The sequence below is a fragment of the Malus domestica genome, chromosome 08, assembly GCF_042453785.1.
Source record: "Malus domestica chromosome 08, GDT2T_hap1".
NCBI classification, from domain to species: domain Eukaryota; kingdom Viridiplantae; phylum Streptophyta; class Magnoliopsida; order Rosales; family Rosaceae; genus Malus; species Malus domestica.
The window spans coordinates 8,156,764-8,296,914 of NC_091668.1; the positions used below are offsets into that span (position 1 = coordinate 8,156,764).

The 140,151-nt window shown below is 38.0% G+C and overlaps 16 protein-coding genes, 3 long non-coding RNA genes and 3 pseudogenes across 27 annotated transcripts; 11 read left to right on the top strand and 11 right to left on the bottom strand.

Annotated features, from left to right (window-relative positions):
- Positions 1-2,469: 2,469 nt before the first annotated feature.
- On the bottom strand, positions 2,470-3,954 carry LOC103441126 (BRI1 kinase inhibitor 1-like). The gene has a single exon (XM_008379826.4). It carries the CDS (start codon positions 3,698-3,700, stop codon positions 2,720-2,722), a length of 981 nt encoding a protein of 326 aa, XP_008378048.1. The 5' UTR covers positions 3,701-3,954; the 3' UTR covers positions 2,470-2,719.
- Positions 3,955-12,120: 8,166 nt separating this feature from the next.
- LOC114826500 (probable protein phosphatase 2C 12) lies at positions 12,121-17,272 on the bottom strand. The gene is made up of 10 exons (XM_029106878.2): positions 17,019-17,272; positions 16,423-16,758; positions 15,694-15,865; positions 14,609-14,762; positions 14,467-14,530; positions 14,156-14,263; positions 13,754-13,879; positions 13,331-13,569; positions 12,898-13,100; positions 12,121-12,783 (listed from the first exon to the last, which is right to left on the bottom strand). Exons 2-10 carry the CDS (start codon positions 16,621-16,623, stop codon positions 12,758-12,760), a joined length of 1,293 nt encoding a protein of 430 aa, XP_028962711.2. The 5' UTR covers positions 16,624-16,758; positions 17,019-17,272; the 3' UTR covers positions 12,121-12,757.
- Positions 17,273-19,169: 1,897 nt separating this feature from the next.
- Positions 19,170-21,811, bottom strand: LOC103428771 (B3 domain-containing protein At5g42700-like). 4 transcript variants are annotated; one of them, XM_029106880.2, is made up of 6 exons: positions 21,560-21,806; positions 21,400-21,447; positions 21,044-21,247; positions 20,470-20,676; positions 20,316-20,372; positions 19,170-19,595 (listed from the first exon to the last, which is right to left on the bottom strand). In XM_029106880.2, exons 1-5 carry the CDS (start codon positions 21,701-21,703, stop codon positions 20,316-20,318), a joined length of 660 nt encoding a protein of 219 aa, XP_028962713.2. In that variant the 5' UTR covers positions 21,704-21,806; the 3' UTR covers positions 19,170-19,595. The 4 variants fall into 4 exon arrangements, with proteins under 4 accessions (XP_028962713.2, XP_028962712.2, XP_070682784.1 ...); XM_029106879.2 differs by having other exon boundaries at positions 21,349-21,447; positions 21,560-21,802; XM_070826683.1 differs by lacking the exon at positions 19,170-19,595 and adding an exon at positions 19,718-20,068 and having other exon boundaries at positions 21,560-21,811.
- A 459-nt stretch (positions 21,812-22,270) lies between these two features.
- Positions 22,271-25,744, bottom strand: LOC103428770 (B3 domain-containing protein At3g19184). 2 transcript variants are annotated; one of them, XM_029106883.2, is made up of 6 exons: positions 24,503-25,744; positions 24,332-24,430; positions 24,030-24,230; positions 23,286-23,492; positions 22,676-23,015; positions 22,271-22,488 (listed from the first exon to the last, which is right to left on the bottom strand). In XM_029106883.2, exons 1-5 carry the CDS (start codon positions 24,638-24,640, stop codon positions 22,983-22,985), a joined length of 678 nt encoding a protein of 225 aa, XP_028962716.2. In that variant the 5' UTR covers positions 24,641-25,744; the 3' UTR covers positions 22,271-22,488; positions 22,676-22,982. The 2 variants fall into 2 exon arrangements, with proteins under 2 accessions (XP_028962716.2, XP_028962714.2); XM_029106881.2 differs by having other exon boundaries at positions 22,924-23,015; positions 24,503-24,863.
- A 142-nt stretch (positions 25,745-25,886) lies between these two features.
- On the bottom strand, positions 25,887-27,459 carry LOC103428773 (uncharacterized). The gene is made up of 3 exons (XM_008366890.4): positions 27,045-27,459; positions 26,338-26,940; positions 25,887-26,135 (listed from the first exon to the last, which is right to left on the bottom strand). The coding sequence occupies exons 1-3, from the start codon at positions 27,321-27,323 to the stop codon at positions 25,995-25,997; spliced, it is 1,023 nt and encodes a 340-aa protein (XP_008365112.3). The 5' UTR covers positions 27,324-27,459; the 3' UTR covers positions 25,887-25,994.
- Positions 27,460-33,358: 5,899 nt separating this feature from the next.
- Positions 33,359-37,441, bottom strand: LOC103441128 (uncharacterized). 2 transcript variants are annotated; one of them, XM_008379829.4, is made up of 7 exons: positions 36,960-37,441; positions 35,369-35,426; positions 35,174-35,254; positions 35,006-35,041; positions 34,563-34,802; positions 34,332-34,473; positions 33,359-34,128 (listed from the first exon to the last, which is right to left on the bottom strand). In XM_008379829.4, the coding sequence occupies exons 1-7, from the start codon at positions 37,139-37,141 to the stop codon at positions 33,614-33,616; spliced, it is 1,254 nt and encodes a 417-aa protein (XP_008378051.3). In that variant the 5' UTR covers positions 37,142-37,441; the 3' UTR covers positions 33,359-33,613. The 2 variants fall into 2 exon arrangements, with proteins under 2 accessions (XP_008378051.3, XP_070682826.1); XM_070826725.1 differs by having other exon boundaries at positions 35,369-36,719; positions 36,960-37,373.
- Positions 37,442-38,414: 973 nt separating this feature from the next.
- On the bottom strand, positions 38,415-40,821 carry LOC103441127 (origin of replication complex subunit 2). The gene is made up of 6 exons (XM_008379827.4): positions 40,607-40,821; positions 40,420-40,526; positions 39,835-39,967; positions 39,214-39,505; positions 38,800-39,027; positions 38,415-38,709 (listed from the first exon to the last, which is right to left on the bottom strand). Exons 1-6 carry the CDS (start codon positions 40,733-40,735, stop codon positions 38,510-38,512), a joined length of 1,089 nt encoding a protein of 362 aa, XP_008378049.3. The 5' UTR covers positions 40,736-40,821; the 3' UTR covers positions 38,415-38,509.
- Positions 40,822-50,298: 9,477 nt separating this feature from the next.
- On the top strand, positions 50,299-54,353 carry LOC103439233 (uncharacterized). Its single transcript, XM_029106884.2, has 7 exons — positions 50,299-51,042; positions 51,314-51,402; positions 51,518-51,653; positions 52,818-52,916; positions 53,053-53,178; positions 53,365-53,624; positions 53,746-54,353. The coding sequence occupies exons 1-7, from the start codon at positions 50,874-50,876 to the stop codon at positions 53,854-53,856; spliced, it is 990 nt and encodes a 329-aa protein (XP_028962717.2). The 5' UTR covers positions 50,299-50,873; the 3' UTR covers positions 53,857-54,353.
- Positions 54,354-55,107: 754 nt separating this feature from the next.
- LOC103439232 (uncharacterized) lies at positions 55,108-56,805 on the top strand. 3 transcript variants are annotated; one of them, XM_008377775.4, is made up of 2 exons: positions 55,108-55,243; positions 55,987-56,805. In XM_008377775.4, exon 2 carries the CDS (start codon positions 55,995-55,997, stop codon positions 56,568-56,570), a length of 576 nt encoding a protein of 191 aa, XP_008375997.3. In that variant the 5' UTR covers positions 55,108-55,243; positions 55,987-55,994; the 3' UTR covers positions 56,571-56,805. The 3 variants fall into 3 exon arrangements, with proteins under 3 accessions (XP_008375997.3, XP_008375999.3, XP_008375998.3); XM_008377777.4 differs by lacking the exon at positions 55,108-55,243 and adding an exon at positions 55,280-55,345; XM_008377776.4 differs by lacking the exon at positions 55,108-55,243 and adding an exon at positions 55,285-55,414.
- A 455-nt stretch (positions 56,806-57,260) lies between these two features.
- LOC139198257 (uncharacterized) lies at positions 57,261-58,785 on the top strand. Its single transcript, XR_011583617.1, has 2 exons — positions 57,261-57,562; positions 57,716-58,785. It is a non-coding gene; the product is annotated as an uncharacterized lncRNA (long non-coding RNA).
- Positions 58,786-59,500: 715 nt separating this feature from the next.
- Positions 59,501-60,876, top strand: LOC103421139 (uncharacterized). The gene is made up of 2 exons (XM_008359176.4): positions 59,501-60,141; positions 60,262-60,876. The coding sequence occupies exons 1-2, from the start codon at positions 59,968-59,970 to the stop codon at positions 60,712-60,714; spliced, it is 627 nt and encodes a 208-aa protein (XP_008357398.2). The 5' UTR covers positions 59,501-59,967; the 3' UTR covers positions 60,715-60,876.
- Positions 60,877-63,966: 3,090 nt separating this feature from the next.
- On the top strand, positions 63,967-64,773 carry LOC139198006 (uncharacterized). The gene has a single exon (XM_070826235.1). It carries the CDS (start codon positions 63,967-63,969, stop codon positions 64,771-64,773), a length of 807 nt encoding a protein of 268 aa, XP_070682336.1.
- Positions 64,774-71,383: 6,610 nt separating this feature from the next.
- Positions 71,384-74,987, top strand: LOC139198007 (uncharacterized). The gene is made up of 4 exons (XM_070826236.1): positions 71,384-71,807; positions 72,147-72,803; positions 73,158-73,930; positions 74,166-74,987. Exons 1-4 carry the CDS (start codon positions 71,384-71,386, stop codon positions 74,985-74,987), a joined length of 2,676 nt encoding a protein of 891 aa, XP_070682337.1.
- A 16,946-nt stretch (positions 74,988-91,933) lies between these two features.
- LOC139198361 (uncharacterized) lies at positions 91,934-93,619 on the bottom strand. Its single transcript, XR_011583792.1, has 2 exons — positions 93,330-93,619; positions 91,934-92,532 (listed from the first exon to the last, which is right to left on the bottom strand). It is a non-coding gene; the product is annotated as an uncharacterized lncRNA (long non-coding RNA).
- A 2,688-nt stretch (positions 93,620-96,307) lies between these two features.
- Positions 96,308-98,169, bottom strand: LOC103410782 (succinate dehydrogenase subunit 5, mitochondrial-like). 2 transcript variants are annotated; one of them, XM_008349448.4, is made up of 4 exons: positions 97,799-98,169; positions 97,276-97,589; positions 97,004-97,189; positions 96,308-96,494 (listed from the first exon to the last, which is right to left on the bottom strand). In XM_008349448.4, the coding sequence occupies exons 1-4, from the start codon at positions 97,971-97,973 to the stop codon at positions 96,438-96,440; spliced, it is 732 nt and encodes a 243-aa protein (XP_008347670.3). In that variant the 5' UTR covers positions 97,974-98,169; the 3' UTR covers positions 96,308-96,437. The 2 variants fall into 2 exon arrangements, with proteins under 2 accessions (XP_008347670.3, XP_070682828.1); XM_070826727.1 differs by lacking the exon at positions 96,308-96,494 and adding an exon at positions 96,845-96,888 and having other exon boundaries at positions 96,947-97,189; positions 97,799-98,076.
- LOC139198256 (uncharacterized) lies at positions 96,490-97,018 on the top strand. The gene is made up of 2 exons (XR_011583616.1): positions 96,490-96,888; positions 96,947-97,018. It is a non-coding gene; the product is annotated as an uncharacterized lncRNA (long non-coding RNA).
- A 3,749-nt stretch (positions 98,170-101,918) lies between the features above and the next one.
- Positions 101,919-103,284, top strand: LOC114826502 (probable carboxylesterase 2). Its single transcript, XM_029106886.2, has one exon. It carries the CDS (start codon positions 101,988-101,990, stop codon positions 103,092-103,094), a length of 1,107 nt encoding a protein of 368 aa, XP_028962719.2. The 5' UTR covers positions 101,919-101,987; the 3' UTR covers positions 103,095-103,284.
- A 2,002-nt stretch (positions 103,285-105,286) lies between these two features.
- LOC103410725 (26S proteasome non-ATPase regulatory subunit 14 homolog) lies at positions 105,287-108,671 on the bottom strand. Its single transcript, XM_008349399.4, has 6 exons — positions 108,437-108,671; positions 107,991-108,168; positions 107,491-107,572; positions 106,589-106,765; positions 106,342-106,509; positions 105,287-105,693 (listed from the first exon to the last, which is right to left on the bottom strand). Exons 1-6 carry the CDS (start codon positions 108,576-108,578, stop codon positions 105,502-105,504), a joined length of 939 nt encoding a protein of 312 aa, XP_008347621.1. The 5' UTR covers positions 108,579-108,671; the 3' UTR covers positions 105,287-105,501.
- A 7,826-nt stretch (positions 108,672-116,497) lies between these two features.
- On the top strand, positions 116,498-119,951 carry LOC103421200 (putative disease resistance protein RGA3). Its single transcript, XM_070826729.1, has 2 exons — positions 116,498-119,627; positions 119,871-119,951. The coding sequence occupies exon 1, from the start codon at positions 116,607-116,609 to the stop codon at positions 119,577-119,579; it is 2,973 nt and encodes a 990-aa protein (XP_070682830.1). The 5' UTR covers positions 116,498-116,606; the 3' UTR covers positions 119,580-119,627; positions 119,871-119,951.
- Positions 119,952-120,214: 263 nt separating this feature from the next.
- On the bottom strand, positions 120,215-123,238 carry LOC108173909 (protein ROOT INITIATION DEFECTIVE 3-like; annotated as a pseudogene).
- Positions 123,239-129,410: 6,172 nt separating this feature from the next.
- LOC114826244 (patatin-like protein 2) lies at positions 129,411-132,193 on the top strand (annotated as a pseudogene).
- Positions 132,194-135,527: 3,334 nt separating this feature from the next.
- Positions 135,528-140,151, top strand: part of LOC103441286 (patatin-like protein 2) — an 8,132-nt pseudogene continuing 3,508 nt past the window's right edge.

Below are 140,151 nucleotides of genomic sequence, written 5' to 3' on the forward strand. Positions count from 1 at the left end.
GCTTGTTCAAAACTAAATTTACAATTCACTTGTAGGCTGCACATGGTGGGACACGCAGAAAAAAGTAAGCCAAGGGCTGGCGAGCTGATTCTTTATGGCAGACTCTTATTATTCGTTGGGTGGAGACTGATTTTGCATATATTCAGGCTACAAGTACCGCACGGCCCCTAGCTGGAGATGAGTGCTACGTTATCATGTTACCTTCTTTTTTTTTATTATTTGTAAGTGGGTGGTCTAAGTTTTAAATTTCGTGGATGACGATTTCAATATTAATTTATCACTCTACCCTTAAGTGTGTAAGTATGTTATTGTAAATTAAAAATTAAAAAGTGATTCCAACTTAAATAGTTAAATGTCGCTGACATCAAATTTGGTTCATGTACTAGTCTCTCATCCTATTATAGCCCATACGCGACTAGGGCTTTGGGTTGGTAGATAGAGGGCAATAACACAATTGGGCTGAGTCCCAACTTATACAAAATGTCCTCATTGAGCCTTTTCACCATTGCCATATGAGCCCGACTCAAATAATAAGCTTACACGAAGCAGGCTCCATATCCATTTCTAATGAAATTGAAAACAATCCCTCTTCTGTTGGGTGATCTTCTTTGAATTATGCGAAATTTATAAACGGAGCTAAATTTGGGACATGTTTAATAAGTTCAGCCTAGTTGTTTAGACGTCCGGAATTTTAACCACTCTAAGTACTGGTTTAGTACTGAGGTGCTTTTATAAAAAAATGGGTATAAAAAACGCTGAGCTTAAAAAGATGTTTGGTAAACACTTAAAAACAACTTATTTTCACAGTTTTGGGTAAAAAAAAAAAAATTGAAAAAGTGAAGCAGCAAAAATAAGCTTATTCTCAGAAGCAGTTTTTTTTCCAAGCACAGCAATACCAAACCAGCCCTAAAGAGCTCGAGCATACAGAAGAAAAGTTCAAGCACTGCCCAAGGGGCTCTAGAACTGTTTGAGATGCCTCGAGTGGATATATTTCTAGACTTTACAAATGAAGCCTAAAAGTGTTTAATGTGTTAGTAAAAATGCTAGTTTTCCAATTTAGTTGTATTCTGATATTTGGTAAGGAGGGTAAAATACATCTGAGATCTCATTATTCAGTCTCAACCCTTTTAGGCTTTGATCAGCTTCTATTGGCTTAAAAAAAAATTCTTTAGGAAAAGACGCAAACATAATCATAATTAAGTTGCAAGATTTTCCTTGAGCCAAGCAGCAAACAACTTTTATTATCTTGTTTTCCTTGGTGGCTGAGAAAGAGAAACTTGTATTGGTCAAATCTAATGCTTTTGAAAACTGTCGCATATATGCAGCTAGCCGAGGAGAAAAGCAAGCTTACTAGCACATGTTGCATATACTGATATCTTTATCTCTCTCGTCAGATGGCGTGTGATGAGAGAGTTACAGAGTGAAGACATGCAACAGGTTTTATGGAAATTTCTCTCCGCAGCAAGGGCCAACGAGCTTTAGTCTTAGTGAGCACCGACACACAATGCACTCCATCTAGTGTGTTTTATGTGTGTAACTTCCAATTGGAAAAGGGTTTTTGTTGGTGAGTCCCCCTTCTCTTTTTTGTAGGATTAAATGATTAAAAGGAACAAAAGGCATGCACTTGCAAGGAATTGGGTGGTTTTTTTTGCTTTGGTGGGATTGTGAATACTATGTGACACTACAACAAACATAAAAGATGAACCCACAAAAAGATAATGAGTCATCCAATCACTTGAGCACCACATCTTTAATCCTAAAGTATGACTGATTCAATTAGAGCTACCTGATTTGCTCATGTGTTTTTTATATGTGATACCAGATTATCATTTGTACCTTGTGCATTATTGTTATCTTGAATGATAATTGTACTTGTGAACTTGCTTTCTTTTTCTAAATTCTGCGGCCATCAACGACCCACAATCACAGCAGCCCCTACATTTCTATTTCTGTTTCCAGCACACTTTTGATAGGAAAAGATTCCACTTCTTTCTCACTGCCTCTTTTTGTAGGGACTAGGAAGTCATCATGTCAAAGTTCAACTGTTTATTGTTATAACATTCTATCCTTGTGTATGGGAGATTATTGAGTGTAGTCGGTTGTATACAACTTTGTGTTTATCTCTTTCGTTTCGTGAGGAGAGAAATAGATATTTGATTGTACATAACTGATAACATAATAAATTTTCTTCTCATGCGTGTATTCATTTGCGTGATGATTTTTACTTTTTCCAAAACCTTGGAAGATGGAGATCTTGATTGAAATTTTAGACCGAAGTAAACTGTGTTACATGAAAGAAAAAACAGTTGGTCCCCAGAGAATGCAAGAACATGCCTAGAGATAATTGAAAAGGGGAAATGATTTTCAAACTCCCTTTTTCTCTCGCTATATTTATTCTTATTTTTCTAATTTTTAGATTGAATAAATAAAAAGAGAATCCAGAGACAAAAATGGAAGCGCGAAAATCACTGCCATGAAAATCAAGTCTACTTGTGTAACCATAAAAAGAAAACGCATCTACATTCGTGAATTGCTCATGTTTGAATTTTAAACCAATTTGAATGCAGATGGAGTAATCTACTGAACATTTTTTTTTTTTTTGAACTCATTTAATACATACACCATCATCATATATATATGAAAATCCCTTTTATATGCAAATAATTAATCAAACTAATATAAAATTCCCCCTGAATTATACCTTCCTATCTAATTTTCTTCAACATTTGGGCTTCTCTTCTGTGGCAATGGAGTTCTTGCAATGAGCAATTGCAGCTTGAATTGCAGCTTGCAACTCTTCCATGGTGCTGTCACTTGAAGAACAAGGAACATTAGTAGCTGCAGTTGCAACAAGATGCCCACTATTCGTCGGAGATGTCCTCATTGACGCCGGCGCCGAAAACTGTCCCCTCCTTCCTCTCAACTCATGTTTGTTTAACATGCTCAAATTCCCCGAAAATGAATAGGGCTGCCGCCGGAACTGTCCCTTCTCTCTCCTCCCTCTAAACAACAACAGCGGCCTCACCATTCTCACGTACCTCTTCAGTATGTGACTCACGTCAAACCTCACCTTCCTCTTGTTCTTCATCTCCTTGTTGTTCTCCTCCTTTTCGCTATTTTCACAATCTTTTCGCCATCTGGGAAGCCCGAAAATCGAAAAGGACTTGGGCTTTGTTCTTCCCCTGGTCTCGTGTTTGCTTCCCTGACGTGGGATTCTCTTGTCGATGCTGCTGCAGCTGTTGTTCTTCTTGTTTAGGATGTTTCGGTTTCGAATGCAGTTTTCGGCATTGGTTGTGGCGGTTTCTCTGGTTGGTTTTTGATCTTCTACCAGCTCTTTGAGGGGGAGGGTGAAGCTGTCGAGGGAGTTGGTGGAGGAGCGAGGAGAGACGGGGAGATGGGAGAGAAACTGGAGGGGGAGGAGGTGGCCGTGGAAGAATATTTCATCTGCGGGGGACAAATCAATGGCGAAAGAAGGTGGGGTGGTGCTGGTTTTGGATTTGGATTGGTGATTAGGGTTTGACGTGGAAGAAGAAGAAGTGTGGAGAGAGATTGTGAAGGAGAATTCATGGGAGGGGGAGGAGGAAGATGAAGGTGGTGAGGCAGGGGCAGTTTTTGGTAACTGTTTTAACCTTTCTTCTTCATGCCTGCTGAGGGTGTCTAGAGCAATTTCTTTGGTTTTTTCCAGCTGATGGGTGGCCATAACTCAAATGATTTTGTTGAAAAACTGAAACAAGGATCAAAACCCAATTTCTGATTATTTTTCTCTAAAAGAGTTTGGTTCTTTGAATAGTACCAAACCTTTGGGGGAGAGATAAGAAGATCAGGAAGCAGTGGAGAGAGAGGAGAGGAGAGAGAAAAAGAGTCTTGTCAGTCTTGTGCAGTTGGGCTTCCAATGTCTTTTATGCAGAATAATCCATACTGCCATGCATTATTAATTCTTTTTTTATGAATAATGGCTTATCGATGGAGAATACTTCACTCCTCCCTTTATAAGATAATTCTGTCATTGTCTAATATGTTTTGTATAAATTTTTAGATTAATATCATTAACTGTGATTTGCTGAAACGAGTAACGATTCATTTTTAGAACGAACCAAGCAATTTTCATTATATAATATAAATAATAGAATGGGATGAGATGATAAATTTAGCTGTATTTCTATAGGTTGGTGGGTCCTTGTCGAAATCTAACAGCTACTGAGGAGGATTTGAGAAATGAGGTCAGAAAGATCCAAATTTGCTCTAAAAAGGGAGATGGGAATGGCGAGGCAACACTTTGTTTTTGGTACAATTCTTTGTATTTAACTGTTTTGCCAGTGAGGACTGGTCCTCCATCCTCCTCTCATGTTCTCTCTCACGTACATGGTACACACCACACGATGAAAAATGCAAAACCCTAGCTAGCCAGGGTTTGTTACTGCCCCATATATCAAGAGAATCTTTGAGTTTATAAACCAAAGGCACTTATTTGCTCCTGCCTTTCGCTTTTAATTACTATGTGTACCACTACAAGTTACAACAACGTTGGGGAAGGTGTTGGTGTTTGAGATATTTAGTATATCTATGTATGTTGGTGTGTGATGTCAGATGTCACTCGTGGGAGTTGAAGGCCTTTTGATCGAGAAGATAAGATTTCAAACCAAGAAAAACACTAGATACATATTCTTGACGTAAATTTCCGCCGTTTCTTAGTTTTAAGAAAATGTACTTTGCAAAACAATCAATACATTTGATCAAAGAATTAAGTTGAGGTTGGAGGGTTTGATCAATTGATATCTTATGCTTAAGTTGGTTTCTTTCAAAAGTGTATGTGCTTAGAACTTTTAGGGGTAACAAAAGCTTTTGGTAGAGATAGAATATATATATATAGGGCAAAGGGTTGGTCATGGTGTTATGGTTTTATCTTACATATGGCGGTATCCTATTAGTCAAGATGTACGAAGAGAATATTCTTAGGATATTAAATAGGAAATAATATCTTAAGATAATGGTATAAATATTCCTAATTGATTTAAGTAGGGATTACATGAATGGAGTCAATCTTCAATTGGGAAAATATTAAAGATAGGATTTGGATAATTAATCTTTATCTTTAATGCTTTGACTTTTCCTTGTCATAGGCAAGTGAGCTGTTAGCAGTCGTATTCAGTCGCTTAGACCTTTAGGGTGATGTGCTGCGTGTGAGAGCATCTGAGAAGCATGCCTATTTAATGAGGGCAATCTTGTCTTTCTTGAGCAAAAATCCATATGTCGCCTCTAGAATTTTTGGGATTATTTTAGACTCCACACGTATGGGTTGATTATTTGTTTTAGAATGCGATTGGGAAGGCAGAATAAAAGAAAATTTGGATTGAGTAATGTGACACTTATCACCTAGTTGTACCATCATTTGTACCATCTCTTTAATAGAGATGAAACCCACATGCGTTGGCGGACCCTATCATTACCTAGTTGTACCATCATGTGGATCCTATCTCTATTAGAAAAATAGTACAAATAATGGTACAAATGGATGATAAAAGTTTTATTTTTGCTTTGGATTACATGATGTAACGTGCGAACTCAGCATTTGTCAACTCCATATGCATTGATATTATTCGTAAGTAAGGAAGGTTAGGAATCAGATAACTTTAATACAAACGTTAAAAACTAAATTATTGAAGAATAAAATTCTAGAAACTTCACATAATAAATTATTACTTATATGAAATGGTTTTACTTTTAATCAAAATGATGTTTTTTTTGTGATAAAATTCATCAATTGTTAGGCTGTGTTGGTAGTTAAGACAATATCAATGTGTTTAGTAATGGACAATTTTGAAATCTCAATATAAACATGCCAGCATCTCACTCAAGAATGAGAAGACAGTGGTATGTTAAGCTCGTTTTGTTCTTAGAACCAATATGTTGTAATCCTGAAGAACCACCCTTCCACAACAAAGGCTACCACTAGTCTTCGACTGAACGGGTAACTTTCCGTGTTTAGTTTAATATTAGGGTAATGTTATGGAGACTAAATTTGTAAACAAAATTTTGAAAACTAAATGACATAGAAGTTGATGATTAGATTATTACTTAAGTGTCACATCCCAGACCGGCTCCGTCGTAGCACGATATTGTCTGCTTTGGGCTTACCATTCTCTCACAGTTTTGTTTCTGAGAACTCAGACGAGAACTCGCTTGACTTTGGAGTTCCGATGAAACCCGAAGCCAGTGAGTTCCCAAAAGGCATCGTGCTATAGGTAAGGGAACATGTACATATAAGGCACATCACCCCCTCTCCGTTGGTCGATGTGGGATGTTACAGTCCACCCCACTTAAAGGGAACCTGGCGTCCTCGCCGGCACATCTTCACTGAACGGCAGAGTGGCTCTGATACCATTCTGACACACCTCAACCCGGAAAGTCCACTTAGACTCCAAAATCAAGTTGTGTTGGCCGACATCTGAAGAGTGATGAAGCCATAAAGTGTAGTGCAGTGGAAAAAGAATGTGAATAAATTTAAACCTAAAAGTGCCTAAACAAAAGAGTGCGTGGGTGAGTGGGATTACACCCATCATCGGACAACACAACTCGATTTTGGAGTCCAAGTGGACTTTCCGGGTCGGGGTGTGTCATTAAGCGTTGATAAACGTGCTCATTTTTATTGGTGACACATCATTTAGTTTGTAAATTTTGTCTATAAATTTTGTCTCCCTAGCATTACCTTTAATATTAACACATTGGTATTAAAATTATGGGTAAATTACATAGTAGCCCCTCAGGTTTGAGGTCTATTACAACCCCATACAACATCTTTAAAACATTTCACTTTCATACCTCACGTACTATTTTATTTCAAAATAATACCACCTTTACATTTTCCATCCATTGATTCGTTAAGTGCTGACATGGCTGCCAAATGTGTGCCACGTGGTATAAAATTTTTTTTTTTTTTTTTTTAAGAAAACCTTAATCTTCTAAATTAAAAAAAAAAGAAAAAGAAAATCTAGATCTCATCACCCCATACCTAAACCTTGAACCAAAAAAAAAAAAAACCCCAAAACCCAATTCCCATCGACACACCCTCCCCCTAGATCCCATCAACCCTCCCCCCCCCCCCCAAAAAAAATCATCTTCCATCCGTCGTCCGCACCCATCCTCCACCTCATCCGTGCACCCATCTTCCCATCTTACCCCCCCCCAACCTCCTGAGCCTAACCTACAACCTAGAAAGAAGAGGAAAAAAAAACTCAGCACACCCACCCTCGCACGCATCCTCTTCACTCCTCTACAAACCCCACTCCTTAAATCCACACTCATTGGGGAAGACGGGATCTGGGTTGTAAGGAAGGGAGATGAGTTTTTTTTTTCTTTTCTTTTCTGGGTTGGAGGTAGTGGGTGCGGAGGAGGAGGTGGAGGATGGGGTGCACGGTGGGTTTGGGAAAGACGGGAGGGGGAAGAAAGGGGTGGGTTGCAAGGAAGGGGGGTCGAGGAAGATGAAGATGCGTTTTTTTTCCTCTCCTCTTCTTCTTCTTCTAGGTTGCAGGTTGGGTGGGTGGGGGTTGCGGGTTCGGCTTTTGTTTATGGTTTTTTTATTTTTTTTATTTTTTAATTTAGAAGATTCAGGTTTTTTTTTTAAATTATTATTTTTGCCACATGACACACATTTGGCAGCCACGTTAGCACTTAACGGATCAATGGATGAAAAATGTAACGGATGTATTATTTCGAAATAAAATAGTACGTGAGGTATGAAAGTGAAATGTTTTAAAGATGTCGCATGAGGTTGTAATAGATCTCAAACTTGAGGGGTTACTATGTAATTTACCCTAAAATTATACTTAATTTTGACTTCTCATGCATTTACTAACACATTAAAAAAATATGTGGGCATGATCAATAATCTAACACCTAAAAATTCAAGAATTAGATTAATGAGGATAAAAAAGGTAATCTATCTCAATTCTTCTCATTTTCTCCGTATTCTTCACTTTCTCCGCTCATAACTTTTTCATTTCAAATAAGTACACGTGTTATAACTTCTCCTTGTTCAATTTATTCCTTTGTATTTTATATAACACCTCTCATTTTCTATTGAGCGATGTGAAGCTTGGATTCAAGTTTCAAACCATCTTCTTGACGATTCTGATTCTTAAATCTTTTATTCCTCACGGGGTCATATATTCATCACCTAATATGTCAAAGTTGTCTACTTCCAGTTGATACTGAGATCTTCATATTCGAGTCTCCATATATAAAACTATCTCATTGTCTAAAACAAGGTGCGTAGAGAGACAGAACAGTGGTCTTTGTTCACACGAATACCATAAAGAAAAAGCTAGACATATCATCTTTTTAATATTTTGTAAATCATATGATATAACTGTTGATTATTGGATTCGGCTATTACTCATTTAAAAAAGGAATCCAACCATCAATGACATCATGTGGTCTACAAAATATGATCTAAAAAGATAATCTATCTAACATCACTTGTACCATCAAAAATATAGGGGTGTGATATCCACACACCCCATTTTACTTCTCACACACCCTTTTAATTTTTGGTCGTCGGATCGGATGAATTGAAGAATATCAACGGACTGAAATCATCAAGGGATGTGTGAGAAGTAAAATATAATGTGTAGATAGCACATCCTAAAATATATATACATGTGTGATGTCAAAGAGTTCAAATTTTTAAACTATCTTTTATAAACAACGTAATGCGACAACTAATATATACACAATACATCTGTTAAAATGTCAAAAATAATTAAATGCAAATGATTGATGATTCAATGTCGCAGAGAGAAGGGCCCATGATATTTTGTCATAATTACGACTATGTTCTGGAATAAGATTAATTAACCATGAACATGAAGACCAAGATTGGATTCATATGGTTCACCCATCAATCAGTTTTGAAAGAATTGAGACCAGTTACCTTAACTTCTTCGGCCACAGAAACTTTTTCTTTTGTTTCAACGCAGCAACAACTAAAAGAAAAAAGCTTTTGACTATCTTACACCATGGAACTGTACTATGGCAAAGAGGAGAATAAATTTGCATCATACTTAAAAAGCACTTCCAGCCCAAAAAAATCCGAGTTGTTCCCCCAAGGTAGGAATTGACAAGGGCAGCCATGTTACGCAAGGCTGATATCAGTGTGACATTAGTAATAATTAAAATTTTGAAAAAATTAATTAAAAATATAAATATTTTTTATTTTTTCTATAAATACATAACCGTGTTTTTTCACCTTACACCACATTTCAATATTTTCAACCAATCTTTTATTATTATTCGAAATTATTAAAACTAATACTATCTTTTATTATTTTATAAAGAAAAAATAACAATATTGTAATACTAATAGTCTGAGCTATTCAGTTTAGGGGTGAAGATACACTTTGACAGTTACTATTCACTAAAAGTAGTTACTATTGACTTAGGGGATTGAATTGCCTATAAGAGAAACTCCACCGTTGTTTATTGCCTTAGGGATCGGCAACCCAATCTACTATCCCCCTCCCCAAAACACTCCAGCCCACTCGAGCAATAGGACCCAAAGTGAGCCCGATGGAAAAGTCAGGCAATAATCGCCTAACCCAGCGGCTTGCCTATGTGACATAAGGATGATGTCATCATGACGTTAGCCATAATTTAAATTATTAAAAAATTATAAAAATACTAATTAAAATTATATTATAATTTTTTTTCTATAAATACGTAACCATGTTTTTCCACCTTATAATACATTTCAATATTTTTTAATACTTTCAACTAATCATTTACTATTATCCGAAATTAAAAATAAAGTTATCTTTTATTATTTCATAAAATAAAAAATACTAATATTTTAATACTCTTGGACTATTCAATTTAAGAGTAAACATGCACTTGACAGTTACTGTTCATTTAAAGGATTAAGTTGCCTATTACCGGAAAGTGCTCTAAGAGCTTGATAGAGGTGAAATTGCTCTGACAGCACAAAATAAGAACAAGGGGTGTGGGAGGTTTTCGATGATCAATATTAGGTGTGGAGTTGTCGAAAAGTGAGATCAATTCCTTAATCTATGGGATATAGATAAAGGAATACATGGTAAGTTTGATTTTTAACTTATTCAATTTGTTTTTTTTTTTCATTAAAGATTTAATTAAATGCATAGGCAACTACGGTTACTTAAATAAGTGTGACATGATTTTAGAGGGGGAAAGGTTACTTTGAGTTAGGGGGTGAGCAAAAACAAACTAAATTGTATATAGAATTGTTCTATATCTCTTGTCATGTGTCAATTGATCAAATATTTGTCATAAAATTACATAATGAGAGAAATAAACAAATGGTTATGTAAAATCTTACATTGTGTGTTATTTACAGGTTTTATACAACATACATGTTATGTAATGAACAGATACATGCGGCTCATTGATATATTCAAGCACACCTTTATGAACCATGCGGTTGTATATGATAGGTGTATACTAAGACTTATTTGCGAGACGATTTTTCAAAAGAGAAATAGTTTGCGCACTTCGCTTTTTGATTGAATTAATCTAACCGATACAAATAAACAAATTTGAGCAGCCTGTTAGAGCAGCCCTAATACACGATCAGATGTGGCAAATCAATCTATTGAATTGTTAATGAGTATTCATAAGATCCATTAGTTTGATTTCACTTTACACCATCATCATTACTGCCAATCTCACTTTCATATTATGGTGATATCAAATTAAACAGGTCTTAACAGATACTCATTAACAACTTAATAAGTTAATTTGTCACATCTGTAGGGATGATGAACATACAACTAAATAATGGGATGGCAGAAATTGTGGGTAAATACAAAACTATAAAGTTAAGTGTGTGAGTGATGGTAGACCCAAACACACGTGCACGCAGTGGTCCATGAGGCATCATCCATAGTAGAGGGATTTTGTTCGTATAGTTAAGGTCAACATCTCAATCATGCACCAATTATTGTGGTCGACTTGCTCAATCCATCCTCACCACTTCCCACACCGTTCATATTATCATATTCTTTTTTTCTCATTTCTCCAAAGGATAAGGTTATACTCTACTTAATGAGAAACTTCTATATATAGATACTGATAACACAAGCAAGGTCGTTTATCATTTTATGACTTGTAGAGCTTGTTTGGAAGTGTTTTTAAATTGGTGTTTTTTTTTTTTTTTTTTGTGAAACAACATTCATAACCGGGTGCTTCTTGTAGGAAGCACATAACCGATGCTTCTTATATGAAAGTTCTTTTGAAACCCAATAATATTTTCTCTAAAAACGCTTTTAAGTTATTTTAAAAGTACTTCCAAACGAGCTCATACTATGGTTGGACAATATATGTTGATATGTCCCAACTATAAGATATATATAATAAACAGATCTACGTGCCATAGTTTGAGTGAAATAGTAACGATCACGTGATCTTATTGGTCCACTAGAGAGAGAATGAAGAAGAAAACATGGCATAAAACAAAGACTTCGCATTCACTCCTTATGGAGAGATCTTAAGAGAGTTTGTGAACATGCCCTTCTTCCTTTTTGCTTTAGCTAGTAGCCACTCATATTCTTATTCTTTCTTCATAGAGGACTACCAGGTCATAGGAAACCCTAAAGCCATCGAGAAGCAAAAGGTGATAACTAACAGACAAACATCAGCATGTGAGGTTTTGTACATTAACCCGTGAGCTGGCAAACCCTACCAAATGATCCGGTTAGGTTCGGTTTTTCGAGCCAACCAAACCGGCAAAAGCAAGTTCAATCTCAAAAGCTCCAAGGTTGGTGAGCACAACAAAAGTCAAACGAAGTCAACACATTTCTATTGTGTCGACGAGCTTTCTTTTCTTACCTCAAGTTGGCTCCTTTGAACCAACCAGCCAAATGGTCCCTGCTACTGACTGCCGGCCTTCAACTCTAACCATACGAAAGAGTGGGATGGGGACCCTCGGTACGAAAAACTCGCATGGCGGATTAATGACGAGCACAGCCGTGCCGCATTACCAAATGACGACGACGACTCTAAACAACCAAACTTGATAGCAAATCAAAATGATAAACAAAATAATCCACAAGTAGATTCAAGTGCACATTACGAAGCCACGAACAAAAAATCTATCAAATGATGCCTTTTTGGCATTTATAAATTACAAATACAGCAACCGTTTTGACCGTTTGAAGAACAATGGCAGGAAACAGGGAATTTACAAAGAGGGAAAGGAGACATCAGTAGAAAAGAATAAAAAGACAATCCTTCGTAAGGCAAAGAAAAATAAAAATTCATCATCAATTTTCTCCCCTACTGTGTAATGAATCAGTCTGAGGTCTCATCAAGTTCGCCTATATAATAATACGACATCAAAGTGTTTTGAATCAAGGTTAGCTCCGTAAAATAGAAGGGTATGGTTCCAGAGAGAGTTACCTCCGATGCATATTTATGCTTTAGTTCATCCAGCCCTTCCACAGCCCCTTTAAGGGAGGCAGGCACTGTTTACGTGGCTCTGAAGTAAAAAATACAGATCTTAAAGAAGCATGCAGCTATATCTGGGATCTTCCGACTTGAAACATGAGAACGTGGGATAGATCCAGATAGGGTTTCTAAGATGAGTGCCAAAACGGATCTGGTTCTATAAATCCCGGTGAGATATTGAAGGGAAATAGTATCAACAGATGCACCACCTTCCCACTCATCAACAACCTCAAAGTAATTTTGTTAGTGATCTCGAAAGAAAATAGTGCTGAGAAAGTGTTGCCTAATCACTATCGCTATCGCGTCTTCCTGAAAGAAACAAACCGAAGATAAATTAGAGGATGTAACATAAATTTGAAAAACAACAAAATAAACGAATAAAATAAAATAAAAAATGAAAGAGGGGGGAAAAGTTTGTCATACTTCCTGATGGTCTTTGCCCCTCCATAGCCTCTTTTTTCTCTTGGCAACTCGAGCAAAGGAAGGGGCCATCCCAAGGTCGCACTTTTCCTGGGTTCGATGACCCAGTGTGTATTGAAATACCCTCTCCCGGTTTAATTTCTACTTGACAAACTGCACACATAAACAACTTGAACATGTTGCAGAGCGGGTATTTTGTATCTAACCTGCATTCCACACAACAATTCTGTCAGAATCCAGTAAACCGACATAAACCCCCACCATGCAAAGTTATACTGATAATGAAACAACTCCATGATAGAAAGTTCAAGTGATAGCAAAACTTCCAAACAAAAATACAACACTTCATGTGACGCCTGACCCAGATATCAAAATAATGTTTAGGCTATGAAAATGTTTCTCAAGCACAAAATGAAGATGTTTCTTAAGCACAAACCTTTCGGAAAGTGAAGCAGAACCTTCCTCAAATAATTCCTCCACCTCGTCTGGCTCAATATATTCTTTTTCAACATTAGAAGATGATTCAGAGGACTTTTTCTTAAACATGGATTTAAACAACACTCCTTTTCCGTGCCTCTTTGGTTGGGATAACAGAGCTTGTGGCTTCTCTTGTGGTAAAATATCAATCACAATGCAGGTTGTATCATCCCGAAGTCCCTTATGCCCTACAGCGTCCTGGAAGTAGAACAAAAAGTTTAAAACATAGTATTGAAGTAAGAAAGCAAGAGTCCTCCCAGCACAATAGCTCTGGCAAAGCATCTAAACCATGGGTCAAGGCGCCAAAGCTATGGAATATATAAATATATATAAATATCTACCATTATTTACAGAAAACCGAAAACCATAACTGTTATTATACCTTAACAATTTGTGCAGCTGCCGCGTCCGGTGGCATCCCACGGCAACAATCAAGAGCTTCTTCTGCAGACAAAGCATCCCAGACTCCGTCACTTGATATGATAATTCTACCACCTGCGCTGGACAACTGTGGGAAAAAAATACAACGTTTTCTTTAAAATAATCCTTTCAAATGAAGCATGAAAGAATACTGTAGTTTTGACAATGAAAAGAAACAGATGATTATTTCAAGAAATCATGAGAATATAAGGGTAACTATTTCAAAGGTTCACTGTAATACAATAGTTGCTTCTATGAATGTCTGCCGAATCTTTTGGTACCAACATCCAAGAGGGAATCAAGCACATGGAAATCAAAACAAGGGCACTGAACATTGTTAAATGTAACAAGACTAGAAACACACCTTGATTTGCTTCACATAAGGAACAGGAACAATGAACTCCCCCACATCCAGATCACCAATGGATCGTGACAGACACAAGCCTCCAGGCCAACACCTCAAAGGACCAATCTACAAGGAAAAGTCATCCAAATTAGTTTGTGCATTTCAAGATTAATCTTATCAACATCAGGGTCCTACATATATTCAACCTATCCTTACGCACAGTTGTCTCATCCACCAGGATTTAATATGCCTTTCTTCATTTCTTAATTTGTGTTTGTACAGAAAACTTCATGAACAATACACTTAAGTACGGCATGAAGAAAAGTTACCTCTGCTCCACCACCAGTATTAAGCCGACCAACCTCGCCCCCACTTGAGGTGATACGCTGCCTCCTATTAAATTAGTTGGAGGGTTAATAAAGGTTACAGATTATTAAGTGAGTCACAAAACACATTATACAGATAACTTACTCCTCTTCATTGATTTCAAGCCTATGATCTGCTGATAAATAATAGACTCCACCTTCAGCAGGTTCAACTATGCAACGAGAATCGCCAACAGATGCAACGGATATGACCCATCCTTCTATAATCACAAATGTGACAGTTGTTCCTGACGTTTTAGCTGAAAGATGGCAATAAAATGCATGAAATCATGCACACAACAAAACAAGAAATTAACTATTATACTGAAACTCATAAAAATTACAAAATCAAATATACAACCGGTAACCCTCAAATACAACAATTAACTTATTCGTTGATATCCTTAGGCATGCACGATCTCCACAATGGACGAAAACATTTTTATAACAAACATATAAACAAGAAAAACACATACCCACATTTTTAAGGATCTCATATACATTGCATGTGCATGTGTTGAGAGTTTTAAGTTAGGGTAAGTTAGGCTAAGGAAGTGAAAAATAGACATGGGGATTGAGTGGCTGTACAACTGGAGCTATAATTCCCCACATATAAGTAGCATGAGGCTATGATATGTTTGCAAGTCAACAGAAGACACAGCTCTCATACCAAAATGAACTTATACAGGTGCTAGTAAATGTAGTATAAACCATAAAGCTAGGACCCTAAATTCTCAGCTTAAATAATTTTGGGTGAACTCAGGCAAACTCTACAGTCCACTAAACCATTTGACAGTTATAAGAAGGGAAAAAAAACAGCATATAGGCATACAGTTAACTTATTTTATATAAACCAAAATATGATTAGTATGCAGTATAGGTTGGTTATATGAGCAATTTCACACAGAGCGTGGATTTGAGATGCTTTCTCAAACAAGGGATAATATTATGCATCTCCCCTTATGACCCAGGCACAACCAAACCATCTACTTAATAACTCTATTTTCAATCGCATGCATATGTTACAAAGGTAATCCAGTTTCAAACTGTACAAAAAAAAACCCACATACCAACATATATGATAGGAATTTTACCATAGGAAAAACCATTAAGAGTTGGTCAATAGACTCAATACTCAATATTAAGGTAAAGCAAGAGCTAAAAGTAAAAACAGATTAAAATTATCCATACCTCTCTCTTGGAATTCTTTGTCTGTCTTGACGAAGCCTGCTACAAAAGCCCTTGGCAATGCTGCTACCCATTCATCTCTGTTTAGATCTGAAGGGATAGCGGCCAAAACATTATTCAGAAGATTCTCCTTAGAGTAGATAGCAGCTGCTGACCCGTTATGCCCATCAAATAGCTGCAAGACATGGATCAGTAAGAATGTAGCCATGCTAAACAATGGTCCCCATAGTCTTGATGGAATATGAAAAAAGGAATAAAAACACGTTCCTCAGATTAGGAAGAAGCAAAAGGGACAGCAAATGTTTACAATCTACTACCAATAACTGTTTTGGCAGACCTATCAGCGTGATCCTAATAAAGGCTAATTAGAACTTGGGGTTTTTTTATCAAACATGGGCACAAGTTTGAAATTCCCAGCATGACCGCCACATCCTTGCACACATGGCTAGCTGAACCATCACAGCAGTAACTACATACTCAAATACATCTAGTTTATGTAAATACTATGCATCTTAATTACCAAAAGATCATATACCAAAACAAAAAGAAGGAAACCATGAACAAACATACACCCAAAACTAGGTGACTGACATTTCTAAGCATAGCATTTAGTCAAAAAGTTTACCCCTTTGATGAACATCAAATTAAGTTCTTAGCTATTTCTACATTTTCTTCAATACAAATGGTCTACAATGCCAAAACAGAAAGAAACGAACAATGAAAGAAAAATACCCCGAAAACTGAATACGTAGAAACTCCATCTCCCACAATTCTTTGACATTCCGTCTTTATCAACGTGAAATCCTCTCCTTTCTTGCTCTGACTCGCCTGACCGTGTATAAGCTCCGGTCTCTCAATCTTCTCATTGGCCAATTCACGCTTGAGCAGCACCGAAAGCGGAACCGTCTGATGATTTTCGCTCTTGGTGGACATTGTTCCCCAAACTCAAACACCTCAACACAGTCTCTCTCTCTCTCTCCTTTTCTTTCTCCCTCCTCCTCCTTTTCTTTCTCCCTCCTCCTCCTTCTCCTACCTCTAATCCTCCACCGCCGATTCTCAATCCAAATTCTGCAAACAAAGCAAAAACCAGCACATACGTGCGTCAATCAAACGCACCGTTTCACGCATTTTCCAATCTAACCACAAATCTATATCCTTTCCAAAAAAAAAAAAATCGTTGATATCAGAAGCTAAAACGGCAACAATTCACCGAGATCTTCAAACGAATCGGACGACTTTCATCGTCTTAAAAGCCGTAAATTTTGTTAACAAATGCACAGAAATCGCAATGCGGAACACGAATCCGAGAAAAGGAGAAGAAAAAGTACCGGAAGAGTGGGACCGATCAGCAAAAACAGCAATGGCGATTACGCGGGAAGGAGACGAGGGCAAGGCGCGGCGTATGCGACGGCGGTGGCGGGTTGGTGTGATCGAGAAACGCGGATCCCGGCGCACTATGAAAATTCCATTCTCCTTCGAGAGAGCGAATAATGAGATGACAAAGCGCAAATGGAGCTGTTCTTCTCGCTTTCTTTCTTCTTTTAACAAAAACAAAATTAAAAGAAATAAAATTAAGAAAAATAAAATTAGATAGAATAATTTATCAATTAAGTAATTATTTCCTGGCGCTGACCTGGCAGGAAATCGCGTCATTTCTTACATTCGGCGCTTGGAGCCCCCTTTTTTACGCGCCGTTTGGCTTGTACGGCGCGCAAGAGCCAAGAGCGAAAAGGATGTGTCTCTCGCCCTCTAGTTCTGTGTGGGCCCACGAGGGATGGTGGGCTCCAGTGGGGCCTTGATTGTGAGGAATCTGATGTGGTCGACTAATTAAGACAAATTATATGATTTATTTACTTTTAATTTTATTTTTCTTCTTAGCAACCTCAGGAGGACCCAGTCAAGCAAAATAATCCCCCACAAAACACTAATCACAAAGATAAAAATCTTCCACAATGATCGTTTTAGCCGGTTAGTGTAATTAATGGTATTTTTAATTACTTATTAAAGCATCTTTATCCGTTAGTGGAAGGTAAAAACCAAGTCAACAATGTTGCTCTCAAGCAGTCCAATAAGGCAAGGGTAAGTAGTGGGCTAACCACTGCCCACCCAAAAGCCAGAGTTGGAGAAGGCCAGCCTTGGTTTTAGGTGGCATTTGATTTCTAGAAGCAATGAAACCATGAATTACTATTTGAAAAATGCTTAGGAGAGTTTGAGATTCTCTCAAAAGTAAGATTTTCTATGAATCATCTGTCACATCATGTTTTTAACACAACTATTTATAATATTGGTACGAAAATTAACGTTATATTATGAGGTGACAAAAACTCAGTCGAAATTTCTACTCTGATAAAGTTTCCTTAGCAATTCTCTTATCTTTGTTTTCACTTTTTTCTTATCAAAGTATCCACAAAGTTGAGAAATAATGATTAACCATTTTTTCGTTTCAGCTCAATGATAAAGATCAATCATAACACAACGTTAAGGTCACGACTCACGTAGTTAGACTCGGAAGATTATGATTAAAAAATTGTGGGACCCGTTGGTATGGGGGGACCCACAGGCAGATTTATTTGGGCCAATATTTTTCGCTTGAAAAAGACCTAACCCCTTTTGTCCAGTCCTCCACCTGGAGAGTCCGGAATTCTCGGCGCCAGTTAATTAATCAGTCACGCTAATAAATAAATTACTTTCTATTTTATTTTAATAAATGATCGGCTCAAAAGCTCGAACAGCTTGGGATTCCAGGTGGCTCATTCGGCTACGTACAATAGATCCGGCTGTACAGGAGCGCAGATCTATCCTTCACACATGTCACGCAGACGCAGAGGCATGTTCTATTTATTTGCTTTTCTTACATGCAGGATTTTTTTTTTTTAATAAATTAGCGGGTTAAATTGTTATTTGTTATGACGACGATTGATGAAGTTGAATTCGCATTGAATTGCGTAGATATTATTATTTTTTGCAACTTCAATAAAGTGTCATCTACCTTAAACTGAAAATAGCTCAAAGCTTTTTTGCCTAGCAAATTAAATAAGAACAACAACTGATTTCCACTTGCTTTAGTTTATAGTCACAACCAATAAACTAAGAATATGTTGAAGAAATATTGCAAAAAATAAAATAAAAAAGTAAATTGGTTTTTGTTGCCAAATAGTCTCGTTTTGAAGGAAAATCTCTAGACCCAGCTGTTATTGCACTCAGTCACAATCACATTTAGATGAGCGATTTTCTCTGTGGTTTTGATTGAGTAGTGATTCTCACTTATATTATCAGTCAAGGCTAAGAAAATTTATTTCCACATGCACATTTTTTTTCACTACACACTATTGTTTATTTCTCACATTTAAACTGATTAAAAAAGATCGTACCCAGTGTACAAGGCTCCTACTTTACGCAGGGTCTAAGAGAGATGAATGTCACATTTAAACTGATTAAATCAGAAGAAAAAAAATTCAAAAACATACACAAACAAGATATAAGAGAATAAAAACAGCGTGCATAAATCATTCTCGTAAAGTAAATTGGCAATGAAGTCAATGGCTTGAATTGATTGCCATTTGCCATGGCAAAAGTTTTCAGTCTCTGAAAGCCACATGCCCATAACATAACATGCGCAATCTAGCTGTCTTTCTTTATCAAGTATTGTTATATATATATATATATAGGGAATAAAAGATAAGAAGCTGTCCATTCATAATTTGCTCATCAACGGAGTTCATATATATATACATACATATATATATATATATATATATATATATATATATCTGTTGCTGGACACCAGATATGATTGCAGATGATTGACTCATCCCCTAAAACATTCACCTTTCTAGCAGCAAATGGAACTTGTTGCAAAATATACATATAAAACTCTCTACATTCCAATCCCCCAACTCTTGTTCCTGCAAAAAAGTAAAGGTGTTGTATGAGAGAGAGAGAAACAGAGAGAGAGGGGGAAGTTTTTTATGTTTAACTAACGGGATTAGAAATGTACACAGAAATGGATATCTAAGAAGATCGTGAGTATAAGGAAAGAATCTGTTTTGTAACCGGTTGTATATTTATTTTTGTCACTCTCTCATTACTAAATAAGAGGCGTAAACATAAGTATACATATCCGCGATACGAATGTCTCAGAGGTAAGAGACATATAAACCATAATAAATTGATTAACTTGCGTGAGGGCAACTTTGTTTTGTTGGAGTTGCATCACATTACGTCAGTCAAGCCAATAGTAGGCCACATGGTTTCTAAATAAACAGAGACAGTTGCATCAGATTGTGGTCACAGTTGCATCACATTTGTGGACCTTTCGCATATGCAACTTGTTTCATTTATATGATGTACTACTAACTGCCCTCTCCATCTGGTGTTCCTATAAAGACATGACAAATGACCAAAAGATTACTTAGATTTTATTGCACGTGTATCTATTTGTTAAACTCTACGCTGCATCAACTCACATCATCTAAATTAACGATTTTACTGACCAAATAAGCCTCACTACTCTACCGTTAGGCAAATGAAATGTCAATTATGTTGTCTAATCATACTATAACTCGTAGATTATAACGTGTGAATCAGTACATTCGACCGCAACTGGAGTGGCTAGAAGCAATTACCTAAGTTGATTCTTCTGAGCTTGCCTGCCCAGGTCTCTCCACCCTTATAATGTACACCTGAAAAGATCATACAAGTACATTATGCTTCAAATGATAACTAATCTAAAATTCAAGTGCAAAACACTGAAGGTTTTTGTGCAGCTTTGGCAATCACCTTGAATGTTGTTGGCCGTATCAATTGAAAAACCAATGCATCTCCATCCACAAGATCATGAGCAACTGCAAATCCTTTCCATCCGCCGCTGAGTCCAGTTTTCCGGGCCAAGTATATAGTCGGGTACTCGGCTCCAACTTCATCGATCAATGTCATAATTTCTTCACCCTTTGGGAGGTGGTTCTTGCAGAAGCTGACTTGAAGACCCTGTTGCCAAAATTACACAAGATATGATTGCAATTGCATACACAATATGCAACAGCACACTGGACAGATACTAATTAAGCATGTGAATTTGACAGCACATTGCTACATTGTCCAGCGACGGCTCTAATCTTTGAGATTTGAGAGAGACGGACTAGCGTTTCACTAGTCACACCAACTTAATCATATGCACAGTGCAACGGGTGAGCGGTTTTATACAAAAATCCTAGGATGCAATTATTAGTGAAACCGTTCATTCTATGTTGTATTTATTTTGTCAGGTTTTGTGATGTGAGTCTTTACATTCTTCTAACTTATAAAACACAAATAAAGTGAAACATGTTGTCCAAAAGATGAGAATAATGTTTACCAGCCAGAATCCACCAGTGACATGTGATTGGAGCATTGTCTTCACAAATGTCGGGTGATCGGATCCCAAACTGAGCTCCAATTCGTCAGCTTTCACCATCGCGGCGGCTCTGGCTTCGTCGGAAGCATACACCCGGTTCGCCATATCCCTATGCCGATTGGTGGCGTAGCACCTTCTTGGAATCATTACTCGCTCCGCCACAACCTGTCACAAATCATAACAACACAAAAGATTGAAACTTTACATATTCAAAAAAATAAAGATGGAAACTTTGAGCAAGTTAGAGGAAAAATAAAATGACCCACTTCTTTGTAATCCGGTGCAGGTCGATTCGCAACCCGGGTGGACCTCCTCACCTCCACCATCTGCACCTCGTACGTGCGAGGTTTCCCGGCGCGCTTCATCTGAAAATACAAGAGAAATAGGCAGAATGTGAGGTGTGTTTACATGTGTGTGTCTGTGTGTGTGTGTGTATATATATAGAGAGAGATAGAGAGAGAGGGACTTTAGGCTTACAGGGGAAGGTTTGGGAGAATTTGGGGTTTTTTTAAGAGCTTGAGCAAGCAGAGGGAGATTGAGAGCTTCCATTCTCTTCTTGTTTTCCTCCATTCTCTGCCGGCGAGACTCCTCGTAAGACAACTTAGACTTGGCCATCACCATTTTCCCGAGAACCAAACAGAAAATTCTCAGACTGTCTCTGTTTCGCTCTCTGTTTCTTTAGGGTTTTGGGTGGAAAGAAGGAAGTGAAATGGTGGCAAAAGTTTGAATATTTAAAAGAGTCGTTGCTAGTCGACCGTTGAGTTCCCACTGCATTGAGAAATGGTCTGCACCCGCCCAGCAGTAACTTTTTGTTTTCACTTCCATAAATATTGCTATTAAAATGGGACATTCATGCACGTAGCTTTTCAAATTCAAACTTCCAAATTTACCATCGGTCTAGTAACTTGTAAATCGGGTGAAATGTAGCAGCATTGTTGTCACAGTCCACACTATTATAGGGTCGCATGTGATTAAATTAAAATACTGACACAGTGATATCTAAACCTACGTAAATTTATCCAGTTACCAAGGTCAAACAATTAAGGGTTTTAGTTTAATCGTCGCTTTTTGCTTGTCCATGTTAAAGAAATGAATGCATGAAGCGAATTGATTGTATTGATTGCCATTTTTCACGGAGAAGTTTTAAGTTCTTAGTTTATGAAATATAGAGCAGAGAATCGGGAAAGATAAGAATAAATCGGATGTTCATTCATATTTGCTTGTGGGTTTTTCATATAGGTCTAAGGGGACACCAGAGAACATTCAAAAATATGATTGCAGATGATTGCTTCATCCGCTAACCCTACAAGGCTCCATTGGTAGTTTCTATTACACGAAACATGTAATTTTCTCAGAACAAATAAAGCTCATCGCTTAACGGATGGTCTGTCCAAAATCCTTTTTACCTGCAATAGTAAGTAAAAGAGCAGTGTGAGAGAGAAGACAAGAGAATTAAGAGAACAAAATCGCTTGAATTCTAATGAGGTAAAAATTTCTAGCTTAATGGTTGCATATGAAGAAGCAACTCTAAAACTAGCTTACAGTTCATTAAATCACAGCTGTGTAGGCTTTCTATGTATATGGTCAACTAACCTATCTCAATCTCGCAGCAGAACAAACGTTGGGCTTGATATGTTGAAGAACTTGGGAACCCATAAGCAAAAGAGTAAATGTATGACTTGGTCAAGAGGCTACGTATGAAATGTGCATTAACAAACCGTAGAAAATATCACTAGCGGTCTTAAAGGACGATGAAGCGGTAGAAATCAGATGATATACTGTTCTTCCATTTGTCAATGCATAGCTGAAAAGGCAAGAGAGAAACAATACTTGAACTTTACCTCGACAACAACGATCACAAAAAACCCACCAACATTGGCAATAGTTAAAGCTTGTAGCCCTATTCAGCTCTTTCCACCCTTAAAATGTACACCTGAAACAACAATCCGAGTACATGAAACAAAAAAAAACTGAAAGCGGAAAGCAAAATGATAGGATGATCTCATACAGAAAATAGTATTATGTAGGGCAGTTATCTAGTTTAATTAAATGGTATCTATTGAAGGTAATATACTTATTTGGAGCTTAACAAATAATCAGCCTCATTTAACCAAACCAATTGTGAAATACTAAAACTTTTAAGCAGAAACTTGTCAACAGTTGTAATTTTAGTTCAACTTTGTCAAGAAACTTGTAACCGAACCTTGAGCGTTTTAGGCCGAATTAGTTGAAAGACCAATGCATCCCCATCAACCAAATCATGATCAATTGCAAACCCTCTCCATCCACCACTGAGTCCTCTTTTCTCAGCCAAGTATATAACCTCGCACTCGTTCCCATCTTCATCTATCAAAATCACAATATCATCACGCTTCGGGAGGTTCTTACTGCAGAAATATTTCGGAAGACCCTGTTGCAGTTTGCATGCATTAAACAGAATGAGTGCAAGTATGCCTATACTGGTGTATGAAATTGACTGTTCCTTCATACACATTATGAAGCAGGATACTGGAGATAATTGATAATACACGTAGGCCTCGTTTGGTGGATAAGGCTGAAATGGATAACCCACTATATTCAAGCTATATTGAAAGACGAATTGCAAAAATTGTGTCCAACTTGAAGGCAGAAGATGGATTACTCATTAAGGAAACTTATCCATACTAATCCCACCAAAATGGTAGGATTGAGCAAAAGAAAAACAGTTCGCCTCTACCTTCAATATACCGAGAAAATAGTGGGTTATCCATTTCACTCAAATCCTAGAGCAAAAGAAAGAACAAATCGGTTCTTGAATTAGTTACGGAGCATATACAAGATAACGGAAATTACAGCCTTAATGACTAAAAAGTTCGTAAATTTTTTAACAACCAACAAGCATATAGAATTCGGAAGTAACGTAGGATGAAAATGTGACATTTTGAGCACAAAAAGCAGATTTATTTACCAGCCAGAATCCACCAGTGACATGGGATTGCAGCATCGGTTTCACCATGGTCGGGTAATCGGATCCCAAATCGGACTCAAATGCCTCAGCTCTCGCAGTGGCGTCATCTCTGGCTTCATCGGAAGCATATACCCGGTTTGACAAATCCCTATGTCTATTAGTAGAATACCTTCTGGGCCTCATCTCCCGATCCACCACAGCCTGCCACAAACCACAAAATCACTAAAGCTTTCAACTTTCCGATTCGAAAAACAAAATAAAAAAAGCACATGAGCATTCAGATGAAAAACAAAAGGACCTACCACTTCTTTGTAAACCGGGGTCGGAAGATTTGCGACCCGGGAGGACCGCCTCACCTCCACGAGCTGCTTCTCCACCGTGCGGGCCTTCGCGCGCTTCATCTGCGAAGAAAAGAGAAAACAAGAGTCAGAGCTGATTTTTTTGGTGAGAGAAGGAGGGGTTTAGGGGATTACAGGGGAGGGTTTTGGGGAATTTGGGGTTTTCTGAAGAGCTTGAGCAAGCATAGGCAGATTGAGAGCTTCCATTCTCTTCTTGTTTTCCTCCATTCGCTGCCGGCGAGACTCCTCGTACGATAACTTGGGCGCCACCATTTTTTTCCCGAGAAACAAACAGAAAATTTTCTTGTGCTTTCTCTCTCTGTAATTTTGGGTGAAAGAAGGAAGGAAAATGGTGGCAAAGTGTAAATTTGAAAACCCCGGTGCTAGTGGACTGCTAAGTTCCCCTCTGCGTTGAGTAATTGATGCGTCACAGGCATGCTGATTGGTCAGCAATCAACCGTGGGTTTAATGAGTCCCAATCTTCTGTTTACCAAATCACTCCGCCCACCCTCCGCCAGCACTGTGGTTGCGACAAGTGTCCCATGATTAACTACAACACATGGCGGCTCAAGCCCTAGAGTTTCTTCCTAGTGCAAAATTTTATTAGCAAGACTAATGTACTATTAGTAGTGATTAGCGAACCACACAACCTTAACAGTTCGAGTTTAATATTATTGGATTCTACTAATAATACTAGTGATTAACGAACCACATAACCTTAACAATTCGGGTTCAATAATATTGGGTTCTACTAATAATATAATTATCGAGGTTGCGTGGCTCGCTAATCACTCCTTGACATGTTTAACTAGTCCGGTCAATATATACATGGAAGACAATTCGATTTGGGTTCAGGCTGGCGCCACGCTCGGAGAATTGTACTATTGGATTTTGAAGACGAGGAAAGTCCACGGCTTTCCGACCCGTATTTGCCCCACGGTTGGTGTTGGCGGGCACATAAGCGGTGGTGGATATGGAAACATGTTGAGGAAGTACATCCTGGCTGTCAACAATGTCATTGATGATCGGACAGTTGATGTCAAGGGAAGGTTGGAGTTGCTGTGGGAAGATGGTTGAAATAGGCAAAATAGGGTTGGTTTTCAATCCGTACACCGTGCCGGGAACTAGTTCAAAGTTCAGTACTCGGTGAGTTGGAGGGGAAGGAAGGTACGAAGCAGAGATGACTTACACAAACGGAAATCAGGTTTCAGATTCATGACCCCATGAGTGTCCAAGAACCGTAGAAGTGCTTTCTTGAACTACAGGGACCTTGAATTTGGTGTGAATAGATTTGGAAACAATAGCTATGAACAAGTGAAGGTGAAGACCGCCGTCGATCCAGAAAGTTTCTTCCAGAACAAGCAGATCATCCCAAGTCTTCCAAACTCCCGCTCAGAATGGTATGAACTGAGCTCAAACAATCTAAAAACGAGTCGAACTCAAACTGCATTGATACTCTATCGCTACCGTCACAAAATAAGGTTCACCATTTCTGCTTGTGTATGGATTAGAAGAAAAGTTAACACATAAATCAAAAACACCAACATGATATCAACACATTGTTGCATAGCACCATATTCTGTTAAACCGAAAAATTTCACTAGTTAACAACATAAAGTTTATAGGATTAGTATTTGATCAAACCCAAGCTCTTGAGCCATGGCAACACCTCCCCCAACCCTTCTTTCAATCCTCTAGGACTGTAACCCAGCTCGGCCTTCGCCTTCTCGCACGAATACGCCCACTGATGCCTCAGAACATAAACAGTCTGCACCCACATAAAAACCACACAACAAAATCAGCACCCAAAATTCAAGCATGTACCGAAATTCTCTGTGTAGGACGTCCAGATGCACATTAATACCATCGAAATATAAAAAATGTTCACAACATGGTATTATGTTTCGTTAGTGACAATAATATCGACACATTATTGATGCCATATAGACAAAAAAACAAAACAAACTCACCGGAGGACTAATCAGGGGAAGCTTCCCTGTAACCCGAGAGAAAAGAACAGACGCCCATCCGTACACCTCGATCAGCCACAATGGGATCCCAAATTTCGGCCTGCCGGTTTGTGTGATCACGGCCGCCACATCGAAAACGTGCTTAAACGATGCGTTTTCGCCTGTCAGCAGATACCTCTCACCTGTTCGACCTTTTGCCATTGCTCTGATATGGCCCTCTACGACGTCGTCCACATGGCTAAACGAATACCTGTCGTTCCCGGAGCCAATGTACCCCGGCAACCGGCCGTTGAACCGCTCGACGATCAACCGAGCGACGACGTTGCCGGCTGTGAGTTTTCCGGGGCCGTAGATGACTCCGGGATAAAGCAGCACCAACGGCAGCTCCTCTTGCTGCGCGGCTCGCAGCGCGATTTTATCGGCGGCGGCTTTCGATCTCTCGTACTCCGTGCAGAAGAACTTCTCGTGATGGACCTGCGTCTCGTCAGCGACGCCGCCGTCGGTTGATCCGAGCGCGAAAAACGACGACGTGTAGATGATTTTCTGTACGGTCTTCGTCTCCCGGACCGCTCGCAGCACGTTCTTCAATCCCCCAACGTTGACCTAACGGAATCGGAAGTCAAAATTGACCTAATTTTAAGAGTCGAATTCGCAAAAAGATGAAATTTTTTAATTCAATTTAGGGTTTTGGGGATTTGTGAGCTTACGGAGAAGAATTTGGAGGGGTCGGGAAGCCAGGGCTCCACGACGGCGGCGGCGTGGAAAACGACGTCGCAGTTGGAGAAGGCGGAGAGGAGGGATTCGTAGTCAGTGACGTCGCCGTAGACAAGCTCGAGGGAAGCGGTACCGGTGGATGACGGTGGAGGAAGGGAGGAGAGGTCGCTGGTGGGGCGGACGAGGGCGCGGACGGAGTGGCCTTGCTTCAGTAGCGCGTGGCATAATCTTCCGCCTAAGTAACCGGAGGCGCCGGTGACGAGTATCTTCATGTCTGATTAAAGTGATCGTCTGCCGTGTGTCCCAGGTGAAGAGATTACTGTTATTTTGACTTTTGAAGAAGAGTTGGTTGATTCCAGTTCAAGGAAGTTAAAATATTATTTTCCCATTCATTATTATTTCTAAAATAACCTTTAATATATACTTTAATATATATGTACATATGAAATTATAAAATTGTCTTTTAAAAAATAGAACAAATAATATGTAAATAAAAACCATTAATGTCTACAAATTCAAATGGAAACGACAGAGGTATCCAAATTTAAAAGAATTCGATAACGACAAATTTTAAAATACAATGGACAAATTCAAATGACCTACACACAAATTATTCTTCTACATTTTCAATGGAAATATAATCTTCTACTTCTTCCATAGAAGAGTCATCTTCTAAGTCCATTACTATTTTTTTAATTTCTCTTAATAAAAGGAGATGAAAATATGAGTTAGGGTTTAAGATCGACAAATTGTCTCCCAATTAAGCAAAACAAGATAATTAATGTCCTTACCCGTCTTTTTGTAAATTGACAAATTTGTAATTAAAAAATTCATTAAAAGATGAGTGGGAATATAAGATATTGAGGTGAGAATAACATCACTCTTTCTTTATATTATCTTTTTGTTTTACTGAAAATTACATTTGTGGAGCAAAAAATAATCACAAGGCAACACGTGGATCTTTGGGTTAAAATAACAAAATTACCCTCGAGGCATACCAGGATGCCTACTCGCGAGCAGCGGGCAATCAACCCTCAACCAAGTTAAAAGTGCCCAAAATAGGTAATAATTCAAAACTTATTTCATTCATCCTCACATTCTATCCACAAGGTAACTCCCAAATCATTCCCCTTTTATTATATTAATTAGCTAATCAATTAGGAAATTATTCTATTAATTAGCTAATTAATTAATTTATTATTCAATTATTCAATTATTCCTAATTAAACACAAATCAAGAACCTAGCCCACAAAATGAATCAAGTGGCCGGTCCTTTCTCTCCCAAAGGGGCCGGCCACACCCCTATAAAAACCTCATCATTCTCTCCAAAACTCAATTCTAATTCTCTTGCTAAATTCTCAAAATTTTCCAAACATTTTTTCTCTCTAAATTATAACTTTGGCATCGGAAGTTCTTCAGCCAAAACCCCCACATTCATCATGGGTGCGTGAGGCTCTTGGCCTTGAACTAAGGTGTTATTTGTTTTATAGGTGCAATTTTGTTCAAGAACAAGGAGGAAGAAATTTGCATCCACAAATTGGTGCTTTCATTGAGAGTTGAGTCTCACACTCGTAGAAAACTCTCGCATCCAAGAGATGAGACCATGGCGATCTACGAGGCTAAATATGACAATAAGTGGAGTGGCACCATCACCACGAGTTTCCACCACAGGAACCACCGTGATGGCTACCACGGTAGCCACCTGCAGCAAGATCCATGGTGTCATCACCACGGCCCGAGCTATGCCATCCAAGGCCCACGGCACCAAGTCACAGCCCAAGCCAAGTCATTTCAAGCCCAACGTGAGCCCAATGCGTTGCCAAGTCGAGCCCAAGCCTCGCACATGCGTGCGCCACATGCTGATTAGCCCACTCTAGTGGCCCAACTTGCTCCTATCGAGCAACTCACTCTCGCCGAGCAGCCCACTCCCGTGGCCTTCCAAGCAGCCTAAATTAGTCCAAGATTAGTTCAACCAATCCGACTCCAAATTTCCGGACCGACGATCAAACCGGGAGCATTTTCACTATATTTTTCTACGGATTTGATATTTCCCAACTCAAATCTCGCATCCGGAGTCTACCATACTTTCACTGCTTAATGAGATACATTCTTTCCAAGCTTTTCCAACCCAAATGAAGAACAACACTTGTCTCGACAAGTTATAAAGTTGATGAGTGCCCTCGCATAGCAGACGACCTTGGTGAATCAGCTCTTGCAGCGCACCGATATGCAATGTGCCCCTGACGAGGTGTCCCGAAGTAGGACAAGGGCAGACAAAGAATCTCTCTAACAGCGTCCCAGTAAGTAGCCACTTGACCAGTCACGAACCGAGCGTTCTAATAGAGTACACTTCCGACTAGGCCCTCGAGATAGTGTATACTCCCATTTTAGCGCGTGGATGAGCGTGCATTCTCAGTTAGGTCCACGGATAAACATACACTCACGGTTGGGCCCACACTCCGATAATCAACATGAACAACCTTTCAGGCGAAGTGTTTATTCGCGACAAGGCTCGTAAGGAGCATCATCCACCTCACATTAAAGTAGGCAACACAGCGGACGGAGAGAAGCAGTCACTCAATCTGGCTCAAGTTCAACCAGTAGCCTGCGAGTTACCTGCTCACCTGCTAGAAACATACCATATGCATCGCAGCCGCGTCGTAGACGAGCCAAACACATGGATGAGCAACCTAGACCAGCAGGTCACAATCGGGGGCAGCCGAGAGCTCCGCCACCCTCAAAAAAAGGAAAATTTAAGAAGAAATAGAAAGGCTCATGACCGAGTGATTACACGATTTCTCGTGCAACAAAGCTATTGACAAAGTGTTCCGATGAGACATGACCAACATAAGCGAGTCATCTTTCAATGACAAGATCGAGCAGGCGGGACTACCCCACATAAATTACCGATACGAAGACTACTTCTATTTTGACAAACGCAGCAACTCAGCCTAATGGCGCGCTTGGGGCAGATGAGTACCAAAATGACACATCAGCCCAACTACCAAGAACCGAGGGCAAGCCTTGTTCTTAACACTCCAGATGATTCAATACTGAAGCAGCACATCATCAATAGCTGAGTATCACGAACCTAGTGGTCCCATACCTCCTGCTGCGCACAACTTGGCCCAACCCCTGCTTTCACAGTCGTGCCTACTTGCTCCACAACTCCCGGCGGCCGTTGACCTATCATTATAACTCATAACTGTGCCAATCTTACACCACGGCTCCCAACCATGCCGATTTTGACATGTTGTTCATGTCAACCAAGCCTCAAAATGGCACATAACAAAACACCTAATGATGGCGTAATAATTCTGGGAGCAGCTCACTGCGCTTACACCCTTACGTGGGTTCCACAAGCAGTTTGAAGTCTTAAGCAGTTTGCCAAACAAGACATCGCAGGCTGAGGATTATTTTAGTTGTCCAGCAGTTTAGTTTTCCTCAACTGATGTCCACAACAACTGCTCAAAACCCTTTATGGGTATGCTCTCTAGTGCGAGAAGATAAACTAATTGTTTTCCAATGCGATAGGGTAAACCAATTCTCCGACACCCATATGGGTCTACTCTCCAATGCGAGAGGATAAACTAATTGCTCTTCAGTGCGAGAGGGTAAATCAATTCCCCGACACCCATAAGGGTTTGCTCTCCAGTGCGAGAGGATAAACTAATTGCTCTCAGGTGCGAGAGGGTAAACTAATTGTTCTCCAGTGTGAGAGGGTAAACTTATTCCCCCAACGCCCATCTAGGTAAGCTCTCCAGTGCGAGAAGGCCATATAGCTCAAAAGATCGAATGTTTGAAGATCAACTAAGCAATAAATGGTCAGGGGGCAGTAGCCACTTTTGCACTTAACACTTCGCTCATCCGACACTTCATCTTCAACAGCTCAAATCTTGGCAGCTACATCCTTGACTGCTCCATCTACGGCAGTTGAGAAATCAAACTCAAGCAGTTTCCTCATTTTTGGCAAGCAGCACAGACGTGGCAACCCAAACCGTTGCCCATGCCACACCACTTCCTCGGGCCATGCCGAGCCAATCCTTGGTTTCAATCAAGTCGAGCAGCACAAGCAATGACCCCTGCCACACCACCTTCTTGGCCCCTAACAGCCGACATGCCGCACCACCCCGATGGCTGCCCCGTGGCAGAATCTCCCAAGAAGAAGACAAGGAGAATTAAGTTTTTCTTACATCGGTGCAGCGTGAAGAAGACAAAGAAATCAACGGAAGACGATTCTTTGCATAGGCAAGCAAAGAAGAGTGCTAGGGGAGGGGGAACAAATATCCTCTAGCTTTCTCTTTTTCTTGTAGGGATAAATAATTGCCTTCCGAAGTTGATTTAATCCCCTACTTAAGGTAGACTTAAATAGGCTTTGAAGGCGATTTATTTCTCGTTCCTAGAAGAATCTAATTCCAAGTCCAAGAAAGAATCTGCATCAAAGTTGGAGATCTCTACACCTGCTGCCCTTTCTTGCAAGCAGCCTAGCAGGTGTAGGGGTATTTGTAAAGTAAAAAATAATCACAAGGCGACACGTGGATCTTTGGGTTAAAATGATAAAATTACCCTTGAGGCATACTAAGATGCCTACGCGCGAGCAGCGGTCAATCAACCCTCAACCAAGTTAAAAGTGCCCAAAATAGGCAATAATTCAAAACATATTTCATCCATCCTCATCAAATCCTCTCCGCAATGTAACTCCCAAATCATTCCCCTTTTATTATATTAATTAATCAATTAGGAAATTATTCTATTAATTAGTTAATTAATTGATTTATTATTTAATTATTCCTAATTAAACACAAATCAAGAACCTAGCCCACAAAATGAACCAAGTGGCCGGTCCTTTCTCTCCCAAAGGGGCCGACCACACCCTATAAAAACCCCATCATTCTCTCCAAAACTCAATTCCAATTCTCTTGCTAAATTCTCAAAATTATTCAAACACTTTTTCTCTCTAAATTCTAACTTTAGCATCGAAGGTTCTTCAGCCAAAGCCCCCCATTCATCGTGGGTGCGTGAGGCTCTTGGCCTTGACCTAAGGTGTTATTTGTTTTGTAGGTGCAATTTTATCCAAGAACAAGGAGAAAGAAATTTGCATCCGCAACATTCATAATTGAGTTACAATACAAATACTATGAATAGAAACCAAACTTAAAAAGAAGAATGTTATTTGATCATCTAATCATGATCTATTTTTTTATGATTTTTTTTTTTCATGATCTAATCTTTTTATAAATTAACTGTCCGAATCTTGCAAATCAACTAGCAAGCCGCAGTCACACTATAAGAAGGGACTCGTTGAGACGGTCTAGCGAATCCCTTGTAGTTCCACTAAGAGCAGCTCCAGCATGTGCTGGAGCCCGAGGGACATGCGAGTGAACAGGGCCAGAGAGCCCGAGCAATCAAGTCCAACGTGTGCTGGCAAGGGAGCCCGAGCAGGCCCGAGCGAGAGGCCAATGGAGAGTTGCTAACCTGAGAGCCCGAAGTGGGTTTGATGCAAGGCTGACGTCAGCCATGTTTTTTCTTCTGTTTTGCCTCGGCGTCCGTTGGATCTTAACCCACAAACTTGCCGAAGTTTGCTCCGAGGATGTGACCAAAAATTGGGCAAGGTTTCAAAGAAATTGCAGGGGGTTAAACCTCTGGTTTCGAACTGGAAAAACACCACAAATCTTGTCCCAAGCAACATTAAGACATAATGAAACAAGATTTGCATAGAGAACCTCACCTGGGTTCGAGTTTTAGATCTTGAAGCTCTCTGCTTCAATGGTGGTTTACACCGTGATGGTCCGATGACATATGCAACGGTATAGCAAGGATCATTTAGTCCTAGAGATTAAGGTTTCATGGTTTTGGAGTTTGATTTGTTTAATTTTCGAAGAGGAAAATGGGTGAGAGCTCTTGGAGCTCTAGAGAGAGAGAGAGAGAGAGAGAGAGAGAGAGAGAGAGAGAGAGAGAGAGAGAGAGAGAGAATTGGAGAGAAGTGCAAAAGGATGAGTGGAAAGAGAGGGAGTGACGTGAGGGAGTGGAGAGGTGAAGGGAAATTCCAAGCAATTGCAAAAAATATTATTATTTTATTTACCTGTTGCTAGGGCTATTCAAGTGTAGGGGTGGAGATGTAAAAGACAATTACTATTCACTAAGTGGATTAAATAGTGGATAACTCGGGAGAGCCTTTCCCACGGTGAAATTGCTCAAAAAGGTAATCCCAGTTAATAACAAGCACATATTACACTAAATGGTTTGCGCCCATACCACGTCATGACGGAAAAAAAAAAGTGAGATAAAAATTGAGTGCCGGTCACATTGAAACAAATTCAGTTTGAATTGACAACCAAACTCATTTTCTGAAGATTTATTTTGGTACAAGAAACATTATTTTATATTATTTCTTTCTTTTTTACATTTAAACTTTCTCTATAGCCTAAGGGTTGTTCAGTGTCATTGAACTGCGTCACTCTACATTTTTTATGGCGGAGAAGGAGATCATCATCAGCTTATCCTCCTTATTCCAGAAAGAAAGCCAGAAATGAAAAAATAAAGATAAAAACTTGATCTCTCTTATAATCGTGAGCGACGGATGCACTTGATTGGATTAAAGGGGGCATGTCGTCTTCTTGAAGCGAGTGAGCTGCCATTCCCGTTCAAAGAACCCGATGACGGCTTTATATCCCAATCCTCAACAGTCTTCGGAACACAGACGTCAAAAAGGATCTGCCCAAGAATCCCGTGGGCGTTCATGCTTGGAGTTGGCGGGCTATGCACGTGAATTATCCCTTCCTTGCGTTCTTCCTGCATTGAACCAACATCTCTACCTCCCTCGTACTCCATTGAGAAGGGCGTGGTGAAGAAGTGATCGCTTGAGGCCAGAGTGACTCCTCGAAACCCGTTTGAGCCTCCCGCAGCTTTTCTAATGCTACTCATCGGTTCATTGTCGATGATCTCATCTTGTGTTGCCTGCATGCCCAATGTTTCTCCTTCCAGCCCTCTAATTCTTTGAGAATAAACTCCCGCTGCTTGACCAAGGAGCTCATTTACAGCAACTTTGTAATCAATTGGATAACGCCTGTAGTGACCTGTGAGTGAAGAATTGAATCAAGTTTTACGATTTAGAATCTTTAGGTGATGCTCTTGAAAACAGGAAAGAACGTGAATAAATAAGAATTTGGGGAACAGAATACTACATGAACTGTAAATTTAATAACACGGTACAGTTGAAAGCTCTACAAGGAATAGCATTTGTTATAAATAGCCTTCGAGTTTATGTTTAGAAGCAGACCTACGTGAGGAGAGTCATTCCATTTTACTAGTTTAACATCAGCCCCAAGTTCTCGTAAGCGCTGCGAAAAATTATAGATAACTTGATAGGGAGCAAGATCGTCATTCTCTGAGCATAAGATGAGATACGGGGCCTGCATGCCCTGCATAAGAATCATAAAGAATAAATGGAAGGGAAATAAAAATGGGATTTTTAGAGAGCAGACAACCTGGAGTATATTTTGTTACTCACAATGGTGGAGTAGAGAGTCTGCCAGTACTCAGCACGCTGTGACTCAAACCTGTTGAGAAAGAGCGCATTGAGCCCAGATGCAATGCTATGCACCATCCAGGATGCAAATCTTGGTGGCTTGGATATTTTCAGGACACTTGGGTGAAGAACAAATTTAGCACCCAGATCACAAGTAAAGTCCACTGGACTCGAATCATAGATGTGGCCGGCAATACAGTCTTTAACTAATCGGCAATCATTCTTCAGGCCAGAAAGTTGACAATCGAAAAGATTCAAATGATCGAAACTGATGTTCATAACTTTCAAAACTGTAAGAACTAGTCAAAGACTCAAAGTGGAACACCCTATATTGCCTCTGACATATAGAATCATTAATTATTACCTAACATTTTTCTGTTAAGTTATCATTAGTGAAATGCGAAAGTAAGAAAAAAAAAGTATACCAGATTCAATTTTGCTTCACAAGTTCCCTCAATTATCTGCACAAAACGAAAAACGCTGTCAATACTTATCCTCAATCAATTGAAGGCTACTTTATGTGACCAGTGAAATCCTTTTAACATTGAAAATACGAATAAAATATGAAGCATTAAGAAGTAAAAGGAGCTTACCTGAAGAACTTTTAGCATACAGGCTTTTGGACCACCAGAAAGAGAAGCAAAGACCACTGGGCAAGGCTTAACCTTCAACTCCTGTATTTCATATAAAAAGCAAAGTGGTAATTGGTTAACTTTACTCAGGAAAATCAATTAAACAAGATCTACAGTCTCTCTGAATCTATTGTTGGATAACTGTAATAAACTGACCTCAACAAGTTCATTTAGAATATCCATCGCTATAGCTGTAGCCTTCTCGGGGAAGAACCTGCAGAAATCATGTATATCAACCCTTAGTCCAAAATCAAAATTATGCAGTTTCTAATTGAATGATTGCAGCAACAATAACAGACAGATCCAAATATAATAATTCAAGTTTTACAAATGCAAGTTACATAATGTATTCTACGAGTTCTTTTGAGCTTTGGAACAATTGAAGATTGAAATTTGGAGCGAATTAAATCATCACAAGGAGACGATATAAAACAACCGTGTACTTCGTAATTCCTCCTGAAACATTCTTGTACAAATACAATAGAATTATTCTTTCAAATCAATTAAAGGCAGTACTTCCACTGTAACATGCCTGATGCCAAGAATGTTTCCCTAAATGCCGCCAACCAGTATAAAAGTTGCAAGCCATCGAAATACTATATCAACTCCACAACTTCCACATACATAAAAAAACTCCACCGAGGGGTATGCAATTTAAGAAAGCACAACAATTGAAATGGGTAGTCCGTATTAGTATCAGACCTATTCCCATGTTTTGATCCTTCCATATTTTTTACCCATTCTTGGGTAAAGTCTCCCAACTATATTTGAAAATGAATTGGTTGTCCATAATGATTAAAATTCACTTGTAGTTTCGCTTCTTGCTATAGCAGAAAGACCTCCATCTCTATCCGTGCGAGAGTCAGAAGTAGAAAGAGGAATGTTTGACGTAATAAGTAATGTAGTGAAATCTTTGTCATTGAAGTTTGCTTCTCCAAAGCTAGGAGCTAGAATTGGAACTACCTACTGACCGCCCCTGTAACTGACCGAAGCAACCCCCGGTGAACCACGTGAACTGGTTAGATGCGTGGGGCAGAGGGCTCGTAGTACCCCCTTTTCTTGATCCGGCCTTTTCTTCACTTCGATAGTGAATCACCTAATAAAAATAGAGGCAGGCCTGCGCGCCCTATTTGAGACTACTAAGGCAGGCGGTGGACTCTTTCATTAGGGAAGGGAAGAAGGGGCCATAGTTGGGGCATGTGGGGTACTCTTTTTCCTTCACCGAGGTTTTTCCCATGCGGGCTTTACGGTAAGGTTTTAACGAGGCTCCTCCTTTTCATGCAGGTCATTCTACGTTTTCGATATGTGTTGCTGTAAATATAATTCTATTTTGGGTGATCCACATTCACTTTACAAGGCTAGTACTGCAATTTAGCTCGCCACCCCATCATAAAACTACTAAAGCCAGCAATAATGGGAGCTTCATGCAGCTGCCTAACCTAACCCTGATTTCATTAAACCAAGGAAAAGGGCAAAGGGGGGCTCAAAAACATTTCCCACGCAAAATCTGTCAAATAAGGAAACATCAGTTACCACAAACTAGCTCCAGCTACCGCTAAATTAACCACAATAACTCACAAAACACTCAAAATATTAAGCAACCAATTTCCTCCAACGACCCAAAAAGGCAAAAGCCATTAAGTGATTAACCAAAACAAGTCAAACCCAACTGGGAACAAAAGCAAGAGCAGAAACTTGATAAGAACAACATCTCCAAATCAGCGTAAAAATCGGAACAACAACTTACATATTGAGAAACTGGGAGTGGCTGACGAGTGAGTTCCAACCCAGAGACGAGTAGAGCTCCACGAAGCTCTTCAGCTGCCACTCCTGGCTCGACATCCACGCAAACACCACCACTATCCCTTCAATCCCACCGCTCCGCAGCTCCTTCCTCCCCCAATAGCACTGATTCCCGAGCCCCCACATCTCCTCCTCCTCCACCGCCGCGGCGCCCCGTAACCCAACCTTTTCTGCAGAATTCTCAGAACTCGAGCTGCAAAAAACTGACTTTTCGAATTGGGTTTTTCTGGAAACTGCAGACGATTATTGAGTTGGAGTTCAATTCGATCAAACGGATGAAGAGATGGAGGGTGTGATTATCTGGCATCCGTCCCAAGTAAAAAGCTTGCAGCTTTCAGGCAGGGGGAATGGAATGGGTGTTTGCAAGCTTTGGACTTTTTGGACTTTCTGCTAAATTACAGAGAGACAGAGAACGCTCGCTCAGCTACACTTCGCCACAAAAAGCGTGCCTAATCCAGTCTGTTTGAGCCGTCAATTACGGAAATACCCTTTCTTCGTACGTGGCGGTGGTTTATTAGACAGAGGTGTATGGAACTGGATAGATCTATAATAATGCTAAGAAGATTAAATAATTTTTTTTTAACAAATGATATTATTTACAGTAATATATGGATGAGGGTTGACTTAGCCTCACAATAGGCTAGCAACAATGTGATTCAATGACAAGGACTAAATATTTTAAACTAAATTTACAAACTAAATAATGTAATTTTAGATGATTGAATTATTAATTAGATGTCAATTAATATGCTTATTTCATATTAACAACACATTATTTAATTTATAAATTTAATTGATTTTTTTGGGGAGATTAATACGGGTTGTAATGTTGACTACTTGTCGTTTTCTTTGAGAGGTCCGGTCCATCTCCATCCGGTTTGGTTGGTTTTCTGTTGAAGTAAATGTTAACAAATCCAATTTGTCCTTTGTCCTTTTCATTTGAGCTACATTTTCAACTCATTTTCACCGCACAGGATTCTCTTTCGGATCGGCCTTGGAACGACAACGAATGCTGAAACGTCAACAAGCGTTTATTACTGAATTCAATTCACTTGACTCGATAGTACCCATTTTTAGAACGTCCAGTACCAAAGTCAATTTTTCCTACTTGAATGGGCAAAAACCCTCGCTTTTAATATTTTAGAAATTTTGACAAGGCGTATTTGAACATCAAATTAATAGTCGAGATAGTAAATCGGCAGAATTTACCAAAACTAAAGAGGCTGATTGACACTCTTTTCATCATCCTATATTTTAAACTCTCCCGAGTCTCTTCTACACACAAAATGTTCTCTTTAGACGCGTGCGATAAAAATGAAACCTCCCGCACACTGCAGAGCCGCACATGATACAAGCACACGCGAGGAGGTTAGGACACGTTTCGATGCACTTTAGTCACTTTTTAAGCAGGGAGTGAAAATTTTGGATGATTGCCACTTGTATCAGGACATAAAATCCACATAATTTTGAAAGACCGAGTAGTTAGATAACAAGTCATTGACTCAGGTCTGCTAGCAGTTTTTCAAGTGCCTCATTTGTGAGAGGGATGTGCAAGCAATCCTGGCCATCAGAATTCCTTTTGGTCTTCACCAATTCATGATCTTTGAATTCCGTCAAATGGGAGTTGAGCGTAAGCTGGCTGCTCACGAGGAACCGCTCTCGACAGGTTGCGTACAGATTATCAATCGGCATCCCTGAACAACACACAAGTTATTAGATAACGGATGGAACGGATCATAGAGGTTAAAGCTCCAAGAGTTAAAATAGGCTGTATAGCGACTTACCTTCTTCGTTTGAGTGGGATAGTTGATATTCTGCAAGAACTTTGAACACGCTCTGAGCATTGGATGTCAAACTCTGCAAAACTATTGTAGCACCTTTGGCACTTTGGGTGGTATTTCCATGTGCAAGAATCAGTGGAATGAGCATTCCTTCGACCTTGTATGGCGCAAAGGTAGGAACGTGATGCCAGCACCAGTTGAATTGTGTGTGAACCATCTTCTTGTCCCACACTATTAAATGGAAAGAAGGTGTGATTAAACTTGATGATGTATGAAATTTTCGTCTTGCAGAGTAACAGAAAACGGTTTTCTTCTTCAGTTCTATTTTTACGAAGACATAGAGGCAAAGTTTCAGGATCCAACATTAGTCAGAGACTCAGAACCCGATATAACAAATTATAACAAGAATAGACTTACAAAGAGGTGCATTGACATGATCGATAGAGGCCGCAATGCGAATATGAGAACAAGAAGCAACTCGTGCAAGACACTGTTGTGTTTCTGAGTCCCTTAATCCAGGTCCATCAATGTTGTGAATGACAACACATACTATACATTCGTTTGTTGTATCTTCCGATCCATCCAAAAATGCAAGAAGATCATCCATGGACCTAGAACTAAATGGTTGTTGCACTTTTGACGAGCTTCTAGAAGGAGTCCTTTTGGTTTTCAATTGATCCCACAGAAGTTCAGCTAAGGCTACCACAACCTACATTGCAAACATTAGATAACATGTTAAAGGACATGGTAATGTTTGTTTTAGCTTCGAACCTATCCCCTTATCTTCTTTCCATATTACGTCATACTTTCAGACGACAAGGAAGATGGGTTAGGCCACTTTTGGAGACAACCTACATGAGACAAAGATGATCCGCACATTGTTCATAAAGTTTATAGCAGATTGCATACAATATACTAGGCCAGGAAAAACCGGTAAATCAAATTCTTATTGCCAATAAGATAAAACCACACAACAGGAAAATGTAGAATAATCGCATATTGCTTTGGAAGTGGAATAGTGTCCCATATAAATATTACCTGTTTTATATTTATTCCCTGAAGATAGCCGTTGACAACAAGCACAGAATAATCCGTCAACGATGTTGAAGCAAAATCTTCAAGCAAGGCCTTCTTAGATCCAAATCCATACATAAGAAGGCCAAGACCACATCTACGAACAATAAAGCAAAGGGTGAATAATAACATCAAAATAGCATAACATTAGTAAATAGCAGACTTCAACTCCAGAACTCAATCAATTGCAGAAAGGATATAATGCAACTCTTGTAGCCAAATGCCTATAGAAGAATGCATGAGGGCACTCATTGCCATTGGTGAAAAAACTCCGATGCCAAATGTGGTCGATGATATAATTAAGTACCATAAAGCAGTATAATTTGTAGCATATGCAGCCAGAAAGATCATTATGTTCTCATTTCGCAGTAAAATTAAGTCGAAAATCCATCCAATTTGAACATTAGATGCCGAAAAACGGATATGAAATGAAAAAATCTACAAACCCAATTGAAATAACAGCGTTTCATATATTTCTAATCAACTGCGTAAAGCGGGAGCCTTGTGCACTGGTTACGACCTTTTTTAATCTACAAGCCAGTGGAATACCTCAGTTCAAACGCCCATTCTGGGTACGAACTCTTGTAACTGTTCATCAAATCCTTCACCTCTTTCTCATGTTTGGGTTCGATTTGAGCCGCCGCCGCAACCAGTTCCTGCCAAAGTTTCAAGCTTTAACAAGAATAACAACAAAAAATGGAAGATTCTGAAAGAATTGAATTCGAGCCAGCGGCACCTGTTCATCGACGATATCGATATCCGAGAGCTTAGATTGCGATTTCTTGCCAGAGCCGCGGAGCTCCTTTGCCAGAAAGTAGTTTCTGGAGAACCCAAACTCTTCGTTCTCGCCGTCGTTCATCTCCATGGCTTTGGTCTCGATCTAATTGCAGCCCCCAAATTGGTCCGAGTCGGGCGTGTGCCCTAGTAAAGCTACTTCTGCAGTTCTTGATTTTCCCGCCATTTTTCTCTTTCGGAGCGAGTAACTAGACATGGGCCGAGTCCGGCCTATTGGGCTACTTATACTGTTTCCCCTTGTAAGCCCTATGATTGTTTTAGTCCCTTGTCTAACGGCTTGTTTAGATTCGAACTACTTGGCTACTTTGAATGAGGAGTTTCTACTCTTATTTTTTTTTTTTTAAACAAACGATATTTTCTATAATAAGGATAACTTCACAATGTACTAACAATAATTTAGTTTAAATTTATCTTTGACGAGAATCAAACCTAAGACTTTTCACTTTCAAGTGAATAGGAATACCACTAAACCGTAGTACTAAGTAGTAATAGGAGTTTCTGCTTAAAATTATTCGTTGACAATGTATAGAATTTCGTGTTTATGATCGCAATCTTTTATATTATAAATCACTTTAAAGAGTTCGTCTTTGCAAAAATCAATTAAAACTAAGGTTGTTTAGTTATCGAATTGTATAAAAACAGATAAGTGGAATTGGTAAAAACATTACAAACCATCTATGCACGATTCTGATTATAAGCACAAAGCTTTATGATTTGAACATGAAGAATTTCAAGTAAGAGTTTCTACTTATTTTAGGGGTGGGAACTTAGAACCGAAAACCGAAACCGAAACACGAACCAAATCGAATTGCACCGAACGGTTTGGTTTTGCGGTTTTGGAAAACGGTTCGGTTTCGGTTTTTACTTTTGAAAACCGCATCGAAACCGAACCGCACCGCAAATATTAATAAACATTTAATTAAATGTCCATATTAAATTTCATGTTTTAATTGGTTGTTTGTTAGAATCCATGCACTTAGTATGAACTCAACTATTAGAATATCATCATTTATCACTTTTTTTCGTTCATTAACTTGAAGGACCTTTGCTATTTTATACCATCACACACACACACTCACACACATATATGTACAAGGGTGGACTAATCTTGTTATCAAGAGTCGAACAATGATCTAATGAAGTCCACTCATGTGAAGCATGATATCACATAGTATGAAAGTTTCACTCACGTTTAATGAATTCAAAGTTATTGAATTTGTATTATGTTATACCTTGTACGGGACACCCTTTTGTTGCACAAACATGTTTTAACATCACAATCGCATGCAACATGCTAATTGTTTATATAACAAATGTCATTTTCCTATTGTTACTGGGAAATGCTTATCAATATGTTAAATTGCAAATTGTACATTTTTTTCTTAAAAACCAAACCGAAAACGTTTGAAACCGCACCGAACCGAACCAAACGGTTTGGTTTCATTTCGGTTTTGGCTTCAAAACAGCACCGAACCAAACCGCAAAAAAATTCGGTTTCGGTTTCACTCAAAACCACACCGAACCAAACCGTGCCCACCCTTAACTTATTTTTTAATAGCCAAGCATTGTTCTTTAGGAAAACTAATGAAAATAACTTGAAAACCTTGAGTTTTAACGATAAGTCAAAATAAAGGGTAAAGTGAATAGTTACATGATTGACTTTTTAGTGTAAAAATGTGGTTTTTCGTTAAAGTGAACAGTACCAAGAGCTTTTCGTTAAAGTTCTCTTCTTCCTTATTATAAGCACGTTGAACTTTTTATTATAAATTTGTGTTTATTGGAAAAATATTCGTACGAGTCATATACATTTTAAGTGAAACAAATTCATATATGTTGAAATCCTATTTAGAATAAGAATGTGATTGTGTAAATCCTAGGAAATATGGGAATGTATCTTATTTCCTATTAGGATTAGATTACCTATTAAATGTTGTAATCCTAAAGGGAAATGTTTTACCCTTCCTACTACTATAAATAAAGGCACAATAGGGTGAAATAACACACACCCACAATTACACATCTCTCTATTCTTCTCTTTATTGCCGCACCCCCTTTCTCTCTCTAAGGCCTCTATAATTGTTCAGTAAATTATGCCTACAACACGTTATTAGCACGCTCTTGACGCTACGCTAACAAGAAAGTTTGATCTTCAATTTGGGGAGTATTACGTTTTAATCATTCTTTTCATGATTAATTTATTATTTTATTAAATTGATCTACATGCTATTGATTCAATTTAATTTTTCTGTGTTGAATGTGATACAACGCATTGGAGAATTCCGACTTTCAAGAAGGATCTTCTACAAATTCAAAGGCTTTTGTTGTTTTCTGCTACTCAGGTACGCTTAAAATAAAGAAATATATGTGAAACGATCTATGAAGCATGAAAACATTCCCCATGATGCATGAACCCCCTACATTTATATTTACCTTCCGATATATATATTGTATATGTTCATATATTTGTCAATATATATATTTGTTTCATACATTACGCAATAATTGCTATGTGGAATTTGTGAGTCAAAGTATTCAATTAAATTAGAAGCATGTTTCAGGTTTTCCTAAACCCTAAAGGATTTGAAAAAAAAAATGGGGGAATCAGGACATGGTGCGGCACACCACTGCACCATCATTGTGCAAATAATCACCAGGCCTAGACTTGGATTTTACCTCGGTAGGGCCGCAGCCCTGAGCCTATGCACACTGGCCTTGGCCCGTAGCCATCCAACCTGCCCAATTGTCTGGGTTGTCCTCCCATACACACGCTGCAACCTTTTTGGTTGCTGGGTTTTATTGCTCTGGCCCGCATACATATAGCCAGCATATGCTAGGCTTGTCATTGCGCCACCCATACCCAAGCTCGTGACCTGCAGTCACTATGGGGCTGCTTTCACGCAACCAGCCTTTGCTGGGATCCCCGTGACAACCCATAGGCCAGTTTGTGCTAGACCTGTCTGTGCACTCCCTTGTGGCCCAAAACACGACCCAGCTACGGCTAGGGTCTCCCATTCCTCACCCGTGGCCTGCAGTCACCACCAAAGGAACATTTGGGCCTTGCCTTATGATTAAGGCACCTAACCCGTGCCTCTTAACCCCCGGCATTAAGCCCAATTATTTTTGGGGCTCTATTTTCGATCCAATAATATTATTTTAATATTATTTTGCTTCTACAATCCACCCCGAATGGTCCCGATCTATTGAATTAATTAAAAGCGACCTGTAGTCCATTAATCTGATAATGAATACAAAATTATTGACCTGAAGATCACTTTTGGATATTAACGATTCAATAATTTATTTCTCTTCTTTGAAAATCACATACTTTCGTAGTAACGAAGCTCTCACACTTGAGTTTCCAAAGACAACTCAAATCCACTACACTAAGTTAGTATATTGCATTCTGAGTTTCTTGCCGGAACCTCTCTTTTAAGAACTAAATGTTTATAAACTAAATCGAACCTATAGTTTCGAATTTAGTGCCTTTGAAACCAAAAGTTTTCATAAAACAATACACCCATGAAAACCCAACGTTTTTCATGAAAACCATGTCTTAGAACTTGAATGTTCTAACTTTGATGCTTATGGATGATTCATTCCCATAGCACCAATCACAATCTTGTTCCCTCAAATTCAGTGGATTGTCGAACCGTCACAAGTTTGATTTTCCTGATTTGGACGTTTTCTAATAGAAACCACTTTAGGTGGGGTACAAGACGTGAATCTCCACTTGACTATCAAGAAGCTGAGAAACCATTGATGCCAACAATAGACAAGGAAGAGCTGAATAAGCCTCCGCCATAATCTTCATTCGAAGACTTATGCTTAAAGCATTACAAATGGAAATACTTCCCGAATGAGGATTCCATGGCTCTTTGGCTCGCTTCTATAGACCGTCTAATCATGAAAGAAATTGCCCGAATGAAACCATGATTACGTCCATGAATGAGTACAATTTTGAATTTTATAAATCCGAACGAATCTTGACTGGAGAATACTTTTCTCGTCATTCCATGTTTCTAACTCGCTCCTGAAGTAGCAGTGTAAAAAGTGTAAATTTACCAAATTCTTGGATCTTATTACTACCACAAACGTGAGAGAAAGGTATGGACCCAGTTCGGCTAATGTCTACCGAATGGCTCGACCCAGTTCAGTCAAAACCTAACTAAATGGTGATGCACTGCTTCGGCAGGGATACACTGAATGACATATTCTTTCACAATACAATTTCGAGTTTGTGTTCACAAACATATAGTATAATCAGGGCCTGCCAAGGTGTGGCATCATGCTCGAAGCATGATCCTTGGTACATAAGACCTAAAACTTCAAGAATAAGGGATAATATTCTTGAACCTCAACCTTGCAAGAATCTACTCCCGTCTTGATGGAATAGATCATTGGTTATGCACTTGTTCATGCCCTTACCAATATTGTTGAGGAGTACCATTCTAGTAGTCAATATGTGAGATTGATTTTGCTCCACCGAACATCGTTGGCAGAGCAAAATTTCGACATGGATGGCCTTATTGGCCGAATCCCCTTAGTAAATTTACTTTGTGAACATTTTTCCATGTTATTGGATTCAAGTTTGGTGTATGGATAATCTTATTGATATTGTCCTCGAATATGAGTTAATTGAATCATGTTTCTTAATACATGTGACCGATTCAATTAAACACGTGATTAGGTAGGAATGTGGGAAAGTTAGTTGTCTGGATGAATGCGTACTACGCACACTAACTTTACACCTAAATCACATCTCTAACAACGACTTCAGGTCTATCCAACCTGATTAAGAGTATTGGCACGCTCCTCGTTGTATGAATGATACTGAATTATCATTTAAGGGACCTTAAATTCTTCCTGACGTTCAGTTTTTAAGGATATTTGAGATGACAATGATCATAAATGAAACCACTGAAGAAAATAGAGTGAAATATCTTTGCACCACCTCCAAAAATGAGCCTGAAGCTTTGATTTAGGGCCAATGGGTTGTCTCCCAACTGGGAATACACCACATGTGGCTAGCCTATAGCCTGGTAATTAAGCAGTTTACTTGTTTTGGCACGACCTTTTGGGACACTTAGATCGAACAATGATGCTACAACGCATCTCCTTATCTGAAGTAAGGATTTTGTACCTACAAGCACACTTTGTCAATCCTGCTCATTAGGGAAATTGATTTTCTATATCATTTCTTGCAAAGATACAACACGACTCCATTTTCGCAGTGGATTCAAGGGAATATATATGGACTAATCCAACCAAAATGCGGACCATATAAATATTTATGGTTTTGGTTGATGAATCGACAAACTAGTCACAAGTTTGTCCACATACATTACTGCTAAACCTCTTGGCCGATTAAGGGTTCACCACCCTACTTATCCCTTAAGGTCTGGAAGACTGGATAATGCCAGAGAGTTTATATCGACGGTTTTCGATAAAGTATTGCATGTCATTTTGGGTTTTTAATTAAACATCGCATTCCCATGTTCACCCCAAATAGCCTAGCCAAGCGATCATAAAGCGCAATTTAAATGATCGCCCAAATTTTGGTAAACGTACCAAGTTTTCGGTCTTTGCCTAGGGCTATGCAATCTTGCATGCAGCTATGTTGGTCCGCCTTGAGGCCCATTGCCACCCAACTTATATGACGTTACAGTTGGTTACTGGGTATGAACCTGACGACTTTTGTATTTATGCATTTGGGTGCGCATTCCAAATACCAAGTTGCGCCGCCACAACGTACCACCATGGGTCCTCAAAGAAGGATGTGTATCTTTTGTCAATCATGATTCTCCTTCATACTAGCTCCTTTCGAGCCCTTGCACACGATCTCTTTACTGCTTATTTGCAGGTTGTCACTTTAATGAGACAGTCTTCCTGCCGTTAGGGGGAGATAAGAACATCAACGTTCCTGTAGAACGACATAAATTTGCATGGACGTTGCCCACTATGTCTCATCTCGATCCCCATACCGCACAAGTGTGATAAACAAGTGTGACGAATTCTAGATTTCAGAATGTTGCTCCAGACGCATTCCTCAGATCTAGCTAAAGTGACGAGATCATATACCAGCTGCAAACATGTCTGCAAGGATAGACGTACTTAACGGACGTCGAGTTAACATCCCTGGAGGGTGTGCCGCCCATGTTGGACGGTTTGGACGCCCCTGTTGGACAGTCCGGTACATCGGCGGATAGCCAATCAATATGTCTTGGCCTGGAGCACGACATATCATTCGGTTCGTAGGATTCACTTCCCTGGAAGAGGAAGACACGATACAACAATGAATCTAAACTCGATCACTGTCTCAAATCATTTCCATCTCATGAGATTAATCTAGATTACTCCCGAGACTTGAAGTTCTTGGTCCAGTATACTAGTTTGGATGAGAAAATGGAATTGAAATGAGATTATCATCGATGATGTTTTCACTTATATGGTAGCTACCGACATAAATGAAAAGCGACGATATCGAACCGTGTTCCGTTGATTAAGTGACAACGTAGAACTGATTGGACAAATAAAGTTACAATCCAGGTCAAATTCCTTACCAAAGTGTGTATTGGACCTGTCGTTCCTACACTACCCAAGGTAACCCTGTTGAGTTACAAGTGGGAAAGGAAACGTTATGAGATGAATGAAATAGTGTGATATGATGCACGTTTTACGGCGCAAGGTTTCTCTCAAAACGTCATGTGATTGATAGCAGCATTATGAAATGTGGTTAGTATTTCTCCATGAGGATATAAATATGGAGATTTACGTTTAAGTTCCCGAAGAATTACATGGACTGGTTCAAATAGTTCCAAACCACGGAACACCCTCTTAACTCGTTTTGAGGCGTTCACTTATGGATTGAAAAATCCGACGGATGTGGTATACCCGTCTAAGTGATTATTTGATCAGTCAAGGATATGAATTATCCCCTTACGTGTTAAACTATGAAGTCTTATTCCAAATTGCTAGAGTTACAGTTTGTGTCGTTAACACGAATCTCACTAATACTCAAAGAGCTTGAGAAAACTACCTCGCACCTGAAGATGGAATTTGAGATGAAGGATCTTGGAAAAACTTGTTTATGCCTTGACTTGAAGTTGAAGCATTGTTCTGACGGTATTTTTGTCTACCAGTCGAACTACACCCGGAATGTGTCACCTTTGAGTATACCCATGATCGTCCATACGTTATATGCAAATGAGACTCTTGAAGAGTTTATGGAATCTGAAATTCCATATCTAAAAGTTCAACTTTACGCTTCGTTGTACTTAGCTCATTGTATTTAGACAGGACATCTCCTTCGCTGTTGATCTTGGTAAAGATGTAGCACTGCGCCTATACGCAACCATTGAATTAGTATTAAAGACGTACCCTGAAGGTATTATGTGGGCAAATCCCAACGCATCTTGAGCACATCTAACCCCCTGATCCTCGAAATGATGCTTGCCTTGTTTGTTATGCTGACGCTGGTTACTTATCAAACCCGCACAAGGCAAAATCCCCGAATGGTTATGTCTTTATCGTTAGGGATATTGCAATATCATGGAGGTCCACGATATGACCCTAGTTGCGAAATCTTTGAATCGTTCCAAGACTCACCTTACTTCACTATGCCACAAGTGAGACATGGTTAGGAGTTCTTGTTGAGCATATTCGAAGTACTTGCTATATTTTCATCCATTGTTGAGTCCCAACGACGATCCATGAAGATTATGCCACATATATCAACCCGACCAAGCCATGATACATCAACAAAGTCAACACCAAGACATATTGCGTCTACATCTACATCAGCAAAGCATCAGGAGATTGAAGTCATGCAAACCGATCCCAGACAACCTTGCCGACCTTTACACGATGTCACTGCCGAAGTCAACCTTCCAGAAGCTTGTCCAAGGAATTGGTATGCCTAACTACTCATATGCAATGCTTGTAGTTCTCATTTGAAAGTTATGTCAAATTCAGGAAGAGTATCCAGAAGTATACTTACTTGATCTTAATGTACTTTTTTTCCCTACGATTAGGAGCATTTTTCCCACTGGGTTTTTGCTACCTAACTAGGTTTTAATGAGGCACCCATCCTGGGCTGATTATACCCTTGAGAGCTCTTCTACTTGCGTCCAAAAGATGTATAGTTTTGACTTAATGCAACTTCTCACTTTTCTCCTTAGACTATGGGTTTTTCTCCCACCTTGGGTTTTATCATAGCGAGGTTTTGTGAGTTTTACTTTTTATGCATTATTCCGTTGATTTGAGACTCGTATTTGCCCATTGTGTTGACGACTTCATCAATTATACTTTCAATGAAGACTTGATGCGCCATTTACTTGAGTATTTACACACTCAATGGGGAGTGTTGCAGTCCTATTTAGAATAGGAATGTGATTGTGTAAATCCTAGGAAATATGGAAATGTATCTTATATTCCTATTAGGATTAGATTACCTATTAAATGTTGTAATCCTACAGGGAAAGGTTTTACCCTTCCTACTACTATAAATAAAGGCACAATGGGGTGAGATAACACACACTCACAATTACACATCTCTCTATTCTTCTCTCTATTGCTGCACCCCCCCCTCTCTCTCTCTCTCTCTAAGGCTCTATAATTGTTCAGTAAATTATATAGGGCTTGTTTGAGAAGTGCTTTTAAATAATTGAAAGCGTTTTTTGAAAAAAAAAATGTTTTTGAAACCAATTCTTAGTAAAAAAGTAAGTTAATATTGGAAATTTTGTTGACGTGCTTCATTCAAGAATTATCAGTTATGTGTTTCTTAAAGGAAGCACTTCAAGTGGTTTTGGAACTAACTAAAAAATAGTTTCTTTAAAAGTGTTTTTAGTCGTCAAAAATCATTTTCCAAATGAGCCCATATTGTGGTCTTACCGATTGATAGTTCCATATTAAATAATAAGGTTTTAGTGTTTTAATCCTCCTAATTACAAATTATCAAATAAAACAATGGCACATCACATCTTTCATTGTTGTATAAAATGAAATACATGCACGTAGCTTGATGGATAGGGATATATAGTCATAAATTAAAACAAAATTAATTATTAATTGAATACTAATCACAATTTAAGTATATATATATTTGTTCAATTAATTCTTGACATAGATGAAATTTTGTTTTTGCACTCGGATAACATTGAAGTTCAACTCAACAAGGTTAAAGAATTAGGTTTGGTTCCAACAAAAAGAAAAAAATGATTGTGTTTGCTATCCTGTTAATAATTTGATGTACCTAACTCAAATTAAATTTGATTGAGTAACATTTACTTTTTTTGTTTTCACAATCCTGTTAATAATTTGATGTACCTAACTCAAATTAAATTTGATTGAGTAACATTTACTTTTTTTGTTTTCACAATTAATGTATTGTTTCTAACTTATATGAAATTATGAGTTTAATTTAGACTGATTCGAACTAAAATAATTCAAGTTATACAAGTTGTATAGGAATAACATTAAAGTGTTTGGTGATGATATAATTTTATTTTAAAATGTTTTCAACCTAATTTTTGTAAAATGAGACTCTTCAGATACATCATGTTTTTAATACAATATTTTATATTATTGATCCAGATTAACGTGAAATTATAACTGTGAAATGATAGAGAATCTCACATTTGCGACTGTGATAGTTCCATACCAATACCATCCCTCACAAATCTATGACTTCTCCTAAAAGAAAACATAGGAGTGTTCACCAAAAAAGAAAACATAGGAGCTGACACACCAACGGCGCACGTTAGCGCAAGGCACAGGACACAAGGCAAAGAGGTTGATTAAGCTATCCCACCACTACCGAGCAAACGCCAACAATCACGGAATCATCTGAGAAAAACACCATAATAATCATCACCATCGTCCTAACCTTAATCCCCCCTGGGCAGACTAGGCCACTTATTCTTCATTAACCTTAATCATTATCTTAGTCCCTTCCTTAATCCTAATTACGACGATGGCTTTGCATTAATCTCACGAAATCGCAGCCAAAAAGGCAAGACAAGAAAAGCCCAGAAGCCAAAAGCCAAAAGCACTAAGCACTCATTCCACTGCTGCGTTGGAGCAAAAGACGACCTGGGTCTGTCGTCTGCAGAGGCGAGGCTTCGAAAGTTTTGGATTTTTGATCAGGGTCTGGCTCTGATCGATCTGTGAGGTCGGCGGATATGGTGTGATGAAGGAGAAGAGACGAAGGCATGGCTCGGGTAGGAGGAGAATGGGGATTTAAAGGTAGAGGGAAATGGGCTTTTTCGTACAAGAAAACCACTCTCATCGTTTGCTCCATTAACATTGCCGTTGCTCTCTATGTTCTTCGCTCTCTCTACGCTTCTCTCTACATCTACTCCGATAAAGATACAGGCCCCAGTACGTCTCTCTCTCTCTGTCTAATTTTCTCTCACTAGGTTCTGTAAATCTTGGTTCTTTGAATGATCCACTAGCTATTTGAGGTATTTTGGAGAGAACCCAGTTGGGAATTTAGCTTGTTGTTTGATGAGTTTTGTTTAAATTTTCTTGCTTTGGATTATCCAGTAACTGTTTGAGGTGTTTTTGAGAGAACCCAGTTGGGAATTTTTGAATTTTTTGACGTTGAATGCTGGTTTAATTGAGGGAATGTTTTGTTTGTGAATTGGTTCAGCTTTTGAGTACACTCCGGATCAGATTAGGAAGATGGAGGAATCAGTTCGGATTCGAAAAGCAGCTGAACCGGTTGAGCTAATTAGATTGGTAAGATATGCATTTTGGGCTCTCTGGTGGTGGGTAGATCTGTTTGATTGAATCAGTAGAGCGATAGCTGTGAGTCTTTTAATTTAATGGAGGACTATTCTGTTGTGCTCAAAAGGTGAAGGCACTTAAGAAGGAGCTTTACGGAGAGGCAGCGGTCGAATTGCCACAGCCTTTGAAACTGAAGATGACTAATGAGATAATTGATAGGTTGAAAACCTTGAGGCCCAACGCAAATATTACTGAGCAGAGAGGTCAATGCAGCTCAATTTTATTTTCTTTAGCTCATCTCTTTTTGTTACATGCATTTCAAGCAAATCGTTATGTTGGACTAGAATAGTTAATAGCCATGCAATATCAAATCTGAAATCTTGTATAAATGGTTTAAACATAATTATCTTACTGTGACATTCAACTTTGTCCTGAAATAGATATGATGAATTTATTTTTGAACTGTGTTGATTCTAGTTTTTGTATCTGAAACTACAATTATCGACATTGATAACAAACTCAAAAAGCTATCGAGTGGTTATTTAATACTGTCATATTAAGGTTGAATGAAGTGTACTGTTCTCTTGAGCTACTGTACAAGTTCCGGTAAAGGAGGAATCCAAAGATTTCATAGCTTTAGTTTAAATCCCTAATCATTAAGCTTCTTATGTTTTACTATAAGTTTATTACCCGTTTGTGCATGCTTTCCCGTTATCTATTTCTTTATGATGTTGCATCATCGTATGGTAGATTTCCTGCTTCCAATATTTCAACTACTTGTTTCAGCTTTCAGAGGGAAATTATCTGTTACATATCCAGAAATAAAATATTTTTAGGACTGAAGGTTACACGGGTTAATGTGAAGTTTAAGTAGATTGCATGTGAAAGGATGTAGAAGGTTGTCTGTTTTGTCTTGACTCTTGAGGAACAAATTGCTTCCCGGTATTCTGGTAGCATATAAATTTTCTCTAGATTTTATGTCAAACCTGATCTTTGCAAGGAAGGGCTTGCTTTAGGCATACTCTGTATTTCGGTAAACACTAAAAAATTGTGACGTAAAAGAGCAAACAATTATAGTTTAATGTGGTTTTTTTAGTTTTCTGGTGCCGTGTTTCTTTCTTTGGGTAGGTGGTGCATGATGACCTGCATAACTGTTGTTTCAGTTAACTTTGGAATTACTCAATTTATCCTGTGATTAAGTGGGGCCAATACTGATTGTCTTTTTAGTAAGACTGGCTATAATTTAGATATGTGTGTATCTTGCATTTTTTTTAGACCTTAGAGATGTTCCACTTAAGTGTAAAGTGCTTTCACCTTGTTCAAGTAACGAGTGCTTTTTCACTCGTACATTACAAGTTTACAACATATTCTCTCATTACTTGTAGTAATTAACTTATCATTTTGATGCTGGGTGCTTAAATAAACAGAAGTAGTTGAAAGTTGGTGCAAGGAAAAACTAAAAGAAGCTAAGCAGTTAGCAATTGAGACCAAGGCTTCAAATTCAACAATTCTTCATGAGGAAGCAGGTATGGTCATTATTTGTGAGCTACATGTGGTTTCTTTTTAGGATTCAGTAATTTATATGATGTAGCAGTCTATGAACGGTAGTGTGATTGTTTTGACAGACTCTGGTGTTTCCTGTTCTGATTTTGTTTTCTATAGAAATGCTAGTAAAAGCTTTGGAATCGGATTGGACTTGGCTTTTGGAAGACTTGGGCCTTTGGATTCCTGCTGAAATTCATAACACGGAACATCATGATAAACCTGAGGGTGAAGAAGACGATTTAGGTAATTCATCAATTTCTGCTCCATGCCTTCTCTCTGTCATAAGACAAAAGTAATCTTTTATTTTCCTTTATGAAAAAAAAAAAAAAAGTCATGATCCTTGTCTGGTAGTTTTGAGAAGTTTACTCATTCGGATAGTGGAAACTTATTCCGTGTGTTGAATGTACGTATTCCTTTGTTTTTCTGTAGACGAAATTTTGCCTGGCAGGCCACTTCCTCCTGAATGCCATGCAGAAGTTCATACAGATTATGATGGTGCTGCTGTAAGATGGGGACTTAACCACCACAAAGATAGTGCAGCGGACTGTTGTCAGGCTTGCTTGGACCAAGCTAAACGTGCTAAGCCTAATCAAAATAGATGTAATATATGGGTTTACTGCCCGTCAGAAACTGGTTGCTATTCTCCAGATATCTACGAGCATAAACTTGGAGAGTGCTGGCTTAAATATGTAAGAACTAAACAACCCCTTCATTACAATTTATATATAATTTGATTTGATTGCATTTTGTTTGTGATTACGTTGATCCAGTTGAGTCTAATGTTTCTTGTTTTCAATCATCAAAATGCAGGCAGAAACGCCTAAACTTAATTTTAAGGACAAGTATTCTGAATCATATAGAGACCGCCATCCATCTGCACCGCTTGTTGTTCCCTGGGCCTCTGGCATTGTTGGTGCATGATAGGATTTCGCCACTCCCAGCAGAAAAGGACAAACCCTTGTCGTTGTAACTTGACCTGCAAAGGCTTACCATGTTCTGGAAACATCACAAAGCACACGAACGAAGGTAACTTCACTGGAATATGCAATCGTGGTCTCCCTGGGTTTATATACTTTAGTTCCGTTTGAATTGTTTATTGAAAAATAGAAGAAAATAGGGAGAATTTTTGAAGAGAGGGAAATGGAGCGACTGAAGGTTCAGGGTACGCTCCGAGCTTCTTGTTTGTTCAGAGTCATTTTTTTGCAATACGGATTGTCATGGTGTCTGGCGCCGATGATTCAAGATAAAGAAGTCCTGGTCGGAGGCATAGTGAGGTTTGTCGTTAAGACGTTGAGACTCTCCCCGCGAATGAACGAGGGATATGAATTTCTGTCTCTGAACGTTGTGTAATACTCTCTAATTCTTTGGATAAGTACATAATGCTCTCTACCTTTAAAAGTAGGAGTACAAAGTTTTCAGTTTCTTGTTGCTCAAGTATCGTTTAGCTTGTAATGCTCATCAATTGTATAAAGTACAGTTCCAAATAACAAAAACCTGAACAAACTAGAGAGAACCTCGACGGTACGAGGGAGAAAGAACAAATTGTGGGGATTTTAGGGATCTTCATATCTTAGTCATTCATCGTATATTGTGCGGTTAAAAATCATTTGATTTTTTTTATTTAAAATTAATTATAAATAGTACCTGACGAAAATTGATCGCACGATATACGATGGACAGCTAGGAAGGGATCCCCACAAAAACAGTTTTATGAACCTAAAGTTTTCGGAACTGTTTTTAAAATGAATGAAAATGTTTTTCATGAAAATGCTTTTTATGAAAATGCTTTTGGAACTAATTCTTTATAACAATACAAGTGAATTTTGATAAGGCAGTTAAATTGCTTCCTACAAGAAGCATACATAACTGATGCTCCCTTCAATGGACTTTAAGTGCTTACAAAATCCAAAATACTATCACCAAAAAAAGCGTTTAGTTATTTTAAAGGTGAGCTAAAAATTTTCGATTAAACTCAATTACAAACGTTTTTGGCACTCCATGGAAATCCACCGCATGCCCAAAGTGAAATTTAATTGTAAGCAAAAGATTTTATATTCGATTCTTGCCAAAATAGAATTTGAACTACATTATTATTAATTCATTATGAGGTTTTAGCCAACTTTCTCATTTTTTTGGTAGGTAATATTGTTTATCAAAAAAAAAAAAAAAAAAAAAAAAAAAAACTAACTCCACGCGTACAGCACTTTGAGAGTCGCTGCCTCTCAAAGCGATTCCAATCCGCGCTATTCTTTGCCCACCATTATTGATGTGATCGCGCGCGAGATTGGATCTTGCTCGGCCCACGAAGGTAACTTAATTTCTACGTTTCTCTTTAGTCCTGGTATTTTGGTTGCATTTGTGCATAATCCGATCGTTACTTGGTTCAGAAAAACCAACAATCCCATTGGATGTAATTCTCAAGTTTTTTCTTTGCACTTTGAAATCATTATTCTTGTTAAGAATTTTGAAATTTCTGTAGGTGGGTTGTTGCTTAATTGGTTTAATTCGCATTTGGGCGTTCTGTAGCTCTGATTTCAAGCTATGGTTCATTGACATTGAAAGTCTGCAGATTATATTCCTGTCTGGTTTAGTTGAATTTCGATTCGGGTTTTCGATTCCCAAGTGGGTTCAAGCTCTTGTTGTCATCCGTCAAAGATTTTACTAGAAAATTAATGAATCAAGCTTAAAGATTTTTATACGTTTTGGTTTGTCTGCATGACCAGAGGAACCCAAAAGAGGGACTGCATTCGGGTGGACATGTAGAACGATGGAGAAGGGTTAGGGTTTATTGAGATGCAGAGATATTAGTACAATACTTGAATGCCGTTGTATTTTCATGCTTGATGTTATATGAGCAATAGAAACCCGAATGCTTGATCTAGATGTCCTCTTATGTGTTTGTTCAGATTGTTTGATAGTCAAATTTCGAAACCTAAAAGTTGTGTGTCGTTGCGGTATTGGCAATTTGAAATCAAGTATTCAGTTACGTTTGATGGTTCTTTAGATTTTCGTATAAAGAAATTACAGACGTTTTTTTCATTTCATATGCAGTGAAGATAATGTGGTGGCAAGTAGCTACAACCATGGCTCTTGGCAGCCACCCCATTCAGGATACTCACTATGACATACTATCGGTGAAACAAGATGCAAGCTATGAAGTTATTCGAGCAAGCTACCGATCTGCCATCCTTGATAGTCATCCTGATAAATTGCAAAGTACATCTGGGTCGGGAGATAGATTCCTGAAGGTGCAAAAGGCTTGGGAAATCCTTGGCGATTCAAGGTCTCGCGCACTTTATGATAGTTGGCTTCGAGCTTCTAGTCATGATGCTATGGTCGCAGAAGATATCAGCCTAGAAGATGTGATGGTTGAAGATGCGGGAGAGGTCATCCAACTCTTTTACCAGTGCCGGTGCGGTGACTATTTCTTCGTTGATTCTTTGGAGTTGGAGAAGATGGGGTATGCTTTGTTAAAAGATGGAAACAAGATATCTTTTGAAGCACAGAATGCATTGCCAGCATCGCTTGTCCTCCCTTGCGGGTCTTGTTCTTTGAAAGTTCGGATATTGATCAATTCAGATGACTTTATGACGATCATTGATAACCATCGAATGGGGGACGAAGTTTTCTCTTAAGATTTTAGTTTCAACAGCTTAAAATGACGAGAGCCCTGTGTGTTTCAAGTTGAAATTTCATGGAAAATGGGATGAGTGGGATGATTGAAGCAGAGATTAAAGAAAGGCCAACTATGATTATGTTCTCTGTAGTTTCGGCAAATCTGTACTTCGGTCCTTAGAGTTTCAATTGTGGCAATTTTGTAGTTTACTGATTGATTCAATATAAGGACGTCCTAATTTCGAGATTTTCTCATGGAATTTGCAATTTTTGTTTTTTGATACACAGAATTCACATTGGATAAGCAATTGCACAGTTTATACGTTTTTAATTTGAGAGATTTTAGTGGATTTTTATGGAGTTTAACTGATTTGTAGGAATTCCATGTAAAATTTTGATTCAATTCCCTATAAATCTCATGGAGAGATGTGAGATTTGTAGATGCTTAAAATACACTACAAAATCTCTTCAATTCCTTCTAATTCCTCAACTTTTCCAAATTCTTTATATTCAAATTTTAATTGAATACACATGAAATGTTATAAACTTCTTTAAAATTCTAATTGAATACACTTGAATTTCTAAGGAATTTAATAAATTATCTCAAAATCTTGATTGAAATTTCAAAGAATCACTTAAAATTCTGATTGAATACTCCTAAATTTATTAAAAGAATTAAAATTCTTCAAAATCTCAATCGAAAAATTGACGGAATCGAGCATCTTATTCTTCAACTGCTACGATTAGCAAACTTTGTGATTTAAATCGCGACAATTGAAACTCGAGAATCAAAGCGGAACTTTTAGAACAGCTTAGCGGCCCAGCGCTATCGTACGGGCCCTTGTATGAGTTTGGATGGATCAGGACCTCATTATTTTATTTTATTCTAAATAACAAAAAAATAAAAATTTGAAGAAACATATTCAAAATTGACGTCTACGATTCTCAGCGATCTGATCAGGTTTCTGGTTCTCCAATCCTTCCAAGAAGGTTGAAAATCTCTATTTCCCAGGTACGATTTCTTCTCCTTCTTGTTAATTTCACAAAAATTTAGGGCTTTGTTCTTCCTGTGAAATAAAGAAATTTAATTTTCATCAAAGATTCTGCGGTTTGGGGGATTTTAAACTAAAATCCACAATTGGGTTTCTCTGTAAATCGGAAACAGGAGATGGGTTCTGCAGAAAAAAGCTCCCAATGGCGGAGCGTGTTCGATGGCGTGAAGCTGAAGACCATCAAATCAATGCCGGAAGCTCTAATGGCGGAGATCAACACAGCAATTTGCAATCTCGAATACGCACGCGCCACCGATCTTCTCGGCTCTCCGTCTTCTTCGTCTTCGATGGCGAAAACCGAGAGCTCTGATCAACCCGTATTCAATGCAAGAATGGCGGACCAAGCATACAAGGCAGGCTGCGCAGCATTGGCAGCTGGGAAGCTCGACGAGGCCCTTCTCTCTCTAAACACTTCTCTCTCTAAGTGCCCACCTGACCAGACCTCTGCCGTGGCCAAGCTCCACTCTTTGATCTCTCTCACATCTCAGCAGCTCCACAAGCCCACCAGCTGAGTTTATCTTGTCCTTTCTAATTAATGCAAGCGATGGCTGGAAAGGAAGAATCGAACACAAAATCTCGGAGTTTATCTTTATCTTTTCATTTTTAACTAATGCAAGGATGGCGGGGGAAGAAGGAATCGAACGCAGGATCTCGGATCTCGAGTGCAAAGTCCACCAGCTGAGTATATCTTGTCCCTTTTAATTAATGCAAACAATGACGGTTGGAGAAATCGAACTTAGGATCTCGAGTGCAGCGGAGTTTATTATGACATCAAAAAAATTGGTTATTTGTGTATTATACTATTCCGGCACTTGGATCCAACTTATTGTGACAACATGAATTTTGGTGGGACGAAAAGTTTAGGGTATTTGATTCCAACTTTCCATGTTTTGGTCATGCGGATTTGGAGGTCGGCAACAATAATTTGGAGCTATTGAATGATCAATCAATTGGGGAACATGACATGTTGGCATTAGTGTTGGGAGCAGATTTCACGAGGGTGGTTGGTGTTGGTGGTGGAGATGATGCTTTTAAACTTTACAGAGCACTTGTAAAGGTGGAGAATTTTCCTTTATTCTTGTCTAAAGTTCTAAACTTTGATTGTTTGATCAAGTTGAGAGATGAATGATGTATTTAACCATGGTTAATCACTAGTAGAGGATTTCCTTCGTTATTGTCTAAATTTTGGTTTGGTTCATTAATTTAGATATGACTGGTGCCATTTTGTAGCAAATTTGACCTACCAGTATTATCATTATCGGTCGTATGCAATTATGTGTTTAGTTGTCGGGAAGGACTTGCTTAATACTTTCAACCTAACAGTATTCAAGGCAAGTGACATGCGTTGTCATGTGTTTTAATTTCTACTTGGTAACTCTTTATTGCTTTGGAAACCGTCTCACTGGCATACTTGGTGTAGCTAAGTCTCAATCCATTTTCACATCTAGGGTTTTTAACGAACTCAATGTGGAGGGAGACTAAAGAAGATAAAATCAAAGATATTGCTCAAGAAATCTAAGACTCATAATCTTTCTTTGTTACGATGTTACTAGAATTTAATGCCCATGAAATTTCTAATTCTTTTGCTGAAGAAGGCATGCAAGTAATTTTGATTGTCATACCTTTCTGTTGGGACATCACATTGAATTCAACTAATTTTGATTGTCATCAATGAAAATGAAATTGGGGAAAGATGCCAAATTTATGTGTTAACTTGTACATGATTTCATCCATTGAGATATAGACTTTAAGAGCACTCCCAGTTTGGGAAAATTTAACCGATAGTTTTGTAAGTGTGGGTTAGGCCAGTTGGTTAAGACAGTGTGTCTGCTCTTAGCACTCAAGTTCGAGTTTCCCTTCCTGTAGTTTAAAGTAGTTCAGAAGACCGTCTTGTTAGAAAATAAATACTAAAATGTCAAATTGGGTTTGGTATCATGTCCTAGTTCTCCATAACTTCAACTTAAAGTGTGAATTGAAAACTACAGAAGAAGTACTAAATAATAAATATAGGGAAGAAAACCAAAGAAACGGATTGAAGTTACAAGAGTCTTCTTCAATGAGAATTATTATGGCTGTGAGATAAGCAAGGGCGTTTTCAACCTCAAAGGGAGGAGTTTTAGCTTTTGTTAAAACGTCTAGTATGCTTTTTTAGCTTTGTCTTTACCCTAAAGAATTGAGACCAGTATTCTCCATTTTCCCCCCAATAAGTTGAGAAGCCACTGTCAAAAAAAGCAGGTGATGGTCTAATCCGAACATCATGTCGAGTAAGAATAACTCACACCAAAAGCACTAGTTTTTGTAGATATCTCAAAGCAGCTGTGGCTTACAGTTTACAAACCAAAAGCACCTTTTTTTCAACTCCAACATGAGCATCTTTCATCATGAAGAAGAACAGCCACCAAATCCTTCCAAAAGGTGCAAGTTTCTTGCTGCTTGTCTCACCGATGTGTTTGCGAATTGCCATACCAGCAGAAAGCTTTCGGCTTCGAGCCCTGCTGGGGAGGAGTTCCTGACAAGCGACTTTGATGAGGAACAAGAAGTACTTACTGTGAACCGAAATGAATATTTTTCGATACTAAAGTTTTCATTTTCTGTTAACCCATGAGTGTTTTGCAGGTTGTTTTTATCGTTTTTGGTTGCTTGGTTTTTTCTCTATCAGGTTATTGTGTCTGCCATTCGAAGCCGTGCTATGGAAAAACTGACGCGCAAGCCGAGCAGTTTGACAGATAGCTTCTCTTTCGTTTACTCTTCGAAATCAGAAGATTTATTCATAACGCAGAAAGGAGCGGAAAAGCAAGAGGATCATGAAGATCACGAAGGCGATGAGAAAGAAGAATTTTTATCGGTTGCAAGCTGCCTTTCTTGCTGCTCAAGCACCGCTGCAACTAGAGACGTGTTTCTTTCTGTCAAGACAAGTTTGTCGCGTTGTTCGAGCCTTGGTGGGATCGAGTTTAGAGATTTTCCAAGGCAGTCCATAATTCAGCAATTCTATCATTGTGAGGGCTGGCCGTTTGGGCTTTGCCGGAAGGCTGTGTTGCTTCCACCGCTGCCAAAGTCGCCCTCTGAGTCGTGGATGTGGAGAAAAGGCACTAAGTTTGTTAAGATGGTTTAAAGTCGGAGGTCGCCCGCACCACCACCAACAAAGGACGTTCAAAGTTCAATGTTATTTTGTGTTTAGATGATTAAATGGATGGAATAAAATGCAAATACAATAAAAGTTTCAGTTGTAATGCTATGCTATACTTTGTAATAAGTAATGCTATCATATATTAAATTTGGCCGGACTTGTCCACCAGCAAGAAACAACCTTAAACAGAAGAAACAAGAAAAACCCTAAAACTACAAGCAATACAAAATTCAAAACAATCCGGCAAACGAGAAGAAATAGAAACCGAAACCGAAAGTGAAGCCTAACACCCAGTGGTGGATCCAGGAAATAATGTTTGGGGGGTCAATAAGGATAGCGCGCGGAGCGCGAAATTTTTTTTTAACAGAAACGGCATGCATATCATCATTTCATCGGGTCTTGGTAGGATAGCACAACCAGCTACTCCAAAATCCTTGTTCAAAGGTCCTGAACGTTCAAACATGGAGGAAGAGATTGCTTCAACTTGTCGGCCTTCTCGGAATCAAACACACAAATATGAAGCACAAATGTATCTGAGCATGCACGTGAGACCTTGAGAACTAGGAAATTTTCATGTTTTTCAATTTAGATGTAAGAGTTAATATCTTACTGTGCCAAATACAGCAACTGCTGATTTCCTCATCTGCATCTACCCAACCATTATGCTTGGATCTCTCATAGAAGAAACAACTTGTTCACTAATATTTTGCAATTGGAAAAAGAAAAATGAATTCCTTGTGAATATCTGGCAAAGCATATCACAATTCCGTCATAGGGAAAGGCATGGTTACAAGTTCAATTATAGAGCCAAACCTGATTAAAAGCACGCAGTTTGCTTTTAAGTGTTGAGAAGGGTTTCTGTAAAACCCCTCCCCAAAGATTTCCTTGTAATTTCACAATTTCCCTACAGTTAAGTGAAGTTTACAATTTGGTCCCCACTTACTTACCCTATCCGGATCCCTTTTTGGGATTTCCTACCTATCACAACTTGCCACGGGGCAAGTCCCCATTGTCCTCCTTCTCATCTCCCCGAGCTCTCCTCTCTCTCTCTCTCTCTCTCTCTCTCTCTCTCTTTTTCACTCTTTAACTCTCTCACTCTCTCCGATCGAATCCACACCCACGCACACCCACACCACTACCCCGACGAAGGTCTACATCACCACCACCCCGAGGACTTTCCTTCCCTCTCTCTCTCTCTCTCTCTCGTCTCTGTGAAGTGGGAATTAAAGGTCAGAAACTCTACACAGAACCTGCACGTCGCGCGAGCTGCTTCTTCTTCCTCTTCCTGCCGAGTCTTCTTCTTCCTCTTCCTGACGACCCCGACGACCTCAGCTCCAAGAGGTCGCATATGGGAGCTTCAAGGTTGTTTCCATGGTTTCCAAGGGGTCGTTCGACCCCGACGACCCCACTGTGGATCCGCCCCTGCTAACACTTACACCCCAGCACACGAAAAGGACTACTGCTAAGCGGTAAGTCTTGTGGATTCGACCTGGTGTCCATCTGCAGGAAGCTTGGAGACGAGCAGACAAACCTTTTGTGAAGACGTTGGCTATCGTGTGAATTTGATAGAAACTCACAACCACCGCAATGATAATTACCAATAAATTGCAGAAGCACTCGCAACCAATGCGTTGATCAATCTGAACTTCAGCACTAAGGAGGAGAGCCTCTAACTCATCATAAGTAAAGGGCTTGTCACGAACTTGAGCAGCACTGATCACTATATTCTTATAGGGAGAGCCAACATTCTTCGTGATGACATCAATGATCTCGGTCTCAGGAACAGGAGAACCAACTAACGCTAGTTTGTGGGAAGAATCATTGACAATAGAAAGAAACTCACCAATCCTCCTACCATTACGAGTAGTATGAAGAAGATCACTGCGGAGCTGCGTGATATGTTTCAGACTGGAAGAGGCAAACAGTTTCTCCAAAGCTTGCCAAGTTTCACGAGCAGTACGGTACTGGTGAGCGATGGTGCCGAGCATATAAGGGTTTAAGAAGCAATCGATACAGGATAGAGCAAGGTGGTCCTTTTGGATTCAATCTTCAAAATCGGGGTTGACAGTATCGGTTTTGTTGCCATGTTATAGCTGTGATTATCTTAATCACAAGCTTAGTTATCAATTAAGTATTTTTGATTAGTGAGGCCAGCTGGCGGTAGTGTTGGAAAAACAATATATGTAACTCATTGTGGGAGAAATGAAATACGAATATATTCAAGAACAAATATCTCTTCTCTTTCTCTATCTCTTCCCATAGCTTTCGCCATTGTTGTGCTGCTTGCAGGTTGAGTTGGAGATCTGAGATTTGGTGCATATCAATTGGTATCATCCATCTCGGTCCTCGATTCCCTCTTGTATGCCCCGTCACGCGCCGACGACTCGATTAGTAACCATGGACGCTCGTCTCTCTACCGTCGAGGAAACGTTGGCGGATCTTCCCAACTTCATTCACTCCTCCATTGCCGCTGCAAATCAGGACCTCACGGCTACTCTCTCCGCTCAGTTCGAGGCCAAGCTAGCCTTCTCCTTTGATCAATTTCGGCGTGAGCAGTCCTTTGTGGGGGGAGCTGGCTCGTCAAATCCAGCACCGATAGTTGTCGACTCTGTTCTGGAAACCCCTCGCCTGCCTCGTCGTGATCAATCTTACACAGGAGGTGGTGTCTCGCGACTTCCATGGTCTCAACGAGTGGATTTTCCACGCTTCTCCGATAGAGAGGATCCGCTCACCTGGATCTATAAGGCCGAGCACTATTTTTCTTGTTACAACACTCCCGCTCATCAGAAGGTTCTTACCGCCTCCTTCTACTTGGAGAATGAAGCGATGCAATGGTTCCAATGGCGCAATTGCATTCATACCACTCCTACTTGGGAGGAATTTACCAGTGAGCTTTGTAAGGAGTTTGGGCCCTTTGAATTTGAGGATTATATTGAGGCACTTTTCAAACTGCGCCAAACAGGTACTCTCAAAGACTATGTATCTGAATTTCGTAGGCTTGCTAATCGTGCTCATGATGATGGACCTGTGCTTCTCAAGAGTTGTTTTCTTAGTGGTTTAAAAAGGGAATTAATCTATGATGTTAAGTTGTTGCGGCCTGCTACAGTCTATGATGCCATATCGATAGCTATTTAGGTTGAGTCTAAGCTTTCTGCCCTAAGAGCTCTCAATCCTAGAACCCTTCATTCGGCTAAAATCACTCCCCTACCCATACTGCCTCCTAAAACTAAAACCACTATGTTACCATATCGTAAGCTTACTCCCGGAGAGGTTCAGCGCAAGAAAGATAAAGGGGAATGTTGGTTTTGCCCTGAAAAGTGGGTGGCAGGCCATAAATGTGGCAAAAAACAACTACTTCTGTTAGATGTGAGTGAGGAAGGTGATCTCTGTGAAGAGTTAGAAGAGGGAGTGCAGGCTGAATTACAGGGAATGACATTGAGTGAATGTGCATTTTCTGGGGTGCATCACACACAGCCTTTCCAAACTATAAAGGTTTTAGGCACTGTCAACAACCATTCTGTAAGAATACTCCTAGACTCGGGTAGTACGCACAATTTTATTGATTATAGGTTTCTTAAGACAATGGGGTGGTCTTTGCAAGCAACTAAGCCATTTGAGGTTAGGATTGCCGATGGGGGAAAAATCAAAAGCCAAGGTTGTTGTAGGCGCATACCCTTGGAAGTAGGAGGTTATCATTGTCACATGAACTTATTTGCACTTCCATTGGGAGGGTGTGACTTGGTATTAGGAGTGCAGTGGTTGTCCACTGTGAGTCCTGTGCTTTGGGACTTTCAGTTGCTTACAATAGAGTTCCAAATGGGCAAGCACAAGTTCAAATTGTCTCACAGTACATCACCACAACTTGCAGTGCAAGAAATGTCACTTCAACAAATTGACAAAAAGCTTTCTCAGTCCAATTTGGGGGTACTATTGTATTCTTTGGAGTCTAATGCAAAGGGTACTGAAATTCTTGGTGCTCAACAAGTGGAGGAGTTACAGGCAGTGTTGCAGCAATTTGAGACATTGTTTCAAGTACCTACTTAGTTACTTCCGTACAATTTTAGGTGTATTCTATCTTATATTTCAATGTCTAATTCATGTAATCTTTGTTTTGCTTTAAGTATCAACAACAACAACAACAACAACAAAGCCTTTTCCCACTAAGTGGGGTCGGCTATATGAATCCTAGAACGCCATTGCGCTCGGTTTTGTGTCATGCCCTCCGTTAGATCCAAGTACTCTAAGTCTTTTCTTAGAGTCTCTTCCAAAGTTTTCCTAGGTCTTCCTCTACCCCTTCGGCCCTGAACCTCTGTCCCGTAGTCACATCTTCGAACCGGAGCGTCAGTCGGCCTTCTTTGCACATGTCCAAATCACCAGAGCCGATTTTCTCTCATCTTTCCTACAATTTCGGCTACTCCTACTTTACCTCGGATATCCTCATTCCCAATCTTATCCTTTCTCGTGTGCCCACACATCCCACGAAGCATCCTCATCTCCGCTACACCCATTTTGTGTACGTGTTGATGCTTCACCACCCAACATTCTCTGCCATACAACATCGCTGGCCTTATTGCCGTCCTATAAAATTTTTCCTTGAGCTTCAGTGGCCTACGACGGTCACACAACACGCCGGATGCACTCTTTCCATCCAGCTCGTATTCTATGGTTGAGATCTCCATCTAATTCTCCGTTCTCTTGCAAGATAGATCCTAGGTAACGAAAACGGTCGCTTTTTGTGATCTTCGCTAGATTGCTCCGGTCATTAGTGTGGATAAGTATATAAATGGATAGAGATAGGAAAGCAAACACAAGATGTACGTGGTTCACCCAGATTGGCTACGTCCACGGAATAGAAGAGTTCTCATTAATTGTGAAGGGTTTACACAAGTACATAGGTTCAAGCTCTCCTTTAGTGAGTACGAGTGAATGATTTAGTACAAATGACATTAGGAAATATTGTGGGAGAATGATCTCGTAATCACGAAACTTCTAAGTATCGGAGTGTGGTGTCGTCTTGACTTGCCTTATCTGTCTCATAGGTAGATGTGGCATCTTCTCTGGAAGTACTCTTCCTCCATCCAGGGGTGGTATCTTTAACTGGTGGAGATGCACAAGGTAATGTATCAATTTCACTTGAAGCTTACTTGTAGTTTCAGGCTTGGTCAAGCGCGATACAAACCATGTAGTAGGAGTCCCCCAAGTCGCCGAGCTAGGGGGTCTGCTGAAAGAGGTGATAGACAAGGTAAGCAATCAGAGCTCCGACTGATTGTTCACCTTCTCCCCATCTTGCAGCAGCATGAAGGATAAAGAGAAGAAAAATGAGAAGAGATGATATGAGATACTTTTGCTTTTGAAGAAGTAACTTTCCACAGGCTTATTCTTGAACTGAGCTGGAGGGTTTTCTGGTTTCCTCCAGAGTATAAGGCCGACTGAAGAATTTGAGGGTCAAAACAAGTCCATCAAATCTAGAGTACGTTCCACCCTGCTGATATGTGATACTTTTGCTTTTGACAGAGTAATGGATGTATCGGCACGTGTGCTGTTACGCTTGTCTCCACATGCTTCCTTGTATCCTTCGCACTTGCCCTATCTGTTCCTCAAGCAGATGCGGAATCTTCCCTGGAAACATAAGATGATGAAGATGAGTACTCGAGAGCAATGCCAGGTAAGTAATCAGGTAAGGGGTTCCAGGCAGTCAGTTCCTGGCTGGAAGCTTGATTCCAAGTGCTGACTGATTGCTCTCTTTCTCCTTGTCTTGCAGGTAAAAACAAGGCCAAAAGAAAAAACAGGGAAAAAACATGATATGGGATACTCTTGCTTTTAACCCTGATGATATGAGATATTCTTGCTCTAGTATAGCTTGTTTGCAGAGGTATTATCGGGGGGAAAGAAAGCTGAATATTTCGAAAGGCTTTGTTGGGAGTGCCCTCTCAGATATGATGAAGGGTTGAGCATTTTTGCAGGTCTGCCTGTCCGTTGGGGATGGAGGTCGACATATATAGGAGTCTCCCTAACAACAAGTAGTAATGCTATTCCTTTACCCTGCTTGGTCATAGCACGGTAGTGGGAGCTGCCAGTTTCACATGTTTTAACTCTGTCAGAGCACTTTGAAAAAGTGGTCTATGGTATCTGGCTCTCGAGATTCGGAGAACGATGCCTCTTCGATTTTTGAGAAAGCAATCATGCTGGGGGTCTGACTCTCGAGATTCGGAGAGCAGTGTCTCTTCGATTTTTGAGGAAGTAATCATGTTGGGAGTCTGGCTCTCGAGATTCGGAAGGCGGTGCCTCTTCGATTTTGGAGCAAGCAATCTTGTTGGGAGTGTTGTCTCGAATGTAAGTAAAGGTTGGACATGTTTGCTAGTCTACCTTGCCACGAAGCACAAAGGTTGACACACAGGGACTTTCCAAATATCCAGCAATGGTACTGTTCCTTTACCCTCTCTTCGATTTTGAGAAAGTAATCATGTTGGGAGTCTGGCTCTCAAGATTCGGAGGACGGTGCCTCTTCGATTTTGGAGCAAGCAATCTTGTTGGGACTGTTTTCTCGAATGTGAGTAAAGGTTGGGCATGTTTGCTAGTCTACCTTGCCACGAAGCACAGAGGTTGACACACAGGGACTTTCCAATTATCCAGCAGTGGTACTGTTCCTTTACCCTTGTGGGTAATAATATGGTAGCTAGACCTTCAAAATTTATGTGTCTAAACTTTGTTAGTGCTGTTTCTTTGCTATTCTTTTACCTTTCTTGGTCAGAGCGATGTAGTGGGAGCTGCAAGCTTCACGTGCTCAACTTTGGCAGAGAACTTTGGCAAAGTGATCTGTGGTACCCATGAGTTATTGTTGCGTGTGGGAAGTGGGTGATTGAACAGTAAGATTCATGTGCTTTCTACTTCACCAGAAGTCTTCGACAGAATGCCCATAATTTCTGCAAAGCTGAGTGTGCGTGTGACAGGTGCTGACAAGGCTAGAAAAGTAGATGCCTCTTCGATTTCTGAGATCGGCCCTCGTGGTCTCTGAGCAGCCCAGCTTTTGAGAAAGCGAGCGCCTCTTCGATTGATTCGGAGAACGGTGCCTCACCGATTTTTGAGAAAGCAATCATGCTGGGGGTCTGGCTCTCGAGATTCGGGGAGCAGTGTCTCTTCGATTTTTGAGAAAGTAATCATGTTGGGAGAGTGGCTCTCGAGATTCGGAGGGCGGTGCCTTTTCGATTTTGGAGCAAGCAATCTTGTTGGGAGTGTTTTCTCGAATGTGAGTAAAGGTTGGGCATGTTTGCTAGTCTACCTTGCCACGAAGCACAGAGGTTGACACACAGGGACTTTCCAATTATCCAGCAATGGTACTGTTCCTTTACCCTCTCTTCGATTTTTAAGAAAGTAGTCATGTTGGGAGTCTGGCTCTTTAGATTCGGAGGACGGTGCCTCTTCGATTTTGGAGCAAGCAATCTTATTGGGAGTGTTTTCTCGAATGTGAGTAAAGGTTGGGCATGTTTGCTAGTCTACCTTGCCACGAAGCACAGAGGTTGACATACATGGACTTTCCAATTATCCAGCAGTGGTACTGTTCCTTTACCCTTGTGGGTAATAATATGGTAGCTAGACCTTCAAAATTTATGGGTCTAAACTTTGTTAGTGCTGTTTCTTTGCTATTCTTTTACCCTTCTTGGTCAGAGCGATGTAGTGGGAGCTGCAAGCTTCACGTGCTCAACTTTGGCAGAGAACTTTGGCAAAGTTATCTGTGGTACCCATGAGCTATTGTTGCGTGTGGGAAGTGGGTGATTGAACAGTAAGATTCATGTGTTTTCTACTTCCCCAGAAGTCTTTGACAGAATGCCCATAATTTCCGCAAAGCTGAGTGTGCGTGTGACAGGTGCTGACAAGGCTGGAAAAGTAGGTGCCTCTTCGATTTCTGAGATCGGCCCTCGTGGTCTCTAGGGAGCCCAGCTTTTGAGAAAGCGAGCGCCTCTTCGATTTCTGAGATCGGCCTTCGTGGTCTTTGAGCAGCCCAACTTTTGAGAAAGCAAACGGCTCTTCGATTTCTGAGATCAACCCTCGTGATCTCTAAGCAGCCCAACTTTTGAGAAAGCAAACGCCTCTTCGATTTCTGAGCAGGCGCCTCTTTGATTTCTGAAGCTCCGTCGAGTGCAGATTTTTATAGAGGCTGGTATTAAGTTCCAAAGCACACTTGAATCTCCACCAGTAGAAGCTTCATTCTTGCACTTCTAAGATCTTGATTTGTCCGACCTCTTCTCTCTTCAACACCTTTGAAAATGTCTGGCCCCTCCGACCGTCGTTTTGACTTGAACCTTGTTGAAGAGGCAGCCCCGCCTTCTCCAGACAACATATGGCGCCCATCCTTCGTCTCCCCAACTGGTCCTCTTACCGTTGGGGATTCCGTGATGAAGAATGATATGACTGCTGCGGTGGTGGCCAGGAACATTCTCACTCCCAAAGATAACAGACTACTTTCCAAACGGTCTGATGAGTTAGCTGTTAAGGATTCGCTGGCTCTCAGTGTTCAGTGTGCAGGTTCTGTGTCTAATATGGCCCAACGCCTATTTGCTCGAACCCGCCAAGTTGAATCATTGGCGGCTGAAGTGATGAGTCTCAAACAGGAGATTAGAGGGCTCAAGCATGAGAATAAACAGTTGCACCGGCTCGCACATGACTATGCTACAAACATGAAGAGGAAGCTTGACCAGATGAAGGAAACTGATGGTCAGGTTTTACTTGATCATCAGAGATTTGTGGGTTTGTTCCAAAGGCATTTATTGCCTTCGTCTTCTGGGGCTGTACCGCGTAATGAAGCTCCAAATGATCAACCTCTGATGCCTCCTCCTTCTAGGGTTCTGTCCAGTACTGAGGCTCCAAATGATCCCCCTCCGGTGCCTTCTCTTTCTGGGGCTCTACCGACTGCTGAGACTTCTCCTAAGCAACCTTTGTGAAGGCTCCCTCTTGTGTGTTTATTTTGACTCATGTATATGTACATATTTGTAGCTTATCGGGGATATCAATAAATAAGCTTTCCTTCATTTCAACGTATTGTGTTAAATACACCAAAGCCTTCTTCGCTAAGTTCTTTGAATTTTCTTTTGTTGAAGCTTGTATGTTGAAGCTTTCTGAGTGGAGCATGTAGGTTGGGGTAGTGTTCCCTTAATTTCCCGAGTGAGGAAAACTTCTTGGTTGGAGACTTGGAAAATCCAAGTCACTGAGTGGGATCGGCTATATGAATCTTAGAACGCCATTGTGCTCGATCCTGTGTCATGTCCCACTAAATTCGTTTTGGCTAAGGGTGTATTCAAAACCATGATTATATATGTGAAATAAGTTGATTACTTCCAGTTATCGTTGCATAAGTCGTGAATACAATTTGCTTAACCGTTTGATTTAGAACTTATTCTTGTATGTTGATTGAGAGTGCACGCTTAATTTGCATGCTTGAATTTGGTGCTAGGATATAAGTTTGTTTCACCTAATCGTTATGAATTTATATTCGCAAGTAGTGAAGGTCGCTAGTCACGATCGTGTTAAGTAGATTCCTGGCAAGAGTATCATGCTTTTCATAGTTACAAATGCCTTGTCGATGCTTATGATTTCCAAAGAACGTAATGATTCTAACTTGTGTCTTTATCATGCTGTTCATATAGAGAACTTGTTAGGAATAATTTGTTTGCGATGCATATTCATCCAATTCAATGATTCTAGGGAAATCTGAAGGTTAATTTAAGCGGACCTAATTAACTTGGAGTGTCGAGGTTCATAACTTATTAAATTGATAACTGGAAATTGATTTATGTTGCATATATTTCATGTGTGGAGGAGAACCCCTTAGCTATTCCATCATCCATTGATTCATCACAATTTTGTCTACAATCTGTTTTCTTTACAATCTGCCCATTTAATTTAAATTCGTCCAAACACAATCCCCCCTATATTTTGTTGAGTCTTAGTCATTCAATTCTGTTTTATTTTGTGTTTTTAAGCATTTGGAGTCATAAACACTTTCAAATTCGTCCATATCAAGTTCTAGTTTCTTTTTGAGTCAATTTGATTGTTTTAGGCAGTTTTGAGTGTTTCAAATCTGTTTTGAGTCATAGTAGTCTTGTTAGAGTCTTTAAGTTTAGTTTTTGTGTTTTTAAATCAATTTATATTAGATTAGCACCCCTAGTTAATCCCCGGTTAGAACGATCCCTACTTACATCATTACTACAATTGTCACAAATAGGGTTTAATTTGTGTGTCAACATAATTTTCACATCAAATTTTGGCGCCGTTGCCGGGGATTAGCAAAGTTGCTAATCCCTTGTCTTGAGTCTTGTTTAAATTGTTTAGTTTTCTGTTTTGTTTTTAAATTTTGCACCGTGTGTGTGTGTTTTGTTTTTGTGCCGTGTATAGGCACCTTATTTCCTTACTTGTGCCGAGTCTATTAAGTTGGTTACTAACCTTGTTTGCTCTTGTGTGCAGGTACTAGTTTATGACCCGTAGCTCACAACCTGTTCGTGAGCATATCTTCGACTTTGACGGTGATTTTGAGAGGACTTTGAGAAGGAACAAGAAATTGCAAGAGTCTAATCCTCCTAGTCCCAAACCTGAATTAGAAGAGCAAGAAGTTGAGGTTGAAGAGGAGGCCACGACAAGGTTTGAAGGGGAAGTACCAACCATGGCAGCAGACAATCGAACCATCAAAGAGCTTTCTGCCTCGGGTTTGGCCAATGCAACCCCTCTTTGCATCCAATACCCTAGGGCAGCCCCTGAGAAGACCGATAACTTTGAGTTGAAGTCAAGTTTGCTACATCATATACCCAAGTTCCATGGGTTATCAATGGAGGACCCCAATAAGCATTTAAAGGAGTTCGAAGTAGTATGCTCAAGTATGACACCGGTGAACGTGGACAGCAACATATTGAAGATGAAGGCTTTTCCCTTTTCTTTGTTGGAGAAAGCCAAGGATTGGTTGTATGAGTTAGCTCCCGGAACTGTCACATCATGGGAAAGTATGAAGCGAGCCTTCTTAGAGAAGTTCTTTCCGACATCACGAGTCATTCTTCTTCGCAAGAAGATTAGTGGAATTCAGCAAAGCCAAGGTGAATCTTTTCCAACTTATTATGAACGTTTTAAAACTCTTGTTGCTTCATGTCCACATCACCAAATGAAGGATGAGCTACTTCTTCAATATTTTTACGAAGGTCTTTTACCACTTGAGCGGCAAATGTTGGATGTATCCGCGGGAGGAGCTCTAGTGGACAAGACACCTAGGGATGCCAAAACTCTCATTGCTAATCAAGCACTCAATGCACAACAATATGAAGGTGTTGGGCAAATAGACACCCCACGGCCACATCATGTAAATGAGGTAAGTTCTATTTCTGAGTTACAATCCCAAATGGCTAACCTTACGTCTATGTTATCACAGTTTGTTGAAGGCCCCAAAACGCAAGGAACTACAATCTATGGTGTATGCTCCATTCAAGGACACCAATCTGATCAATGCCCTCAATTAATTGAGAATGGAGGGTGGGAATCTGCCAATGCTGTGGGCTATGGGAATCAAAACCAACCAAGGGGTAATCCTTTCTCCAGTACATACAATCAGGGATGGCATGACCACCCCAATTTCAGATGGAGAGATGCACCACAATATGCCCAACAAAGTGGATCCCGACAACCCCCGGGTTTCCTTCCAAGGCCAATGGTACCACAACCACCTCCTCAAGCACAATCATCCCAAACCAACCCAGGTATGTCTATGAATGACGATAAAACATATCAGTTATTAACCACAATGGCGCAGGGAATGCAGAACCAAGCAAAGGAGGTTAGTGAGCTAAAGAAGCAAATGGGCCAAATGGTCGAATTTTTGGGACAATTTCGTGAAAATGGTAAGTTACCAAGCACTACGGTGGTCAATCCCAAGAGTGGTTTCGAATCTGCAAAAGCTATCACACTAAGAAGTGGAAAAGAAGTGAGAAACAAGGAAGATGAGAAGATACAAATCGAAGAAGATGAGCAAGCTTACCCCACGGCAAGGGTAGCACCATCCATGCCGCAACCATTTAAGACCTCCCATCCGTCCACCTCAGGTAAGATTGTCCCAAATGTTGTGATTTCGAACACTAATCTGCCCAATGTTCCTTTCCCTTGCAGATTTGCACAATCGAAGAAGGAAGAAAGCGAAAATGACATTTTGGATACCTTTCGAAAAGTCCAAGTAAACATTCCTTAACTTGATGCTATTAAGCAAGTGCCCAGGTATGCAAAGTTTTTAAAAGAGTTATGCACAACTAGGAAAAGAATTTCAAACAAAGAAGTTGTGAAAGTAAGTGAAAATGTATCCGCGGTTTTGCAACGAAAGTTACCTCCAAAGTGTAAGGATCCAGGGAGCTTTACCATCCCATGCATAATTGGAAACACTAGATTTGAACAATGCATGTTAGATTTAGGTGCTTCTATTAATGTTATGCCATATTCCATTTATGCATCAATGAACCTTGGTGAGTTAAAACAAGATGGCGTTATAATTCAATTGGTCGATCGTTCTAACGCTTATCCCAAGGGAGTCCTTGAGGATGTTTTAGTGCAGGTCAATCATCTTATCTTTCCTGCAGATTTTTATGTCTTAGAAATGGAGGATTCGAGCCATGCTTCATCATTGCCAATCTTGCTAGGCCGACCATTCATGAAAACAGCGAGAACAAAGATAGACGTGTTTATGGGAACATTAACCATGGAGTTTGATGGGGACATTATTCGTTTTAATCTTTCTGAAACCATTAAATATCCAATTGAGGACCATTCTTGTTTTGCTATTGACATTGTTGATTCTTTGGCACAGGTACATTTGGATCGAATGAACGACGATGCACTTGAAATAGCCTTGGTGCACGGCATAGGAGCAAGAAATGGGGGTGGGGGAATCCTTGCAACCCACGGCATGGAATCTGACCATAGTGCCGTGCCCCCTTGTGGTGAAGTGTTTGAAATGGTCGCGGCCCTCGAGTCATTGCCCTCACATTCTGGTAAGTCTTCACTCTCAATTTTAGATTCAGTTTTGGCTAACAAGTTACTTCCATCAATTGTGCAGCCACCTACACTTGAGTTAAAGCCATTACCTAGTCACTTGAAGTATGTTTTCTTGGGAGAAGATCAGACACTACCTGTCATCATATCTAGCTCACTCACGGCCCAAGAAGAAGACAAGTTGATAAGGGTGTTAAAGGAGCACAAATCTGCCATTTGGGCTAACTAATGCCCCTGCAACATTTCAAAGCCTCATGAATGACATATTCAAGCCTTATTTGAGAAAGTTTATCTTGGTATTCTTTGATGATATATTAATCTACAGTTCTTCATGGGAACAACATCTAGTTCACCTGCAACAAACAATGGAGTTATTACACAAGCATTAATTGTTCCTCAAGAAATAGAAATGTTCATTTGGGCAGCAACAAGTGGAGTATTTGGGTCACATAGTGTCCAGCGAGAGGGTTTATACACACCCTACCAAAATTAAAGCCATTGTAGAGTGGCCAACTCCTAAGAATGTGAAGGAGTTGAGGGGATTTCTGGGTTTAACCGGTTATTACAGGAAGCTTGTGCCTGGGTATGGCAAAATCTGCCAACCTTTGTACAAACTCACTAGTAATGAAGGGTTCATTTGGACACAAGCCACCAAGGAAGCTTTCCAACAACTGAAACAAGCCATGACTTCACCCCAACTCCTAGCCCTACCCAACTTTGCAGAACCATTTGTTATTGAGTGTGATGCTTCTGGTTTAGGCATTGGAGCAGTTTTGCAACAAATGGGCAGACCTATAGCTTTTGCAAGTCAAACACTTGGTCCCAGAAATCAGGCATTGTCCACTTATGAGAGGGAACTTATTGCAATTGTATATACAATTAAAAAATGGCAGAATTATCTCCAAGGGCGCCATTTCATCATCAAAACTGACCACAACAGCTTGAAATATTTCTTGAGTCAAAGAACAAATACACCATTTCAACAAAAATGGGTATCCAAGCTGTTAGGGTTTGATTATGAGGTGCAATATCGACATGGCAAAGAGAATATTGTGGCAGATGCTCTCTCTAGAGCACCTGGATCAAACTGCCTCCCGGAGCTACCTTTGGAGGATAAGGGACATGTGTTAACTATCACATACCCCTATTTTGGGTGGCTGGATGAACTTAGGAGGGAACTAGAACTAGATCCTTGGGTTAAAGTGAAGAAGCAAAAGGTGGAAGTACAAGCTCACGGTACTGGATAGAGTGTAGTTGTCTCTAAGTATCACATTGACAATGGATTCTTGAAGTACAAAGGAAGAATTGTCCTTGGGGTGGATTCTGTGTGGAGAAAGAAATTATTTGAGGAGCATCACTCCACTCATATGGCAGGCCATGAGGGAGTGCTGAAGACTTATCAAAGGATAAAAAAAGGGTTTTTATAGGGTAGGAATGAAGAAGGATCTTAAAGCTTGGGTAGCCGAGTGCAGAACTTGTCAACAAAACAAGTATGAAACTATCTCACCACCTGGATTATTACAGCCCCTTCCAATACCTCAGCAAACATGGATAGACATAAGCATGGATTTCATCTGTGGCCTACCTTCTTGCAAGGGGAAATCTGTGATCTTGGTGGTAGTGGATAGGCTATCAAAGTATGCACACTTTATAGCTTTGGGACATCCTTACACTGCTAGCATGGTAGCCCAAGAGTTTGTAGAAAATATCTTTAAGCTACATGGCATTCCTCGGACCATTGTAAGTGACCGGGATACTATCTTTCTCAGTGCCTTTTGGAAGGAGTTTTTTAAATTGCAAGGGTCGAAATTGTGCATGAGCTCCGGGTACCACCCCCAAAGTGATGGCCAAACAGAAGTTGTCAATAGGTGCCTAGAAACCTATTTGAGGTGCTTTACTAGTTTTCAACCTAAGAAGTGGCTCCAATGGCTTCCTTGGGCTGAATGGAGCTATAACACCTCCTTTCACACTGCTTCCAAGTTCACTCCATTTGAGATTGTATATGGTTTCCCTCCTCCACACATTGCATCTTATGAACTTGGTTCGGCTAAACTGGAGAGTGTAGAACAAGGCTTGATTGCTAGAGACAGAATGTTGAAAGTGCTTAAAACTAATTTGGTCATCGCACAAAATAGGATGAAGGTGCAAGCAGATAAACACAGAAGTGAGAGAACTTTTGAGGTGGGAGACTTGGTTTATTTGAAGCTCATTCCCTACTAGCTGCAGTCACTCGCAACTCATGTCTATCACAAGCTGCACCCTAAGTTCTATGGTCTTTTTGAAGTGTTGGAAAAAATTGGAGAGGTAACTTACAAGTTAAAACTCCCTGAGACCTCCAAGATACATCCAGTTTTCCATGTCAATTGCTTAAAGAAGCATATTGGACCTGATGTTAATCCAGTGCCATTGTTACCATTGGTCACTGAGGATGGGTTACAAGTTCAAGAGCCTTTGGCTGTGCTACAGAGGAGGGTGTATAAGAAGAACAATGATGCTGGGGTGCAATTGCTTATTCACTGAAAGGACAAGGATGTTGAAGAATCAACCTGGGAGGATTATGATGAGTTCACTGCAAGATTTCCAGACTTCAAGTTCTAGCTGCAAGTTCTAGCTGCAACCTTGAGGACAAGGTTTAATTGAAGGAAGGGGCAATGTTATAGCTGTGATTATCTTAATCACAAGCTTAGTTATCAAATAAGTATTTTTGATTAGTGAGGCCAGCTGGCGGTAGTGTTGGAAAAACAATATATGTAACTCATTGTGGGAGAAATGAAAATACGAATATATTCAAGAACAAATATCTCTTCTCTTTCTCTATCTCTTCCCATAGCTTTTGCCATTGTTGTGCTGCTTGCAGGTTGAGTTGGAGATCTGAGATTTGGTGCATATCATGCTAGCATTGTCGGAGAGAAACTGAGAAGGACAGGGAGATGAACCATCCACAAAAGACTTGAGTTTCAGACTCTTAAGTACAGAAACAATTTGGGCCAACCATAATTGGTAATTTTTGTGATCGAGTTTGACGGTGGTGGCATGAGAGATGTTGGGAAAAACGGAGATGTCAATAGAAGGGATGGCCACCGGAACTGATTACCGTAAAAAGTAAAATTGTAGATTCAACTCAGTGGTTAGAATGAGGATGCAGGTTGATTCTTACACAGATCATTTGTTGGAATTTAGGGTTTTTATTGAGTTATTAGTTTTCCTGTGGGTCAAGGATTAGAGTTCTTTGTCTTATTTGTTAAGTTTTAGGGTTTACTTTGGTTTTCTCCTACAAATAGGGAGAGATTTTTCAGTGTGACTGTCATACGAAGTGGTATACCATGTGTCCTTATAGAAATTGTGGGTTATGTGTGTTAAAGGTTAATAACTTAAAAATTAAAAATTTCCACCACTTGCATAAAAACACTTGGTGTACCATCCATATTTCCGTCACAACTAAGAATTTCTCACAAATAGAAGTCATGTATTCATTATTTTATAATAACTTAGTCACAATGCGGTCCGCTGGTACGTAGTCGCCACTGCAAATTTTTTCTTTCCGTCAATAAAATAAGTTTATATTCTGTATGTTCGTTTGGGCACCTTGCTTGTCAACTTCAGTATTACAGTTCAAATTTATATTGCACTTTTATTTTTATTTTTAAAACCTACGATATTATCTACACTAAGGGGGAGGGATGGGCTTTTTATGAAGTTTTGCACCTTTTATCTTCCCAAAATTTCTCTGCTTTCTTTCCCCCACTGTTTCTCTCCTCTCTTGAAATACAAAAGCGCACACTCCAGATTATCAAGTTGATTTTTTCACATTCTATTTGTTATCTTTTACTTTGTTTTGATTGTAGTAGCTTTCTATTTTCAAGAAAGTACATATCTACCAAATATAATTAAGAATTATAGATAATACTGTTTGAAAATTAAACTTTGATAAAAAAAATAAGCTGTTAAAAAAACTTGATATCCAAAGTGAACTAAAAGTTATTTTGACTAATTGTCAACTAGCCAGATTATATAAATAAAAATCTCACATCGTTCTTCAATTTATCCATTTTCAATCCATGAGCTCTATATTTCCAACATTTGTGTATTTTTATAAGGAAAAAAAAATATAAAGAAACCAAACACCCTCACTCTCACCCAAAAACCCCCAATTAAAAGAAGGAAAAAAAAACCTAATACGCCTACATATATGTGGGTTATTCATGTCAAGTTTACATGATCAAATCAAATATTGTATAAAGAACGAAAAGAGACTTACAAATTGTTGGTTGCTTTCCATGATAAAATTGAAGAGGGTGCATATATATATATATATATATATATATATTTTTTTTTTTTTTTAAGGAAAGCAAGAAACAGCTGGGAGAGAGAAAGAAGTAGGAGGACAGTGAACACCAACAGCAAAGCAAAGTGGAGGGAAATTTGGGAAGAAAAAAAATAGGGGGAAAGAAGAAAAAAAGAAGAAGGAAACATTAGATTGATCCATATTATATATTATTTATAGGAAAACTAATTATGAGAATTTCAAAATATAAAAGAATGATAAAAGATTATATATAAGGCTGTCACGTGGCGAGTTTTGAGTGTATTGTAGTGACACTCAGCAAAGTCCAGTGACAACATCAGCAGATGGCAAGGACATCACTGCTTTATCGTAGGAGTTTTATTTGAAAAAATCACTACATTGATTGTTTATGTAGATGACATGGTGGTGATAGGAAAAGAGCTGCATTACAAATATACTTGTTTCAAGAGTTTGAGATGAAAGACCTTGCTCTCTTAAGTATTTCTTGGGGATTGAATTGTCCAGATGGCCGTAAGGTATTTTCCTATTTAAACGGAAATACGCAATGGAATTTTGCTAACAAAGACTGGAATGCTTGCTTACAAACTTGCTGATACATCTACATAGATGAATCATAAGTTGTGTGAGCAAGAAGATCAAACACCAACCAATAAGGGACAATACCAGCGCCTTGTTGGAAGGTTAATATATTTAGCATACATTAGACTAGATATTGCATATGCAGTAAGTGTGATTAGTCAGTTCATGCATGTTCTAGTATTGAGCCTCGTAGTGCGGTTGATTGCATTTTGAGATACCTTAAGGATGATTGGGGGAAAAGACTTATGTTTTCAAAACAAGGTCACTTGGATGTTTCTGGGTCTACAAATGCAGATTAGGTAGGTTCTATCACTCGATTGCGCAAGTTCTATCATTGAGAAACGTTCAACTTCTGGTTATTTCACATATGTTGGAGGCAATCTCGTTACTTGGCAAAGAAGGAAACAAAATGTTGTTGCTAGATCAAGCATTGAGGCAGAGTTTTGAGGTATGTCTCATGTCATTTGTGAGTTGTTGTGGATTTGAAATTTACTGTTAGACTTTGGCTTTAGTCCATTGAAACTAATGAAGTTGCATTGTTATAACAAGGTTGCGATCGACATTGCTCACAATCTAATTCAACATCATCGAACTAAACATGTCGAAGTGTAGATGTTCTTACAAAAGTCGTGTTAGCAAAGTATATTATTATAGTTCACTCGACAAGTTATGCATTGGTGACATCTATGCTTGATTTTGTAATTAAGATTTCCTACAATTTTATAGTTTCCTATTCTCTTGTAATTAGCTTGTATGTATAGATAAAAACTTGTGTAGTGCTTGGCTTGCCACTGGATTTTGCTGAGCGGCACTACAATCCACTCAAAACTCACGATGTGGCAAGTTTAAATATAGTCTTTTATCATTTTTTTTATATTTCACATTCTCGTAATTAATTTTATACTAATTAATCATAAAATCAATCTAATTTCTTCTTATCCCCTTTTTTTCTTCCCAAATGTTCCCTCCAAATTATATTTTTCTGTAGGACTCTTCATTTTATTCTCTCCCTGTTTCTTGCTTTTCTTTAAAAACAAAAAAACCAAAAAAAATATTCGGCACCCCAGTGGTAATTGAGGGTTTTTGGTTCTTTAAATAATACTTTTTTTTTCTTTATGCGATAGTTTGCTTGATCGCGTATTAGGGTTACTTGTTTCTTTCTTATAATCGGGGGTTTTTGGGTTCAGGTGATGAGGTTTCTTTATATTTATACTAGCATTTGCCTACACACTTTGTATGTATGAACACATTTTGTTAGAGTAAAATTGGCAGTTCCTAAACAAAACGCCTGAGTCTGTAATCTTAGACTATTGCTTGTTTTCAGTTGTAATTATTTTAATATAAGTTTATCTCATGTGCTCTCGATCACAAAATAGCAAGCGTTTCAAAGACATCCACTCAAGTAAGTTTGTCATGCATAAGGATTTCATGTAGTTAGGTTTATCTTGGTTCAAATACAAATACATTTAGTTTTGGCTGCATGTTCTTGAACTTAACGAATCGACTGATTTGGTTATATGTTATGGACTAAACTATAGGTCTGTACTTAATGAATCAGTTCACTTTTGTTGCCGTGTTTGCATAGGATGTTAGTTAACATCTAATTAACTTGATAATTTTGCATCTTTATCAAGTTGATAATTACGAAAGTTTTTTTTTTTTGTTTTGTTTTAATCCTATCACATGCTTATCTATTTTGCATGTTTGTCAAGTTGATAATTACAACAGTTTTTGTTTTGTTTTAATCCTATCACATGCATATCTATTTTGCATGCATTATTTGATTCACGTTTGGTTTAATTGCATTGATTGAATATTATATATAGGATTAGATTTAGCCCTTTAAAAGCTGCTGCATATGCATTTAGGTTTTTCCGATGGTATAAAACACTAGCAGCAATGCATTAAACATAGAGAAAATTCATGTGCCGCATGCCTATGGTTAAGTCGGTTTACATTTTCATCTTGATGAATCAGAGTATGTTTTTAGTTTGCTTTTACCACATGATATATCATTTGAAAGCAAACATTTGTTAGCAGCCCTAAGTGCACCGAGAGTTATCTTCGTTTCAGAAAAATCAGTTTTATTGCCAAGTGCTTTTCAAAGAAAATATTAGTTTTTGTTCACTGATTTTTCATGCGCTTTAATTATAAATCAATTATGAAAATGTGCCTTATGATTTTCATAATTGGTTGATTTCCAAAAATCATTTCATTACATACATTTTGCACGATCGCGTTAATATCCTACACAGTTCGAGACGATAATGATTGACGGCCGCGTTAGTGTTGTGCCACTTCAACTCAAAGGCTGAAGAGAGATCGAGTAGCAAAGCGCGGAGACAAAACTACTTACTAGTATGTGTGTCTAGTTGATGTGTTTTGTAAGTCTTTCTGTACTTATTTCTCTTAGTGTTTGGCCTGGCTTGGGAGCCCGAGGATTTTCCCAGTGGTGGGTTTTGCCTCGTTAAATCCTACATCATGTGTGCACTTTTTATTTATCGTTTTAATTGCATATGAGTATGATAGTTTGATATGTGATGTGAATGTAGATTTAATTTGAGAACTGAAAATTAAATTGAAAATTGAATTGGATTTTTAAATTGGAACCTATTCACCCCCCTCTAGGTTAAACTAGTACCCATCCTAGAACTTTCACATTTTTTCAGAGAAAATGAGAAGGAGAAAGGGAGAGAGAGAGAGAGAGAGAGAGAGAGAGAGAGAGAGAGAGAACGTGGGGGAGTGGGAGGTTTTTGTTTTTGTTTTTTTTAATTTTTAATTTTAATATTGGAGGTATTTTAACATCGCTTGTAGGTGAGGTTTCAATAAAAAATAGTAAAATTTGGACCCGTGAAATTACATTATTACCCATCATTTTTTTTGTGTGATAGAAGACTAATTTGTCTTTTCATCATCTTTTGGTTGACAAAAAGGATTTTATTAATTAGTAGAGATATATGAATTCTGTTATTTGGCTATGTTCGACACAACATCTACTTTTCTATATTATAAGTGTTTTAAGAATATGTTAGTCTAATTTTGATTTTTTCAATTGATAGGAGAAGCTGAGACAACAGAGATCTGAAAATTTTGGGAAGAAAAATGAGAGAGAGGAAAAGAAGAAAAAAATTGAACCATTAGATTGATCTTATGGTGTATGATGTATATTAATTAGTATAAAAAATAATTATGAGAATGTTAAATATAAAATAATGATAAAAAATTATATTTAAGACTTGCCATGTGGCGAGGTGTGAGTGAATTGTAATGCCACTTAACAAAATCCAGTGGCAAATCAAGGTCCACACAAGTTTTTCTGGTGTGTGTGTGTATATATATATATATATATATATATTAGCTTCCGTAAAAATACAAAACAAAAATTCCCAAATATTTTAGCAATTGTTCAGTTCAGCTATGAAATGGACGTTGGTTCTTTATGTTTTCTTAGCCATGCAAAGAAAACCTACGTATTTTGTATTGGAGATATACATTAAATTATAAATTTCATATCATACCTGATTGGTTCTGGAAAGCAACCTGGACTTCGGGGCCATGATACCATGAAAGAAACCAGTTGGCAATTAAATATGTCTGTCTTCTGCAAATTCAAGAGAGAAACTGGGGAAACATGTCATATCCAGTCTGCATAGTATGATATTGTCTGTTTTGGGCCATGCCCTCACGGATTTGTTTTTGGGTTTCCACCCTGTTGATGCACAAAATCAGCGAAGACTTTGGTACAACAGAAAGTGTCAGGTTTTGTGACCTTCGCTTGGTTGCTTCGGTCACTAGTGAGGATAAGTACGTAAATGAATAGAGACAGAGAAGCAAACACAGGATGTACGTGGTTCACCCAGATTGGCTACGTCCACGGAGTAGAGGAGTTCTTATTAGTAGTGAAGGGCTTACACAAGTACAAAGGATCAAGCTCTCAATTTAGTGAGTTCTTGTGAATGATTTAACACAAAATGGCATTAGGCAATATTGTGGGGGAATGACCCCTATTTATAGAAAAACTTGTAGCTTTGTCACATTGACATGTGTCATGTTATGATTGGTTCTTGATGTTGACACGTGCTGCGCTCTGATTGGCTTCTAATATTGACACGTGTCCAGTAGTGATTGGCCTCCTGGTCGGAGGGGAACTCTTCTGGGTCCTTGACAGTATAGCGTTGGCCGGTGCTCGGTAGTTTCGGGATTGGTCAAGTATGGTACAAACCTGTTTATACCATATTTAGGGCCTCGTATTTAGATCTCGTACAAATACTCAGGGGACTTAAATGTAATTATGGAATAAAGAAAGAAAAAGGAATAAAGAAAGAAAAAGGTGTTAGTGGAATTGTAAACAAATCCACAAAGAAGTGGAAGACACGGCAAAAGAAAAAGAAAATGGATGTCTGGAGAAAAACAGAAACAAAAGCAAAAGGAAAAGAGAAAAGCAAAAGATCTTCCTATTATTATGATTCTTTATGTCTGCCAGATAAAGAAACAGAGAGGGTGCAACAGAAAAACACTGCAAAAGCATGGAATAAATACCCCATCAGAATGATGTAATTTATTTTCCTTTTATTTTGGAAACATTTGTATAAACTCCATCAGAGGGTAATATGTATAAACCCCATCAGAGGGTAAAAAAAAAAAAAAAAAAAAAAAAAAAGGCAAAGCCTAAAGTAAATGGGCTGGAATGTTGTGTAGAGGGCGAAAACCCATAAGCCCAAAATAGCTCCAACCAGGCGATCAAAAGTACGCCAAGTACTCCAAATTATACATGAGCATTACTCATGTCATTCATACATAGACATTCATGAGCATCACTCATGATAATCATACATAAACATTCATGACCATCATTCATGTCAACATTCATGAGCATCACTCATGTTAACATTCATGAGCATCACTCATGACAACATCCATGAGCATCACTCATGTCAATCAACATAAACATGCATGAGCATCACTCATGTCAAATCAGCTTCAAAGACTTCATTTACAAAGCTCTAGCTTCAAAAGCTTCATTCACAAGAGCTCTAGCTTCAAAAGCTTCATCTACAAGAGCTCTAGCTTCAAAGACTTCATTTACAGAGCTCTAGCTTCAAAGCTTCACTTGCAAAGCTTCACCTACAAAGCTTCACCTACAAAGCTTCAGTGCAGGGTATACAAATACCACCTCCGAACAACCGCCACTTCGGCCCATACATGGATTCAATTTGAAGTCTCCAGCCAACATACTCTATTGACCGAAGACTTGGGGGACTACATTATGTACCATATATTGGGCCTCAACTGGGCCTCATGAAAAATACTTGGGGGACTCTAGCCCATTATCTATGTATTAAGGAGCGAACCCTTATTCTATAAAAGGGACTCCCTCACTTTCATTGAAAGATCACCCATGATTTATGTATAGAGGAGGAGCCCCTTATTCTATAAAAGGGGACTCCTACCCTCATTCTAGGAGAGGCTCATTCTCACCCTCAGAGGCTCTCCTTCCTTCTCCCCCACCCTCCTTTCTCCGGGGGACTTCCCCCAAACACTTGTATCCATACACATACAGAGAAACAATATCAACTACAGTGTGGACGTAGCCCAAACATTGGGGTGAACCACGATAACTCTTGTGTCATTTACATTTCATGCAAATTCACGGTCGGATTTACGTTGTATCAAGACCATCCGGTTTTGTGCATCAACACACCCAAAACGCTTCTTACTATATAGAGGTGGGCATGTACATATAAGGCACATCACCTCCTCTCCCCCAGGCGATGTGAGATTTCACAAAACAACCTTAAGCAGAAGAAACAACAAATATAAAACTAAACCCCAGCAGCCGAAAATCGGGGTTGACAGTGGCGGTTTTGTTCCCAGCATCGTCGGAAAAAAACTGAGGATCTCAGGGAGAAGGACTTGTAAGATTATGAGTATGAAACATATACTAGGATCGGTTATAGTGCTTGAGATTGATATGGAAAAGTCTTGATTAAAAGCTGTTTTGGTTATCCTCATTGTTTTAGGATAACATAATTGAATATAGCCTAATTCTTTTGGGAGTAGGATTCAGTACTGGAGTTATATTTGGACTCATAAATTCTTATGCTTTGTGTAGTTTGAATCCTAGACTCATTTTGATTGGGAATAGTCGAAGGAGTGCTATATATAGTTCAAACCACTGCTCTTGCAGAACACAGTTCATTTGGCCCAAGACCTATTGACTGGAAGAGCTTTTGGTTTTGTAAAAGAGGAGAAGGTTTTGAACACAAAAGCTGCAATGGCTTCATCATCAGGTCCGAGTTCTGCAGGTGAGTTTTCTAGGTCCTTTGTTCTTGTGTTTGGTATGTTCTTTGTTTTGTACAAGTTGTGATTCAATTGGATGAATCTGTTTTCTTGGATGTAAGTTTATCAAACTTGGTCTTACAGGAACATCCACAAAACACATGAGGTTCTGACTCTTAAGCAAAGAAATAGTTTGGGACAACCAAATAGGGTAATTATTGGAATTGAGCTTGACGGTGATAACGTGAGAGACGTACGGGAAGAATAGACGGGTCGACATAAACGAAATGATATGAAATCAGTGCAAAGATTGGGTCTTTATTCGCAATGAGGTCTATCAAGTTAATGAATGTGTTGTTTGACTAAATCAATTAATTGCCTTACTGTTTTGAGAATACATATATATGTGTTCTACGATCTGTGTTAATCAATTCTGCAGAAGTTCCTTTGATATTGTTGGATTGTTTATTCTATGTATGCTTTTAAAACAAGATCATATGTATGAATAAGTGGATTCAAGTGACTGAGTTCTGCAGTGAAAAGATGGAAATCAAAAATCTTTTAAAGATTCATAGTGATGATTTCATTGATATCTTCTGTAGTTTCACTAAAGTCACTCAATCTAGCAACAGTGCCAATACTCACTGGTGGAAGCAATTACAAGAAATGGAGAAGAGAGATTGAATTGCTCTTGACACTGAATGAGTATGACAATGCCCTTGATAATCCATCACCAGAGGCCTTGATTGATAAAAGCACTAAGGCAGAGAAAACTGAGTTTGAAAGAGGGACAAGGGCGAATAAGGTGGCTTTATCCATAATTGAGAGTGGCATGACATATACTATACGTGGGGGAATCAAGAAATCAGTCCTCTCTAAGGATTATCTACAAGCCATTGAGAACAAATTTAAAGAATCAGAAAATGTTGAGATTGCTCAATATATGTCTCTCCTTACTTCTTACAAGTTTGAAGGTTGAGGCTCAATAAGGGATCACATCATAAGGATGACAAATGCTGTCGAGAAACTTACTTCCATGGATGTCAACATCAGAGAAAAACAACTTGTTTTCATGATACTGCAAGGCATTGCCACCCAAATTCAGTTAACTCAAGGTGTCCTACAATACACAAGAAAAGACTTGGACTGTGGATGGAACTCATTGCTTAATGTGTGCAAGAAGAGAACAGACAAAAGCAAGAGAAAGGCAAAGAATTCAAGACAATCAATTTTGTGCAAGCTGCCAAAGGGAAGAAGGAAGCAAACTTTGGTAAACCTTATAAATCTCTAAACTATGATAAGTCCGTGTTGCCTACTAAAAGTTCCAATTCCTCTAAATCTAACAAATTTAAGGTGAAAACAAAAAACATTGATAAAATTAGATGCCATCACTGCAAAACTAAGGGTCACTATAGAAAAGACTACAAAATATTCAAGGATTGGCTGAGATCTAAAGGAAGAACTGATGTCTATGTCTGTGAGGAGTCAAATCTTGTAGATATTCCCTTAAACTCTTGGTGGTTTGCTATTGGTGCATTTATGCATATCACTAATTGTCTACATGGTTTTAAAGAGCAAAAGAAAACAAGCAGTTTTTATGTTTTTGTAGGGGAGGGAACCAAGGTATCTGTGGAGTCAATAGGTACTGTTAAGTTGAAACTAGACACTGGTTTTACAATGCGGTTGAATAATGTGTTATATGTGCCTAAGATGAGGAGGAATTTGGTCTTTACATCAAAACTGGTTAAACAATGCTATGTTTTTATATGAGATGATGAATGTGTCAAATTTTTCAAGAAGGGTACACTGCAGGGAAAAGCATTTTTGACTGATCACCTTTGGAAATTACAATGCATTGTAGATTTTGAAAAACTGCATGTTTTAAACACAGCAACCAAATGGATGCACAATATTGATCAAACCTTCATGCTTTGGCATAAAAGATTAGGACACATTTCAAAAGAAAGAGTATTCCAGTTATCAAAACTAAACTTGATCCCTGCCATTGATACTAAAACTGATACTGAATGTGTTGATTGCATGAAAGGCAAGATGACAAATGTTAGAAAACTAGATGCTAAAAGAAGTCATGGCTTACTCGAAATCATACACACAGACATGTGTGGTCCTTTTCATGTGAAAATCATATGTGGGAATACTTATTTTGTGAACTTTATAGATGATTTCTTGAGATTTAGTTACATGTACCTTATTAGTGAGAAATCAGCAGTTCTTGAATGTTTCAAAGTCTTTAAAAATGAAGTTGAAAAACAGTTGAATGATGCGATTAAAATTGTTAGATCAGATAGAGGAGGGGAATATTTTAGTAGGCACACAGAGGCTGGGCAGCAAGAGGGTCCATTTGCCAAATTCCTTGAAATTCAATGGATTGTGGCACAATATACCACTTATGGTACCCTACAACAGAATGGAGTGGCAGAAAGGATAAATAGAACCCTTATGGAAATGGTGAGAAGTATGATTTCAAGGTCCAAGCTTCCCAGTTTTCTTTAGGGAGAGGCTTTAAAGACTGCAAATTATATCATCAATCGAGTACCATCTAAAGCTTTTCCAAAGACTCATTTTGAATTATGGAATGGAAGAAGACCTAGTTTCAATCACTTCCATGTCTAGGGTTGCAAAATAGAGGGAAGATTTTACAATCCAAATGAGAAGAAGTTAGATTCAAGAACATCTTCCTGTTTCTTAATCAGATACTCAGAGAAGTCCAAGGGTTTCAAATTCTATTGCCCACAAGCATACACAAGGATTCAAGAAACTCACAATGCTATCTTTCTGGAGGATGAAGATGTGTCAAACTTGACTCATGATGAATTCGAATTTGAAGAACTAAAACAGTCAGATGATTATTCTTCACAAATGAACTACAATCAAGTGCCTGTATTCCAAAAGTCTCAATTTACAAATATGGACCTAGATGAAAACATGGTAGATCCTGAAGAAGGAAACACTGAAAGTTCAAACATTGGTGATCAAGTAGGAGTTCAACTTCAACAGGAACAAGATCTCAATGATTAGTTATAGACAATTTGATTGATCAGCCACAGTTAAGGAAATCTAGCAGAGTAAAGAAACTTGTGATCTCAAATGACTATGTGTATCTTCAAGAGACAGAATTTGATTATGGTGATATTGATGACCATTTAACTTATCAACAAGCTATAAAGAGTCTCAAGCAGTTCCGTGACAGCAAGCAATTACAGAAGAACTTGATTCAATGTCTAAAAACAATGCCTGGTCTTTAGTGAAGTCATCTACTAGCATTAAACCAATTGGATGCAAATGGGTGTTTAAACCAAGAGAGATGCTGAGGGTAGAATAGAGAGATACAAGGCTCGATTAGTTGCAAAGGGATTCACACAAAGAGAGGGTGTCGATTACAATGACACTTTTTCACCTGTCTCTTCCAAAGATTCCATGAGAGTTATCATGGCATTAACAACTCATTTTGACCTATAATTGCACCAAATGGACGTGAAGACTGCATTCTTGAATGGTGAACTCGATGAGGAGATTTTTATGTTTCAATCTCCTGGATTTGTTGAAAGGGTAAAGAAGATATGGTCTGTAGACTGAATAAATCAGTCTATGGTTTGAAGTAGGCTTCAAGACAATGGTTTCTAAAATTTGATTAGGTAGTCACTTCACAAGGATTTGTAGAGAATAAGATGGATGAATGTATCTATCTTAAGCTCAAGGGATCAAATTTCATTTTTCTTGTCTTATATGTTGATGATATTTTGCTTGCAAGCTCGGATGTGCAATTATTGAAAGACACTAAAGATATGCTTAGTACAAACTTTGAAATGAAAGACCTTGGAGAAGTTCATTATGTTCTGGGAATCGAGATTTTGAGAGATAGAAGACAAAAGCTTCTTGGTTTATCTTAGAAGGGCTACATAGAAAGAGTACTTAACAGGTTCAACATGGAGAGTTGTAACAAGGCTGATGTACCAGTAAATAAAGGAGACAAGTTTTCCCGAGATCAATGTCCTAGGAATGAACTTGTGGCTAAAATAATGAAGATATGGTTCATTACTTGGTAGCCTTATGTATGCTAATATATGTACAAGACTTGACTTGGCTTTCATTGTTGGACTTTTGGGAAGATTTTAATCAAATCTAGGAGAAGCTCACTGGGTAGCAGCCAAGAAAGTGTTAAGGTATTTGCAAATGACTAAAGGGTTCATGCTAGTTTATGGACAGATTGATCATTTGGAATTGATTGGATTCACTGACTTAGACCTTGCTAGGGATATGGATGAGATGAAATCAATAGGGGGATATATTTTTAAGCTAAGTGGAGGTGCTGTGTCATGAAAGAGTGCTAAGCACACTATAGTGTCGACTTCGACTATGGAAGCTGAGTTTATATCCTGTTTTGAAGGAATGAAGCAAGTTATTTGGCTTAGAAATTTGATTGCTGATATGAGACTTGTTGATTCAGTTAAAAGTCCTGTTAAAATGTTCTGTGATAACAATGCTGCTGTCACGCCTCGATCTCAACATACGTCCAAGATCGACACGCGACGTCACCAAATACTCGTATATCTAACATACCTTGCCTCCTGGATATGAATAAAGCACCACTCAAGGTCCAAATTGCGTAGTAATTTCCATATATTTTATGGCTGCATCTAACCTTCTCGTTAGACTACTTACATACCCTCAACAGGGATCAAGCCATTCGTAGTTCGTCACTCACTACCCATCTATATTTACCATAGTACATTCAAGCCGAAAGATATAACATTCCTCAATCAATCATTAAAACTTGACAAGTATGGAAGTACTAGATTCAAGGCTACATAACAATCCAATATAACAATCAAGGTTTCCATTCCACCCATCATATAAGTCACTATGTTTTCAACATAATATCGCAATCTAATCATGTAACATATCAAGGATCAACCAAGCACAATATTTTTCTCTAGTCACATTCATTAACTAATCTAATCGTATTAATAGCAACTATATCCAACATCATTCCACAATCCTGTCAATTAATCAATTCATGAATCAAAGATGCAGGATTTTATCTTTTAACTATATTGATCAACCAATGAGATAACATACCATTTCACCAATTCAATTAGAGAACTCTGTATAATTCTCTACTTAGGTTATGAGTAATAACATGGTATATAAATTCACAAGGTCTATTGTGGGTAATTCCCATTCACTCGAATCTAGGGTTCTAAACTAATCTTATGGGAATGAGTGAAAGAAAGGATTCCGGACCACTCAACGGAATCCAACAACATCAGGTTCTAGACCCCTCAACGGAAACAAAATATCAAGTATAGAATCATGCTTTATGAAATCATAATCAAGTCGCTAAAAACTGCGAATGAGTCACCTAGACATCCAACGGCTTTTCTAATTCAAACCACAAGATTCCCAAAAACCATTGTTCATATGTACATTAAAAACTAGGCTAAAGGGACGCAGTTCGGCCGAAGCCTACATCTTGGAAGCTATCTCAATCCAACTCAATAAAACCCCGAGGTGGATACGATTCCGGACCATCACTCAACGAAATCGCAGAGTAGGAAGTATTCCGAACCATCTCTCAACAGAATCCGAGTGGATGCGATTCCGGACCATCACTCGATGGAATCATGGAAGGCCAACAACCATATATACAACGGCTCAAAGAAATGAGACAAACACAAGTTACTTAATTTACAAAAGCTCAACCAAGGGAAATAAGGCACAAATACTAAATTTAGAACGAATCAACGAAGCGGGAGATGAAACCATATCGAAGCAACAAATCCCTATCACCACGGGTTAATGGTCTACCACTAGTCCTCACATTTCATCACAACATGTCAATCAAACCAATAGAACCATATTTCAATATATACATGTCAAATCTCATTTCAAACACTTAAATCATTGGCTAAACATTAAAAATAACAATTCAATAGAAAACATATTTATAAGACCAAGTCATATCCACATAGGATAACAATTATGAAAACAGGGTAATCACCAATATCACATATATTAAAGTCACTCACATGAGGTCCACACTAACGCACTCTAGCATGGAATTCAAGGCATCAAGCTCTATCACCGCCAAAAACAAAGCACAAGTCCACATTTAGATTTCTCTCAATAAATTCATGATAGGATTAAAAGCACACCACAAAGTAGCACACAAATGCCCTATTGATTTTCCTTATTAACACTAAGATTTGTCAATTGTAGCACATGAAAATAAGGGTCTTTCTCGCAGAAGATTGTTTTATCTAACTACTTAAAATGTCACAAAAACTGGTTGCTGTCCCTACTGACCAGCCACCGAAAAATAATTATTAGACTGACTTACACTAATCTAAAGTCTACGAAATTTTATTTGAAGACACTAGACACACAGAGTTACACTTCTACAAATTTTTGGGATTTTTGGATTAGATTTGATATTTAAATTAAATCAAACAAAAACATGACATAAACATATTTTAAGTAGTTCACATATTAAGAAAAACGAGTTAGGGGAATTGCTATCCACCACCAAATAATCATGCAAACATGTTATGTTTCATTCAAATTCCTTTTATTTCCGGATGAAGATGCTCAAGTTGGCTCAATGTTAGAACTCAACCTATTACTCTTTCTTAGGTAGTATGTTAAGAGAATGGCGTTTTCAACGTAACTTAGTCCCTAGCATGCAATCTAGAATGGCGTGTTCATAGATTTAACAAGTAGGAATCATTAAGAACGAAAAGAGTTTGAGTCATCACAAGGCATCGTAAGTACTGGCGTTGTCTTACTTATCCTAGAAATTGGTTCACATGTTAATCGTAATTAACAAGTACTACTTTAGAACATATGTAGGTCCTCATTCAACAAGGGCAGGCACACACATATTCATAGTGTTAGAATCCTAGATATGCTTACTACGTATGCATCCATAGAAAACAAATAAAGAATTCATCAATGAGACAAGTAGTGAACTAGTTTTCATCCATTCATAAAAGTAATTCAAACGAAATGTCATAACAAACTTGCAATCATATTTGGGGCTTCAAAACAGCCCCTAACTACTAAAAAATTAGTTACACACAATCCTTAAATAAAAACAAAAGATAGACATGAGTTTGAGAAGATAGAACCGAAAGAAATCGACTAAGGCCTCCTCCCTCTCCTCCTTCCTTCCCCAATGCTGCTTTTAAACCAATTCTTGTTGCATCATTTTCTTCTCCTTAACTCACCCACTAATAGCCATTTAGTGATGACAATAAGTGAAAGGAAATGTGGTAAAACAATTGTAACACTTTAGGTAGCCTTTATGCCAATTACTCCCACTTAATCCTCATCTTTAATTCCATTTCATCTGATATTTGAATAGGTGTCAGCTGACTTGTTCTTGGCTGCTAGATTTATTGGGTTTATTGCTTCCATTGCAGTTACAAACTGCTCAGCGTCTTGGAAACCTTTCAGTGTTAAAACGGCCATAACTTCTTCTAGAAAAATGATATTAACAATCCGCGAAATGCTCCAGAAAATAGACATCTGTAGCTTTCCAAGCATATAAGGCTTCTTTCTCTAATTGATTCTGAGCTGTTCGCAACTTGCTTCCAAAGTCGGCTGATCTGCACAGGCAGTTTTGACGAATTTGTTACTAAAAATCCTACTTATGCTATTTTTCTTTTATTTGCTTGACCAATCCCACAAAACACAAAAACAAAGTAAATAGCTCAAAAATATAAGGAACTAACTAAGAAAAGACAAGTGAATTTGATGTAATATATATATATAAACATGAGCTTATCAATTCACATACCCAAAACTCTCATAAGTCTCCCACAACGACATTTAATGAGAATCAAACCGTCGATCAAAGGTATGGTCCATGATCTTACATCACTTGCTCCATAAGATCCAACCACTAGATTTTCACTAGTAAGTTCCTAAGGTCCAACAACCGATAACTGGGGTGCTCATAAAATTGTACGACAATCCAACGATCGGATTGTCGTCAATTGTGCAAACAAGTGGTGGTCCAATTTGATCACCACACCAAACAATTGAATTTCGGGAAACCGAGCTAGACATAGGTTCATAGGGTCACTAGAAGGTATTTGGTACTTAGACAACACTCATGGACGGTCCCATGCACTGCCACACACGATGCTAGTCATGGTGAAGGTTTTGAAAACCCAAATTTTCAACATTAACTAGATGAGCTCAAATTTACGTGGTAACTAGAGCTCAACAAGGGAAACATTAATCACAACTAGACCAACGACAAATTCTAACCGGAAACCATCCAAATTCATCGGGGAAAATCGAGTTTCTAGGGTTCTAACACCCAACTCTAAAACAAATACTAAAGCACAAACCAAGCATACCAACTTGAATATTATGAAGAGTAGATGAAGTTTCATACCTCACTCGAAGGAAATGATTGCTGGAATCACCGGAAAAATGATAAAACCGTCGGAAAACCCACGGAACTTTGTTGCCTCGAACTGGAAAAATGGATAAGAAAATGGAAAATCTAACACTACAGAGATATAGGGCTTGTCAAGAGCTTTCCATGGACACCAAGATCACCCAAAACGAAGCTCGGATGAAGGAGATACAAGCGGGTCAAGTTTGTGGGTTAAAGGTCGAAAACGCCCCCAAAACGGGTCAAAACCAGACCCCTCCTTCCTTTTTCTGAAAACTTTTCTTTTTCTAATTGGTCCCTCACTCTTTTATTAAGCTCACTTAACCTTTAACCCATATGTGGGAATTAAATAGTTCTCACAATCTATAGTTCACAACTTCAAACGTCTGTAACTATACCGTTATAACTTGGATTCGCAAACGGTTTTCTCCTATGCATTCATGGCTTCGAGACCTATTCGAAAACATTACTTGTGACCTCAAAAGGTCAACGAATTTTAAATAATTATTTTCCAAACTTCACTCGTCGTAATTAGTTTAATTAAAATCTAAATCCAAACAATTTAAAATAAATTCTCGAGAAATAATATAAAATCTCAATAGTACAAATACGTAGATTATAACAGTAAAATCCGGGAACGGAATTTCACAGTTGCTATGCTTTTCTCAAAGAATAACAAAAGGACTTTCGCCTCAAGGTTGATGGATGTGAAATTTCTCAAAGTCAAAGAAATCGTCAAGAAAAGGGAGATTGATATTCAGTATATGTCTATTGGTGTAATGATTGCAAATCATCTTACGAAAGCTTTGCCAAATAATGTGTTTAAAGAACATGTTACATAGATGGGGGTCTTGGAATCTTTTGACAAGTGGGAGTGAATTACTTCAAAATTGGAAGACCCTAGTGATGATTCATTAGTAAGCAGAGGCTTTAAGGCAGCATGTCTTCACAGTTAGGTAGTTTCATTATTGAAATTGAAGTGTTTGTTTAGCTAGTTTTATCACCTTATTTTTGGTTTTCAATAATGTTCAATTCTTCCAGTTCTGTGATGAATTGTTCCAGAAAACAAGTTTGTTTAATGATATTGAAAGTTTGCTAGTGAAACGATTTTTGTGGTTTTACTGAGGCATACTTGTTACTGCTATTTTTATATTGTTTTGATTGATAAAATTGGTCACTAACTGAGGTCTTAACGTTCTTGAGTTAAGAATTGGTTTGTATGAGTGGGAGTAGTGCACTCCATGCTCCTGTGTTTTGGTTCACATAAGTGTTGAATGCAGATCGGATATGTGGTGATTGATGAATCATTTTTGTAATGTATAGATCAGATTCTTGAGTCCCGTATTTTGAAATGCATGGCTATGATGTATGTGAATAAGTTTTTAATTAAGGCTTGGTGATCACTTCTGTAAATCTTAAGAAACTGGTTGTTTGTGTTTCATATTCAAGTGGGATAACGTAAGATTAAGAGTATGAAACATATACTAGGACCGGTTATAGTGCTTGAGATTGATATGGAAAAGTCTTGATTAAAAGCTGTTTTGGTTATCCTCGTTGTTTTAGGATAACAGAATTGAATATAGCCTAATTCTTTTGGGAGTAGGATTCAGAACTGGAGTTATATTTGGACTCATAAATTCTCATGGTTTGTATAGTTTGAATCCTAGACTCATTTTGATAGGGAATAGTCGAAGGAGTGCTATATATAGTTCAAATCACTGCTCTTGTAGAACACAGTTCATTTAGCTCAAGACCTATTGATTGGAAGAGCTATTGGTTTTGTAAAAGAGGAGAAGGTTTTGAACACAAAAGCTGCAATGGCTTCATCATCAGGTCCGAGTTCTGCAGGTGAGTTTTCTAGGTCCCTTGTTCTTGTGTTTGGTTTGTTCTTTGTTTTGTACAAGTTGCGATTCAATTGGATGAACCTGTTTTCTTGGATGTAAGTTTATCAAACTTGGTCTTACAGGACCATCCACAAAACACACGAGGTTCTGACTCTTTAGTAAAGAAACAGTTTGGGACAACCAAATAGGGTAATTATTGGAATTGAGCTTGACTGTGATAACGTGAGAGACGTATGGGAAGAACAGACGGGTCGACAGAAGCAGTGGTGGAAGAGTTTGGCCATCGGACAAACGAAATGGTTCCGGTTAAAAGAGAAAGGACTGAGGAACATCAATCACAAGGCTCTGATGGCCGGAAAAAACTTCGGTAGAACTTAACTTGCCACAAAACTATGCAGAGAAGGCGATAATCTGGAGGCAGTTTGTGTTATCCTTAATAACATCACATACAGAGATTAATGCGTGACATTATCACAGTAATAAGTAACATCACATAAGACCGTGTATGTAGCCGATACAGATACGTATATAGTCTTGCACTCGGAGAAAAAGTCTGGCGACTAATTCAGTACTTTTGATCCAAGATGTGGTTCGAATTCGGGTAGTTTATCTCGGCCGTCGTAAATTCCCATATTCGAAACCAGCTCGATCCAGATCGTGATTAGCCCCTATATTTACTTGTTTCATGACCTGTGTCCAGCCCGAAACATAACGATGCCTGCCAAGAGTACTATTGACAGTTCCCTAATTGAACGTTATTTTGTTTAGTCTGTGTTTATGAAACGTATGTGTAAAAATTGAACCATTTATGTCATTAATAATGTGTCGATGCCAACATAATATAATGACAATGTTATCGATGTATTTTCAATAATATCAACCCAATATCAGTGCACATCCGATCTTTAACACTGGCAGACAGGAAATTTCTGTAATTTGTTACTAGAGAAGTAGAGATCATTTCTGTATCTACTGTCATGTGCATATTGTTGAAAATTGTTCCATCATCAGTTTTATCAACTCTACAGAAGCAAATGAAACAAATCAAACTGAAATTACAGGCCGAAACAAAACTTACAACGTTATACGCGATCATAAATGAAAGAACAAGATGCGACGTTATTCCGTTAATAGATCAAGAACGATATTCTCTTATTAACTGTCATCAGAATCTGAACATACGACCCAGAAAGTTCAACATACACGATTCCAAAAACCGGAAAGCTTCCAATTACATTTAACATTCTTCGAAATTCTGGGACTAAGCTCTTTGCTCAACATATGACCCAGAAAGTCCAGAAGTTCCCAGAACAGTGATCTGCAATCAGAATACAAAATCGTATGAGAAGTGTACAAATAGATTCGCATTGCTTTGCACACTGCATGTGAATGTGCCACATAGGAGTTCCGACACTGCGGGATAATAATAAACCATGTACCACAAATGCCGAAATGAAAAGCTTCATGCCAAAGCATCGTTTATGTTGAAAGACCCCCTTTCCAGTTCCCACGGGAAGAGAGATCGAAAATAAGGGACTGAGGATCGTTACCAGACTTAAAATATATACCTCAAACACGTCAATTTTGATGTTCTACTCTCCTAACTCCCAAGTGAGCTAAATAACTAAGATAATTTTCCTTCAATGCTGCTCATACGGATAAGAAAAGTACCAGATAACTGCACCTATGATTTGATATGGCTTTCTCAAAAGGTAATACAACAACAACAACAAAGCCTTTTCCCACTAAGTGGGGTCGGCTTCTCAAAAGGTAATACTAACCGAAAATCTTATCTAGCTATAACTTTTATCATCTTTATATAAATACCTTTCCCCACTCAGAACCGATTCCGCTGCATCTCATCTTCAAGTATATCAGCTTAGTTCCCAACTCTGTCTCAACCTTCTTCCGCAAATAGGTCTCCTCAGGCCCAAATGCATCCAAATAAGTAATGTAGCGATCGTAAATGGTCTTCAGTGCATTCACGTACTCATCTGACAAGGGCTTGACATTCTACAGACAATACGAAAACACAAAAATCAAAAGAATTGCAGAGCCAGGCGACAGTGAAACCACAAAGTCCCTAATGATTATAGTACCTCTCCGCTCGCACCAATGCTGTCATCAAGTTCCATCTTTAAATTAGTAATCATCCCGCCGAACTCCTCAACAGCCTCCGCTGCCCGGAAAACATTAGTAACAACCTCTTTGCCAGTCTGGTCATCAGTATTCTCAGACAATGCCGCCTTCGCATCATGGATGACGATCTCGGGCAAGTGATCCCAACTTGCAGCCAGTAAATCCTTGAAAACATTGAGCAGCGCAGGGTCTTTAATGGCAGGCAAATGACTCACATCATCACTATAAAATTTCCTACTTCCCAACCCCCTTGAAAACGGGAACTTGCAATCATCTGCGGATTCGCAACATACCCACATGGAATTTCAGCAGAAAATAAAAGAAAAAAAAAACCCAAATCATTTTACATCACAAGAAGCTCAAACATGCAGTTTTTAATACAGAAAATCAGATTGCAACAATAACCCATTTCAAATTTGCATCATATCTATCAAAATTTTCATTGAAACCAGATTGAAGTCGAACGGAGAAGGAGGGAGTTACCGGAAGAGAAGTCCTTGGCGATTGGGGATGAAAAATTGAATAGGGCTCGAGCAGCAGCGGCGGAAGAGTGGATGGATTGGGAGTTGCGTAGGAGCTTCTGGTTGGCGGCGGCTAGTCGATAAGATCTGCAGGACAGTGAGCGGTAGAGCGATCTCAGAGCGATCATCTTCTCCATTGTTACGGAGCTTTACCAGAAAATCAATGGGGAAGGAAGACTGGAAGAGCAGAGACAGAGACGGGACACTGAAATGCGAAAAGGTGATACCTTTGACAACAACAGTTAGCATCCCACGTGGAATCCACCTTTGAGCTTTTGTGTTGGGCTGGACCTTAATGTATTGGGCTTTGGATACCCAAATTTGGGAGAGTGCAAAATTACGGTTGTATTGGTTGCCAATAAATATATCTCGAAATTTAAATGAACAAGACTTGACTATTAAAGAATCAGCAGCCCCTCCTACTGAGAGCCAATCACGGCTAGACATGTGTCCAAGTTGTGATTTTTTTAATCACGACTTGAACACATACCGTGCCGTGGTAAGTTTTTAGTAGGATGAGCTGTTGATTCTTTTAGCAGCGAAGTTAAATCCAATTTAAATTCATGAGAAAAGATATTGACACTGTGATGATGCTCATTGTGAATAAAGTGTGGTGAGAAATGTATTTACGAATTTGGGGTGAGCAGTGGGTCGAGCAAGACTGCTTTAGTCCATCCATATTTAGTTTGCTTGATAGCTCCTTTCTGGTTCAGCTCATTCGGGCAATTTCTTTTGGTCCGTCACCGAGTTGAGTTTGTCGAAGCATGTAAAAATCCAACATAAGAAACACAAAATAAAATACAATGTATAATGTGTTGTCAACTATTTATAGTATCGAGGTTGGTTTCACGACCAATAAACATTTTTAACATTATTGATTTGTTATAAAATGTTTTATTTGTTCCAGAATCACTTCCAAACAAATTCTAAGCTAGAAAAAAATACCGATACAAGAATAAAATCAAATGGTGTTCTCACTCTTGCCATATTATTTGAGGGCTCGTTTGGATGTACTTTCAAAATGATTAAAAGCGCTTTTAGAGAAAATATTTTTGAGTTCCAAAAGCACTTGAAATGTTTTCTTGCAAGAGAGGAACTGGTGCTTCTTGCAAGAAATATTTTTGAGTTCCAAAAGCACTTCAAATAAGCACTTTAAGTGTTTTTTTCAGGATTTGCTTACATTTTTACCAATGATTGATTTCAAAAACATTTTCACCAAGAACGCTTTCAGTCATTTTGAAAGTACATCCAAACGAGTTCTGAATTAGTACTTTAAAATAATCTAAACTACATATTAATAAAACCTCTTTGTTAACCAAAAGAAGGTGAAAATATATTTTTATTTTATATCACAACAAAAAAAATTAAGAACAATAACTTAATTTCATAACCAAAATTTTGTTTTTTTTAAACCTCACCTAAATGTGATTTTATCATCTCTATTTTTTTTTAATTATAAAAAAATAAAACCTCTCGCCCTCTTTCCTCACTCTCACATCCTCTCTCACTCTCTTCTCCTCTCCTTCAATTTTAAAAACAAAAGTAAAAAAAATTCACACATTTCGTGTGCAGGCGTATACTAGTTAAATAAAAAAAAATGGTAACGTGATTGGAATGCTTGAAATTTCAAAGTGTTAAAAGTCAAAATTGTCGGACATTTTTATATATCCAGCATTACCCACGTAATTCAAATACACATTTTTCAAGCCAATTTTTTCTTCATCTTGCAAATCAAATCAAAATATTGGACCTTGCTTTGTCACATTTTCATGACGTTTTTTATTATTTTTTTTTTTTCTTTTGTTTATTTTAATTTCGAAATTTGACCGCTTATAGAAAATTAATTGATATCCAATCAAGAATGTAGGTGCCTTGGTGGTGGAGGTTGTTTCTCATAGTATAATTGTTCATAAGATGCTAAGAAAAACTCCAACTGGTTTTATTTATTTTTATTTCTTTCTGGCACGGGCTTGGGGATTTTATTTATTTATTATTATTTTTTTGGTGATTTTGTAGTTAATGGCATTGGCTGGAACTTTCTTTGTAAGTCTAATTTCTTAATATTTTGTTATAAGTACTGATATGCTCACCCACTTCTTATCAAAAGTTTTATCCATAAGTTAACTCTTTGATAAAATGACATAAAGATGTTCAATGCAGATGTTAAAAAATAAATGTCAAATATAATTTGACGGCTAATGTGACAATGTGATTTGCTCTTTCTTCATACCTTTAAATTTGATTGCAAATTTGATTGCATGCCACTTAAGATTCAACATCTCATTTGAAGATGGTCTAAGGATCTAGAAGTTGTCCAAAGTGTAAAGCTTTGGTTTTTGCTATTCCAACGGACTGCTCTTTCTCTGACTCCTTTTCTTCCTATTCTCCCTCAAAGTATCGTCCTTTTTTTTTTCTTCATTCGATTTGTTTTTTCCGTATAAAAAAAATTATGTTTGTTGTTCACCCAGTTTGTTAATTTTGGGATTTTTCGTTAATCCATGAACAAGATCTGTATAGACACATAGACCCATGGATCCATACATCTCGATCGGAAAAGAATCAATATCAAAGAAAGAATCGGAATTGATCGATATTTTTCTCAAAAAAAAATATGAAAAAGAAACGAATGATGAAACATAAATCATGTATCAACTAAGCCCTCTCAAGGACTTGTTCAGGGCGCCCAACACATTAGAAACTCATTGCCCATGGATAAAGAAAAAAAATTACTATAATAGTGGATTCGGAATTTGATTAATTTTTTAACTTAGGTGCTATCCGATAAAAAAAGTCCTTTCATAACGCTAGCATTCCTAACGCTTCTCTTATCCGACATTACTACCATTACCTGTCGAATTTTACTTAATATCTGACAATAATTTATTTTTCTTGTTGTTTTTAAGAACGCCACTAATGGGTAGTTACATAGTCGTGCAATCCGTGTTTGCACTACCACCCTTCTTCAACACGACTTCTTCTCCCTCCTCTTCCTCGTTAATTCCACCTTCTCCTCATGAATCAATGAATTCCTTGCGAATCAATTTGAATACTTAAAGGCAATTAAGGTAGGGCTTCAATTCCCACCTACACATTTGCACCAAATCGCGCTACCGTGGTCACATCCAAAAAGCGGCTGCGAGTGTCAAGTTACGGTGGTTGAGCGTCGTGAGATTGAGAACCGCCGTGAGACGAAGAATCATACCGGAGAGGGAGGTGAGCAAGAAGATGCGTTGGTTTTAAGTTATCATTCTTTTGCAATAAACAAAAGTGTTTTGTCTGGTTATTACAAGTTGCTGGTAAATTAGTAACCACAAGAACGTCTACATACATTATACACGTTTGTTTAGTGAGTAGAGACAACATTTTTATATAAAGTATTTGCTTAAATGAGGGATAAAGGTGTGACTTAATTGTACTTATCACATCGTATGACTTAACTCAATCCTTCCACCTTTAACATCATTTCTACTCCGATTTCAGATAATTTAGTAAACAACTTTAACATAAATCTAATTCTGATTACTCCACCGTCCAATTATTCCTCAATTCAATTCCTCATAACTACAATTGCCCTCATTCTGATTATAAATTAGTAAACGAGCCATTAGAGTAGAACATCGTGTGACTTAATTATAATTAATTAGTACCTCGTATGGCTTAAAGGTGTCAAGTCCCCTATTAATTTTTTTTAATAAAAAGAAGTTTAATAAATTGGGTATATATCAATGTTTTATATTTTATATTAAGAGTTGCTTCTCTAAAAATCACTTATAAACACTTAAAGTTGTTATGCTAGAAGTGCTTTAATTTGAAACAAGCTTACATTTATATTTAAAATTTGATGTGCTTGCTTTCTAAAAGCACGTTGAAGTGCTTTATAAACAAGCACATAACAAGTGTTTTATGCAATAATCTTCAAAATTGTTTATACAACCAAGAAGAATTGTTTGTCCAAAATCACTAAACTAGGATACACACATAATATGATATTGCCGTAAACAACTAGCCAAATTATTCTTCCTTATTTTTCTGTTGGGCGCAAAAAATCTTCTACCTTTAAAATACTAGAGTTGTGTAGGCATGTGTATGGTACAACCATATACAATTCCATTCCCTCACTCACACTCTTCTCATCTCCCTCCATAAAATGCATGTCAAATCTTGTCACTATAATTCAAGTCGTTCTCCAACGTCCAAAGCCTCTCTCTCTCTCCCTCTATAATTCAGGTCATTCTCCAACGTCCAAAGCCTCTCTCTCTCTCTCCCTCTCCCTCTCTCCTCCTTGTTTCTCTTCCATACAAATGGCTGCAACCACCTCACCGGAAGTGTTACTTGACGTCCTTCCATACCTCCGAGTCCTCAAAGATGGCACAATCGACAGACTCGCCGGAACCCAAGTCGCTCCTCCCGGCCTCGATCCACAAACCGGAGTTTTATCCAAAGACATCGTCATCTTCCCCAAGACTGGCGTGTCTGCCCGACTTTACCGACCCAGCACCGCCAAACCCGGCCATAAACTTCCCCTCATCATATACTTCCACGGTGGAGCCTTCTGCATAGCTTCCGCTGGCGAGCCGCTTTACCACACCAGCCTCAACAACCTTGTTGTGGAAGCCAACGCCATAGGGGTTTCAGTAAACTACAGATTAGCACCTGAGCACCCGCTCCCCACCGCTTACGAAGACTGCTGGGCCGCCCTTAACTGGGTTTTCAACGGTGGCACAGGTCGTGATTCATGGGTCAAGGACCACGTCGATTTCGAGCGCGTGTTTTTGGTCGGAGACAGCGCAGGGGCTAACATTGCACACCACTTGGCCTTACGGATCAAGCCCTCCGATCCGGATCCGAAATTGAAGATAGCCGGGATTGGTATGATCAATCCATACTTTTGGGGGAAGGAGCCAATTGGTGGGGAGGTGGGGGATTTCGTGAGGAAGTCCATGGTGGACACGTGGTGGAATTTCGTTTGCCCGTCGGAGGAAGGCTGCGACGACCCGCTTATCAACCCGTTTGTGGGCGGATCGCCGGGGTTGGAGGGGTTGGCTTGTGACAAAATACTTGTTTTGGTGGCAGGAAAAGATATATTGAGGGATAGAGGGATGCTTTACTATGATGAGTTGGTGAAGAGCAAATGGGGAGGGAGGAAGGAGTTGATTGAAACACAAGGGGAGGATCATGTTTTTCATATCTTTAATCCCAATTGTGACAAGGCCAAGATCTTGATTAGGAATTTGGGTAAGTTCATTAATCAAGATTAGTGGAGAATTTGTTTTAGTTTGTGTTTGTGGAAAATGTTGTTATGTGGGAAAATGACAAGTGAGGGGCCATTTTCAATGGTGGCATTCCTTTGTCAATGTTTGAAACTTCTTCTTGTTGTTTTTATTTTATTTGTAACGTGATTTACCTTGTTGATATATGATATGAAATAAAGAAAAGCTATTTTCAATAGGATTATACTAGTTTGATCTATGAATTGGGTGTGGGGCAACATAATAATTGGGAGGGGAGAAACGAAAACGGGATCTCATCAGAAGGGGAGATCCAACAAGAAATCTCAAGTATAGAGGTGAATGCTCGTACTATTGTTGAGATACAAACTTTTTTGCGATACAGAATAATCCATGAATGAAGTCCAAATCAAACTTAAGCTATAAGCATCTCCCATGGTGTAGGCAATCAAAATAGGTAAAATTGTACTATAAAGGCTGTGGCATGTCGCATACTTAATTGCCTCATGAACAAGTTTGTCGCTCCAATAGACTAGGCAAACCAAGTAGGCAAAATGATACTTTATTATTTTCTTTGGATAATACTTGGGGGATCCACATATGCCAATTTGTAAATAACGTATCTTGACTAAATAAATCAACAATCAAAACTGTTCAATTTGTTGATACGAAGATCACTCCTACAAAAATTCATTTGAATCGAATATAATTATCATTCAATGTATCAAATAAATGGATGGTTTACCATGAATATGTTAATTAGTACTTATACCATCGATTTGTGCTATATATTTGAATGATAAAATGATCTCTGATTGAAATGATTATTTGTAAGAATGATCTTAAATGAAGATTAAGAAATTAAATTGCTTCGTTCGTTGATTTTATTTGATTAAGATAAATTATTCGCAAATGGAAAGATATGTGTATCCCCACATGGAGGGATGGAAGTATTATCTTTTTTTTTTTTCATATTTAACCTTTACTTTTATCTTTTATTTTTATCATCTTCCTCCACATAAAATGATTAGTATAGAAGGATATATAGAGTCCAATTTGCCTACACATGTGAAAGGAGGCAATGTTATCTATATTGGGGGAGTAGGCCAAATTTGCCTACCCAATTAACTGTACCATTGGAGCATGGCATAATTTTGACTAATTGGCTTATCGATGTGAAAAAAAGATGCGGTGTGGAATGCAGATAGTTTAAAATACGTTTATTTGGGATGGCTGTGTGCAAGGGGAGCGGCTTATTGAAAATAAGTTGGAAATTTTAGAAAAATAATCAAAATTTAGATCCTAAATAGAATTATAGCCATCATTTTAAATTTATAATAATTATAACCAAAAGTTAATATAAAAGTATTAATATAATCATCAATGACTAAGGTCCTTCACAATCATGTCCATGCCCTCCTCTTCCTGCTCCATAGCTGTCACAACCTTACTCCCACCACCTCGTTGCAGTGCTTCAAGTGGCTTTTCAAATCCGCCACCCCTGAGAAGCTTCTCTTGCTGCACCGGCTGGACCAGTACATAAAGATCGAAGCTTTAGTTTCAGTAGCTAATCAGTTGACTTACTTTTGATATCGAAACGGCCCCCAAATGGATAATCTGCTGTAATAATCAATACCCACAACTTATTTTTCTTCGAAGTTTGATATGTGTGCTTAATTTTATGTATTAACATTTGAGTTTCTTGTTTGCTTTCTTTATTTTCTTATAGGTTTGGTTTGAATTGTGCATATTGGCGTGCCGGGTTTGTTAGTTTTAAGTAAATTTCTTGTCTTTGACCTTGCAAAGGCGGAGTCTTTAACTGATATTTGCAATTATTTCGACCCAGTGCCATGAGTGAATCATCTTTGATAGACTCAACGAAGCTCTCCGACGGAGTAGGAAAAGGTTGAATCGAGAAAGGAAACTGAATTGATTGAACAAATGCCAAAACCTATTCGTAAAAAACATATGTATGCAAGGGTATTTTAGAACTTTTGCTTGAATTTTTGGTTAAATTTATAAGAATTCTAAAAAGCAGACTAAAAATCATTTGTGCTACAAAATATGGCTAATTTTCCAAAATCATTTGTGCTACAAAATATGGCTAATTTTCCAATTTTCCCAAATAAGTTCACTATCACCGTGATATTCAGATCCATAACATAATACCACGAGTTTGAAATTGACCCGTACTATTGTTTCATTGAAACGGGACGCCACTATGACAGTGAAGCTGTTTGATGTAGTAAGAGGTGATGTGTTTCACAAACATGGTAAACGGTTTTAACTGAAAGTAGAAAATTCTCCAAGTAGAACAGACCACATCTGGATGCAGCAAGTTTCATGAAACTAGTCTTACATACGCCCATTGTTCAAAGGATGAAAACTACTAAATGCTCTTCTGACAGAGTGACGAAGGTTTTGCAATCGCAACTCCCTAGAACACGACAGTGTCGAGCATTGTTCCCAGGGTCTGAACGATGTTGGAGGACATAAGGTTGGAGACGTGTTCTTCGAGGTGCTTCTTGGCATCCTGCCTTCCTACGTTGGCGATTGCAAGCTTCTCGGGTGGTAATTCATCCTCCTCTTGCACTGCTTTGTTGTATTTGACAGCCAAGTTCTTCATCTCCTGTAAAAGCCAAATAAAAAAGACAACAATGACTTCGGGCAATAAAATATTAGCCAACCTCTAATCAATCCAATGCAGCTCACACTTTGAACTTCCGGAACAAAACATTCCAAAAGTTCCTCTAGCAAGAGAGGATAGAACCTATGGTCCAAAGGGGCATAACCTAGAACCTTTTCGAAAATACAGATTCTTATAGTTTTTTATTTTTTGTGAGGATATGGACCTCTAACCAGGCACACAACACTGAGACCGACCTTTACTGGTTTTTTCTTAAACTACAATCATAGATTTTTTGACAGTTAAAGAAGTATGTTGGCCTGCCCAGCAGACAAAACCAGCTTTCATGGTTTAAAACTTGCGTAAACTATTCCTATGAATATTCTTTTCTACCACATGAAAGTTGTTATGACAGATTATCAGGTGTATGGTGGCCCTAAATTGCTTTCCTTATCATCCACTGCCTAACCATTATCAACGGATAACCTCATAATGATCAAGAAAGCAAAGTGCACTAACTAACATACTAACTTGGTTCCATATAAGTACTAAATATCACTATCATTTACTTCAGTAATAGACGCCAAAATCAACATAAAAAATTAAAGTTCCCAAACCACCACTCTTAAGGTTCACAAAATCCATTCTTACCTCAACAGTTTGCTCATTTGTCTTCGAATGATTATCAAAGCGTCTAAGTGTCAACCCATCTGTCCATTTCTTCTTGTGGAGGTTAAGCAGCATTTTCTCCTCAAGCTCATTCTTCCTGTAATTAATAGCTATTGAGTAATAATGGCGGTTCAACCCGTGGATCAATGCCTGAAGAGGAAATTGCATAAGAATTCAAAAAGTGGTGATCACAAAGAATGGAGTTTAAAATTACTTGTTCAGGACTTACTTGAATGGATGGTTTATTAAGATGTCCAAGATTAGATGTTGTCTGCCGGGGTTCCTGGCCAAGCATCATTGTTTGTGGGTTAATAAGGCGGAAGGCGTCGATGACAACCTTTCCTTTCACACTCTGGATGGGATCAACCACCACAGCCACAGCACGTTGATTCAAAGCTTCAAAGCTCTGCATGAATAAAAGCACAAGAAAACAATGCATTTTGGTAAGTAGCAGCATGACAATTACTTGCCACAGCCCTAGGCCCCTCTTTCCGCCCACACCAACCAACAATCAAATTCTAATCAAGGGCATTGCCAGTAAAGGCATAACATCTCGTTGATGAAAAAAGGATCAAAGAATGTTGTACACAAACACATATGATCTTGAATTTTTTTGAGAAGAACACAAACACATATGATCTTGATCAACTATTAGGAATAGTCAGTGGCAACTCTCCTCCCTTCAAACGTAAAGATTCAGAATTGGGGGCCAAGGAGGAATACTAACAACAAAATAAGCAGACATTACAGAAACGATGCTACAAGGAAAAAGAGACCTGAAGACATCAACGTGCACTGATGTCCACAAATAAATATGACCATTTTACACTACGCAAAACTAATAATTGACAAAAGTACTATGCATGATTAGAAGTAATCTTAATATTTGGGGCCAAAGAGGAAGACTAACAACAAAATAAGCAAAATAAGCAGACATTACAGACACGATGCCACAAGGAAAAAGAGACCTGAAGACATCAACATGCACTGACGTCCACAAATAAATATGACATTTTACACTACGCAAAACTAATAATTGACAAAAGTACTATGCGTGGTTAGAAGTTTGTGGTATATCAACAAGAAAATGAACTTGAGCTCAGTGAAATATAAAGAATGAATAAAACCAACCTGCTGTGTATTAATGTCCACACCAGATAGCCAACAGCCAAATCCAGGATGCGAGTGGTACCACCCTACCACCATCTCTGGTCTGCATTGCCAGTCAGTAGAACACAAATTACAATAGGGAATCAACGTAAATATTATACAATTTAACAATGCAGGTGTTTATAAACTATTATAACTTATCATCAAGCTTCACTTTCCATTCATACTCACGAAAATCCACGCTGATCAAGATTCTCACAAAAGGGAAACGAAAAATTTAAAAACTAGAGCCACATCAGAAATCCGTGCACGAGCCCCTTATACAATCAAAGTCTCCAACTGAATCATACCGTTCTTATAAATTTAATGATTTTCAGAAAACAATCAATTGAATGTAATCTATGCACAAGACAGAAGAAGCAATGACATGTTTATCACCTAAAACTCCGAAAACACAACCCATAGAAATCATTTGCAACAAATACCCTAAATTTCATTAATCAAAGTGGAAGAGTAGATACCTTCCAGTCTGCTTCAGCATATCAAGCATGTTAGTCTGGAAAACATGGTCAACAGCTTCGACACTAACACCGGTACCACTCTGGGGCATCGCAAAGACATCGACAACTCGAACAGTGTACTCATCCACAAACTCACCGAGCATCAATCCCATCACTTCCATCGGAACTCCCGCCCTTCCTATTAATTATCAAATCCCAAAGCACGAGTAAAAAAAAAAAAGTTAACTACAAACAAGAACCCCAGAAACCCTAATTACGATCCCGAATGAATAATTTAGACATGATTTACTAACATAATAGCCTATTTAGGGTTTCGGAATCCAAAAATCAAATCCAATGTTCAGAAAACATCAAAACCCTAAACCCCAATTTCGAGATCGAAATTCAGGCTGATTCGAGAAGACGTAAAGTACCGGAAAATGGAAAGAGGAAGGAAAGAGCTTTACCGTGCTTAAGCATCTTAAGGAGGGCGAGGGAGGAGATGTAGACCTGCTCGGAGGAATCCAGGGTGGGGGAATCAGGAGGCGGGTGGCCCAAAGCTCCTCCGGCGCCGGCGAACATCCTCTGAAGCCTCTCCATGCCTGACATTCTCTTCGCTTTCACTGTGTTTGGTTTGGGGAGCTCTCTGCTTTTCTTTTCTAGCAAGACAGCTCTGCTCTCTTTTATAAATAAATATTCGAAAAAATCGTTTTTTTATATTAAAATTGGTTTAGTTTTATCTGATAGGCCGTTATTGGACTGGTCCAGTTAAATGATTTGGGCTGGTTATGACTGAAGTGGGCTGAACCTTTGATGACACACAGCCCAACCAAGGGGTGCCGTATCACATATAAGCCCAAACTAGAGAGACAAATATAGAGAACCGCTATTTCTTCTCCTTTTCAGTGTCACTATTGAACTATGTTGTGATTTTTTTTTTTAATAAATAATATTATCTATACTAAGGGAGTGAGAGAGTAGGTTAAGCCAAATAATGGCCTATCAGATAAAATTAAACAAAAGGATGCCAAATCACATTTAAGCCCAAACTAGAGAGACAACTATAGGGCACTACTATTTCATCTCCGATATGAGAATTTTTTCAGTGTCACTATTAAACTATGTTATGATTTTTTTTTAACAAACGATATTATCTACATTAAAAGAACGGGAGAGTGGGCTAAAACTTACAATGACTAGCAATAATGTGGTTCAAATACGCTTTTGAGGAGAATTGAACTAAGATCTCTCACTTACAAGTAAAAAGAAATACACTAGACCGTAATACTCAGTGACAACTATGTTGTGGTTTTAATAGTCTAGTTTAAGAACATGGGTCAAATATCTAACGATAAAAGAGCTGCCGTTGCAACCAACGGTTGTATTCATTTTTTCAAGTGTTTGAATATCAAGCACAGATTGTTGGACTCAGGAGAGAGTCATCACAACTAACCATGGAGCCAGAACCAACCGAGCCCAACTGTTATGAACTCGCTCTCCTGCATGCAGGAATGCTCTCCTAAGGTCTTTTTTTTTAGGGACATGTGAGGATCTTTTTTATTAGAGCCATAAGATTAATCTAACGGTATAAAAACTAATGAGTTTATATAATCCTTTTACACCTAAACAAAACCAAAACTCACCAAATTAAAAAATAGGTTTCACGCTCAAGAACCAACAACTACTACAAGTTGAACGAGAGCAGACTTCCTATTTCATAGGGTCCTTCGAAAATTCAAATTCTCTTTGAAATTACGAAAAGGTATTTCTTTTGGTTGTCTTGATTTTAATTTCCCCCAATTTCCCCCTCCCTGCTGTCGAGAAAAAGAGGAATCATGTTGATGTTTCCATATAAAGCTTCCCTTGATTTCTTTTTGCAAATCTTTTTCAACGTTTCTCAAATCTTTGTCCATTATTCTGAATTGTTGACTTGTAGGTACATTTGCACTACTTAGTGTTTCCATGTAAAGCTTCTTTGCTTTCGAAACTTTTTGGTGTGAAGGTAGTAGGTGTACCTTTGTATGTGTTCAAAGTACATGATTATGACACTCTTCAAAGTTACAAATAAACCACTTCTTCTCAGACTTGTCACGAGAAATATTTAACTTTGCCTTACAACCCACATGTGTTGATCCAATATTCCTTTCTTCCTTGGTTGATGTATTCTTCTTCGTTTTCTGATAAGTCTCATCCGGTTCACCTTCCTTTGAGCAAACAAATTGTTTCCAAGTGATTTTATTCGTTTCTTTTTTCTACTTACCTAAACCCATTCTGACACTAAATCCAACTTCTTGAGCATATTGATTGTAAAAATCATATGCTTCTGTTATTGATCCAAATTATTGGCTAACTATGGGATTACGTTCACCCACAACTTGTTTGAGGTGAGGTCCCTAGGAAGATTGTTCTTCCATCGTAAAGCAATATGTAATTAAAATTAAAAGTGAAGGAAAAAAAAATGGCGTTAAGGTTGAACCACCACCGGAAAGGCAAATGCAATAGAATTGTGCTCAATTAGGAGAGCATTCCTGGGTTACTATGAAACCCATTTAAAAGAAATCTGAAGGAAATAATTCATTGATGCGTTTTAAGAGTTTGATTGGTCAGTTTATGATACGTTTGATGCAAGTTTTTTAGTTTTTTTTTTATTCAACTTTTCGGGATTAAGAGATGTTAGTTATGGTACTGTTCTTGAGGTTAATTGGTTTTCTGACCATGTGCAATTTCCAATCATATCAGTGATCAACTCCATTGTACTAAATAACATCAACATGATTCCTCTTTTTCTCGACAGCAAGGAGGGGAAAATTGGAAGAAACTAAAATCAATATAACCACAAAAGAAATACCTTTTTGTAACTTCAAAGAGAATTTGAATTTTCAGAGGACCCTATGAAATTAGAAGTCTACTCTCCTTCAACCTACAACAGTCAAAGAGAATTTGAATTTTCAGAGGACCCTATGAAATTAGAAGTCTACTCTCCTTCAACCTACAGCAGTCGTTGGTTCTTGAGCGTGAAACGTATTTTTTAATTTTGGTGTGTTTTGGTTTTGTGCAAAGGGTGTTGTGCGGAAGCGTCAAATATGAAACCAATAAGTTACAACTGAAAAATATGATAAGACAAATAATCCAAAATGTCACAAGGATTTATACTGGTTCGGCGTAAGCCTACGTCCAGTTCAGAGACGGCGAGGAAATTCCACTAATATCAAAATGGAAATTACAAATAGAGTTGAACTCTCAAACCCAATATCCCATATACACCCAATAGCTCTCACTCATACAAAGAACAAATGGAGAAGAAGAAACACATATCAAATTCTTCTCTCCCAAAAGCCACAAAATGTAGCACAATATCTTAGAATGAATGATGGCACAAATGGAGGATAGAAAACAGCAACCCACCTCTTCTTCTCTCTGATCTGCCGTTCCCAACCCCTAAAACCAAAGGCATAACCAAATGCCTTAATATAAACAAAAGGAACAAACATCATAATTGCCACTCATGTGGCCACATCATAAAGGAAAACTTCCTAATAATGTTCCCACATCATTATGTCTTTCATTCTTTTGGTTTGTTTAATAGCCGAAAGGTGATTTGGCTTGTTGTCCACTTGGCCACTAATTTGGCCATTATCCAACAAAGGGATTATATAAACTCATTAGTTTTTGTACTGTTTGATTAATCATATGGCTCTAATAAAAAAGTCCTCACAGGTCCTTAAAAAGAAGACCTTAGGAGAGCATTCTTGCTCCTGCATATGTAGGAAAACTGCGAAATTAAGAAGAAAAATGAAATTTTCCCAAAACCACATCCAATTGTCACACAATCGGAAGGGATTGGGAGATTAATAAATCTAAGAAGACTAGATTGGTGTCGTGTTGGCGGTGGTAAAGACGACGATGAATGGTGCAAATTAGGAGATTTGAGAAACTTAGACCAACTTCGTGAACTTTGGATGGTAATTGATGGGGAAGTGAAAGTTGCTGCGGGTGAGGGTGAGAAAGCATCACCCCTGGGGAACAAACAACAACTCTTCCATTAGAGAATGCATTTTGTTGATTGTGAGAGTAGTGCAGAAACACTGCATTTCTTACTACCACATCCAAATTTGGAATCTTCAAGAATTGAAAGGTATAGTGGAAGCACTGTCCCCAACTGGATCATGTCATTAGACAATTTGAGATTTCTTACTCTTTGTGATTGGAATGAATGTGAAGTTTTACCTCTGGGAAGATTGCCGTCCCTCAAAAGTCCGAACCTTTGGAGTATGAAAGGAGTTAAAAAGGTTGGGGTTGAGTTTCTGGGAATAGAAAAGGAAACGTCATCAGCATCATCATGCATTACTCTATTCCCAAAATTGAAAACACTCGAACTATGGTACATGGAAGGGTGGGAAGAGTGGAAAGGAGTGGAAGGAAGAGGATTCTCATATTACCGTAATGCCATGTCTTTCTTCCTTAGAGATTCCCTTTGGCAGTCGGCTAAAAACACTGTCAGACTTCTTGCGGAAAACACCATTTCGGACATTTGACATCATGTACTGTTCGAGCCTTGCACGAGGTTGCCGAAAAGGCAGCGGAAATGAGTGGCCCAAGATTTCTCACATCCCCAACATCAGAGTCCACCCTAAATATTTTGATTTTGATGATGATGGTGAAGGCATAGTCGAGGCAGAGGATGCTGTTGAGTTACCTGAGAGGCCTTCCACTTCTGGAGAAAGGGTGAAGGCATAGTCGAAGCAGATGATCCTGTTTAGTTGCATAAGAGGCCTTCCACTTCTGGTAATTAAGCTCTTTTCTATTTATTTACCAACTCACTATTCATTTTACATCAATGTTCTAATTACTGGGTAGAGCTTTTATTATACTTGCCAAATTACAAAATTATTCCAACTAGACAAGTATAACTGTATATATATAATGTTGCAATGGACTTGTAACTCGGTTAAGACCATATTGCAGGTCCCGAGTTCAATTCCCCCTCTCCCAGTATCGTCATTTGCAATGCTCTAGTTTTGTTTTATTGTTAAAATCTCCAGAAACTATATGCAAGAAAGTAACAATTTATATTGTTGCAAGGGTAAAGACCATATTCTAGGTCCCTAGATCGATTCCTCCTCTCCCAATATCGTGATTTGCAATGCTCTAGTTTTATTTTTTTTTGAAATATCTGGATTTGAGACTATAAGCACCTTTAAACCGAAAATTATATGCAAGAAAGTAACAGTTTATAGTCACAAAATTTTGCAGACCTCCAGTTGTCTGATTTAGCTACTAGAAGTTACAGGGTGTACAAACAATGCTATCTGAAATAAACCAAAACCACTACATTGGAGCTGAGTTGGGCCGGGTTCAAAAATCATCCAAAAGCAAGAGTGCAGAAACAGGTAATCTCAAAATTAACTGGGGTGTTTAGTTTATGCATGCATGTTTCGTTGACCTTTTGAAGTTTTTTTTGTTAATCCTAAACTAATCCCTAAACCCTACCACTGCCCCTAGGCCACAAACCCACCTTCAATTTCAAACTGTTGAGAGATGAGAGAGGCGGAGAAGGAGAGGAACAATTAGGTTGGGGTTTGGTAATTGGTTAGTTTGCTCGTTAATTTTATTTTCTGTCATTTGACTTTCTATTAATCAGCATACAAAATTAATTTAGAGAACAAGTGCATTTTAGTAATCACATTAGTTTCTATTCCGACTCATGTGAACTAGTAAACAATTTATATAGGTCAGTGTCATTCTTATTCCGATTTCAGAACGTTATAGTAAACAGCTTTAATAAGAATTTGATTATGATTCCACCTCATTCCAATTTCTCCTAAATTCAATTATTTCTCAATTCAATTATCCTTATTTTGATTACGGATTAGTAAACGAGTCATAATTGCTTCTTAATTTTATTGGTATGTTTACTTACTTGAACACAAAAATCATAAGAGGAAGTCATGAATCGGGAAAGTAAAAAAATGAATGTGAACAAATAAATTAGTGCCTAGATGATCTTGATTTTTAAGATACTGAATTATGGATTTTAAGGTGGTTCTTACGCTTTGCAGACATGTTATAGACAACCTGACACAAAAAATAACACGAAACAAACAAATTTGGGTTGGCCATAATCATGTCAACCCACACGAAATTAATTGCTTATGTATTCTTCTTCGCTTGTAAGTGAGAGGTCTTAGGTTTAATTCTCGCTAAAGGTGATTTTGAACCACATTATTATTAACCCATTGTAAGGCTAAGTCCACCCCCCCTAATATATATATTATCGTTTGTTAAAAAAAAATCACATAATTTCGAAAATTACATGCTTTTACATGTTTTCTACAACCCTTTAACAACCCCTATATAACCTATATAACCAATATAAGTGAGAGGTCTTAGGTTCGATTCTCGTCAAATATGAGTTTGAACCACATTATTACTAGTCAATTGTGAAGTTAAGCACATCCCTCTCTTTAGTGTAGATAATATTTTTTGTTAAAAAAAAAAGAGGGTAAAATAACAAGTTTAATCCTTTTATTTGAGAAAATTATTCTTTACTTTGTAGCATTAAATAATATGTAACATAGACCACTGCGAATGTCTGAATTCTATTCAACGGTTGAAGAGAAAAAACAACTTTAAAAAAAATGAAAAACCGGATGACGGCAAACAGGGCCGGTTCAGAGATTTTTTAGGCCCGGGGCGACCTAAAAAAAAGTGCCCTAACTTTATGTAAGAAAATTATTTATTTTCACACATAAGATATCGAAAAAATTATACTTAGAAAAACACTTCAAACTCAATAATTTAGAAACACAGAAAGACTAATTTATTTTGTATTGAGAGAGGGAAACAAAAAAACTTCGGGCTTACAAGTAGATAGATGATAAGTTTTGTTTTCCATTTGAACTTTGAATGTGTTTTTGAATAAATCGTGAGGTATTTTTTTCTTATTTATTAACCTTGTCAATATGGGACTAAAAAATAATGATGTTTTCGAGTCTTTAATTGATATGTATTATTAATGAATGGGCACTAAATTAAACATTTTGATGACACGTCATATAATTTGCAAATTTGCTCTACGTATTATTCTTTGTTGAAGATTAGACTTGAATTAAAACGAATATTTAAAAATAACAACTCACATAGCTACTAGATAGTAACTAAAAATAAATTACCAACCAAACAAAAATTTGTAAAAATTGAAAAGAATAAACATGCACATAGCATTTCGAACTTAGGACCTCTTGTTAATTTTAAACAACAAAAATCATTGTTTCTAATTAAACTTCTTGATCCTTTAACCAAATTTTCTAAAAAGAAATTTATAAAAAAAAGAAATTTGTAAAAAAAAGGAAAGTAAATAAGCACACATGGTGTTTTGAACCCAAGACCTCCTTATTATTTTCAAATGACAAACCACCACTTCTAGTTAAATTTCTGTGTCTTTGAATCAAATTTTATAAATTTATACTCTTATAAAAATATATATCAATATACCGCCCTAATAATTTTGGTACCCCTAATTTTTTTGGGCCCTGGACGGTCGCCCCTCCTGCACTGGGCCTGGGCCGGCCCTGACGGCAAATATACATAGGGAGCACTGGGTTAAAAAAAAAAAAGGGCGGCCCACCTCCATCTACCTACACCTACAATTTTCTGTTGGTGTGTGAGGTTTTGATTCAGGCTAGGGGGAGACGGCGGAGGCAGCGGCGGAATTTGGGTTGACGGCCAGTGTATATTGATAGGAAGGAGGATCCTTACGTATCAATGTTATTGCTTTCTTTTTTATTTTTATATTAATGCTAAACTTTAGGTAGGGTGTAAATTGAAAGGAAAAAAATTCAAATTTTAATAAACTTTAGGTAGGGTGTAAATATTAATAAACTTTAGATAGGGTGTAAATTGGCATGAAGGGGATTTAAATATTAATAAACTTTAAATAGGATATAAATTGACACGAAAGAGGATTTAAATATTAAAAATCTTTAGGTAGGGTGTAAATATTAATAAACTTTAGGTAAGGTGTAAATTAATAGGAAAGAAGATTTAAATATTAAAAAACTTTCAGTAGGGTGTAAATATTAATAAACTTTGGGTAGGGTGTAAATTGACAGGAAAGATAATTTAAATATTATTGTTGCTATTTTTGACTATTAGTGCTGACCTGGTGTAAATTGATTAGGGTCTTCATACTATTGCTCACTTTTTGTACTATTAGATGTTTAGGATGTAAATTGACTGGAAAGAGGAATTTTTTTGGAATGTGCTATCCACACACCACTTTTTACTTCTTACACATCCTTGCTAATTTCTATCTGATGATCTTCTTCAATTCATCCGATCTGACGGTCGAAAACCAAAATGGTGTGGGAGAAATAAAAAGAGTTGTGTGGACATCACATATTTTTTTAATTATTTATTTATTATTTATTTTTTATGTTTTTTGAGGATAAGGCATGGCTGCTATACAAGTCGTTGAACAAATAAGTAAGGGATGACTCACCTATGCCCTACCATTATTATTTGTCTAGACGACCCATATTCTTATGTCCAAATTTGGCCGGAAGAAAATACCATACCAATCCTGCGCTTCTCAGTTCAAATCTCTTGGTTTTCTCTGTTTCCACTGCTAACAGAAAGATGGCTGAGGCACTCATTTATGTGCTGCTCGAAAAATTGGCTACGGTAACTTACCAATACGTCGAAGAAGAGGTGAAGCTGGTTTTGAATGCGGAGAAAGATGTTAAAGAATTCGAGGCCAAACTTAAAGCGATTCGTGCTGTGCTTGAGGATGCGGAGCTAAGGCAAGTGAAGGAGGCCAGCGTCAGAAATTGGTTGGAGGAGCTGACGGAGGTGTCGTACAAGATGGACAACGTGCTGGATGAGTGGAACACTGAAATATTGAAACAAGAAGTTGAGAAACAGGAAGAGCACAGGGGAAGAACTTCCCTGGTTACTGAGAAGAAGATGAAGGCGGTATGTTTCTCTATTCCCTCCTCTTGCTTTTGTTTCGGCCAAGTCCGTCAGATAATTCTTCATCGTGACATTGATCTTAAGATCAAAAGTCTGAATGAAAATTTAGATGAGATTGCAAAGCAAAGAGAAACATATAACTTTCGATTCACAAAGAGAATGATCAATGAACAACCTGAGCGAGAGAAAACTTCTTCTTTTGTTGATGAATCTATCATATTTGGTAGAGAAGAACAAAAGGAAGTTTTGGTTAGCAAGTTGTTGAATGAGAGTAGTCAAGAAGAGAGGGGCCTCCTTGTTATCCCTATTGTCGGGATGGGAGGAATGGGGAAGACAACTCTGGCCCAACTGGCTTTTAACGATGAAAATGTTAAAGCTTGTTTTGAGATCAAAATATGGATTTGTGTTTCAAACCCTTTTGTTGAAATCAAAATTGCCAAAGGCATCATTGAGGGTGTCGGAGCTACCAGCCCAAATTCAGATGAATTGGAAACTTTCTTGCAATGTATGTCTAAATCCATTGAGGGAAAGAAGTTTCTCCTTATCCTAGATGATGTGTGGACTGAAGACCAAAGAAAGTGGGAGAAACTGAAGTTGCCATTAATACAAAGTGGTGCCCATGGCAGTAGAATATTGGTGACCACTCGAAAACAGGAGGTTGCTGATATGATGGGAGCTCCCACTCACACGATCTATATGGAGAGGTTGAGCGAAGAAAATTGTTTGTCAATATTCAACTGCATGGCATTTTATAATAGGGATAAGGATGGTGTGTTGGAAGCCATTGGTGAAGAAATATCAAAAAAGTGCAAGGGTTTGCCTCTTGCTGCAAAGACTCTGGGTAGTCTCATGTGTTACAAGAAAACGAGGCAAGAATGGCAAGAAGTTTTGAACAGTAAGATATGGGACCTTGAAGAGGTTGAGCAACAAGTTTTCCAACCACTATTGCTGAGTTATTTTGATTTGGCACCTGCGGTGAAACGATGCCTTTTATATTGTGTTATCTTTCCAAAAGATCATCTAATCTATAAAGATCATTTGATTGAGTTGTGGATGTCACAAGATTATCTCTATTCAAAAGGAAGCACAGAGAAAGAAATAATTGGCCAAAGGTTTTTTGATAATTTGGCAATGCGATCTTTCTTTCAAGACTTTGAAAAATACAGTGATGGAAATATCAGGAGGTGTAAAATGCATGATATTGTGCATGACTTTCTGCAGTATCTTACTCAACATGAATGCTTTACAATGGACGTTAAGGGTGGTAACAATACAATAAAGCCCTTGGGTGATAAGATCCGCCATTTGACCTTAATGCTTGCACCCGAGGGTCCACTCTCTTGTGTTTCATTTTCCAGCTGTGATCTACGTACTCTTGCAACTTTTGATTCAGAATTTAATGTTGTGGACTCAACTTTGATCTCACAGTTGAAACATCTTAGGACATTAAATTTGAGTGGTAATTGTATTGAAGTGCTTCCAGAAGAGATAGGTGAATTGGTGCATCTGAGGTTTATTGATTTGTCGTATAATCATGATTTGAAAAAGCTACCGAATGGGGTGTGTAATTTATACAATTTGCAGACATTGCGCCTTTTTGGGTGTCGGAAACTAGAAAGTCTACCTCAGAGCATGGGAAAGTTGATTAACTTAAAGCATCTTTATCTTTGGGGTTGCGATCAACTGAAGTACTTGCCGAAAGGGATTGGGAGATTAACAAATCTAAGAAGACTAGATTGGTGCCCTGTTGGCGGTGGTAAAGACGACGATGAAGCGTTCAAATTGGGAGATTTGAGAAACTTAGACCAACTTCAGGGTGGACTCGAAATAGAAATTGATGGGGACGTGAAAGTTGTTGCGGGTGAGGGTGAGAAAGCATCACCCCTGGGGAACAAACAACTCTCAAAGTTGTATTTAGTTATTAAAAATCGAGAAGATGAGGAGGGAAGAAAAAGAAGCGGTAGTAGTGCAGAAACGCTGAATTTTTTACGACCGCATCCAAATTTGGAATCTTTATACATTAGAGGGCATAATGAAAGCACTGCCCCCAACTGGATCATGTCATTAAACAATTTGAGATTTCTTACTCTTGAATATTGGAATGAATGTGAAGTTTTACCTCATTTGGGAAGATTGTCGTCCCTCGAAAGCCTGACCATTAGGCATATGAAAGGAGTAAAAAAGGTTGGAGCTGAGTTTCTGGGAATAGAAAAGGAAACGTCGTCAACATCATCATGCATTACTCTATTCCCAAAATTGAAAATACTCTGTCTTTACTTCATGACGGCGTGGGAAGAGTGGAAAGGAGTGGAAGAGTGGAAGGAAGAGGATTCTCATGTTACCATAATGCCATGCCTTTCTTCTTTAGAGATTCACTTCTGCAGTCGGCTGAAAACACTGCCAGACTTCTTGCAGAAAACACCACTTCGGACACTTGGCATCAGCCACTGTGGTAATCTTGCACGAGGTTGCCAAAAAGGCAAAGGAAAGGAGTGGCCCAAGATTTCTCACATCCCCAACATCACAGTCTTCCCTGAATATTTTGATTCTGATGATGAGGGTGAAGGCATAGTCGAGGCAGAGGATGCTGTTGAGTTAATTGAGTGGCCTTCCACTTCTGGTGGGAGGGTGAAGGCATAGTCGAAGCAGATGATGCTGTTTAGTTTCATGAGAGACCTTCCACTTCTGGTAATTAAGCTCTTTTTTATTTATTTACCGACTCACTTTATTCAATTTACTTGACAAATTACAATATTCCAACTAAACAAGTGCAGATTACCATATTCCAGGTCCTGAGTTCAATTCCCCCTCTCCCAATATCGTGATTTGCAATGCTCTAGTTTTATTTCATTCCAAAAAATATATGCAAGAAAGTAACAGTTTATAGTCACAAAATTTTGTAGACCTCCAGTTGTCTTATTTAGCTACTAGCAGTTACAGGGTGTACAACCAATGCTACCTGAAATAAACAAAAACCACTACATTGGAGCTGGGCGCAAAAATCATCCAAAAGGAATAGTGCAGAAACAGGTAATCTCAAAATTAATTGGGGTGTTTAGTTTATGTATGCATCTTTCGTTGACCTTTTCAAGTTTTTTTTGTTAATCCTACCTGCCTGACTGTTGCAAGCACTGCTAATGGACGCAGGGCTCACGCATTTTCTCTTTAGAGGAAGTGAGATGGAAAGGGAGAGAAAGCTGCCTGCATGCATTACTAGAACCGGTGGTTGGATGCTGCATTATAAATTTCATCGGAATGGTCTTTTCCTTTGCTTTCGGGCAGAATGAAGATCGTCTGGACATAGACACATTAATTGTGTGTCTGTGTGTGTGTATACAGTATAATGCAAAGAGCTCCAGACTTGTTTGAGGTCTTCAGTATATTTCACAGAAAAATGCTCTCGAACGACTAGAATATTATTCACTGGACCTGCGGAGTACAGTGCAAATTTTATGTAAATACTAAACAAATTAGTAAAGTTTGGCAGATTGAACATAAACAACTGAGATAATCGAATATAAACTGTATTATGAAACATTGATACACTAATCAGCACTAAATTTGCTTCAATATCACCAAATTTGCATAAACCCAGGGAAGGAAATAATTCAAATAGCATTGAGATAACCTTTTGCATGTTTGAACACGCGAAGAATGTTATGCTAGCGTCCCAAACTTGAACCATGCCATCTTCTGATCTAGAAATCAAATAATTCCCAGAAATGCCATATGCTAAGCAAGTAACAGCTTTGCTAAATGTGGGTTAAAAGAGTTTTACTCATTCAAAATATACTAAAATGAATATTCCCCGATTCACTTCACCAGAATGCAAAGCCTGTCAGTCATAACTAAATGAAGAATGCAGGGTTCTTAAAATGTGCAACAATATTTGGTAGTTGTACTTTGAAAAACGAAAATACAGAGTTAAAAACTAGAGAAGTGTTAACTAAAGAACACTCATCTGAATAACAAATAAAGTTGCAAACTGGAATATCAATAAGTTCATCAACAGGTTCCCTATAGGAAAAGAGAGAAACCTGTGATTCGAGAAACAATCGATGAGATGCAACCCATACTTGCTGTTAAGTGGGCTCTCAGCATTAAGTGCAGCAACGCATATCTTGCCATCTCTCCCACTGGCAAAGAAGACATTTTCATCAGGATCCAGTGCAATCGCATTAATTATCTTAGGGAAAACAATACTTCTCAGTAATCTCCCATTTCCTACGCTCCGAACCTAAGAAATGTACATCCAAATCAAAACTATAATACACATGCAATTTCAATAATGGATTGCTTTTTTGTTTATTGGGGATGAATAAGACCGCATCACTACATAAAAGGCAAAAGACATGTAATAGATATTGAGGGACATATAAGGAATACATGCTACAAAAAACCAAGAAGATAAATCTGAGCATTTAAGAAAGTAAAAGATCAACAAGTCAAGACAAACAATCCACACCGTGGATGGTGAATTCATGAAACGTTTTCTCTTATAGTACCCAGACCCCATTTGAATTAACTTTGTCATCATTGTTCAGCTCATGATCTGCTAAATAACATTATTATATATTATACCAAGTACTGTTTATAATTTACGAAAGACCACGCGATAACTTACACGTGTGATCCTGAGATGCTGGCATTATAATGGCTGCATCCACCATATCTTGCGACCACATCCGTTACAAAAAGAGTGTGCTCCGTGAAGTTATGCATGTACAAATGGCTTTCTTGTTGACTTTGATAATCACTGAATAATCTGTGAGATTCAACGCATAGAGATATAACCATTTTCAGTGCATAATTAAAAACAATATCCAGTATCCAGACACAAAAATGTAAGATAAGAAGTGGTTACCTTTAAGAGACCAAACTCTAATGCCTCCATCCTCCGACCCCGAAATCAGCAGGGAGACATCATCCCGAAATACCAAGCAACTAACACCTCTATAATGAGCATGCCATTTCTTAAGCAGTCTACCAGTATTAACCTTAATAAATACATAAAAAAAAAATTGTCTATTAGCATTTCAGAGCACAAAAATATAAATTCAAAGAGATAAAGAAAAATGATCACGAAAATTAGAGCTTGTTTGGTATTCTACTTGAATCAACTTTTTTAACTCAAAAACAATTTTCAAGTTTTAAGTCTTAAAAACTTGTTTGGTAAGACTATTTTCAAAAACTGAACTTAAGACTAACTAAAAAATATAGTCTATTATCTAAAAACACAAAAAGTGAGTTTTTAGAGTTTATAAATTTAAACTTACTCTTTTCTTTTCTCTCCCTCCTCTCCTCTCACTCCGAATCTATCTCTCTTTTCTTCTTTCTCTCTCCCCCTTCTCTTTTTTTATTTAACATTTTTCGTTTCTCCTCCAATCCGTTCGCTTCATTCTCTCAATTATTTCTCACTCCTCTTTCTCTCTATCTCCTCCGACCTTCTCACTTCTTTCTTTTTCCTCTAATCATCTCTTACTTTCTTTCATCCTCTATTCTCTTTCTCTCTTGACCCCCTTTTTATGGATCTTTTTGTCCATTGTAATTGTAAGATTTAAAAATTTTAAATCACATACCAAACAAATTTTTGAGTTTTAAAGAAAATTGTTTTCAAGAAAAATTCTTAAGAAATGTTTTGATAAATTATAAAAATTTTCAAATAGAATACCAATCAAGTCCGCCTCCCACAAGTAGATATTCCCCGATGTGCCTCCGCCAATAATGTACGTGCATTCGCTGTTCGCAGCCAGCGGATTGATCGGTTCTTCTGGGAATCTCTGGTCCTCAACTTGCGACTGCACGTCAAAATTCCCAAAATTCAATATTATTGCAAGAATTCCCAAAATTCAATAAAAATGCAGGCTTTTATCAATTGAGGCAATTCATCAAACTGGTTGTGTGCATACTGCATAAGAAAGGAAGTGATCTAACTTGGACGAGGATCAATACTGGACAGAGCTAGAGGAGGCAGAAGGTTCGCGGAGCTGATAGGAGGCGAGGAACCGTTCACCGACGCAGATGAGGCCGTGAGGCGTAGAGGCGTAGAGCTTGTAGCAGAGCTGCTCGGCGCCGGTGAAGAGGTCCCAGAAGCCGATGCCGGCTTCGACAAACGATGAGGCCACCACCAGCTCCATTGAGAGTGTCGATGGATTGGACTGGATTGGAATGGATGGGTGAATTGGGGTTTCTCACGAGGGTTTTTATTGAGCGTTTTGGAATCTCTGACAGAGTAACGAATACATAAAATCTTTATGGTGCTGGTGAGAGTTTTGCTAGGGTTTATGAATGGTGCTTGGCCAAACACAAAAAGCCGGGAAGGTTCTCAAAGCGGCGCCATTGGCAATCATTTCAAAGTTTCTAATCGTTGGCGGTTGTGGCTTATTTTTTCTTATATCTTTTCATTTTTCAAATTTTCATAATGATAATATTAAAAAAAAGGGTAAATATCAGTTTACTACCCTCAAATTTCGTGGTTTTTAACATTTGGTACATGAAGTTTTTTTGTCTAGAGTCATATCTAAAATGTTAATTTTGGGACAGTCTCATACATCCGTTAGTCTAACTGTTAAGTATTTCGTTAACTGATGACGTGACGCCTATATAGACCAAAACAGGACACCACGTGTCATTAAGGGGTCCACGTGAAAATAAAAAATTCAAGCTGGCCCCACTTGGACGTTAAAAAAAATTAAAAATTAAAACTTAAAAAAAAATTAAATTTTTTTTTCTGGGCTGTCTCCTACTCTTCCCCCCCCCCCCCCCCCCCGAGTCCCAACACTTTCTCCTTCCCTCGCTCCTTTCTCTCCTTTCCACCCACCCAGCCCTAAATTCAATTGATTCTCCAACTCCCTCTTCGATGGCCATTGTCCCCCTCCTTTACCACTAGTTCCCACTTTAATTAATTCTCGCTTTCAATTCTTCTTCTCTACACGAAGACACCCAAATCTTGCAGGTACTCTCTCTCTTCTCGATCTGTCTCTCTCTACCTCTATGATTTTTATTTTTTTCTTCCATTTTTTGTGAATTTGAAGGAAGTTCAGAATCAAATCTCTGCCAAGAACAAGTGGATTTGTAGGATGTCAGGGTCTCCAGGTTGGATGTGGGTAGGGGTTCGATTCGGGAGCGCCCAACGGTACGAATTCTGGGTCGGATTCGGGAAGATCCATGTTGGTGTCAGATTTCAAGCGAAGGCTTGGAGGCCTTGACCGGATCCAGAGGAGGAGGGTAGAGATATGCGGCCTTGGGCTTGGCGTGTTGGAGGATTGGGCTCCGTGAATAACTTATGTGGCGGCGTCTTTTGGCTGAGGTTGGGTTTTAGGGTGTGGAGGATGGGGTTAGGTTTTGGGATGAGGAGGATAAAGGTTTGGAGCAGGGGGTTGCTGGGGATTTGCAATGGTGAAGACGGAGGTTTGAAATGGGGATGGGAAAAACCCTTAGTTTTTTTTTCTTTTTTTTTTAAGTTTTAATTTATTATCATTTTTTTTAAGTTTTAATTTTTTTTATTATTTTTTAATGTCCAAGTGGGGCCAACTTGAATTTTTAATTTCCATGTGAGCCTCTTAATGACATGTGGCGCCCAGTCCTTGTCCACATGGGCGCCACATCATCAGTTAACAAAAGACTTAACAGTCAGACTAACGGATGTATGAGACTGTCCCAAAATTAACACTTTAGGTATGACTCTAGGACGAAAAAAATGTTGAAAACCACGAAATTTAAGAGTAGTAAACTAATATTTACCCTAAAAAAGAAGAAGTTTTTAATTGTTGTTCATTGTTGATTGATTCTGACATCTTCACCAACATCTCTAGAGATTTTTCTTTTCTAATTTGACTGGGTGGATTTGTGTGAAACTCCATCTTAAGAATTTGATTATTAAATTATGTATTTGATAATTATGATGTATTTTTATTTTCGGTGTAAATTTATTTTTTCAAATTTACAAATCACGATTGCTAAAATTGAAGGCTTGGGCATAGTCAAATGACTCAATTTGGATAAATAAATGTGTTCGAGTTTAAATTTCTATTTTTGTTGTTTGAGTTAATATAATGTGAAATATTGCTTATACAAAATATACGGTTAAAACATGAGAATGCAAAGCGTTATATTCATTGTTCGAATTAATTTAATGTGAAACATTGCTTGTGTAAAATAGACATTAAAACAAGAGGATGCAAGGCGTTATAATAAGCAAACTTCAATGTGGTAAAATGTAATTCCCCATAATGTATTGCATTTTTAGGCAATGGGAGATAATTGCACACCCACCATTTTTACCCTTTTACACACCTTTTTTTTTTTTGGCTATTGGTTTGAATAAATCAAATGAAAACAATGGCCATAATTAAACATAAGTGTTTGAGATGCTAAAAATTGTGTTTTTATCATTTCAAGGCAATTCATAGAGGCATTGTGCTCAAATATTGAGAGCTTGTTCGGAAGTTTTTTCAAAATAGCTAAAAATGTTTTTGGTGAAAATGTTTTTGAAACTAATTATTAGTAAAAATGCAAGTAAATATTAGAAGAGCACTTAAAAGTACTTCCTGAAAGAAGCACATAATTGATGCTCTTGCTGAAAGCACTTCAAGTGCTTTTCTCTAATCATTTTAAAAGTATTTCCTAATGAGCCATGAGATTCAAATCCTTTGTAATCAAACCATATGTTTGTCCATGATGACTGATGAATGTTGAAACCAAATTCGTGCACCGCCATGTGTGGAGGAAGTGCTCGAACTCCATTACTTGCAAAACAATAAACAACCTTGAGCAAGCCTAGGACCAGAGGGTGTGTGTCGGCCAAAGGCTCTCTGACGGTCAAGTTAGTAAATAATTTTATACTGAAGCTGTGACATCCTACATCGCCCATAGGAGTGATCCTTAAATGTATATTCCCATCCCTACCTAGCACGAGGCCTTTAGAAAGCTCACTGGCTTTGGGTTTCGTAGGAACTCCGAAGTTAAACAAGAAGGAGGCCAGAGCACTCCCAGGATGGGTGACCTACTGGGAAGTTGCTTGTGAGTTCCCAAAAACAAAACCGTGAGGGAATGGTAAGCCCAAAGCGGACAATATCGTGTTACGGTGGTGGAACGGGCCCGGGCCCGGGAAGTGATCCGCCCCGGGCTGGGATGCGACAAATGGTATTAGAGCCAATCCCTAGCCGGAAGTGTGCCGACGAGGACGTCGGGCCCCTAAGGGGGGTAGATTGTGACATCCCACATCGCCTAGGGGAGTGATCCTTAAATGTATATTCCCATCCCTACCTAGCACGAGGCCTTTTGGGAGCTCACTGGCTTCGGGTTCCGTAGGAACTCCGAAGTTAAGCGAGAAAGAGGCTAGGTCACTCCTAGGATGGGTGACCCACTGGGAAGTTGCTCGTGAGTTCCCAAAAACAAAACTGTAAGGGAATGGTAAGCCCAAAGCGGACAATATCGTGCTACGGTGGTGGAATGGGCCCTGAAAGTGATCCGCCCAGGGCCGGGATGTGACAGAAGCAGTGGGCAAGACAATTCAAGTGTTTAGATTGCGTTACCAAAGATGAACCCTAGGTGATTGTATTTATACCATGGGGAGAGATACTTTTTTAGGATAAAATTTTCATTCTAAGCCAGGAGAATCCTAGAGGATATCTAGAAGTAGATAGTGCACCCTCATAGGATTTATGATTAATTCTTAGATTGTAAGAACTCCAAGACTTAAAAATCTAATTGTGTCTATATCTGGATAAGATCGCGTAATAAGCATAGTCATCCAGCTGAGTCACGAGGATTCTGCCTATTGCCTCTGAATATGGTGATGGTGGCATCGTTACTCCGTTTGGTACAGCTCTACCTAGAGTTGGTGAGTCCATGATTGGACTTCTGAGTTAAATGTATTAGGATCAGCCTTACTCTGACCCTAGAAATATCATATAAAACTACTATTTAGTTTTGAATTTGCACAAACAGAGGATGCCATGTGATTTAGAACACCGACAAACCTAAGGGTAGGTCTCAGGTCTTGCACTCTCCCTCATGCTTCATCCATGCGCCACAACTCACCACCGCGGTGATGCCATGTGCAGTAACACACCGTAGTATGGTCACAAAAAAATGTACAGAAGTTGGGCAACAGAATGGTCCCTTTGCCTATTTTCTTGAAAATCAAGGCATTGTGGCTCAATACACTACTCCTAGAACACCACAACAGAATAATGAAGCATAAAAGAGAAATATAACATTGATGGAGATGGTGAGAAGCATAATTTCAAGGTCCAAACTTCCTGGTTTTCTTTGGGAAGAGGCATCGAAGAATGCTAATTGTATATTGAAACCGAGTGCCCTCAAAATCTGTTTCTAAGTCACCTTTTGAATTATGGAATGGAAGAAGACCAAGTTTTGGCCATTGTTAGGTTTAAGGATGTAAGGTAGAAGCAAGGTTACAATCCAAGTGAGAAGTTATACTTCAGAGCCTGTACTTGTTTTTTCGTTGGTTATTCAAAGAAATCAAAGGGTTTCAAGTTTTATTGTACTCAAGCACACATAAGAATACAAGAAACTCATAATGTTGTTTTTATAGAAGATGAAGATGCATCAGATTTGGTCCAAGACAAATTTGATTTTGAAGAACTAGATCAATTGGATAATGGTTCTTCACATTTGAATTACAATCAGGTACCTATGTTTCTAAGATCCAATACAGTTAATTTTGAAATTGATAAGGACATGAGTGAACCCGAAATTTGAAGAAGGATAAGTGAATGTTCAGTTTAATCAGGATCAAACTCCTAATGCTCAAGCTACTGATCATTCACTTGATCAACCACATCTGAGAGAGTCCAACAGAGTAAGGAGCTGACCATTTCAAAACATTATGTGTATCTTCAAGTGACAAAGTTTGATTATTATGGCGATATTAATGATCCTATGACATATCAACAAGCCATGAAGAGTCCTCAAATGGTTCTATGGAAAAGGCAATGAAAGAATAACCTGATTCAATGTCTAAAAACAATGTTTGGTCTCTTGTAAATTATCATCTTTAAAATTAAAACAATTGGATGAAAGTAGATGCATAAGACCAAGAGATTTGTTGAAGAAAGGTTTGAAAGATATAAACCAAGGCTAGTTTCAAAGGTTTTCACATAGACAGAAGGTTTTGATTACAATGAAACTTTTTCACTTGTATCTTCCAAGGATTCCATGAGAGTTATAATGGCTTTAACAACCCATTTTGACTTATAATTGCACTAAATGAATGTCAAGATAACTTTTTTGAATGGGTAACCTTATGAGGAGATTTTCCTGATTTAGCCTCATGAATTTGTTAAAAGGGCAAAAGAAGACATGGTCTGTAAAACTGAATAGTCAATTTATGAACTTAAACAGGCTTCAAGGTAGTGGTTCTTAAAATTTGATCAAGTGGTTACTTCACAAGGTTTTCTTGAAAACAAGATGGATGATTGTATCTATCTCAAGTTCAAATGATCAAAATTTCTCTTCCTTGTTCTATATGTTGATGATATCTTACTTGCAAGCTCAAATGTGCAACTTTTGAAAGAAACAAAAGCACATTTTGAACATAATTTGAAATGAAGGATCTTGGATAGGCTCATTATGTTACTGGAATTGAGATTCTCAGAGATAGATAGAAAGTTGGTTTGTATTAGAAGGGTTATATTGAGAGAGTACTTAAAAAGTTCAACATGGAGAGCTGTAATAAGGCTGATGTCGTTCGAGTGAACAAGGGTAACAAATTCTCTTAAGATCAATGTCCTAAAAATGTGCATTAGATTAAACTGATGAAGATGAAGACTTATGCTTCATTAGTTGTTATTCTTATGTATGCTAATATTTGTACAAGACCAGACTTAGCATTCATTGTTCAACTTTTGGGAATATTTCAATCGAATCTAGGAGAAGCAAAATCGATGGTTGCAAAGAAAGTATTGAGGTATTTGTAGAAAACTCAAGGGTCATGTTAATCTATGATCAAGATGATTCCCTGGAGTTAATTGGATTCACTAATTTAGATCTTGCTGGGGATGTTGTTGAGAGAAAATCAACTGGTGGACATTTTAAAACTGAGTAGAGGTGCTATTTCATGGAATAGTGCTAAACAGACTATTATATTAAATTCAATAATGGAAGTTGATTTGTGGCACCTTTTGAAGGAATGAAACAAGGGCTCAAAAATTTGATTACTGACATGAAGATTGTTGATTCCATTAAAGGACATGTAAAGATGTTATGTGATAACAATGCTGCTGTGTTTTTCTCGAAGAATTACAAGAGCACTTCAACTTCTAAATTGACAGGTGTGAAGTTCCTCAAGGTTAGAAAAATGGTTAAGAAAGGGGAGATTGAAATTCAATTTTTGTCTGCTAATGTAATGATTGCAGATCCTCTTACTAAAACTTTGCAAAATAATGTGTCTAAAGGGCATGTTACACATATGGGGATATAACTCCACCAAGTCATGTTGACTATATGCAGAAACTTGATGGTAAGGATGCAAGGCTCGCAGATTCTTTTGATGTGATTACAGGGACTAGCACAGGTGGCCTTGTGACTGTTGGAAAACAATTCAGAAATAAAAAATAACAGAAATTCTAATATTTTATTTAATCAAAATATACTTGCTATGCAAAACGAATATTACACAATAATACAGAAATAAATACAATGGTACTAACGTGATTACAGAAGGTAGAGGCTAGCGTAATAGCTATGTCCTTCGAACAGTATTTCCGTCCCACTCTTGTGCTTGTGGTTCAACAATGTCTGCTCGACCAGATTCAACTACCCAATTCTACAACCCGAACTGGATTATAGAATTCTAGCGAATTTGCTTTGTGTGTTTACTCTCTTGATATTTCGTACAGAAGCAAGAAGGAAGAAAAGAAGATGTCTGGAATGGAACTGAGAACTCCAGTTATATAAGCTCTTTCATACCTCTTCAAATACTTTTTGGATGTATCTGAAGCTATACAACTCTTTTCAAGGAGTTGTGTCTTTAATCAAAACGTTTTGAATTAAATTTAATTAAAAACTTAATTAAAAAATTAAAACTAATTAATATTAATATTATGGTATAATCATCAAGCCCAATCCACACAAATGGTGGCCCAAGCCTCAATTCCCATTTCAAGTGGTCCAACACCTAACTAATATTGTAGAGAACAAAACATATATAAAGGACATTGGGAATCTTGTTTTCTCCAATGTGGGACAAGAGTCTCAAAACTCTAACAATGACTGCCATGCTTACCACCCCAGATGAAAATAATCGTCCCTTGTATGCTGCTAAAGATATTAAAGCTTTTTATCTTGAAAACTGCCCTCAAATTTTCCCCCAAGACAGGTATTATCAGATATATTAGCTCTTAAATTTTTTAAATAATGTTATGTGCCTCTCCATAAATGGGGGTAAGGCTAGCCGACATTTACCTCTCCCAGACCTTGCGTAAAGCGGGAGCCTTGTGCACTGGGTACGACCTTTTTAATGTTATGTGGTAACTATTAACTGAAAGCTAACCTATCCCTTTAACAACAGTTTTGTTGTTGCCAACCTCGCTAAGAACTTGAAAGATTTAGGAAGACCGAAATATGATGGGAAGTATTTACATTCCCTATTAAAGGAAAAGTAGGAGACGAACACTTGCGCCACACCTTGACTAACGTTGTAATCCCAACTTTTGATATAAAGCGGCTCCAACCTGTGATCTTCTCCAGCTATCAGGTTTGTTTATCTCTTAATTGGAACATTATAAATACATATACATGGGACAATAATTTCTTACTGAGCGTAATATTGTATTGCTAAACTTGAATCTCATGTATGAGAAAAGTTGAAGTTCTACCATAAAACTAATTGGTAATATAAGGAGTAACCCAATCTCTTAGAAGCCTTTAAAAAGTTTCTCTTTTCACCAATGTGAGACTCTTTAACTTTCACATCCTCACATTGTACCCTAAAAAATAAACCTGATCAATAGTTCAGCTTCACATTCTGACAAGTGACAATATAAGCATCTCGGATGCTGCCAAAACTTTCGTGTTTATGTGCTTTATATATTCGACTGTTTGCAATGGTTCTTGATTTTGTCTATGCATTTATGTCATGATTTAGATGAGAAAGAACAATAGGCTAGATGCTTTGCTATCGGATATATGTATAGGACCTTCAGCAGCCCTGTAATACCTTCCAGCATATCAATTTAAATCGACTAATTCAACTAGTGAAACAAGAGAATTCAATCTCACTGATGGTGGCGTGGCTGCTAATAACCTGGTATTGATCTGAAAACTTAATTTTCACTATGAATAATATATATGTTCGTTAATTTGAGTGTATTAATATTTTTATTTTATTTTATTTTTTATTTTTGTTCTTTTATTTTAGGCTTTGGTTGCTATTAGCGAAGTGACAAAACAAATCCACAAGGGCAACCCTGAGTTCGTTCCTTTGAGTGTAAATGACAAGTTGTATGAGCGGTTCCTGGTTATATCACTGGGTACCGGTACAACATCTGAGGAGAAGTACGACGCCAAAGAAGCATCTGAGTGGGGTGCTTTGGGATGGTTGATTGGATCTCATTTTTCAGCTCCTCTGGTAGATATATTCACTCAAGCAAGTGGTGACATGGTTGATTTCCACCTTGCTGCTGTTTTTCAAGCTCGAGTCTCCTGATAGTTATCTTTGAATTCAGGTACATATATGTGTGTGTGAGTAATCTTTTTACGAACCTTCTACATTTTGATTCAATAAAGTGAAGGAAAATATTACTATACCAAATAATCATTTTCGCATAGCGAATTAACATAGCTAGCAAGATATGTAGATATATTAATGCGTGAAAGTGAAAAATGGATGCAGGATGACACACTAACTGGAACACTGGCTTTTGTGGATATTGCTTCTTTGGAAAACTTGAATGGTCTCGTAATAGTTGGGGAGAAATTGTTAAAGAAATCAGTTCCAATAGTTGACTTTGATACTGCAAAAGCAAAGCTTGTTCATCCTGAAACTACAAATCAAGGGGCTCTCATAAGGTATTTAAATACAGTATACATACATCACGAAATCCACAATTAATTTAAGTTTGTAGCATTTTATATGTATATTAAATTTCCCAAACTATTTCTTCTTTCAAAAATTGATTTCCATCTGCAGGGTAGCCGGAGTTCTTTCAAGGGAGAGGGCTGAAAGGAACAAAGTTCATGAACTGAAATCATCATCACCAAATAGAAAGGATGCAGCATCCAACTGATCTAATTTATATTCCATGACAAAATACAATACCGACCGTATAAACACTTCTACATGCACGTATAGGATTATGAACAATACTTGGCTGCTCAAAGAAGAGTAGGAATTCCTACTCAAAATTCTTAGTGTTTTAATTACAAAGTTTTTTGCGTATGATCAAAACCGTTCATATTATGAATCACACTGTAAAGATCATCTCTACAAAAAATAAATTAAAACTAAGGTCGTTTAGTCAATCTATTGTAGCAAATACATGGATGGTTCGTAATGCTTTTACCAATACCGTTCATTTATTTTTAAATAGTTTGATGATCAAACGACCTTAGTTTTAATTAATTTTTTGCAGAGACGATCTTTATAGGTTGATTGATAATATAAACGGTACTGATTATAAACACAAAATTCTATAAATTGACAACGAATAATTTTGAAAAATTTTGAGTAAGAGTTCCTACTCATTTTTGAGTAGCCAAGTATTGTTCTAGGATTATATGCTACTGAATTTCATTCAGTTATTTATTTGTTTATGTAAAATAAAGAAGCTATCATAACGCCATGACGAACTGGTAACTAAACTATTATCTATGTCTTGTAATTCAGTACTGAAGTTATTTTCTCTCAATAAATAGTAAATACCAATCAACATGTTGGTTGTCATATGAGTTTTGTTCCCGTCATTGTTTATTTATGGGATAATCGGTGTAGAGCACATTTCTTGCTCTAACCAACTTGATTAAGTCAAAATTCCTTTATTATTTGCTCAAGAGCATGTATATATATACTATGCATGAAGAATTGATACGGCAAGTAAAAGATTGGATATTCGAGTTATCAATTATGATATGCCCAAAAACTCTAAGGTAAGACTCACTGTTTTTGACCTAGTGGCTTGTTGTTATCAATTTACATCAAAGTTAGCCATTTATCTAGTTTTTGGGTCTTAATATATTACAAATTCAACATCATCATAAGCACCAACAAATTTCAATTTTTTTTTCACTTCTTTTTGTTCCATTTTCTTCAATCCAATCAACTTTCTTGGGAACTAAAACAAAAGGAGAGAAAGAGAGAGTTCCCAACCTGTCTCAGCTTCGTCTTTGGAAAGTAGGCCCTAGGAATGGATAAAGTGCCCAACCAAGATACTCTAGCTAGTCAAAGGAGATGGATTCGGTTCGTAAGTTAAGAGCTAGTCAAAACAAAATGTTAACTTAGAAATTGATGAAGACTTTAATAATAAAATTAGGAGAAATTAGGTTCACATCCTTTTTTTTGCTACTCCATTGATTAAAATCTTATTCATTTTCAATTTTTGATCAAGGTCCTTGATATTAATAACATCATTAATTATTTGATTAATAAAATATTTTTATTTTTAAATATATTCCTTTAGTGTTAACAATGTTACAATTAGTATATTTATATTTATGGTTAAATTTTTTATCATATATTTTTATTTTTAGTTGGTACCTATTTTTAATTTGTACCAATTTTTTTTTCATTTTTAATTTGTTCCCATATATTAGTTTCTATTTGTGCCCATATTTTTTAAAGTTTTATTTGTGTTTGTACCCATGTGTTGTATATTTAATCAATGATAGAAAAATTACATATGGTATATTTATGTTTTATGCCTAAACTTTGTATCATATATTTATATTTTTAGTTTGTACCCACTTTTAATTTGCAACATTTTTTTTTAAATTTGTAGTATTTTTTTTTAGTTTTATTTTGTACCCATGTATTAATTTCTTTTAGCGTCTATATTTTTTAAAAATTCATTTGTAATCATAATTTTTTAATCTTTTATTTGTACCCTAATTTATTTATAATGTACTCATTCTTCTTTATTAATGTACCGTTTTATTATATGTGAAATGTACCCATTTTTTAACACTATGGATACATTCTTTTGCCATTTATTATTTCTTATTTTTACATAGTTTTTATCCATTTATTCAATCAAAATGTTTGAATTTTTTTTATTGTAACCATTTTCAATAGTATTATAATGAGGGATTTTAAATTTATAGGATTATAAATCTTATAAAATATCAAATAATTAATGTCAAAAATATAAAAATATAAATATTAATTGTAATATAATGAGGTGTACAAAGTCAAGGGACTTTGATCAAACTTGGAATACCATTAAGGTTTTAGTCAAAGAATGTTAAGGATTAGGGATCGCATCCAAAGTATCCCTAAAATTAAGTATAAACTTTTCCACTCATAACCGTTGCATTTGCAACCTCTTCGTTTAAAATTTCACCAAAGACTTGATTGCTACCTGAAAAATAGTAAAAAGAAATAGAATAAATAAGTGAATATAAATCATACCAAAGGAACTCAATCAAATTATCATTTTTATCCAATAGTACAAACTAAACAAAGTACTACACTACTACTACAACAGACTCACAGAGTACTAGGCTATGCCCCAGTGTTATTCTACCACTACTACAACTACTACTACAACATACTCATAGATTATTTGGATTTTCAAAAGAGATTATTTGGATTACAGTATCAATGTAAGTTTGTAACATCTCAATAACCTTTGCAAAAGTAGAACCTTGCTGAGTACCCCATGTGACTTGGAGGTCCGGGACATGCATACAAAGAAACCCAAGTCACTTTGCAATCCCAACCAAATCATACAGAGAGAGAGCAAAATTAACAAATCCCCAACACCATAATTAAAACTCTTTCATAGGAAAATGAATTGGAATAGTCTGGATTAATATTAGTCTAAATTGTTTAAAATACTTGGTGCCTCAGATTTGATAATTCATTGGGCGCCATTACTTGTAGCTCTAGATTTGGGAAGGAATGCATTCCAGCATACCTATCAAAACTTGTTTCACTCAATAAAAAATATTAGGTAACCCAAATGTTGTTCAAGTGCATATATAAGTTTATAACTTACAAAAAAAAAACATTATAACAAGAAAAAAAAGTGCTGATACATTTCCTACAATACACTTAAAGGTGGGATATTAACACTTATTTAAGTTATTAAATCACTTAACCTGTATATATTTGTCACTGCACTTGGAAATATAGATGGTGATCTAACGAAAAGCATGATCAACCTACAAAGGACATAAATGGATTCACAAAAGTTATTTGCTGCCCAAGCTATTTGGATCTTTGGGCCATTTTTTCCATATTAGTGGACCTAACCGTACACAAAGAGACCATTCCTAAAAAAACAGTGAAACCCAAAATACTCAATTCCTCATATGAGCTAATAAAAGTGTTGTGATGCTGCATCTACTGATGCTGCATATGACTGATGCTACATATGACTGATGTTGCATCTATTGATGTTGCATATGGAGTCTACTGCCAAGGTCATCCCTAGAGTAAATCTCTAGGGTAAGGCTCATTGTAATCTTTAGAGTAAGGGTATATAAATCACATTTCCCTTGATTTAAGGGAGGAGACTGATTTGGGGTAATGTCTTAGGTAGGCAACACACCTTTTTCTTTCTTGTCGGCTGCTTGCTGTAGCCATCCTTCCCATCTCTTTTCCCTCTCTCTTCTCATATCTACCCGGACTCACTCTTGTACAAACATACATGAAATATACATTGAAACTTTAAACCAAAAAATCTACAAAAAGGGTTAGAAGTCAAGCAACCAAGTACCAACCTGTAATTGAAAATTAATATAAAAAAATGAATTAACCAAACATTCAGAAAGATCCAAATGTAGAAGCCCAAAAACACAAAAAAGGCAAAAAATATTTAATTGTATTACAAACTATGGATTAGATAGTGATCCCAAAAACCAAAAATAACCAATAAGCACAAGTTCCATCATTAGTAAAAACCAATCGATTCATTGATTTTCATATGAGTGATACAAGTATTGGTATACATAAGCAACATGAGGAGATAAGCCTTCAGGATGTGTAGGATTACAATGCAGAGCAACTAAAAGATAAACATTACAATTGAGAGCATTAATATCCTAATATCCAATAAACAATAGCTTATGTTTTTAATTTTTAAAACTACTCAAGTACAGAGCACTCACTGTTTTGGATTCAAAGAGAACCTCACACAATAAAATCGCTTCTCCATAAAACATAAATAATAGCTCTTGGAATTGATTGTAGAGTATAAAGTGGTAGCTTAAACAATTATGTATGGTTCAATTTCAAAGCATCTACGAAGCCTAAAATTAGTAAACCTTCTTTTCTTATTAACTTGTATAAGCAACAAGCCAAAAAGATTTTACCTTTAAAAAGCAAGAAAAACAGAAGCATCCCAGAAAAATAATTTTATCCTACAAATTCACAGCAAAAAGAAAAATACTGAAAAATAAAAAGCAAATAGAAAACTGATTAAAAAATCCTCCATATGTAATAATAAATCAAGTTAAAGAATCTCCAATCACAGAAATAAAGCCAGGCACACATACATATAGATTTAGAAAAATCAAACCCAAATTGGAGGTTGCGGAGTGCGAATGTGCAGGTGGAAGGGCTGCTGGAGAAAAGTACATGTAAATTCAAAACCAAATTTATATAAAAATAAAATAAAAATTTGAAAAAAAAACTTCAACCTTACAACATTGGGAGAAAAACGGCGGTCTCGTATGTCTGGGAGAGGAAGATTTAGGTGTCGACTTGAGTTTTGGCGGAATGGATCTCCTGGGTTCTTGAATTTTTGGTGGTGGACAGCAAGCGATGTGGAGATAAGGCCATGGACCGCAACAAAGCGATGGAGAGAGGGGTTTGTTGTTTGGGTAAATAAATCTGGGTATCCTGTTGGCTCATGCTGGCGTGAAAGAAACGAGCAATCTGAAAGGCAGAGAGAAAGAAAGGGGAAAGTGAAGTGGAATGGTCTAGAATTTCACTTGTTTGATATTTCATTCTGGCGCTATAATTTCCCGCGCATTTTTTGTTAGGTCAGAGTGGGAAAGTTCAGGCGCAAAGCTAGAAACTATTATTTACGACGTATCATTCGTGCCATAAAAGGTAGGGACCCAAATATATAAAAAAAATTCACTTTACGACATAACATAATGCCTTAAAAGAGAAGGAAAGTGTGTCGTGTAAATTGTCAAATACAACACACAATGGTTACGCAGTAAATATTTTTATTTAACGACTTGCACAAAAGTGATGCTGTGAATGCTAGATTATGTGCAAGAGTATTACAACATGAACTTTACGAATGTCGTGAATAATATCATTTAAGGCATGCTAGTACCGTACGCCGTATATTTCAAGTCGTAAGAGACCCAAATTGTTCTAGTGATCACCAATATTTTTGTGCCACTTTTTGATCCTACAATTTAATCTTAACAAAACGTATAACATGTGACTTATGCGCGTAACATGTTTCTACAATTTAATCCCAACAAAATGCATAACATGCAACTTCCCGATTGATCCAATGCATTCAAATGCCGTGTTTGACTAACGTTAATTTCCAACGAAAGTTGGAAAACAATAACCTAGACCTAGTATTAATTGGTCTTCAGCTAGCTTTAAATTCCAAATGAATTTAGGATAACATAAAGTATGAATAGAATGAAAAACGATCGAAACGATGTTAAAAACGATGCTAATTAACCTGTACATTTAAAACGATCGAAACAAATAGAAAGAAAAATATGAAAAGCATTTGGGGAATATAAAAAAATTGGTAAGGTCCACCTAATATCCAGAGTCAATTTTCAGAATTACCAGATTTGGATTATCGAGATAGAGGTAGTATTTGGATTCCGGAGAAAACACTCATTCGGGATCAAACTTTTCTACCTATAATACCCCTGTATCTTCCACCTTCAGCAGCACACCCTCCCCTTCCATTTATCTCTGCCGACTCCTTACACTTTGACTACCACCACAACACAACCCTTACACCTTCACGACAACACCAGCAAGACCACAAAAATCTCTTCGACTCATTCACCGAGTCGCCGACTCAATCTCGTTCGTTAGCAAGGACCTTAATTAACCAGATCAAACATATTTTCTCACCAAATAAAAAACTAATGGAGATACAGAAGGAATTTACAGGAGAGTCTGTGTTGTGGTGGCGCCTGAAGGAGGGGAGGCTATGGGTGTGGACATCACTTTGCCTTCTCTTTGTTCTTGCTGGCCCTTCTTTTTTGGTCTTTTAATACATTTGGGACAAAAGAAAAAAAAAAAGACGAACAGTGGGTTTTGTTCTCACAAAGTTCAAAAATAATTTTTACTAAAAAAATAGATTATTTGGAACAAGTGCATTTTAGTAATCACATTAGTTTTCATTCTAATTCATGTGAATTAGTAAATAACGTACATAGATCAATATCGTTCATATTCCGATTTTAGAAAATTTTAGTAAACAAGATTAATAGGAATCTAATTCTGACTCTACCACATTTCAACTCTTCCTCAACTCAATTTCTCTTATTTAATTACACGTTAGTATACGAGTCAGCGAAGCAAGGCGCATGTATTCGGATATGCACAAAAATATTTCCTCGTTGGATATGGTTCATGAATTTTCCACGTGTGCATACGAAATTTTCTATGTGCAGTGCTACTTTGAAAATTATTTACACGTGAGATCATATTTGTGGCTGCTTTGTGAGACCACATTCTCTATGTGCAGTGCTACTTACGTAGCAAATAATATAGATATAGGCTGTACATACTCAAGTTTGGAGTCAAAATTGAACTGGAAAATTTCTCTATATAAAGGCCCACAACTCCAGTTTTATAATATACCTGCATTTCTCCTGATCAACAGCCTTCCTTTTAGATTCTAAAAACCTCTACTTATTCTCAGTTTTACTTCCTGGCTAAATATTAAGTCTTGTGCATCACCTTGATCTCCTTCAATACCATTCATGGCAAAATCATCCCTTCACTCTCCCACTAATGGAAGCCTCATCACTGTTCTTAGCATTGATGGAGGTGGAATAAGAGGGATTATACCTGGAACTATACTCAGTTTTCTGGAGTCTGAGCTTCAGGTAAAATGATCAAGGCATGAGAACTTCATATATGTCTATTAGGCTCATTATCTTCATTTCTAGATGTTTATTCATAAATGACGTGCTTAAAGAAAATTGAGGTTCCACCATTCGGTAATAATGGAGGCGCTTAACTTTTTATAAGCTCTTGCAAGGTTGGGCAAACACCCGATTTTAGACATTTATTCACTGATTTGATTACAATATTTACATGGATTTAATACAATCATCATCTCGACGGTTAGATGATGATTGTATTAAATACACATATTCACATGAATTATATTTGACTGTCAGATGGTGATTGTATCAAATACATGTAAATATGGTCGTCAATCCCTTTATTGACATTCTCACATGCCTCCTCACACGTATAGAGAATTTTTTGGCATAACACGTAGACAATTTCAAATGTGGCCCTTGGGATTTACATGCGGTAAACTGATTTTTGATACAACAAAGGAAGTTTAGGTTCCATCATATAAATCAATTGGTAATTAATATGGAAGTGGCTCTAACTCCTTATCAGCCTTTTTAAGGTTCGGCAAACTTCTGATGTGAGACATTTCTTCACATCTTCACTATGATGTTGCATTCATCCCGAGATAGTTGAGCCTACTATATATACACATCATATGTAGTTTGTGTACATGTTATTTCTGATAGAAAATATACCAAAATTATACACTAATTCTACATCATTATATATGTGAATAAAGTTAACTAACAAACTTGGTGATCAGGCATCGATATGATATCAAAACTCATTTGACTCTAAATTAGGGATGATAGTTAAAAATAATGGTTTTGTAGCTTCATTCAAACCTACAATATAGTGTCACATCGAGCTACCATGTCTGCTTCCAGTGTAATATACCAGCTGCAACTCTCAAAGGGAAAAAAAAATTGTGTTATTACTAGGAGAAGTTTTGTTTATGGTCCTAATATTGTGTTACTGATAGGATTCCCCATATCGTAA

Bases quoted from the DNA above. Each gene is read 5' to 3' on its own strand.
- LOC103428770 (XM_029106883.2), bottom strand. From the start codon at position 24,640: ATGGTGGCGCCCAAGTTATCGTACGAGGAGTCTCGCCGGCAGCGAATG. The intron at 23,493-24,029 runs GTAAATAAATCT...AAACTGCAACAG, and splicing joins TCACTGGTGGATTCTGGCTG to GGTCTTCCGAAATATTTCTG. The intron at 23,016-23,285 runs GTTCGGTTACAA...TTGTTGTTTCAG, and splicing joins TTCGGCCTAAAACGCTCAAG to GTGTACATTTTAAGGGTGGA.
- LOC139198006 (XM_070826235.1), top strand. From the start codon at position 63,967: ATGTTACCATATCGTAAGCTTACTCCCGGAGAGGTTCAGCGCAAGAAA.
- LOC103439232 (XM_008377775.4), top strand. From the start codon at position 55,995: ATGTGGTGGCAAGTAGCTACAACCATGGCTCTTGGCAGCCACCCCATT.
- LOC103428771 (XM_029106879.2), bottom strand. From the start codon at position 21,703: ATGGTGATGGCCAAGTCTAAGTTGTCTTACGAGGAGTCTCGCCGGCAG. The intron at 21,448-21,559 runs GTAAGCCTAAAG...TTGTATTTTCAG, and splicing joins ATTCTCCCAAACCTTCCCCT to ATGAAGCGCGCCGGGAAACC. The intron at 21,248-21,348 runs GTGGGTCATTTT...GATTTGTGACAG, and splicing joins CTGCACCGGATTACAAAGAA to GTTGTGGCGGAGCGAGTAAT.
- LOC103410725 (XM_008349399.4), bottom strand. From the start codon at position 108,578: ATGTCAGGCATGGAGAGGCTTCAGAGGATGTTCGCCGGCGCCGGAGGA. The intron at 108,169-108,436 runs GTAAAGCTCTTT...GATAATTAATAG, and splicing joins CCTTAAGATGCTTAAGCACG to GAAGGGCGGGAGTTCCGATG. The intron at 105,694-106,341 runs GTAAGAATGGAT...TGGCTTTTACAG, and splicing joins CAAATGAGCAAACTGTTGAG to GAGATGAAGAACTTGGCTGT.
- LOC103421139 (XM_008359176.4), top strand. From the start codon at position 59,968: ATGAGCATCTTTCATCATGAAGAAGAACAGCCACCAAATCCTTCCAAA. The intron at 60,142-60,261 runs GTACTTACTGTG...TTTCTCTATCAG, and splicing joins ACTTTGATGAGGAACAAGAA to GTTATTGTGTCTGCCATTCG.
- LOC103441126 (XM_008379826.4), bottom strand. From the start codon at position 3,700: ATGGCCACCCATCAGCTGGAAAAAACCAAAGAAATTGCTCTAGACACC.
- LOC103428773 (XM_008366890.4), bottom strand. From the start codon at position 27,323: ATGAAGATACTCGTCACCGGCGCCTCCGGTTACTTAGGCGGAAGATTA. The intron at 26,941-27,044 runs GTAAGCTCACAA...CGATTCCGTTAG, and splicing joins ACCCCTCCAAATTCTTCTCC to GTCAACGTTGGGGGATTGAA. The intron at 26,136-26,337 runs GTGAGTTTGTTT...ATGTGGGTGCAG, and splicing joins TTCCCCTGATTAGTCCTCCG to ACTGTTTATGTTCTGAGGCA.
- LOC103441127 (XM_008379827.4), bottom strand. From the start codon at position 40,735: ATGGAGATGAACGACGGCGAGAACGAAGAGTTTGGGTTCTCCAGAAAC. The intron at 39,968-40,419 runs GTATTCCACTGG...TATTGTTCGTAG, and splicing joins GAATGGGCGTTTGAACTGAG to ATGTGGTCTTGGCCTTCTTA. The intron at 38,710-38,799 runs GTAAGTCGCTAT...TGTGTTGTTCAG, and splicing joins ATCCCACTCAAACGAAGAAG to GGATGCCGATTGATAATCTG.
- LOC103441128 (XM_008379829.4), bottom strand. From the start codon at position 37,141: ATGTGGGGGCTCGGGAATCAGTGCTATTGGGGGAGGAAGGAGCTGCGG. The intron at 35,427-36,959 runs GTAAGTTGTTGT...TGATTTCTGCAG, and splicing joins CACTCCCAGTTTCTCAATAT to GTTCTTCCCCGAGAAGGCTA. The intron at 34,474-34,562 runs GTGAGTAACAAA...ATTCTTATGCAG, and splicing joins AGACTCTCTACTCCACCATT to GGCATGCAGGCCCCGTATCT.
- LOC139198007 (XM_070826236.1), top strand. From the start codon at position 71,384: ATGGCAGCAGACAATCGAACCATCAAAGAGCTTTCTGCCTCGGGTTTG. The intron at 72,804-73,157 runs GTAAGATTGTCC...AATGCATGTTAG, and splicing joins CTCCCATCCGTCCACCTCAG to ATTTAGGTGCTTCTATTAAT. The intron at 73,931-74,165 runs GTGTTAAAGGAG...TCATTTGGGCAG, and splicing joins AAGAAGACAAGTTGATAAGG to CAACAAGTGGAGTATTTGGG.
- LOC103421200 (XM_070826729.1), top strand. From the start codon at position 116,607: ATGGCTGAGGCACTCATTTATGTGCTGCTCGAAAAATTGGCTACGGTA.
- LOC103439233 (XM_029106884.2), top strand. From the start codon at position 50,874: ATGGCTCGGGTAGGAGGAGAATGGGGATTTAAAGGTAGAGGGAAATGG. The intron at 51,043-51,313 runs GTACGTCTCTCT...GAATTGGTTCAG, and splicing joins CGATAAAGATACAGGCCCCA to CTTTTGAGTACACTCCGGAT. The intron at 53,179-53,364 runs GTAATTCATCAA...GTTTTTCTGTAG, and splicing joins GGGTGAAGAAGACGATTTAG to ACGAAATTTTGCCTGGCAGG.
- LOC114826502 (XM_029106886.2), top strand. From the start codon at position 101,988: ATGTCAAATCTTGTCACTATAATTCAAGTCGTTCTCCAACGTCCAAAG.
- LOC114826500 (XM_029106878.2), bottom strand. From the start codon at position 16,623: ATGTCCACCAAGAGCGAAAATCATCAGACGGTTCCGCTTTCGGTGCTG. The intron at 13,101-13,330 runs GTTTGTGCTTAA...TGTGGAATGCAG, and splicing joins TCTGCTTCACTTTCCGAAAG to GTTAGATACAAAATACCCGC. The intron at 12,784-12,897 runs GTATGACAAACT...TGTTTCTTTCAG, and splicing joins GGGGCAAAGACCATCAGGAA to GAAGACGCGATAGCGATAGT.
- LOC103410782 (XM_008349448.4), bottom strand. From the start codon at position 97,973: ATGGAGAAGATGATCGCTCTGAGATCGCTCTACCGCTCACTGTCCTGC. The intron at 97,190-97,275 runs GTACTATAATCA...TATTGTCTGTAG, and splicing joins GCATTGGTGCGAGCGGAGAG to AATGTCAAGCCCTTGTCAGA. The intron at 96,495-97,003 runs GTATTTATATAA...TTCTGATTGCAG, and splicing joins TCGGTTCTGAGTGGGGAAAG to ATCACTGTTCTGGGAACTTC.